The sequence below is a fragment of the Eutrigla gurnardus genome (assembly GCF_963514095.1).
Source record: "Eutrigla gurnardus genome assembly, chromosome: 8".
In the NCBI taxonomy this organism is placed as follows: Eukaryota; Metazoa; Chordata; class Actinopteri; order Perciformes; family Triglidae; genus Eutrigla; species Eutrigla gurnardus.
The window spans coordinates 10,201,329-10,345,507 of NC_139922.1; the positions used below are offsets into that span (position 1 = coordinate 10,201,329).

Below are 144,179 nucleotides of genomic sequence, written 5' to 3' on the forward strand. Positions count from 1 at the left end.
ATGAATCTTTGGCACATCCACCCTTCTTGAGCAACAGTGGACTCGAGTGTGACTTTACAGTGTGTGCAAGACATCTGCAGCTGCAGATATCTGAATGGAAGCGAGGTAAGCTGCAAAGTTTCCTTGGATATTTTGTCAACATCCATGTTTACATTGGCTTGCAGTCTTTACCCCCTGCCCTTTTTCACAGGTGGATTGGCACATTACCAATGGAACAGCACATCGCAAAACTTGTTCCTGAGAGGCTGAAATGCCTAAAATAAGCTATGTTTAAGATTAACTGCCGCTGACCCCCTGGTGGCTCTCGTCTGTCAGGAGCAGAGGCAGCAGAGGCTGGACGTTTCAGAGCTGCAAGACCTCGTAGGGAGGAGGTCAGGATACGTGGGTGGGAAAGCACAATGCGATCCTTCCCTGACCATAACCAAGTAGTTATCAGTTTCGGTGTGTCCATCCATCACTTCAACCCTGACTGAAATTATTCTATATGTCATGTCTATATGCCAATAGAGAGTCAGAGTCCTGCCCCTTTTGGGGCCCTTACCCATGGCCCTCATTTCTGAAAAAAATATGTACTGTAGTCAACGGCAAGGCAAACGTTTTTATGGTCCTGTTTGATTTGTACCATGAATTACACATGTGACGCGTGTCAATTTAAAGATGATTTTGAAATGATTTTGCAAGTCAAAATATCATAGTTTGTGCTAGCTAGCGAGCTAACTCCGCTACTTTCCATCACAAATGTTTCGTTATCTTACCTGTCAAGAAAGTCAGTTTTTGCTAGCTAGCTAACTAGCTAACTTAGCTACGTTCCCTCACAAATGTATCGCTATCCTCCCTCTCAATAAAGTCACAGTTTGTGCTAGCTAGCTAGCTAACATAGCTACATTCCATCACAAATGTAACGTTATCTTACCTGATGTGTTTTATCCAGCGACTCTATTAATCAGCCGGGAGCAGAAGGAAGAGCGAGACCTGTTACATCCTGGTAAGAACCACACACATCGTAGCTTCATGTCACTTTTGGGTGTGCCGTCTTTAAGAGGACATGTTTTCAAATGTTCCACAGTACTACTTTCTTGACGTGCAAAATTATCTTTTAAATTGACAAACATCATGTGTGTAATTTAAGTAACAATTGGAAACTAATGGATTTCGTCACGCAGGTCTATGTCCACTTCTTCTATACAGTTTATTTTGAATTTGTCCCACGCTACAACTGAACTTTCCCATCACCTGCAATGCAGTTTTTGAGTGAGCTAACGTGCAAAACTTTGATAGTAAACATCAGTCACCATTATCATTGTAAGCATGTTAGCGAGCCTTTAAGAGCCTTTAACTGAGAGCACCAGTGTCCCCGTCATTCCCAGACCTAATTTAACTGACTGAGGTTTTTTTTGTACATAAACAAAACACGATTGTAGCGTACTATCATAAAACGAGTTTCAAGAGGAAATGACAACCGTCATATGTGTCCTTAGAACGATATAATGTATTTAGTCATTTTCAGTAATTAGGATTTATTGTTTAATGTCTTAAGTAATTAAACATGATGATTTTGGTGAAACCAGCTACATCGGCTCCTACGTCCACTGAGCAGCTGATTCTCAATGTTTCGGCCCTCGAGCCGATGAAGCTTAACTGCCGTTGCAGAAACAGCCAGAACTGGACAAACGACTACAGTATCGATCAACAACAGCATTAACCCCCCACAGATTACCGCAGTCCGTTTTTTTGGGCAAACAGCTTGTTCCCTTCAACAACTGCTTAATCAGTTCCTCCTTATACACTCACATACACAGACACACACAGAAAGGTTGACCCGGAGGGGAGGAAATTGAATTAGCAGGGTGTAATGCAGCTCCTTGTGTGTGTAATCAGAGCAGGCTCAGACTGCAGGGCCATTGTAAGTCACTGTGGTCGGAGTTGGAGAGCCAGCGACCGCTGGGGGAAGCTGCCCTTATCACTTGATATGATTACAGCCGGGGTAATGTGTGTGCGTGTGGGTGGCGGTGAGATTTGTGTGGGAGTTGTGGCTGACTGATCGCACGGGGAATGTGCGTCTGCATGCTTGGGATTGAGTCATTTCCAAAAATGTTGAAGTGTTGATGAATGCCAAAAGAAAAAAAGCTGAAAGCTTTCTACGCGTACGAAAATAAACGGTAACATTTCTGACATTCATCGCCACTGAGCCCTCAGATATTTTGGGATTTGGGGATTTTTATATCCTGCGATAAGGACGACAACAACAACAAAGTCTTTTTTATGCTGGTTGTTTCCACAATCATTGTTCCCTGCAGGCTGCAGGCTGTGTCATCCAAGGTGGATGTCATTGTTTTTTGCTGTCTGGTAATTATTTTTGTGCTGGTACTTTGCCTCCTACTGATATAGTGTTTCCTACTATTGTCTTTTTCTGCCAGGCTGGCTGCCTCTGGACTTGAGCCAGCCAGTCCCTCCTACCTTAAAACACACACACACACACACACACACACACACACACACACACACACACACACACACACACAGTACAATCCACACATCCGTGACCGTGAATACACACAAATACACTCTGGTTTCCCTCTGCTCTCCCTTCCTCCTCTTGGCACTTGAGAGAAAACACAAGAAGTCAGTGATACGGCAAACCAACTGTATGTGTGTGTATGTGTGTGAGGGAGGAAGGGAGAGAGTCCACCAGTCAGTTCAGAGGGGTTAATCTCTCTCTCTCTCTCTCTCTCTCTCTCTCTCTCTCTCTCTCTCTCTCTCTCTCTCTCCCTTAGTCTCGATCTCTCCCTCCCTCCGTTGCCTTTTGTTGCGGCCCCTCACTTTCTCAACACTTGGACAGAGGGAACTGATACTGTGCCTGTGTGTGTGAGTGTGTGTGCATGTTTGTGTGTGTGTTTGTGCGTGTAGTTTGGGTGTCCTCACAACTCTCGAGCTCTCTGGACTGAACTGTACGTGAACATGACTGCCAGGACTCTCTAGCACGCTCCGCATGCTGAATGTTCACACTACAGACTGGTAAGGCAAAGCTCTCGTTGTGTGTGTTTGGGTTTGCAGATGCATGTGTGTGTGTGTGTGTGTGTGTGTGTGAATGGCACTTTACATGTGCATGCATGTGGGAAATGCTGTCTGGAATGCAACAGGTCATTTGTAAATGTGGGTTTCGTCCCTTTATTTGCGTGCTCTCAAATTTCATGTTTTCAAGATGTGGAGAGATGTAAAGATGTGAGTGTCGGGTCTCCCGTCTGTTTTTTCCTCCGCTCCCCATTCCACCTCTTCTCCTTATCCCCCCTCTCCGTCCGGCCCAGAGTTACTCAAGTTACCGGCTTCCTCCTGTTGTTATGAGCCCCGTGGTTTCTCTGCAGCACTCTGAGGGCGCTCCCACGCTCTCCCAAAGAGAAAGAAAGGAAGGAAAACAGGGATAACTATTTCAGAGCCACAAAAGAAGTGGGAGAAGCATGCTCGGTTTCGTCCCGTGTCTCCACTCGGCATCTCCGTGCACTCTTTTGACCCTTTGACAAATGTCTCTTTTATTTTCTGCGTGTCGCCGGCTACTCTTTTTTTTTTCTGGACAAAAGTTTTCTCTTTTCTTTCGGAGTTGGTGGATTGGCTGAGTTGGTGAGAAAATTGGAAACAGAGCCACCCACAGTGGAAGTGAGTCAGCCAGGCATTTAGTGCTGTGTTGACTTTGGAAATGGCACAGATTGGGGGGTTGTGGGACTGGTGCTTGGAGTGGGGGGGACAGATGAAACTGTCAGAAGAAAACAAGGAAAAAACAGCAAGTGTCGATTTGTTTCCTATTTTCTGCTGAGGGTATCAGAATTCCTGTAAAGTGGGAGATGAGTTGTGTACAGCAGGCATTAAAGGGGAGAAGAAGAGATTGACGGGGAGGGGAGGTGGAAGCCAGAGGCTGTTTATAAAGGGAGGGAGCGGCTTGTGTCGATCTGGGACAATCCCAAGTGCTGAAAGCCTCCCCACCCTGATCCCAAACAACTCTTTCCCCCTCTCTCCCTCTGTCTTTCTCCTTGTCCGTCCTCTCCCTCTCTTCTCTGTATCTTTCCTCTCCTCTGCCCATGTCTCATCTGCCAACATGCTGCATGCACTCACTCCAAACAACATGAAAAGTCTATGCATCCACGTTTGCACCCAAATGTATTTTTTATTCTAAATGAACCTGCAGCATAATGCAAATCTGGATTTTTTTTTGTTTAATTTAGACTATAAAGTCTAGTTTGGTTTTCCACAATCCTGTTGGCAAAGGGTTGCCGATGTTTTGGATAATAAGACAAGTAATTCATATGTTATCACAAATCATATTTTATAAGTTATGGTTCCTTGCAGTTCAACAAGCCTGCATTTTACGCATGTTCTCACCCACTCAGCATTTCTCTGCCAGAAACCAAGAAACAAAAACAAAACAAGTGGTGGACACGGCCGTATCTCCCCCCGGTCCTCTGCCTTTGTCTCGCCTGCCCGACTGCCCTGTCTCCTTCTCCTCTTCCTCTTCCCTCCCTCCCTGCCTTCCTCCCTCCACGCTGCCTGTGTATCCAGCGATAAGGGGACAGCGACGGTAGCACTTCCTCTCGCCATAGGAAGCAGGAAGTGTTGATTTCCACCACAGCCTCGCTGGGCAAACTCTGGGCTCGGTCCGCTGGGATCCTTGTCACTTGCATGCATGCATACTCACTGAAACACAAGCAGCACACACTCCCGGTACGGATACAGACATAGAAGTGCATGTGTCACCTGCAGACAATGTCGCCACTATATCTTTTCCTGCCTGATGGTTTTCATGGGAAACCACCTGGGAAGCAGCCCACTCCGTGTCTCTTTGACCTCAGGGTTGGCTCGCAGGTCAGAGGACGATTGGTTAATTATTCCTCTAATCACAGCAAATGTTTTGTTATCGCCCTCTTTGGCCGAGTCGGCCATGGGTGGCGCTGTCGAGCTTAAAAAAACACAAACAACCATTCATCAGCTAATGGGTTCCAGTTCTACTGAGGGCTGGGAGGGCTGGGAGGGCTGGGTGCGAGGGACAGAGAGTGACGGAGGGAGGGAGGATGACATATAAAGAGAAAGTGGGGGAAGAAAAAGAATAGTGCGACCGAGAGCAAGATTCGCTACCTGGTGGATTTTTTCTCCTGTCTGTAGTCAAATTAAGAGATTTATAAGTATGGTGGTGGTTTCCTTGTTTGTGGTTTTTCAAGTTTTTGCTGCCAAAAGACAAAAGACAAACTATGGCAGTACACACTAGTAGTACAGAGAAAATTACACTTTATTCAGGAAAATGTTGGCAACAAAGAATCGGCTCATTGACAGATTTTTTTTATTTTTTTATTTTCACTTGATCCAAGAGAGAATGAGGCGGGTATTGTTTTCAAGCTCATGACGCACATGAACTGCACCACGATCATAAAAACATGTGATATTTTGGAAGAGGGAACAACACATTTTGAGAGTATAAGAGAACACACCTTTCCAGCTTTTTTTTTCACGCCTGTGGCTTCGATCTATCTGAGATGTCTCAGCTGTCAATGAACGTGTTCGGTGAAAGAAAAGTCGGTGACAAGAACACAGATCCATGCGGGTGAAAGCAGCTGTGCTGACCAACAATGACACATTTAAGGTCCATAGCATGATGTTTGATGTCTACACTTCCCAGTTGGTCAGTTAAGCAGCTACGTTGGTGACTTGTTCCATGGTATTTGGATGCATGCGAATGGTGGCTGCACTTTAATACTTTACAATAAAAGGCTATCAGGTCATTGAAGCCAGCACTGACAGTTGAAGTTATAAAAGTGATGCAGCCAGTACAGTACATACATCAGACTTGGAGTAATCGCATAAGACATACATTTGCCAAAAATAGTTTATTTCAGTGATGCTAATCAAACTCAAATATGGGACAGGTGTCAACGAAAGGCAAAGCTGCCGGGGATTAACAATAAATGTCATTGTTTAAACAAATTCAAACTTGTGGAGCGAGATCATTGCATCGTTTCTGATAAACATACGTTTTCTTTTTTAACTCAAATCAAATACCATTATTTGAAATAGATTATTTTCTAAATCGAAACATCAGTTTTTTTAGATGAATCGTTTAGTTAAAATATAAGAAAATAGTGAAAAATCACAAGTAGTCAAATGTCTTGTTCTGGCCATCTAAAAGTCCCAAATCCAAAGATACTCAATTCACTGTGAAGTTAAGACGAGCAAAGGCAGCAACTTTTCATGTTTTACAGGCTGGAAATATCAAATATTCGTCATTTTTACGTTTAATCTTTTTTTCAGAAGAGCTGCACTTTATGACCACTCCTAAATTCAAAGGGCGGCATAAAGGCTTCTGAGTGTATCATTGCTATAACTTTCCTGGCTACTGCTAATAAGGACAAATCCATTTAGAAGGAGAAAAGAATATAAAGGACATGAGGACGGAGAAGAAGGCTGCCACTAGATCGAGTCGGTGCAGACAAAGGAACAAAGAGGGAAAGGAAGGAGGGGGAATTAAAGTGACACCTGTGAGTATGACAGAGGAGTTAGGAAGGACAGAAAGGAAAGGGGCCGCCGCAAAATTGAAAGAATACGAAGAGATTTTGGGCGATTGGGGAAACGTCAGAGATGTAAGCCTAAGCTATGAGCGGGTCAGGGGTCAAGAGGGGTGAGGAGGTCAGAGTGGGCCCAGCAGCTCTACTTAGAACAGGATATCCTGCAGGGAAAACCCATCTGTCTCTCTCTCTCCGTTTCTTAAATTCCCACAGAGGGCACAGCGGAGAGGAGAGGTGTAACCTTTCACTCAAAACACCGGAGAAAACACAAGTTCCCAACCGAGAAGCTTCACTTTCATCAATCATCGGTGACAGTGACAGATAGCGGATATGCACGTCTGATACGTCTTGACCTTACAGACGCAGAGTAAAGTGTGTGTGATAGCAGCTCTATGATGTTTCCATCCAGTGCCGATGTAATAAAGTTTGTCCAACTGTGTCTTATCTTAGCCAGACACACAGAGTGTGGGAATTATGAAACTTCCCATTTCTATTTTTCAATATGCTCGGGCTTAACGTTAATATCAGCAAGCTGGACCCTGGGAAACACAGCCAGCTGTGGTTCTGAATCCCTCATGCGAGATATTGATGCAACAGTAAAAATGTTGTCGCCTGTGGTTCAGGTTTGGGTTACAAGGTTCCCTAAAGGTTCCAGAGCCTCTAGTGTTAGCCCCTATCCTTTGTTAACTGCCCTGCTGGAGTGTCTTTCAGCAAGGTAATGAACATCTGACAGATGATTTTGAAAAGACACATGTAAGAAGCAGAAACTGCCATGTTGTACCCGATACATAGAGTGGTACGTGTGTGTGTGTGTGTGCATTTGGACGGGGCATCAAAGACACATTTTCTTTAATTCCCCCTTCATTTGGCCCTCTGAGAACAATAACATTGAGACTCCAGTGTCATCAAATAATTTCACAAAGAAAAAGCAGAAGTTGTGAGGCTCAAAGAAAACTGTGCTGTGGTCTGTCAAGACTTAGATCGTATTGAACAAAAGGAAACAACCCAAAACACATGATTTTGGTTTTGTTGATTCAAAGTTGTCGACGTCTGACAGCCGGAGCCCAGGGCAGAACCCGTCCACACACAGTCCGTGTCCCCGCTTCATACAGTGTTGATTTACTGTTCAATGTTATGAAGCGCAAACATGGGTGCTGCATCGAAAAACAACATAATTTCCATTCGTAAATATTCAAATTGATTATTTTATTTCCACTTACTTACTAAGAATTGGTATTCAGGTAGATCATTGAGGTCTGGTCTGATCACATGATCAGACAGGATGTAAACAAACCTCCAGGTTAGCCAAACTTCAGTTCATAAGAACACAAAGATGAACTGTCGAATCGTCTCCCAAACTGTCCTCTGCAAAAACATCCATAACAGTTTACAGAAGTACCAGAATGCACAGTTATCGTTACCGAAGGATCTGACCTGCCAAAAATACGAAAAATAAGATCCTTTTAAGCGTAAACTCAGTTGTCTTAATATAGCTCATGTTGCCGGGGACACAAGTCCACGCCGACACGCTCTTCTTATTGAACTGCAATTACATTTGTTTGAAAATCTCTAACCTTGCAGGATGACAGGTTACTAAAACTGTCCAGTAAACATGCTACTTGTGAGTCCATGTGACCTATGTTTACAAGCCCGGCTTCACTTATAATTGAGGATCCTGAAACCAAATAAGCTGGCAAAGTTGCCAGAACAGTTTTGGACCAAATAAAAAAAAAAAAAAAAAGATTCTGACACAGGATCCTAAAATTGAGAAAGAAATGTAGGAGAATTAGCTATATGGAGATGTGCGTGGCAGAGAGCGTTATAATGTTAACATAGTTTAGAGAAAAAAACATTCTCAATGAATGTCTGACAGCTCGTATTGACTCGATGTGTCAGACAAAACCTACCAATGTTTCCCCTCTTTGAGGAGTGTCATTTTCCCCTTGTGTTACAACAGTTATGCCACTATTCTCTCCATATACACTCAATCATATACTCAGCCTGATATTCTCACATGTCATGTGTACTCTTAGGTGGGTGCCATTTTCCGTACGGGAACGTTAACTTGTTTTTGTTTCCTACCCATGGTTGATAGTGATACAAGAGAGAACGAGACAGAGAGCGAGGCATTGAAAACGAGAGATGGGGAACGAGAGTTTAGAGCTATTTTGGGCCTCTCTGGGTGTTTCCTACACACACACACACAGGCTTGTTCAGAATGGTGGGTGTTGAAAGGCTGAGTTTTGATTTGATTTGACTTTATGTTTTGAGCCTGTGTGTGTGCGTGTGTGTCTGTCTGAGTGCTGTTGATATCTCTGGCATTTCCCTGTGGTTGCTATGGTTTCTTGCTGTGTTTTGAACAACTTGCCATAACTCCAAACATCTTAAGGGTGTAAAGGATCCTCAGCCTGTCATTATACACTCTGCTTGTGCTGTCACCAGGGTTGACCTCAGCTCGCTTGAAATGTTACCAGATCAAACGGCCAGAAGAGCCTCGCATTCATTCGGATGTGACCGTCTTTAAATTTCAGTCAAAGACATTAATGTCTGCGTTTGCTTCCCAGAGATCTGCTGCTGTGGTGGCATTGCTCACTTGGATTCATCTGCTGGGGAAGTTTCTTTTTGGACTACTCGGTTCTATTTCCATATCTACAGTGTGATGATTGATTTGTATCTGTAATACTACTCTTATTATTCTATGTGCCCTGAAAAAAAAAGGTCACATTACTTCTTTATTTAACCTCTCAACACTGGGGAGTGATGACGGCGCACACGACACCATTGCTCTGTTGTGGAAAATGTCTGTCAGCGATCCATTGTGTTTCTGTGGAGTGTGACAAGGCTTTCGATGCGGCTAGTCTCTCTCTCACACACACACATGGGGAAACATTTTGAAATGTGTACGGTCTGTAAGGGAATGTATGATTGCATCTTGTTTGGGTTTCCAGTTGTGTTGACATTGTATGTGAAAAGTATTTGTGTGGGATTTTACAACAGATGTTGGGTCAGAGCTTCATTTAAAGATGCCAAAATGTATACAAATGATTATTTAAAGATATATCTCAGGATTTTACATGGTGTAATTCAGAGTGACCTTAAAGTAGGGATGCTTTTCTTTGTTTTCAAGCTCATGAATTTCATCTTGCATAAAGAGAGAGACCTTCTGTGCCCTTTCCACAAAATCCTCTATTCATTCAACGAAAGAAGTCAATGTTCTTAGATGTTAGATGTTGTTCACGGACAAGCGCATGGTGAAATAGAGGAAGTCTGCCTGAATGTAATAAAACTTGGCAAAATAATTTTGATTTCAACTGGAAATGGCAGAATGAGGAAACAAGGTTACACAATTAACCAGATATTTTTTGCCAGCTTTTGGTATTTTTTTTTTTTTTTTTTTCAGTTTTCAGTATTTGTTATTTCAGTCAGTAATTTGGGTTTGGAGGGAACTGCAGGTCACACAGCTCACCAGTCATATTGAAAGGAAATCCAATTAATTAATAACTCATGTAAAATAAACAGTTTGTGAGTTATCAACAGCTGCTTCAGTTTGGATTCTTGTTTCTGCTACAGATTAGGAATTGTTCCCGTCTTGATTGCCACGTCCAGGGAGGACATGCATGCATGTATCATGTATGTGTCTAGACGGGGGGGCAGTTGCTTTGTTAAGCCCCGCCCCTTCAAGTTGTCCGAGCTGGAGCCCATGTCACTAGTAAGCACATCTGGGTTCATCTAAGGCCAGCTGTGCTGTTTCACCAGCTCTCTTGCTTTAGCCGTGGCGTCGTCTGTTTTTTGCTGTGACAGAGGACAGTCAGTGTGAGGCTTTGGTGCAGAGCACCTAGAGCACACATTACCAAACAAGTTGCTGCAACTCCGACTGCTTTGGCACAAATGATACATTCCCATGGCATAATAATGTTTCCGGTGCCAAAACGAATTCCCCAAAGTCTCCTTGTGGTCCTACGCCAGTTTGTAATGAGTGCTTATTGGCGCTGCAGGGCCGTGCTGTGAGTACGTCTTGTGTGAGCTCATTCACTGGAGGAAATGTGTGATTGCTTTGAATAATCCTTTAGCCTCCACCGTATCTTTCAATGAAGCAGGAGGATCTCACACGACTTGAGCGTGCATGTGCTGATGTGCAAACTCTCTGTGTGTCCGCATCTCATGATCATCAACTGACCGCCACAAGACCGAAGCTGGCATCCACTGAAATCCACTGAAAGGCAGCATTTCATTTTCCTCTGGTGGAATTATGCAGGTGTGAAATATCTGGCACTGAGATTACTGGCAAAGACACAATGTGCAGAGGATGCCCTGTCACATTTCATAATAATAATAATAATAATAATAATAATAATAATAATAATAATAATAATAATAATAATAATAATTCATATGACTTATAGTGCTTTTTTAAGTACTCAAAGACACTTAACATTAGATGCTGGACAAGTTGTGAGTTCCAATGCTGTAGCTGACCACACCCTGATACTATCTCACACACACATATGAATACAAGTATGTAAACACACAAACTGAGCTCCCAAATGTTTTCCAGCCTTATTATTTTCATCCTCTTTGTTCCCCTGTTTACTCAGCCCACTAAAGATAATAAGTCTTTTCCTCAGTGTCTCATATTTCTCCCTGCCTTCATGTTCCCATCTCACTCTTTCTATCTTCATCTCAGTGTTTGGAATCCCCCGCTTTCCTCCCTCCTCCTCCTCCTCCTCCTCCTCCTCCTCCTCCTCGGCTTTTCTTTCTTTCCCATCATCCTCCCCTGTTTCTCCCCCTCTCCTCCACTCTTTCCTTTTTCTTCTCATGCTGCATTCCTCACATTCCTGTTGGCTTCTTAAGGCGAAGGACCCCGCTGGCAGGCCAAGGCCAAACATTATTACAGCGCTCTGTTTCTCTCATCCCATCTTCTTCTCTGATTCTGCCTCTCCACCTTCTCTCATTCCTTCTCTGACGTACTTCCACTCTTCTTGGTCACTTTTATCTTCCTAATCCCCCTTCATGTTCTTTCACTCGCTCACTGCTTCTCCCCTGTTAGTTCCATTATACAGATAGATTATTCAGATAGTGAATGCACGCTTGTAAGTTGTTAAAACACCTCAGTGACACCATTGTGTTTCATAATTAGTGGGAATACAGGTCATACCCTTCTCTGTTGCGTAAAACTGAACTGGTTCTTTCATGCTTGTATAAGAGCATGTGTTGTTTTTTTTTTGTTTTTTTATACAGAACAATGTCGGCACATGGGAGGTTATTAAGTGAAAAAAAGTTGAAATGTTTCGTCTTTCCTTGTATCCGCATGATCGCGTCATAAAATAAAGGTCAAATGAAGTTTATTTGACAGTAAATTTCCTCTTTGCCCTGAAATTCTGTTCAGATTTCTATTTTTTACTGCCTCATTACTCATTCCTCACAAAGAGAATTGAAACAACAGACACAGATTGTAAATTAAAGCCATAAACTGGCTGCTTTAGTTTGATGTGCAGTGTCTATATGCGTTGAAGGCCTGGAAATCATTTCATTTTTAGTGTTGATACCTGGTTTTGGGATAATTCTTTTTTTTTTAATGGCTTACTTTTTTTAATGTTAAAAACCAGATCTACAAGATCTTTGCTTAAAAAAAACATTGTTTTAATAACTAAAAATAAGCTATCAAAGCCAAATTCCAAACATTCACACGTTTTTGACAGTTTTTTTTTTTGGTCACAGCATATTTGTGTTTTGATCCTCGGCTCTAATCACTGGACACCACTCATTCTCTCGCCTGCATTGCTTCATGCAGTCTGACGGCCCTCGTCCATTCTTCTAACTGTCACTCTGTAAACGCTCAGTTTTGCATTTTGTGAAAAGATCTCTTCTCGTGTCAAAAGTGGTGTTGAAGCAGGAGCACGTCTCTGCAGGTGGGAGGCAACAGTGTAGCACACAGTTGACCACATCCTGCCCCATATAGTACTGACACAGACGCTACATACGTCAGACTGGCTGTTTTTAACCATGTCATTTCAACCTGATTTGCATTCAGATTTGACTCAGAAACGTTGATTCCAACATTGTTGCGCTGAAGGGGACGTTTTCTAAATTGACCACACTTTCTATTTTAAAAGGGGTTTAATTTGCAGGGACTTCCAGCCGGGACTGGCTTGCTATTTTTGCTTTCTCATAAAAAGTCAATAGTCACATATATGGACTAACCAATTTACATTGCAATAATCATATTTTCCAGTTCCTTCATACAGTAGGCTATAGTGTACACCATGTGGACGTTCTGACAAAATGTTTAAGTTTAAAATCTCAGGCATCAAATGATGAAAGAAGCAAACCGCTCTGCAAAGGAAAGCTCTTTTTAGATAAGATAGATGTTGTTTGTGGAAAGTACTAACTGACCAGCGCTGGACTGTGTGTGTGTGTGTGTGTGTGTTTCTCTCTCTCCCTGTGGGCAGTTGCCTGCTGCGCTGCTTCTCTGTCACCCCATGGTTTTGTTATTTTCAGCTTGAAAACCGGATATGATTCAGACATGGTAGATTGTGTAATTGAATGGGCTAACCACACACACACACACACACGCACATTGACGCACTTACAAACACATATATATGCTTGCACACACGCTTTATGTCAAGGCACATCGACACATGCAATCATAAAGACATATAACACACAGCAAAAACTCAAACACACACACACACACACACACACACACACGCACAGTTATTTAGCTCTGTACACCCACACACCGACGGTTTCTGGGAACAGTGCTGGTCCCCCCTGTTCACAGAGGCACCCGAGGGTGAGCGAGCGGTCGATGGAGCCCCACCAGCAGGAGACAGACGCACACTTCTTGGTTTCAATATTAATGTCTGAAACATCAGAGGTTGACCTGGCTGACGGCGAGATCGGAAAAAAGGATAGAAGGCTCACACGCGTTAGTGCTCTGTGGAAACAAAAGGACGGTTGAGAGCGGGGAAACACACTGAGAAACGCGAGTGAAACTCATAACAAATGACAGCTTCTGCCTCAAAAGATTAGAACACGGCTCGATGGAGATAATTTCAGAAAAACAGGGACGAGACAAAGGTGGACATAAATGTTAAAAAAGTACCTAAGCACATCTGTCATATATCCAAACATAGATTTTCATAGTGACCTATTTTAAGACAATAATCATGACTAATAACTTTATCTGTTAAACTATAACTAATATTTTTTATTTCTTGTAATAAGATAAAAACCTTTATTTGTGAAAGTTTTGGGATTGTTGCAGGATGCATATTGATTTGAATGATATGACACAATTTGTGATTAAACAGAGTTTCCATCATTGTGACCACACGTCAGTAATATGTGACGTGAGGTTTTAAGGATTTACGTAACAGCCTCTTGATTCTAGGAAGGCGTTGGGATCAGAAAAACCTGACAAGACAATCGGCCGCCACGTAAGACACTAGAGTGAACTATAGCTGTGTGTTTGAACCAGGCGGCAGAGAAGCTAATGCTGAAGTGCCTTAAACCTGCATCCTCTCTGCTGGCCATCAGGGGGCGACTCCTCTGCTTGCTAAAAGAAGTCAGATTACATGGAAGTCTAAGAAAAATTACCTTTCTTCTCACTTGATTTATTATCTCAGTAGACATGTTAACAATGTCTTCTTCAATACATGATGTACATTTAGTAAAGTATGGTCCATTTAGAGATAAATAGACCAGAAAGCAGGATATTCTTCAGGGCGAGGCTATTGACAGGTCACTACCGTGGCCTTGCTGTCGTCACTTCCACGATACCACGCCACCGCAATAAGATTACTTGAATTATGGAAACTAATTGTGTTAACAGCTTCACACCAGAAGCCAAATGCAGTAAGGTTGCTCCTCTGCTGCTTGGGTTCATCCGATCCATCCGTCGCTCCTCCACAGTCCAAATATGGCCACTTCCATTCACTGCTTGCAAAACCCCAAGATGGCGACGGCCATCAAGGCTTCAAAACAATAGTTCACAAACCAATGGGTGATGTCGTCATACCTCCACTTCTTATACACAGTCGGGTTTGATCACTAGGATGCTCTACTTTCTCTGCTGCTCTGCATGGTGGTCTAACAACAGCTTAAAGAGATTTGGACCTCCAATGTCTGAAAACTGTAGAGGATTAACTTTCTTTTATCCCCCATAAACAATAATTATATCAAAGTCTTTTAATTAAGATTTAAAGATATCAAGATTTCAAGTTTATTTCTACCTTCTACAGGACCAACTGTGATATGTATCATAACCTTGTTATGTCAGCACACTACGGTGGTGAAGGCCACCTTACTTTCCACCACATCCCTGGTTTGCAGGAACTGTTATCAAATCTTCTCAACCATATGACCTCAGAGCTCCCTCCTGATGTATTCCCTCAGTCGTTCTGTAGTACTACGTCTTTCCAATCCTGGATCACGTCTTTTAATAGGCATGCATTAAGTACAATGTGTCCATTTATTTTACCACCGTAAGAGATCTATACAATTTACTGCAAAGACATTAACAATAGTTTTATTGTATTCCTTACAGTAGTAATAGTGAAAAAGTAGGACAAAAAGAAAACTGTGTGTTTAACTGTAAAATGAAAACATCAACAGATACCATATATTGAAGCAGAGCTTGTCCTGTAATGCTGTAAATTAACAAAATAATAAATAATTCAAATATATAAAAAGAACTTGAATATAACAAACAATAATTTAAGTGTATTATAATTTTGACTTATATGAGACTATATTTTAGGGCTACAGTGTAAGTGTAAATTAAAACATAACTTTTGAGGCTTTTAAGTGAAAACAGCAACAGACACATTGGTGTCAAGCTTTTTGTGTAATGCTGTAAATGAACATTTATAAGTTAAGTACTCCTATTAAAAAATTATATGACGTTTTAAAAAAAATCAGCAGTAAATTACAGCAGAAAGCCACGTCCTTGGCAATCTTTTATTTGTAACAGTTGAATAGGAACAAGCAAACCTAGCTAATGTGATTGTGCTCAGGGATTATCACCGTGATGAATCTATGGGTTTCTTCCATATGGCAGGAATATGCACTCTGAGCTGCCACCATTAGATCTTTCATATTGTCCTCGTACATATTAGCAAATGCTAATCTGATAGATTACAACTCCACTGCGTCATCCTTTGTGCCTCTCAGTGAAAGTAAAGCTGTTTGTACCATCAGCTCAACAATATACGACCTTGTTATAGGCCCAGAGAAAACATTTCAAACATTTCCTCATGAGTGGCCTTTCAGTGGGCTTTCTTCTTCTGTTGTTGACGACGTGGAAAACACAGGAGTCCTTTCAGGTGTACAAGTTACCAGGAGACACTGCTGGGAATGACTTTGAAAAAGGATAAAAGTGGACACAGGGTCGGATTTCCTAGAAAAATGGCCCATTTATTTCTTCAGAGGTAAATTAAATGTGTATACTCGGTATGTTCACCTTCCAGTGCTCCAGGCATATAATAGACAGCACCATTATAACACTCACCATTGTGAAAAATAACATAACATGGCTGTTCATCATCCCTTTTTTGCTCACTGGATTGTGCACATTTTTTCAGAATTTAAATGGCCTGATTTATATAGCACTTTTCTCCATAAAAAAGAAAGAAATACTTTTTTGGGGTAATTTATAGGTGGTTAAGTAATGGTTTTACTGCTATGGTCCACTTTAGATCAAACTAATACAATTTATTTGAGGTGCCTGATTTCAAGGAGCATTGCAGGGATGCTCACTTGTTGATTTTGTTTCGTGAACAGTTTATGTAATTCTGTGAATTGCAATTGAAATACGGTTTTGGAGCACTAATTGACATAAAAACCTGGCAGGAAATACTAAATAAAAATAGACAGTTTTGAGCAGAAAGTTTGTTTCAAGTTGCCCCACCAAAATAACCTTTTGTTTAATGCCGTTATGGTTTCATTCTGTGCTGTAATGAGAAATTCTTGTGTACAGCATATTACAAGGTTATACCAATACAGTGGACAGAGAATAAACATAAGAATGAAGCAGCCACCTGATGGAGGTCCTTTGCTTGTGGCAGCAGCCTCGTGAACATGTGCTTGATCTTGGGAGTGTCACATGTTGGTCGAACTGCTGTTTCATCCTGACAAAGAGGTCTGAGAGACGCACTGATATGCTGTTTGTACAGCAGATGGAAGTTGCATCCTGATGCGCAGCGGCATGTAACAGTGAAATTAAACTGGCCCCTGTTGCTTTTTTCCCCTCGGGACCTCCAAAAGGGCTCCTGGAGGGTGCCGGGACCCCCCGGAACCACGTGGGTCTGCACGGCGCTGCAACAGCGCCAGTTTGGAGGTTTTTGACAGCAGATGGAGCCACAGTGTAGGGGCCATTGTTTTTGATTGGAGTCCCCCCCTCGCCGAAACTAACTTACCGGTACAAGTTTCAAGGCGCGGATTGGCTGCGGCGTGCACCCAATGGGAGTCAAGTCGGTGCAGGAAAACAATAGTCCTGAAGGTCCGTGTGAAGTCGAGGCTATTTTTGGTGGGGCCCGCCTTGCTTGCTATTTCTGTCAGCAGGAGAGCGAAGGGGAGGAGGGGAGGGAGGGGGCAGGACGCGAGGGGCCGGACTTTTCTTTTCTGCAACTTGCCTGCGACAAGTCTCTTTTCTCTTCTTCCTCCTCCTCCTCCTCATCCTCAGTACTGTCTTCTGACAACACCAGCGGAGCTCACCATCTCCCCCCGTCAGGTTTTTCGCTCCCTTGGATGCATTGTTTTTTCTTGTTTAATTCAACTGGATTATTAGAAGTGTTTGGCCCGCGACTGTTGCAGGAGGCGTTGCCGGGTTCCTTCTGTACAAGGTAGGCGAAGCTCCGTGGGAGCAGCTGGGAGTTCCTTACCGGTCCTGTACTTGTTAGCCGTGCCGGGGTTTGCGTCGGGCTGGCCGGTACCTGCACAGGTGTCTGCTCCGTGCTGATTGCTCACGAGCGCGCGGACACGCGCACGTGCGACCGAAAATAGGAGCGTTAATAAAACCTGAATAACTACTCTACGCGTTTTGTCTGTACGGGGTTATTTTAGTGTTCTTACACTGCGACTATAAAGTCACTATTAGTGATATGCTAGAAACGGATAAAAGTAGGAGAAAGTCACTCCGGAGTAAAGAATCCTGCGTGCTGGTTGTCTTCGTGGACAGAAAGTGTTTTTAAAAGTCTGTGAGCCACAGAGCTGTCGTTTTTATCCGATATTATTGAAACATGATTTACTTCTGGCCCTTGTGTTTGACCCCAATTAGCGTTTGGCTGCTGATCATGACGTTAACCAGCTGCAGCGCGCGCGCACACACGCACACACGCAAATCAGAGGAATAAAGTAGAACATAAGGCAAGGAGTGCATTTTTTTTTTAATTCTAAAGAAGCTTTCTCTCTCCCCATCTGTGCGCGTGCGTGCCTGCGCGTGTCTGTGTTTCGGTTTGCCCATCCAGCTATGTCACACACATTCAGCAATCTGTCTATCCAGATCTGAGTCCAGGGTGGACTAGGGTCGGGTCTTGCTCAGCTTGTGCCCTGCAGCCGCACCCATCAGGTGGCCAAGTCCTCTTATACAAACCTCCAACTAGCCTCAGTCCCACTTCTGTGGGACACTGATGGTGTTCCTCACTTGAGGTTTAGGCAACAGAAAGGAGTCTTTGATTAAAAAAAAAAAAAAAACATTAACACTGTTGCATCCCAGTGTGGAAGTTGTCATGTTTGCTTGTTTAAATCATCTCTTATTGCTTTATGTTGTATAAGTGAGCTGCATTTCACTCGTTTATTTTGGTTTGTCTCCACAGATGGACTCAGCACCTCTGGGGACATCGTAAAGACAGACAGACGGGACAACAGATTTTGTACAGTGGCAGGTAGGACTTTACACAGAGAATGTCCCACATACCAACTGTACCTTAATAAGTAGTTGTGTTGTGGCTCGGCGATATTCTACTCAAATGTGTTAAAGTCAGGCGGCTGAAAGTGTGGAAAAATGCTGTAAACCCCCCTCAGGTCTACAGCTTTTCTTTTTTACGGCGTACACACACACACACACACACACACCACACCACACAGCTTGGGTGACAGCAGTTTTTCCAGTGCAAAATGATCTAAGCTGTTTAATTCTCAGAGAAGTGCAGTAAATTACAGAACAGGTGTTGGCCTGACTGGAAAGACGTTCTCGGGCCGCTGTGGTTTTCATGTGCGGCTTTTAGAAATCTGGTTTGCTGCAGGTCATGCACAAGTGTGGTTTGGTATGTGTCAGGAAGTCCTTTTCAATTTGTGCGAGAGCTTCAACCCGAGATATTTGACGTATTTGCTAACACTGTGAAAAAACTTTGAGCTGTACTTAGATTTCGAGAAATGATTTGATTCTAAATTCTACTAAATTGAAAACGAACATGACAAAGATCTGGAACCCTACAAACTTAGTTCCTACAAATGTTTTGTTCCCCACACATTTTCAGTTGCGAATGTTTTTCATTTGTCACGTAACTGCTGCGTTTTCATTTAAGTGTGGTCATGAAAATGTCCACATTTATTATTAGTACGATAGAGGATGTGAACCTGAGCCAATGCGCCTACTCTTATTTCACCACGCTTCATTAAAAATCTAACTTTCTAACTAACCAGAGTCGATGAGGGGCGTGTTGGGGATGCCCTTTGTTTATAATAACCACAGGGTTTCCATCACAGCAGTTCTATATCTATTTAATGCACATTTCTCACCAATCGCCTTGCGCTCACTTCCTTTGAAGGAACAGCACGGCGACTCAGCTCGCTTAATGCTGACTCACGTGGGAAACGCTCAACACTTTCTTCTTGAACCTGAGATCAAAATGTGTTTGATCCGCCGCTCCGCCCATCAGAAACAAGTCGCCGGCTGTTTCTTTGTGTCTTTTTTTGAGTTTAGATTAGCATTCTCTGCTGCGAGGCATGCCTGTGTGATCACACTGTGTAGGATTACAATGCATGACTCTGTGAATGGGAGCCGACCCTGGCTGTGCCAGGCTCCGCTGACTGTATGCTCACCGAGGACGGAAAAAACCCCGGTGAGGTCATGGCCGAGGCTTTAGGCTCTGGTTACATGTGTGTAGGGCAACTGACACTGGCTCACTCGCCTTTTGTCTTCCTCTCTAATCGCTCCCTGTTTACTCACACACATGCACATAACCTCCCGTTAAAGCATTTCCAACGTGGAGCGCCGTGCCCCCGATGCCAGGCGTCTCTGAGGTCGGAGGCTGGTTAGCACTCCAAGGTGGCAGCAGTCTGGGCCAGATGTGTGTAAAGTGTTTAAAAGCGTCTAGAGCTCAAACAGCCCTTTAAACTACACAGGGCTGCTATAATAGACCTGCAGGGCCACCGGGATTACGTCTGTGGTAACCCTAAAAACAGATACATGCGCTGTGCATAGTACACTCTTCCTGTCCATTTTATTCCTCATTGAATGTGTATGACTTCCATGCTGTCCTCTTTAAACACTGTAGGGAGAGACTTTGGAGACAGATAACAACAGGCATGATTGTAATAGCTGAAGTGGAGATCACATTTCCTCTTCCTGGTCCTGGTTTCCAAACAATGGGGTCAGCTGATCCGGCTGCTTTGCTTCTTTTTGTGATGAATGGGAGAGCTGATGGAGGAAGAGTGGGTTACAGCAGACACAGTGGGAATGATAGAAGGAACTAAAGGAGGATACGGTGAAGGACGCTTGTAATAAGGGCTGCAACAAATGGACATTTTTATTATATTAAGCATTTTGTCTTTTAATTAAAAAATTGCCCACCACCCATATTGAAATGGTTTGTTTTGTCCGACAAAAGTAAAAGATGTTCCGTCTAATATCACAGAAGATTAAGAAAAGCAGCAAATGAATGAATGGATGAAAATGAATGAACTCCAGTTAATTTTAAGTTAATCAATGAATAACAATCCATTGAGAAAAAGGTTTATATACAAGTGCGTTCTTTTAGTTATTATACATTTATAGAAAACTCCCACGTCAGATTAAGGGATTTCCATACAGTTGATGTCAATATGACATGAAAAGATTCTATGTATATTTATGGGATGGCAGCATCAAACTGCAGTGATTAGAGGGAGTGAATGACGAGGCTTTGTTCCACAGGGATCCTGTTAAGCCTTTACTCCGGTTTAATGCTCCTTCTGTTTCCTGCCGCTAATCTTCCTCGATTCTTTATACATCCGAGTAACCTGAGCACACTTTGCCATTTAATCAACAGGTTACTTGAGTCTTCATCGAACACAGAGGTAATATATCACGAAATGACAAACTTGAATGGCGATACTGCTGCAGGTATTTCTGCACGCTATTTATTCAACACTTAATTCTGGAATTTCCAGTGTGTGTGGCGTTTTTGTTCCAAAACGTGTAGTTATTAAATCCCACCAGCAAAGACTGACTTACTTGTACTGATCTGGAGATATATTATTGTCCTTTTTAAACTGTGGGGCCCCTTAAAGCCACTGCAGCGCAGACGCAAGCTGTGCAGTAAGTTGTGGTAGTAAAGGTAGTAATAGTAGACGGCAGGGAAGGAGGCGGCTATTTTTGACTTGCTGAACAAATGGCTCGATTGTCCTGCTTCTAGTTGCATGCAATCACTTGATGTCAGGGGTAACGTTATATAATACTCTCTGGGGGGGGGGGGGGGCTGTGTGTGTGTGTGTGTGTGTGTGTTTGTGTGTGTGTGTGTGTGTGTACGTACAGTTGCTTTCTTTCGTTTCGTGTTAATTGTGTGTATTTTTCAGTTTCTCGGTGTCAGCCTGCACATAGTTGGTGTAAATGGCACAGAGAGGCTGTGTGTAGATGACCCGAGGTAACACTGTCTCACATTTAAGTAGTGTGTCAAATCAATTCCTGTTGTATTAACCTTTTGAGCTAACGGCTCCTTGCTGTGGTCAGCTGGGTAATTGGTCGGTTATCGGCCTCCAGCTGCAGTGTGCATCACCCTTGGGATGTCTGTGTCTCTGTCTCTTTCTCTGTCTCTCTCCCCCCCTCTCTCTGTCGTACACACCAGCACACATGTAGTCTCACTTAATCCCGTTGAAATCTACTGATTTAATGGGATTATTTCAATAAGGATTTATTCCTGTGGCATAGTTCAAACCAGACCAGAAGGATCTCAAAAAGCATTTTGAGTCTACAGTCATTTATGTTTTGACAATTTCCTTCTATCAAAAACCTCATTTATTTTTGAGGATCAGAGCAAATGCAAACTAAATCTACTGATACAGAACATTTCTGTCTACAAGCTCATTTAAAACCAATAAAAAGCGATATCGTCATCCGATGATAGCCGGTGAGTTCCCAGGTTGCAGGTTCCACTGCGTTCCACCTCTTTTGCTCTTCACACAGACTGTTTACCGGCATTCAAATGAAGCCTGCTTCAGCGTGCTGCTTTGAATTGCTCAATAATACTCAGACTACAAGCCCACTCTATAATATCATTGCCTACAGATACTACATATTAATGCAGGAGCTGTCTATTGGTCGTTCTGAGAAGAGAAGATCTGCAAAATTAAACTTCTGATTTCAACTGATTGCTGTTCAGTTTTACTCATGTGGCTCTGTGAGAAATGCACGTCGATGATATGACTATCTGATAAAGGGCCAGTGTCGGCTCCTATATTGTTTAAAACGCAGCAGAGAGTAATGGACGTCTCACATCCAGTCCAGATCACGAGGTGACTGACACTGACCTCGGATCAGATCGCCTGCAGATGTAATAGGAGCTCCTCTCATCTGGATGGACTCCTGCCGTGTGTGTGTGTGTGTGTGTGTGTGTGTGTGTGTGTGTGTGTGTGTGTGTGTGTGTGTGTGTGTGTGTGTGTGTGTGTGTGTGTGTGTGTGTGTGTGTGTGTGTGGAGGGACAGAATGCATGTTTATTTAATGTGCGTCTGTGTTTGTGTCTGTCTGTGGGTTTGTGCACTAGGGTGTTGTGTGTGTGTGTGTGTGTGTGTGTGTGTGTGTGTGACGCCACAGAGACCCAACGACAGCGCTGCAGCGACCAAAGGTAGGAGTCGTTGTGCAGTTAACTTTGCAAATGGCAAATGTGCTGCGTGGAATATGTTCCTTACCACAAGGAGGAAGTTGATGCACAATGACATGCCTGCAGTGATTTATACTCACTTCACTTCTTTATTAGATACACGAGTGTGTCAGGGAGTCTCTTTAATTTTTGCAAGCCTACTTATTAAATCCAGGGCTAACGGCAAAAATGTGTAATACCGTGACGGTATATATTCAATTTCAGCAATATTGAGGGTAATATTTATATTCAAATCTGGCGTATGCTCAACTAATGTCTGCTGTATTTTCCTGGCAAAAAGGAAGGGAATTCAAATGCCAGTAGCACTTAATAATTTGTGCTGCCAGTTTGTGGTCGGAGACACTTTATTAACCAGGTCATTTCTCACCATGTGCAGAGATGATGTACAGTAGTTGTGGAGTGAGTTAATGTTATTGCTGCTGCTACATGCCACGTCTATCTGACAAGTTAACTGAGAGTGATTATTGATTCATCCTGCAGTTTGTTCTTTCATAAAATGAAAATAGTGAAAAGAGGTCATCACCACTTATCCACAGTGCAAGCTGTCACATTCAAACTGCTTGTTGCCCGACCAACAGGCCGAAACTCAAAACTTAAAAGTAATCAGACTGCTATCACAGACCGAGATTTAAAAAAGACAGCAATTATTCACAAATTGCATCAACGAATAATCAAATAACAATCGGGCCATCGGAGAGCACAGACCTCGGCCCAGCCAGTTCTGTACAGTAAGTAAAAAAGAACGTATCTATCTGCCCCATGATTTAGAATGCACTCCAGAATGTAATGACTTTTTCATCAAAGTCGGGCCAACCAAATACATAACCTCAAGAGTTTCACCTCTGACCCAGAGCTGTCAATCTGTGGCTGAATAAAAACAAAGTGTCTCAGCTATATAACAAATCTTGATTATTGTATTTCCAGCATCTTGCAGCATTTCTAAATGCAGAAAATGTTATTTCTGCTCCATAGCCATGCACATCTTTAAGTGCCTACAGAAGCATACTAACGTCTGTGCGTTTGCGTCTCGAGGTATGGAAGTTTGTCTGCGACTGTGTTTGTGTGGATCCTGCTTTTGTCTGTGTGTGTACGTGTGTGTGTTCATCCCTGACCAGAGTGCAGAGCATGTGCAGGAATGTTAATGTCTTCTTCCTTTGTTGTCCGTGCAGACGGCCGGGTGTGACTGTGCATATTCATGAAGCTGCCTTCCTGGAACACGTTAACTTTTACCAAGGAAAGAAAGTAGATGGGAAAAAAGTAGGATGAAGAAATTGAAAGGGGGCAAAAATAGTCGAGAGATGGAATCACAGTGTTAAAATAGAAATAGGCATTGGGAGGTGGGAAGATGTCTCAAAAATAAAAGCATGAAGTAAGGGAGGGAGGCAGATGTCAGAGTCCTGCCAGCAAATCCTATTTCACACACAGACTTCATTCATCTTTAGCGACTGCAACAGGAGCCAAAGTAGTTGTATTAGTTGGTAAACTACGGTCATACGGTCCAGCAAACGACAAATTTGTTATTGAATTCTCCTGCCAGTTTTTTAAATTTTTTTACTAATTTTCAGAAATTCAACAACTTGTTAAGATTCATACGGTATTTGCGTCCAGGTGAGTCTTTGATAGGGGAATAGAAGATTCTTGTCTTTACCAGGCGGCAACCTCCGAGTCTGAGAAGTGAAGCCAAAGTGGAAGTGCCTCAAACATTCTCTCTAATGACCAGCAGGGGCTGAGTCCTCTGGTTAAAAAAGTACTAAGTACTTGATTTATTACCTCAGTGAACATTGTAAACTTAAATATGTGGTCTATATAAAGCAGGGTATGCTTAAGGGCGGGGCTACCTTGTGATTGACAGGCCACTACCACAGTGTGTGAAGTAAGACATCTTTATCCAACAGAAAACATCAAAGTTGTGTTTGCAACTATGTTTTGAAAATGACTTGTTGTACAATATTGAGTTAAAGAAGAATGAAGTTTCAGCAGGAAAAAGACTATAATCTTCTTTTCTTATCAGGAGAAAAGCCTTTGCTGCAGATTGTTTTTTTTCTGGAGCTACCAATCTCCCCACCACTACCACAGGCTATCAGTGTATCAGTCACCACTGTTCACTGTTCATGACTCACCATTTTCACCGCTGATAACCAGAAACTTCCTTCAGCTCGATTGAAGTAATTTTCCTTTCAGCGTTGCAAAGTATTTGATTAAATAATGCACACTTAAGAGTTGTGTGGCGTTAGCATTTGTTTGGCTGATCCGGTTGTATCTTAGTAAGACGTGTGAGTGGGACATGTGAGTGTTTTGAAGGGTGTGATGACAAAGGTGGAATGATATCTGTGTGACTGCGTGTGATGTGTGTGATGTGTATTATAACAGATAAAGCGAGGGGGGGAGATCCCTTTGAGCGAGCTGCAGTGTTGAGTGGCTTTATCTGTTTTGGGAAATGTGGAGAATGTGTTTGATGTTAAGAGCTGACTCTGTGTGTGTGTGTGTGTGTGTGTGAGTGTGATGGAGAGATCGGACAGATGTGTAGAAATATTGAAGTGAGAGGCCCAATCACAATTCTTTTTCATGTTGGTTTTAAAGACTAAAATGTACTATTTAACAAACAAACAAATTGCCCTTTTCAAAAACTACATCCCCAGAAGGTAACAAAACACAACACCACAATCTTTCTGGAAAAAAGACTTACATTCTTAAACTCTAAGCGAACATTTATCAGTTAGAAATATATATTCATCAATTACTCTTCACCTGGACATAATCTAGATCCGCTGCACAGCACTTATTTAAAAGGAAATGCATCACTGATTCGCCTTCAAGCCAATTTGAATCCGAGCACAAGGGGCCAAACTGCCTCCTTACCATCTGACTGGTTGCTGACATAAAAGTAGTATTTTAAAGGCTATATTTTTAAGCAGAGACTGGTGCAGTGCTCAATCCACATAAAATGCATAATCACTCAACCACATAATCACTTCCAGCAAACTTTATGAAGAACAATGAGGGTAAAACAGCATCATTGACTATTCTCTGCTCAGCTAAAACCACAAACACCGAACCATCAGCACGTTAGCGTGTCGCTCACTACAGAGCCTATTTGTAACCGGAACAGACAACATTGTATTATTAGCCTGTTCTCCTCTGCGGTGGCAGCGACCGACGACCAATAATCCCTGCTCGTCCCCGACTCTGCTTAAAGCTCCAGATAGCAAATGTATCACGTTTGGGGAGGTTTATCCATCCCAGCTGCACCTGTATGCAGTTGAAACACTGGAGCCATAGAATTCAACTGATAGATGAGAAAGGAACTCTCTGTAAAGGCCAATCGTGTAGACGTTTGAATCTTTCACTATTGAATATCGTCTTATTACACGCCTGTAATCAAAGTTAATTTTTGAAGATACTTAAACTCAAACCTTGAAGTTTTTCACTGTTAGCTAGTGACAGTGCTTCTAAAATATCTCAAATATGTTTTGAGATCTGTGAGAATGAGAAATTACCCCTCATTACAGTTTGAACATATAGAAAGCATGTGTTTCTACCTTGTGTATGATGTGTATTGGCTCATTTAAGGAGGATTTGCTGGGAGCTGCCCACTATGACCAGTGCTGCTGTTGTGCAACTGTATTGTTGCTGCTCAGCTGAAGAAAACGCTGCTTTGTCGAAGGGCATTTCCACAATACTTAATACTGTCAGGGCTTTGACTAGATGCTGCATACACAAGACGATTAGATACTAAAACAAGTATTCTTCCTGCTACACTGATCTTTAACTTCAAACAGAGAGGACTGGAGTAAGCCTCCTTGTTGACACTGCTAAAGTGCCCACGGGCAAAACAATGAACGCCTTCCAGCCTTACCTCATCCATTTGTAACCAACCGTGACCTCTGACCTCCCCTTTTAGGAAGGCGTCAAAAAGAAAACAAAGAATTTACCCACAGGGAACAATAAAGATGTTGTCATAGATCAGCAGCTGACTCGTTCCAACACAGGAATTTGGTTTTCAGTAAAAATGTTTGCTCATGCAGCGTAAAGAAATCCTTCCTCCTGATGCAGAGCAACTTGAGATCCAACCGACGGTCAATCAGACGTAGTGCTCATCTTTTGAATCTGTTCACTCACGTCGGCTGGCACGACTCATGGATGCCCGCTTCTTCTGTTAATTCCATCCCGACCAAGCTGTAGCATTTATCTCTACGCCAGAGGATGGTTTAGAACAGACACAGGAAATGGGGTACAATCAGATTGATTCTTGAAAGTTGACTTAAGCTTTTGGTGTATTGTGTTCAGCTGATGGTGTTAAAGACAAGAAACAGACATGAGAATGTCAAGAAGGCCCTTAGTGGGACTCTTTGCTTTGCCTTTGTTGTCTGTGCAGCAGAGGCAGGATTCACTGTCATTTGTCAAACTAGACAGCACACCTGGTGTGTGTGTGTGTGTGTGTGTGTGTGTGTGTGTGTGTGTGTGTGTGTGTGTGTGTAATGAATGAGTTGTTCGAAAGTTTCCAGCTTCAAGCGAATTGCAACACCGGGTCCAGCGAAAGATGACAGGGACGCAAGGAATGTTAAAGTGTGTGTGAGTTGTGTAAATGGATGTTTTACTGGCATGCCGACCTGGTGGATTCCTAAAGCACCTGAAGCAGGGCACGATGTAATGGCTTACTTGGATTCCTCTTTTACGAGCTTGCACGACTTTCATGAATCACTTTGAAAAGAATATCCTGTAATTTTGTGTATCAGACATCTATTTTTGTTCCTACACTCTCAATGCCACCCACAGGAGATCAACCTCTTACCTAAATGTATGGTTCAATTAGGGAAACAATCCTGGTTTGGGTTAGAATAGGTAGTTTGTCACTCAACTTCAGTTATTATGTGGGTTAACCCGTGTTACGTACCTTACCTAAGTAAAAATGTAAGTTTACGTTGACATTTGGTTTCACATGGTGGGAAAACATCGGGCTCCTGGGTCAAAGTCCTGTGTTTGTTTGATCCGTCCTCCCCGACCTCCTCTATCCGTGGACCAAGGCAAGAAAACGGAAATCAAAATGTCTGGTTCACCTGTGGTATTTTTCCAGATGTTTACCCTTAACCAAAGCCCTCCATGAATATATTTAGCCCTTCTTTGTACATTTCTGGGTCTACTTTATTTCAATTGGTGCATTTTACATGTTCCTAACATTTCCTAGATGTCAACAAAGTGCTAAATGTCTTTTTTTGGCCTCTCTTTCCCTTTCTATATACAATATATATAACATTGTTTCTCCAGAACCTGACAACTGTCAATCCAGGTAAAATAGGTGAGGAAAAGAAACTATACTCTGCACTTTTTGTGGCCTAAGTAGACCAGAATGCATTGCAGAACACGTTCAACATTATACCTGCTAAACATCAGTACCACTGTGCCAAACTACATCCTCTCAAAACCACTAGCATGGCTGTGGACTCTTGTCTGTTTCAATGGCAGAAAAATAGTTAATCTTAGCTGACTTATTCCTATTGTTTTTTGTTGGTTAAACAGACATAGAGTAACCACATCTAGTTTTCCCCTGAATTCAACACATATGGAACCAGTGGGGGCTGTCGAAAGGCATTCTGGGAAATGTGGGTAATAGTAAAGTATAATGAAAGTGGTGAGAACACTTCATCAATACATTACTGAATGACAGATGGGTATAAGGTCGTAACTGCTACCGTAAGTGCTTGTTTCAGATCAGCCTGTGCATCACGATTCAAAGAAGGCTGACATGGCGGCCTGGAGCCGGAGATCTACCAGAGACACGTGGATGATTTAGGTGCCCTCGGTGTCCTCACTTAACCTCCAGTAGGTGGGAGCACCAGCAAAATGTTCTCACTTGAGAGGCTCGTCCTCAACTTGCTATCCTTGTAACACACACACACACACACACACACACACACACACACACACACACACACAAACAGAGGCTAGTTCTTAAACGTGTCGACAGCCACACACACACTACCATTTACACTTGAACACTCAAGAACGCACCAACAGAGCAACGCCATAAATATAGAAATAGTTTGCCGACAGTTGCAGGAAGGCAGGCAGGCCTCACACACACACACACACACACACCATGGTCTGGCCAGCTGTTATGGGAAGAGAAGAGGTTTTGAATGGGAGTGACAGCTGTGGATTCTTCATGATGAAGGAGGGAGAGAGAATGGAGATAGAAAGAGCAAGTGAGGGAGAAGGAATGAGTGTGGAGAAGTGGAGAGAAAGAACACTAATGATTTGTTTATCTTTTTTCTTTAACCAGATGTTGATACTCTAACTTTACTTTTTTCACAAGCAGGTTGAAATGGCTACATTTATTTAAACTGACTGACTGAAAGACAAAAGAGGCAGTAGGCGTTTTTTTTTTTTTTTTAAGTATAGAACTTAAGACCTGAACTTGGGTACCTAGCCCACCACAACTATACTTTTTCACTGCAGAACTGTTATTCGTATATATATCCCACATAGTCGTTAGCCAGGATGTGCACACCAAGAAAGTCAGTGAAAGAGCAACAAGGAAGAAGTCAAACAAACACTTGCATACTTAACTAAGTTGCATGTTTGTTTTAGGTAACAAACATACTTATTTGAACCCAACAACAATCGTCTAACACAATCTTGTCTTAAACATAACCTGTTTGTTGCCTAAAGTTAACAATTTTAACAGAATTACTCAATGTTTTTTACATTATGTAATACATTGTTGTATCTGATTGAAGAATGAGTGATGACTTTTTTTAACGTTTTTTTACATTTGATGTAACACAACTCTGTTTCTGTAAAAGCATTGAGGTCTGATGGGAGCGAGCTCCCAGAGTAAAGAGCATGTGATCCTAACCGTCAGTACCAGACTATTCATAGAGATCCTGTGTTGTGCAAGGGTGATTTAGCAACTTGTACATTTTTTTTAACAAATACAACCTCCCCTCCTGCACCTTTTACACCATAAGAGGGATCATCACTTGCACACTGATGGTTGTATTTATCCTCACATTGTTATAAATATCATTGAATCACGCTATATCAATAAAATTATTCAACTATAAATATCTCCTGGGAAAATGCTTCCAATTCCAGAAGAACAGATCATCGTTTTGGAATGGAAGAAATCTATGTGTTATCATGAGCTGCTGCACCCAACATGGTTGAACAGACAAAGAAAGCAACAAAAAAAAAAAACACCTACAGAAACTCAAGGGACATCAAACGTTCCGAGGGAAAGGTTTCACATTATGCAACCGGTTTGATTGGCAGGTGAGCTCTGCAGAAACATGACCACAACACTTCCCCAAATGTGAAGTAAGCACACTGTAGCATTAACAGAAGCAGTATGAGTCAGGTGAAATGACCCATGCCGGGGAACGAGCTTCTCCTCCCCAGGCTATTGGGAAGTGAATGTAACTGACCATAGACAAGCTGACCTGCGTAGTGACCTACTGATTTTATATACAAACACTGGATACTCTTCACATTATTATATAATGGCGTATTCAATGGAACAGGGAAAATGACGAGAGTAGAGAGAGCAGCGCCATTGAAACCAATCCATGAGTTGAGGCACGAAAATACAAATGCAGGTTGTTTTTACTCACAGGGCTCCTCCAAGGATAGCAAAGATTTATTCACTTCCCACAACAATTGAAATGGATGTAACACAATTTAACTGGATTGTCAATAGTTGACTGAGTAGTTTTCCATGTTCCCATAATGGCTGTGTTTGTGAGTGATTGTGTGTGTTCAGTACATTAGTGTGTCGCCTTCAGGGCCACTGTTAGTCATTAATCCCAGTCGTTAATGGATGTCAAAGCCCTCCACTTTTCCCTAAAGCCATACATCCAGAGGAACAGTGATTTGGGAGTCAGTGTGGATGAGAGAGGGGTGTCGGAGAAGCGTCTGAGCGAGTTGTCTTCACTGCCATCAGGCCCAAGGGCACTGCGGCAGCAGCGTCACAACAACAGCAGGGGGAGGAGAGGGGAGGAAATGGGAGTCTAAACTCAGCTCTGACACAGGAAGCCACCCTGGTTCTCTCATTGTTGGGTTTTTATAGACTCAACTTCCTGCCGGACCGACCACCCCCGTTACCATGGTTACAATCCCTGTTGTTTATGGGATGGATTGTAAAGATTCTGCACTGGCATTGGCTCACACTGGCCAGAGTGTGAGTGTGTTGCTGGAGGAGAAGCCGAACCTTTTTAAGAAGCGGAAAGGCTTGTAAAGTCTAAATATGCCCCCAGCTGTGTTCTCAGATGTTACGTTTCATCTTGTCATTCGGTTCTTGCTAACCACTTTCTATATAGTTTTGGGCTGATTACATTGTTCTTAATGTTGCTTAAGTTTGTTTCCAGGCAGCATTAAAAAGGAGTGTGAAACTCTTTCAAAAGCTCTTTTCTGTCTGCAGAGAAAGTGATCGACTGTGTGAATGAAATGATGAAATCAACAGTTTGGTGTCGGACAGCTTCAACGAATAGAGATAGAGAGAGGGAGGGAGGGAGGGAGGAGAAGAAAGAGAAGGAGTTGAAGAAAAGAGGATGTGGCCGACAGTAAAAGATGACTGGAGGGGAGTGGAGCTCTCTGTCTAATTATAGATCCTGCTGTGAGCTGGCTGAGGCAGAAGTGCTACTGGGGTTTTCACATAGCCGGATATTTACAAGACAAACATGGGTATGTGCCTCCGACTTTATTCAGCCTTTACTTCATGTGTGCCTGCTCTTACATGTGCAGTCTGTTGTTTCCGTTGACATTTCTGTCTTAATGGAGAGGTGAAACCTGTTGTATCAGACTCCTGGGATCGTACTGCACGCTGGAAGCCTGCTGTAGTGTGTGTGTGTGTTTGTGTGTGTGTGTGTGTGCATGTGTGTGCGTGTGTGTGTGTGTGTTTGTGAGTGTGAGAAACAGTGATGATCGAGCCCAGCCTAGAGTTTATAAGGTACAAAGAGAGAGATGTATTTTTTATGTTATTTTTTTGTGTTAATTCCTCTTCTCTCTGTGTCGCTCGTTCTATGAGACTCGTCTTGTGTTCCTATCACTACAGCAGTTGTTTTAACAATAGCAACACAATGCAAGGTGTGTGTGTGTGTGTGTGTGTGTGTGTGTGTGTGTGTGTGTGTGTGTGTGTGTGTGTGTGTGTGTGTGTGTGTGTGTGTGTGTGTGTGTGTGTTCGTGTGTGTGTGTGTGTGTGTGTGTGTGATCTAGCAGGCAGCAGCCTTGGGTGTTTATGGAAACTCAGAGAGGACTTAAGAAACTGGACCCCATGCTGCATTATACATCAACCTTCCTCCGTTACTGTCAGACGCACACACAAACACACACTCACAATCACGCACATGCACATACACACAGATCCATGCATACATCTGTATTATCCTCTCTCCCTCTTACACTTATGGTGATTTCCATAAAGACACGTCGTGAATAGGAGCATCCACTGTGGGATCCGGAGGCCGCTGGGATTCGTCTGTGTGTTATTGTGCAGGAGCTGTGTCTGTTTTTGGCGTTGCTGCTATTTTGGGTTTGTTTAGTGTCCCGCAGGTTTGTTCCTATGAGAAATGTATGTGGGATGAGTTTAAATCAAATTAACTTGTTTTCTGCAATGATATAAATTGCCCCAACAAATGTCCGGGACAGTCTGTTATCCTGTTTGAGGTTAGCTCTCTGCAGTAATGCATGTGTCTGTGTTCTAGACCAATCGCTGAATACCTCCTGTTATGATAAATGTTGGCGGTTTTTGACTCAACGGTCTAGAGAGAGGTTAAAAATGCACTTTCAGCATATAGTTCAGTTTTTCATTGACTCAATCAGGAAGTGAGGAGTAGTAAGATCCCGACAATAGAAGGCAACATACAACTGGACACGTCGGTACGAGTTAAAGCTGGCGTAGGCAATATATATGTATCCCAAGCCCCTCCCACCAATCATGATCGTGAAGCATTCATATAGCAGCAATGTTACGAGAATGACCATTTTCTTTGCAGACGTGTGCACCAGTTAATCCCTCTGGGAGGATAAACTGTGATTTGAGGATTCTGCAAGCTAAACTATCAACATTGCGTTTCAGAGATGAAGAGAAAATGCTGCTAGTCTTCTGTCGGCAGCATCCGAGAGCCTTTTGTAGCTTTTAGCAGAAGCTAAACTTTTAGCAACATTTTTTCTCCATCACTGAAATGCTGAGCAGAAATCATCAGACTCTCTTTTTAAGAAGCCTGTCTTCATTTTTAGGGTTCCTTTGCAGGCAATCGGTACCATTGCTTGAATAGCAACGTTCCTGCTGTTGAATCAGGCTTTCACCGTCTGAAGGAACGTGCACATGCATCTGTTCTTGTAGAACCGCTGATAGGAGCTGAAATGACCTGAGATTGGCTAATTTTATTTTTTCGATCTTCTGATTGAGCTGTCAATCAGAAGATCGGCGGTTCGATCCCCAGCTCTTCCAGTCCACATGCCGAAGTGTCCTTGGGCAAGATACTGAACCCTGAAGGCTGTGCCATCGGCGTGAGAATGTGCTTGAATATGTTAGATGTGTGGCACCTTGTACAGCAGCCTCTCCCATCAGTATAGTATCTCTATGAATGTGTGTGGGCGAACACTGACATGTAGTGTGACATGCTTTGAGTGGTGGGAAGACGAGAAAATTGCTATATGATCAATTAGGCAGCTGCTCACAGAGTCCTGACCAACACCAGGAAAATGGACCACGTCACACCTGTCCTGAAAGCAGTGCCCTGTCTTCCCATGTGTAAAAGGATCGATTTTTAAAATCCTGTTACTGGTCTACGAGGCACTGAATGATCTCAGGCCTAAAAACATCTCAGAGCTACTTGTTCGTTATGAGACATCCAGACTCCTCAGATCATCTGGGACAAGTTTAGGGTTCCTGAGGTGTGCACAAATGATCAGCTCATTTAAATCAGGGCTGAAAACATTGTTTACGGCAGCCCTAAATGTTGTTGCTATTAATGTTTTTATGCCTCAGTACAGCACTTTGAATTCCCTTTTGTATGAATGCTTCTATACAAATAAACATGCCTTGCCTAAAAGCAAGTCCATTTATCATTCATCTCTGAGTTTTAGACGTCATCTTGTTTGCACAAAACAAACAATTGTTTAAGACACCTTGAACCGTGTGAAATAATGAACAGCTTCATCAGTCAGTTGCAGCCTTAGTAATAATAGTCTATTGTTGAGTTGGGCTTTACAATGAAACTAGGTTTGTTTGTTTAAAAAGTACAGCTCATTAGTCACCGTGTTCAAGAATATTTGAAGTGACACGCTGCCCTGGTAACCAGTTTTTCTAGACATGATATCAGTGCTCTCTTAATACCAGATACATGTTTGATTGGAAAAAGGAAACTTTATTTATTTTATTTGCTGAACACCTGATGTCCAGACCCATAAGTAGACCCATAACTACTGCAGTGTGTTATTTATTTATGTATTTGCATATTAACAAGCGTCTTCACTTCCTTAAAAGCCAGACTTGAACCTGCGGCTTTGACCCTGCGTTTGTTTGCTTTAGATGAAATGGAACTCTCTGTAAACTTGGATCAGCCTTTGGAACAAACACATAGCGGTTTATGAAGTGTTCCACGTATGTGCACTCATATTTGAATTGAATTTGACACCAAAAGGAAACTGATCACGTTGTTATTGCAGAGCACTAATGAAGAGGTGTGTTAGGTTCCTGCTGCAGCTCTTTCTGTACAAATATCTTTACACAGGCACACACCTGAAGACGTTGTAATAAAACCGCTGCATGCTACTCCTTTGTTTGAAGAGCTGAAGGGAGTGATAGAGATATAGAGATTTTGTTCTAGTCTTTCTCTGACATCTAGGAATCTTTCACCACTTTTTTTCATTTTTTTTTTATTCATACTAACAGGCTCATACATACACGGAGGTATTGACATCTTTATCTACTGGAAGAGTTGCCTCTAAAAGGTGTAGTTTGGTTTAGACAGCCGCAGCACCGTCAAAACAGAAGAAGGCGTTGCAGCTATATTTGGATGCGTGTCAAGACACAAAGTGGTGGCGTCTGCTCACTTGGCTGTTGACTTTGTACAGAGTGCCTGGTGCTGGTGGCACTATGCTGACTGTCAGCTCTCCTTCAGTGTGCCGAGAGTGACTAGACATATCTGCAGCTCGTGAAGGATTGCTGGCCGACTTGCCTTTCTTGTCTTTTGACTTAGTTTTCCTTCTTTTGAGAGAGAGAGAGAGAGAGAGAGATTTTATTTATGCTTGTTTTACCTGTAGAACGAGTCCTGAGTCTTAGCAGGAACACAAGTTCCAAATAAAACAATAGAAGGTGGAATCCATAATCCCCAAATGCCAGGCAGAGGGATAGACTTTCCCTGTGTACACACACACACACACACACACTCTGTCCGTACGGACATCATGTGCCTATAATCGCTCAGATAAATCAGCACATGCCGTATCGTACTGTGTCGTTGGTGATTTCCATAATGACAGTCTGGCACTCCTGCACAAAGTAAAGCCAGTTTCACTGTGCATTGTTTCAAGGGGAGCTGACCACACTGGACTTCAGTCCTGGTTGACTTGGCAACACCTGTGGTTCCTGCTGGTAACCACACTCGCGTTTTGATAACACAAGTCTCTAGAGTTCTGTCTAAAATGACACACCTTGGGCAGCGGCTGACGGGAATACAATAGAGGAAGAACAACTTCTATACAGTCTCTGTGTTGGGCTTAGTTTCAGTAAAGAAGACTGTAGACGACTGCTTCTGTCTTATGCAAACACTGATCTTTTCATGTTGCATACCTTTGTTCAGGGTTATGTAATTTGGCGGACTCTGCCATTAAGAATGAAAACCTTAAATAAATAATCGGGTACAGAATGCAACGACATTAATTGGCTGAAATAGGGCAGCTATAAATAGTGTCAAAATAGGTTTAAGGATAATAACAGTTGATCATTTCTATTTACACTGGTAGATGGACGCAGTGATGTTTTAAAAAAACAACAACAACAAAAAACAAACACCTCAACCAAAACATGTATTGCAGCTTTAAAATGCAAATGATGATGAGACCAAAAAAAGTGCTCTCTTCAGTTGAAAGCTGTAAGAGATAAAGTGTTGCATTTTGAGCATTGTGTTGTTAATTGTTGACTTTTCTGACACTTTCTTAAGGTAACAATATCATGTTAAATCATGCTCTGACGTGGACCGGTTACTTAGATGTATGGATCTACATGTGAGCGTCTGCCTTGTGTGTTATTCTAGCACATGCCTTCCTAGCTCTATTTGCACAGAGGAAAAAAACAACCATGCTATTTAAATGAAATCAACACAGCAACACAGTCACAGGGTCAAAACGTGTTATTCTTAACTGAGTACGGCACGCAGACGTATGAGCTGTAATGCAATATCATTCTTTAAAAGAACCAAAAACATTGGAGCCTCGTATTACATGGAGAGACCCAGGAGAGAAAGGGGGACTGTGGAGGGATTAAATGTGGTTGCAGAGGTCCAGAGCCTAAACCACGACACGGTTTCTAGACTTAAAGTCATGTCGGCTACACGGGAACTGTATTATTATCAGTTATTTTAGCAATTCAGAAAGACATCATGTATCCACACACTGGGCAGCAGGGTGGCTCAGTGGTCGGAGAGATTAAAAGTTTCATGTGCTGCTGAATGCTTCCGCACTCTGAGTCATTTGTGAAAACTCGAGATGCAACAAAGCTATAAATAATATTTACTGGTCCTAGTAGAAACCTGGTTTTAAAGAACTTGACAGGGTAGTTTTACAGTTAATACAGCAAAATCACATGTGTGATGACAAACCACAGTTTGTTGTGCCATGTAGACTCGACCATGACGGCGGGTGCAGTACACCAATGATGAATCAACGGCTTAATCACATGAAGTGATGTATTCAATACAGGAAGCTTTCCATCATGCCTCGTAGTTTCTGTTGAGTCCTCTCACCTTTTTGTTTGAATGCTTTCCATCCTATAACGCACTCTTTAGAGGTGTGAGCAAATAATAGAAATGTCTGATCACCAGTCAATGGAAGCCCCTTCAGCTTGTTATCCAGTGAGAATACAATCTAACACTGTTCATATCAACCCAGCAATGTAGCTGACTAAGTGATTTCCATGACCGAGTGTTTCCATGTCTGCGTCATTTCAACACAAAGCAGGTTTTTCAACATTTAGGAAAACTGAGGATTTCTTAAAGTGGAACTTGCAAAGTGATGATGGTTATAATGGCATTTTCTCTCAGCGAACCTTAAAGTGTAAAATCAACAAGGATTGTTGTTTTTTACTTCTGCCTTTGGTGTAATTCTTAATCTCTTCACTGTTTCCGTCCCAACTATTCATTTTTAGTTTACCAACAACTGGGAGCTGGAGGTGACCTCCCTGGGTTCCTCTACAAGTGTGCGTGTGTTTTCCCCTGTAGAAACAAAAGGCCCTGTGTAGGTAAATGTTGGACCAGTGTGTGTTTTGCTATTTATAACCCATGGGAGGCGAGGAATAAGAGAGACACTGGTGTTCCCGGCTGTGAGTGAGCGAGTGTGTGTTTGTGTGTACGTGTGTTTGTGCTGTGGCAGCCTTTGTTTCCTTGTATAAGCATGTTCTCCTCTCCTTTTCCTCAGAATAATAGCGTTGTTATTCCTTGCTGTCATTGCAGAGGATGTGTGTGAACAACTGTTTGTGTGTGTGTGTTTGACAATGGATTTCTGTAATTCCAGCCATGGTCGGCATTCAGGCTCTCTCACTGTATTCCTACCTCCTAATATGGAGGAGGAGTTGACACTGCGTGCATGCACACACACACACACACACACACACACACACACACACACACACACACACTGCTGTGTCACATAAACCCAGACAGTGATGCTAATCAGACCGCAGTAACTCAAGCTCACTGTGTGTGTGTGTGTGTGTGTGTGTGTGTGTGTGTGTGTGTGTGTGTGTGTGTGTGTGTGTGTGTGTGTGTGTGTGTGTGTGTGTACGTGTGTGTGTGTGTACGTGCGCACATTCACTGGCACAAACAACGGCAATATCATATCCGTCTTTTCTGTTCTATTCTATTCCCTTTCACCCATTTCCAGTGCTGCTGTTGGCATCGGGCCAAGCCCCTCTATGAGTGACATTTACTTCACACACTGTGGCCTGACATCTGAGCACCAGGCGTAGCAGCACGGAGATGATGTCACACCAAGTTATTTCAAGGCTCGCTCTGTGCGTGTGTTTTAAAGTTTTGGTTTATAAGCGTCAAGGCAGGTTTGTGCAAAAGGTGTTTGCTCGAGCCTGTCTTGTATGTGCAGCTGTGTATGAGTGTACCGCATCTGGATGTGTGTAAATGTCTTAACAGGTGTGTGTGTGTGTGTGTGTGTGTGTGTTATCTCAATGTATGAATAAATGTATGGAGATTTTGGAGCGTGTTTCCCTTGCTGCGGTTGTATCTACATGTGTGTTCTTGTTGGCGTGGTGGGACACATGCGAATATCTGTATTTGTGAACAGCTGCGTTTCTGTGTCAGTTTGTGAGTCAGTGTGCATTTTTTGTGCATATGCCAGTGCATCTGTATGCTATGAGTGTGTGCGTGTGTGTAAATATGTGCGTGCCTCATAGACAGAAACCACCCCGGCCTGTTCCCAAGCTCTTCCCTTCCTGGATCCTGTTTTTAGCGCCGGATGAGGCAATCTTTCCCATTGACTCAGCCATGCAATGCAAATATCACCAACAGCATGCAAAAAGCATGGAAGTGTTTGTGTGAGAGACGGAGAGAGAGATGGTGTGAATTTACGTGTAACACAAAGAAAACAAAGAGAGAACATTTTTTGTCACTGTGTTGTACCAGTTTAGATATTAGAGATTAGAGATTAGATTACCCGGTTTTCTCAGTTAGGATACAAAACTTGTAGTCACATGTTGAAATCTACAATAGACCACAAAATAAACTTACTGTCATAGTGAGGTCTTGATGTGTGAAGCATGCAGCATAATGTACATATAGGCCTACATAAGAATGACACAAATGTGTGATATACAATAATATCAGGATATTAGGAAAGTAACAAAGCAAATATTAATCAAATATTATTAGGATGTTAATAGTATCTCCTCATCCTTTTTGTCTGAAACCCCCGAAACGATACTGCTGTTTTCTGTCCACATTCCAAATAAGTACTTTTGTACTGGTTAGTAAGCCTTTAACATTGAATCATTTCATAGAGAGTTTATACTTTAGAACTACAGCTCCCATAAGGCTTGGCTGAGTACCAAAGGAGAGACTTCTGGGATAACAAATTGTTGTGTTATCTCTTTTAAAATGTAAGATGCTCAGATTTGACTGGTTGTAGGTAGTCATCAATTTAAAACTATGGATGCTGTCATGTTTAACTGTAGAAATAAAATGGATAAAATAATGAAAGACACTATTTTGATAAGAAAGAACATTAGCCATTAGGCTAGTAGAGCAAGCTAACAAAAGGAGTTGGGACAGTAGCCTGTAACTACTACAGTACAGCTAGCAGTAACACTACCTGGTAGTCATTGCGGATAGTGTTACTACCTCCAGTGTACTCCCTTGTTGTACACTGTGTACTTGTTTGCGTGGTGCGACAGTGTAGTGTTGTCTCACTCCACAGAAATGACAATTGGCCATTTTTGCTAGCTAGCAGGGTTATTTTGTGCAGCGACAAATCATTATAGACTGCTAAATTAACTCAATATCAAAAACCGGTGGCTTTTACAGACAACAGTATAGTGGTACTTAACTGTTTCATTCATTTGTGTATAACAGTGTTCATGCACAACTCTTGCTACATAGTCAAGATGGTGACGGTTGAGTGTGTAGTGTCCAACGTTGCACACTCAACTGTCTGGATACATTTTGCCATACTTGTCGGTGCTTATACACATACACACACATACACACGTAGACACACACAAACACACACACACACACACACACACACACATATAGGTCAAGAGTACGCAAATTGAGACCCAGCACTCGTTTCATGTATGCTTGTAGTAGTTTCAAATAATTTTACTTGTTAAATGTGATGCATTTTCCAGATTACAGTAGTCATAGCTTCAGAAACTGAAGCCCAACATTTGTTCAGCCGACTCTACAATATAGGGTTATTATGATACAGACTGAAACCATGTTGACACACTGTCTGTCTTCAGTAAATCTTACTGGGGCACAGAATCTTCATTTGGAACAAACGTCTTCTATGTGAAAGACATCTTTCTGAATGGCCCTAGCGTGATAACAACAACAATATTTATAGTTGGCTTTGTTTGTCTGGGCTGCTCTGTTCTCCCAGAATGTCTGGGTCAAACGGCGCTAACCTTGTGCTCTGAGTTTTGCAACTGCAAAGTATCTGTTATATGAAACCATAATTTTTTGTTAAACTCTTGAACGCTGGTTCATTTTGCCTCTGTTTACATGTACTCATTGTTTTTCAGGTAGGGTTTCCCACGGAGTATTGTGTTACTCAACTGCTCTTAGTGTGGATGAAGCACATTGACGCCTCTCTCCTCTCCCTCCCCTCACCCCTCTCTTTCCCCAGACTCCTCCGTGGCAGTGCCGGTGTCGTGCGCGGCCTTGTTTCCCATGGACCTCAGGGTGGGAGAGCGGGGGATGCGCCCTGGTTCCGACACGGCGCTCCTGACGCCGCTGCATCCGCCTTTACTCCTCACCCCGTTCTCCTCTCAGCCCCGCACCTCCTTCTCCCAACAGCAACTGCACCACCATATCCGGGTAAAGGAGATGAAACAGTTCAAATTGTACTTGATCTCTGTTTGTATTAAATCTTAAGCTGGCTTATTGAAATAATATTTCTTACATGTTCTTACGTGACCATTTGCTTCATATATGTTGCTAAAACATAAATGTCTGTGTGTGTGTGGGGCGTTTAGTTTAATATGGAGCAGAGGAGGCGAGAGCAGGAGCACCACGAGAAACAGCAGGAGTTGCAGCAGCTAAAGCACAAAGACAAGAGTCAACAGAGTGAGTCCATTCACACACACGTTACTGCAAGTTTCAGTTTATGTGAAGTTTTTATTTTCACTGAGTGGTATATAAAGATGTTTCCTGGTCTTAAAAAAATAATAATGGCCCAGGGTGCTAATTGTGGCCAGAGAGGAAAGTCCCTGTAAGAGATCATATTCAATCTTTATTGAACTGCGTTACTCCACTTTCAAAGCGGTCTGCTTTGAGACGAGGGCTAAATATAACCTGACAAGTGGATCAACAACAGTGGAGGTAATTATAGCTTTGGGTCTCGGCACATAAAGTCACTGGGTCAATATTGACTTGATCACTCCTAGCACCTCCTGTCACCTCTGTGTGCACACAAACAGAAATGGCAGCGAACACACACACACACACACACACACACAAAAACAGTGACCTTACCATGCATGGCATACGTGTATTCGCAGAAACACCCCATTGTTCCAGGTATCTTTGTCATATATTTTTAGGATTAGTCACTGATGATGTCCTGTACACTGTGCTTTTTTTCGGTTCTCCTTTTTATGATGCAGCGGTGAGTGAGTCCTACGTTTGAGGTTTAGAGTGGTTGTTTGTGTTGTTGATTGACAGGTGCAGTGGCCAGTTCCCTGGTGAAACAGAAACTCCAGGAGGTGATTCTTAAGAAGCAGAAACAGGCAGCGCTGGAACGAACTAACAGTCTGACTGCAGCTCCTGTAGCATACAGGTGACACAACATACAATCAAACAAATGTCGCTCAGCAAAGTCCAGACTCTTCTCTGTTCTGGTCCTCAGTGGTGGAAAGAACTCCCGACTAATGTCAGGACAGCTGAGTCATTTGCCATTTTCCGAAAAAGGCTCAAGACTCACCTGTTCAGACTTCACCTCGACTCTACATAGCATGACCCACTAACATCCCCCCCCCCCCCCCCCAAAAAAAAAAAACCCTTACCTATAGCACTCTGATCGTAGCACTGTTGCTCTTGAAGTACTACTTTACTCAGATGAGGACCTAACACTTGTTCTATTTTTAGCTCTTACTTTATCAGCAATGATACGTTGTGGTTTCCTTGTTTCCTTCTTTTGACAAATGTACTTATTGTAAGTCGCTTTGGACAAAAGCGTCTGCTAAATGACCTAAATATAAATGTAATACACACAAACAGTGTGACAAAACACTAAATATGCAACATGTTGATTATACTACATGTCTTAATCTAGTATGAAAAGTTTGACCACATGTGATACGATTATAACCCTAACAAGTGTGTGTGTGTGTGTGTTGTGTGTGTGTGTGTTGTGTGTGTGTTGTGTGTGTTGTGTTTTCCCAGAAAGCTGGGCCCAGACCCCAGTGTATCCTCCCAGCCTCTGGTCTCGTCTCCACCACAGCCTTCTCCTGAGGGTTCAGAGGGGACTCCACTGCGCAGAGCAGGTAAAACATCAACCATCGCACTTCTACTTCCGCTGTTCAGTCGAGCTGAAATAAAAAAATGCCCTTTTAGGTCACATCCCCGGTCATACTGTGCACCTATTTAACAATATATGCCGATAAAAAAGGATTTGTATTTTTATATTAAAATCCAACTTTTTCTTCCTGGAAAGCAAAATGCTTACATCAGCGAGTGCCAACTGATTTGAAGCTATGATATCATGACATCCATCCTTCAATCAATCTGCACAGAGTTAGAGAAGGTTGTGAGTTTATCTTTTCAATCAAATCAAATCCCTCCCAACGTTATGTCCCGCCTGCATATCCTGTCTCACTTAAAAATGTCACTCTACGGAAGCTAGATACCCTTGAAATGCTGTTTCAGCTCAACTATAAACCAGAGGCAAAGGGCTGAATCAGCAGCATTTAAAATATCAGGCTGCAAGTGATGAATTATGAATTGAAGTTTGAGTGACAAATTAAATTCTGATGTGAGAGATCCTGTCATGTTGATTTTTACTTTTTTATTCACATGGCAAATCTCAATCTTTTACGGTAAGGAGGGGCAGTAGTCACCATGTGTTGTCCATGTTTTGTCCATTCATTAGCCAATAAGAGGGAGGTTAAGACATACCACCATTTGGAAAAGCACAAAACAGTATTTTGTTATTTTGTCATTTTGTGTAAACAATGATATTTAGGTTATCGACTGAATTCCATTTAGCTTTGACACTTTAAGCATCCAAATGTCTCCTGTGTAAATGTATGTAAGAGGTGTACGTCTTTAACTGGAAATATGTTGAGTCATTGTTTGGTTTTACAGGCAGCAACAGGATGTTGTAGATGTTAAAATCACATTCCTCACATTTCTTTAATTTGTTTCAGCATCTGAGCCGAATCTGAAGGTGAAGCACAAGCTGAAAAAACACCTGAACACCCGCAAGAGCCCACTCACCCGCAAAGAGAGTGCCCCGCCCGCTGTCAAGCACAGAGTACCTGACACACTGGGTAATTAGGCTCTCACACACACATACACATGAAATGTGTGCATGTGTGTAATGCATTATTGTGGTTTAATATGTGATCATTTCAGTGACTCAAACAAAGGCTTTCATTCTTTCTCACTCTGATTACTTTAAGAAATGATTCCCTGATGTGATGAACTGCGATGGAAATATGATCAAGATGCATAATCATATCATTAACTCACACACTGCTTGTCTCTCACCAGACTCGTCCCCCAGCAGCAGCAGTACTCCCGTCTCTGGCTGTAGTTCTCCCAATGACAGTCTGCCCAATGAGAATGGGCTACTGCCCTCTGCAGGCGGCCTCTCGCACGAGGTCAGCAAACACCCACGTTATATTAGAATATTGATGAACTAAGTCATCGAATTCAAATAAAATCAGTCCAATTTCAAAGATGTTTTGGGAACTAAAATCCCTTTATTGATAGAAAACTGTTTTGCTTTGGTGGTTAAGAAATCACTACGACGTTGGACATTCAGACGGGCTCTTTAATCTGTCTTTTAGACGACACGAGCATTTTAAACATTAAGCACACGGTTTGATTAAAAAAAACAAAACAAAAATGTTCTTTCATTTACATGAGCTGTGCTGAGACGCTGATTAATGACATGTTTAAAGCAACGACACAAGAGTATGGGAGCACCGAGTTTGTCAGCTGTTTATCCATAATTAATTTAATCACATGAAGTCAACCTCTGTCACATCTGCTGCGGATGGCTGACTCATCATTCTCCAGTGTCAAGACAGCACACTCTTTTAGATTTACATCCACACTGACATCAGTGGATATTATGCTCATGGAGTGAAGAGTTATTGTGCATCTAAAGCAGAGATCAAGGAGGGGTCTTTATTGTAGAATACAGAACCAGCACTGGTCTTAAATGTTAGATGGAAGTTCTCTTAGCTCCAAAAAGGTGTTGCTATGAAACATCATTTCATTCAGATTTGAATATAAATGTTTTTGAATAGTCATTGTGTTTGGCATTTGCAGGCACAGAGGCTGCTGCTCAGAGACGGCACTCTGGCTAACTTCACCATCCAGAGTCCGTCCACTCTGCCCACCATCACACTGGGACTACCAGCCAACGCCAGGGTAAACACTGAGCTGCGACGAATATGTCATAACAATTTATTCCTAAATAATGTCTTTTCCACTTATGTTGTTAGACAAACACTTTTATAGACTCAGTCCCAGACAATGTGACTTATTTATGTGGGTGTCCAATCCCTCAGTATGTGCTAAATTGAAAGAGAAAGCTGAGTCCACAGCTACAACATTTTTTTTTCTACATCCAGAGCTGTCATTTGATGTGACAGTGAGGTAGTTGGAGGCAAGGAAGGAAGTCAGACCTCTGTTTTCAGCTTTGATTTGTAATCGGCGCCTCCGGGTAACCAGGGGGTGTGGTCTAATAACGCTCCGAAACAGAACTTTCTTGTTCTCTTCGCTTGTTTTGCAATCTAGCTATGTTTCCAACAGCAAAATTGAGATCCTGAAAGATGAGTGAAGAGGATTTTACAGACCAGGATGATTAATCTTACAGTGTTTGTGTGCGTGAATGAGTATTACATTACATCCCGATGGGCAGGTTGCACCTTACATGAAAGCCTCTGCCATCATGAATGTGTGAATGCTGCGTGTAGTGTAACGCGCTTTGAGTGGTCCAAAGACTGAGAAACCAGTGTTGCTGTTGGGAAACCAGTGAATGTGCAGTACAGTTTGTATGTATATGTAAAAGTATTTTACAAAGCTCACATAACATAACGTCCTGTGACTTGAATACCTCAATGAAATGAATGAATGAAATCTCCCTTTGCCAATATCCTGTTTTAAAAAGGAAGTACATCAAAGCATGGTGATTTTTAAATGCTGTTTCACTGTGACGTTGATGCAGTGCTGCTTATTTACATTTAAGTGGCTGAAGAGTTTTTCTTCGGGTCATCAGAACTCCATCTGTCTACATAGCGGAATATATTATTCTTATTCTATGTCAGCCTGTTAAATCCAGCTATGCTAGAATGTCGAACAGCATATAACGTGTTGCTATAAAAGCTGTTTAACCGTCTGTGCAGGCTGAAGGAGAGCTGTCCTCTCTGAGGGTTGGCCAGATGCCAGTGGTTACAGCCGGGGGCTCCACCGTCTTCCTCCCCCTGAGCAGAGAGGATCAGGCTGGGCAGCTGAACGCTCATCTGCCTGTCATCATCCTGGAGTCCTCTGGACTGGTACACTCTCCCTTACTCACTGGTGAGACTCACACTCACAGCCTGGCACTTATACTGTAGACACGTAGCACCACCCAGTGGTTACAATGAGAATAACTCCCCTTTCTTCAATGGATCGGCGTACATTCAGGCTTTCAGTGTTCTAACTATACAATCAAGGCAACACATGAGAACAAAATGATGTGTCATATATTTAGAAATAAAAAATATTGTCAAGTCAAAGAAATTATAGATTATTCAATCAATTTACAAGGCTACATGGGTCATTTTGACATTGTTGTGTGTGCTTATTTGGGTTTGAGAAGTGTTATGTGTGTGTACGTTGTGTTACACTGCTTCTGCTCACAGACATACATTTTGCTGCTCCTTTGTGTCTGACCAGTTCCAGGCCTAGACACCGTGCCGCTACAGTTTGCTCCCCAGTTAGACCACCTGGCTCATCCTGGAGGGGCTCATCCTCACAAGCCGCTGAGCAGAACACGCTCGGAGCCCCTCCCCCAGAACGCACGGACCCTTCACACTCATCTCCTCCAACAACAGCACAACACACAATTACTGGAGAGGCTCAAACAGCAAACTCACCTGGGCAAGGTAAGGAGAAGTGAAGGCACGCACTGAACTAAAGTTACAAGCCTGTTTTAAAAATGTAAGGAGTAAATGACGGGAGTATAAGTAAAAAGTTGTCAGAAAAATAAATACTCTGGTAAAGTACAGATACCTGAAAAGTCTTCAGATACATGAAATATACACATCTGCACATATTGATAATTCTGAAGGATTTGATTCTAATTTCACAAATCACAAACTGTTAAAGCAACACAGGAAGCAAATATGGCAAATTCATTGATGTTGGCTGCCCTAGATTGTACATCTTTTAGAAGATAACGGCTGAATATAAAGTTACCTCATGATATTAAAAGCTTTAGAGATCCTCGAGGCGTTCTGTCTTCAGTAGGAGAACCACAGCAACCTTAAAGTCGAACTGAAGAGGCATTTCAATACTATCTACCTTCTGTATGGTGACATATTTCTGAGTGAACAGGATAGGCAGGTGGGACATAATGTTGGGAGGGATTTGATTTGATTGTTTTTCTAATCTCATATTGGCTGATGTTGGAGCCCTCCAAGACTTTCCACCAGACCTTTTTCCCCCCACTCAGCACTTTATCCTTGCACACAACTCTCTCCTGTTAAATCCACATAAGCATGCTTTGATAAGATTTATGTTGCGTGGAAAAGGTTTTAGTCCACATTTCACTGTGTCATGGCAGGTGCTTATTTACATTTGCATCAACTGCAAACACGCACTTTTGTCTGCACGTGTGTTTTTGCCAACTTAAACATGTGTGTTTGTGCAGCTGATGTCCAAGTCCAGCGAGAAGCCCAGACTGCATCAGATCCCCTCTGAGGATATGGACTCAGAGGATGGTGGCTGCACGTCGCCCACGGAGCTAACCTACCAGGGCAGAGTGAGGGCGGAGTCACTGAGGGAGGCGGAGCCAACCGCAACCAAGAGCCAGGAAGAGCAACTGAACCTGCAACATGCACTCATACTCAACCAGGTTGGTCTCTCTCACACACACACACAAACACACACACACACACACACACACACACACACACACACACACACACACACACACACACAGAAAGCAGGTAGATAGATGGACTAAAACCACACAACTGTTCTTCATCCAACAGTCCTGTAGGTGGCGGCCTCACACTTGCACTTGCATGGTCCTTGTCACCGTTGCATAATTTTGGGGTTTGACATGTACTCATTACATCAAAATGTTTATTTAAACATGACGTGGTCACAGGGTGCATGCACTGTAAATTGAGCTGTTACTCCTTTAGAAAATGAGTCAGTCGCTAATCAAACCACAGAGTCAGGAGTCAGACTCGGTTGGTATTGAATGATTTTGGTAAACTGAATTTTTAAGGAGGCGATTAGAGTCAAAAAATTACTTCCAGATTCAAAGCAACTCGATATTGACAAGGGGGGCAAATAAATCTCAGGTTTTATTGACATTAAGCTGGAGGAAGTACTGTGGCTTTCAGCACTAAACATCAGCCCTGAATACAAATCACAGTTTTAGGGACGTACAGCTGCATACCATATGTGTAGCACTGGAACTGAATGAAATATTCACAGATATTTTCCACGGTTTCCAATACGACCCAGAGCTGTCTTCAGTTCCTGTTCTGCATTCTCCTCTTAACTTTGTCTTCTTTTATGTTTGTGATTATTCGTTAGAATGATATGTATATGCCAGTGTTTTTCATGTCGTGTTTCACCCTCACTCTTCCTTTAGTCGTTGCTATGGGAACAGCAGAAGCAGCTGCAGCAGCTGCATCGCCAGATGGAGACCCTGGCAGTGCCCATGTTACGTGGCGGCGTTGGTAGTGGGTTGGGTGTCCATCGTCCCCTGTCACGCACTCAGTCATCCCCAGCCTCCACCTCTCTCACACTGCCTGAGAAAACCCTGAGCCTGGCCACACAGGATAGCAGCAGCCAAACACGCTTCACCACTGGTGAGTCAGACATGTTTACACACTGTTATAATAGGTATGTATTAGCATTTTCTTGATGATATTTCAAATTCAGGGTGCCTCCATGGCTTCGGGGTTAAATAGCTGATCACAGTGTAAACCTGAAACATCCCTGTTTGAATCCGGCTGGGGACCTTCTGTTTGTTGTCCTTCTCTGTCCCTGATTTCCAGCCACGTCCCAAATGATAGTCATAATAATAGAATAAAAAATGATATTTTGAATGATTCCCAGCATCCAGCACCATGCACTGACCAGCAGAGGTAAACGTCACAGTTGGAAGTGAAGGAAAATCAAAAATGAAAAAAGGTCCTGCTTATGAACAAACCAACATGAAGAAGCTCTGCACCTTGTGTTGATCTTAAAAAGTGACTAAAGAAGACCGAAGAAGAAACGGCCAATTTAAGGAGTTTACTGACACTGTAGTATAGTTAAAGTCTAAACCAGGAATGACTGATTTGACTGGTTGCAAGGCCTTCCTTGACTCATGATCAGTCAAGACCTGACTGGGAACATATAGAACAAAGGACTCACAGAACTCTGTAGATGTTTGTATGAAACATATTGTGGAGTGAAAGCACTGCCTGACTCGTGCTTCTCATCTGGGAAAGTTAAAGAAGTAGCATTTATAAACTTAAAGGGACAGTTAACCCAAAAATTTAAAAAAATACATGTTATCTTCCCCCGTAGTGCTATTTATCAATTTAGATTGTTTTGGTGCAAGTTGCCGAGATGATGATTTATCGGCTGTAGCGATGTCTGTCTAAATATAATGGAACTATTTGGCACTCGGCTTCAACTCTGAGAAACAAATAATTCATTCTAAAACCTCAACAGCAATGTCTCGTTTCCAAAATTGAAAATTGCAAACAGAACTCACGGTTCGGATCGTATCATGGTTTTGAGTCGTGGATCACATTAACCGAAAAAAAAAAACATCTTTGAGATGTCACCTTTTTTTTGTCACTGACTGTGGATATGCCATATTGGCCGATACAGCTGGTATACCTGGCTCCGGAGTGTTTTTTTGTTTTTTCCATCATCTCAAGAATGTATATCTAAAATTCTAAATGTCAATCTGTGTAATAAATAATGTAATCATTTTTATGTTATGTGAAAGTGTTAAAAAAATCTAAGTTGTGCTTTGAATGCCACAAAAATGTTTCAAATGAGTCAATGTACAGGAAAATCCCCAAAAAGTCACCCGATGAAACTGAAGTAAATGCTCAGCTTTAACAGATCTAACTTGTATCTTTTATGTTTGTGTGTATGTGTGTGCAGGCCTGGTGTATGATTCTCAGATGCTGAAGCACCAGTGTACGTGTGGAGACAACAGCAGTCACCCGGAGCATGCTGGGAGGATACAGAGCATCTGGTCGAGACTACAGGAGAGAGGCCTGAGGGGACAGTGTGAGGTACGTACGACATGGGACACCATTTCATCCAGATCTGACCTCCAGAAATTAAATTTAATTACCTCTACTGTCTGAAAATTGAGTTTACAGGTACATGAGACGGTCGTTGCACAATATAGCTTTCTTTATGACTCATATTATGTTCTGCATTGTTCATGTACATGTGTGCTTTATGTAATGGCATGTTCCTGATCTGTTTGTTCAGACTATTCGCGGTCGTAAAGCCACTCTGGAGGAGCTGCAGTCGGTCCACACCGAGCGCCACGTGTTGCTCTATGGCACCAACCCGCTCAACAGACTCAAACTGGATAACCGCAAACTGGCCGGTACGCCACACCTCAGATTGCTGGATTCCTCGATTCGAAAACCATTTTCCTTCTGAGCCAAATTACATTGTTACAAAAACACTTTCAAACATCATTTTGTTTGTTTTTCTGATATCCAATACTAATATTACAGATTTCAGTAAAAATGTATGATTCTGGCAAAAATGGGGTTCATATTTTTGTCCTGGGATTTAAAGTAATTACAAACATGATTGTTGTACATGGCGTACTGATTATATAAATATATCACAAATCATGTCATGCAATCACGAAAGGATTGTGCGGCATGTGCGGCTGTGACCTTGCACAAATGAGAAACAAAGAAACTGTAAGGGTGGAATGCACCAACAGCATCTCTGTGCCTTTGGGCTATTTGTACATATTATATAAATTAGGTCATTTGCATGCATTTGCATGCATTTGGTGCAAATCTAACGTGTGCAAATGAGCCTCAATGCAAAAACAGTTGTATTCACAAAGATCAGTGCTGATAGCCACATGCAAGTAAAATGATGGGCCTTCTTTTGACATTGGTATTGCGGTATAAACACAGGTGTAATTAATAAAATACATTTCTGGCCCTGTTCCATTTAGGTTCACCAGCACCCTGGCAACGTGCACGTTAACTCATAGGAGTGGCTGACACACTAAATAAAATGGCACCATAAATAATGTAATCAATTATGGTGTTTACACTGTCAAAACGGCTGCTGTGAAAATGACCTATTAGCGTCTTGAGAGAGTTGGTGGTAACTGAAGCCGATCATACTGCCAGACTGGGATACTAAACCCATTATAATGTTTCCCTCCGTGAATGACATTTTTCTTTTCCTCTCTGCCATTACTCCGCCTGCTGTGTTGTTGGTGTAAAAGCAGCATTTCTACTTTGCTACATGGAAAACCGCAGACGAGGGCAAATTGCGCTCAGCTGCAGAACTTTATGTCATATCATTACAGTGATGTGCAATTCATGGTGTTATCAGCAGCCGCAATCCATTCTTCGTGAATTTGCCCCGTTTATTCAATTATATCAGTTTATGGCTTTTCTTCTCATAAGCCGTCTTGGCATGAAATAATTATGTTGAATTATGTTTCTGTTTCCTAAGGAATCCTCTCTCAAAGGACGTTTGTGATGTTACCATGTGGGGGTGTAGGGGTAAGAGAAAACACACACACAAACAACTGTATTTTTCTGAGTGAACTCTATATAATACTGTTTTTGACGAAAGATAATAATGTTTTAAAGAAAAGCAGCAAAGACGAGAAAGAAAAATGACAAGAAAGACAGGATATTAAAGAGGAAAAGAGTTGGCGTGGCCCAGTGCTAACGTTTGCCTGACAGTTCGCGTCTGACCATGACAAGTCAGAGCTAATGGGAACAACATGTCCATGACCAGGGATAAAAGAAATGCCTCGGCTTTCATTGTCCAAGCCAGATGGACAGCAATGCCAGTTTGTGAACAAACAGAGAAAAGAAAAAAGAATGGAAAGGAAAATTACCAGCACTATGAATCTGGACGTTTGTATTCTGGAGTCGCAGCTGTTTGTATGTCTGGTCATGCGTGTTCTAGAGAAAGCCCTCAGTTGTCTTTGACCGTCCCAGAAAGATTTCAGTCAGGCTTCATGTGACATATATTCTAAACCTGTTTGTGCTCATTCTAAAGCCGTCATTTGTCCTTCTATTGCTAGGTTGATAATGACACCATCTGGAATGAGTCGCACACTTCAACAGCGTCACGCATGGCAGCCGGCAGCGTTGTTGAGCTGGCCTGCAGAGTGGCCAAAGGAGAGCTGAAGGTGAGAGAATAAACCCCGCAGAAAGAGCCAGACGTCATTCTGTCACTTCCACACCAGACGGATTAAGATCTGTAAGATAACTGATCACTGATCTGAGAATTCAAACTCGGTTCAAAGGATTAATTGTTCTGAAAAACATTTAATTAATAATTTACCACAGACTTCCTGAGAACTCAGACAACAATTCAGAAGACAATTAGCACAATAAATTGTTCCCTTAACAGAAAATGATGGAGGCTTGGGATGCCACGATGCAGACAGTTATTATAAGAATATGATGTAACCAACACAAGAAAACAGCTCCTGAGCGACTAAATGCAGGCGCATCATTGTCAGATTGTTGTTGTTGTCAGGTTGTATGGCTGTTTTAACGTCGCGCCCCATGCACACAGAGTCCCTGCTTTTCAGGTTCTGGTTCGTGAGCCAGAATCAACTTTGGGAGTTATTGTGATGTAATGTACCCACCACTGGCAGCGTTTTGTTCCTGTGTGTCAACAGCAAGGATCAGAAAGACACATGAACTTATGAGTGCAAATAAGCGTTCCTCACGCTCTTAACCCACTTCAAAGAAGAACGGCTTTCACAAAAGAGTTTTCCTGTCTCATTGCGGCCGAAGCATTCTTTCTTTTCCTCCTCACATTGATTAAAAGTCTGGGCTAAACCTGGCTGAAATTGTTGTTGTTTTTTATTCTAATTGGTCAAATGTAAAAATATAATTGGCAAGAAGAATTTAGAGCTGGCAGCTTCAATCCAGAGAGGTTTACCCTTAAAAAAACGAACAAAAGATTGTAAAACAAAGCGGGCGAGCGGGCGGAGAATGGGAAACAATAAATGCCACCCTAGGCTCGGCCTATAGTGAGCAGTGCACAACCATTACACCACAGGACGACCACAGTACAACCACTCCACCTCAGAAAAGCTCTACATATGGTTGGGAATGTACACTGTACTGTACTGCACTAATTTACAAGACGGCATAGTGAGTTTCCTGAAAGGCCTCTGGTGTCTTAACATGGATAGAAAGTCAAAATCAGCAATTTGCTATTGAACATTTCAGTTGAATCACTGGAGCTACTTTACTGGGATAAACAGAAGCAGCACCGGTGCAAACAAACCTCACAAGAACCAGAAAACATTAAGCGTTGTTTTATGTTTATCTTTGTGTTAGAAAGATAAACACCAGGCTGTCTATACATTTCTAAATGACCGGGTTTGAATTTTGGCAGCGGTATTGTGTCTTTTAAGGAAGAGGTTCCTTTATTTCTGTGTGCCAAAAATGTGATATTCCTGTACAATGTAAAAGCCTTTAACTTTGAAACGGGACACTCAAAGCCCTTCACATGGAGTGAAACACTGATTAATGGCGTCTTCTTCTTTTGCACAGAACGGCTTTGCTGTGGTCAGGCCACCAGGGCATCACGCAGACCCCTCTAATCCAATGTAAGTGTGTGTGTGTGTGTGTGTGTGTGTGTGTGTGTGTGTGTGTGTGTGTGTGTGTGTGTGTGTGTGTGTGTGTGTGTGTGTGTGTGTGTGTGTGTGTGTGTGTGTGTGTGTGTGTGTGTGTGTGTGTGTGTGTGTCACATGCTCAGCCTGACCAGAGTGAGTTTTCCCGTTCAGGCATCGTCAGTAGTTTCTCTGTGGAGGATATTTCTGTACAGAAGACAAAGGGATACATTTAGAAAGATGAATTATTTTGTTGTGTATGTTTCATTTTTATTTATTTTTTAATGGCGCTTGGTCTACTCATCGTCTTCTCACTTATCCTGAGCACAGTTCTGCACAGTTACTGTATTGTTTGCCATTTCACATTCCTGGCATATACAATAAGCAGATGGTCTCATGAAGAACATGTGGGAGCAGCATGAAAACAAACTTTAAAATTCTTTTAACCCCTCTGAACTCCAAAAACAACCGATCGGTTTGAAAAGCAGATTTTCTTCAAAAGAAACGACACTATAATAAACTCTTTTATCATAGCTAGAAGGCGTAAGAACAGACATTATTGTTCATATATAAATTTTCAGCTTTTTTGACGTCCGGAAGACTTAATTATATTTTATTATTATTAACACTTTTATGCCTTGTCTGTAATTCGGGCCATGCTTGTGCCTTTTTCATCGAGGTGTAGCTATGATATATTGCAGTGAACAAACAAAAAAAAACTACACAAGCCAAAGCTCAGTCAGAGACACAGAGCCTTTCCAATATTCATGATTATAGTCACTTATGCTACAATCCTGCAAAAATAAATATAATATATAATTCTTGTCTTCAGAACTGTCTTATAATTTCTGGCTCCTCCTTTTGATCTGTGTCTATCATCAGGGGTTTCTGTTACTTCAATTCTGTGGCCATAGCGGCCAAGCAGCTCCAACACAAGCTCAGCGTCAGCAAGATCCTCATTGTTGACTGGGTAAGACGTCTTGTTAACTCTCATGCTCTCACCATTGTCAGTCAATCGATCAATAGTGAATTTATCTCCTTTGGTATCGTTGTTTCTAAAATATATCTTCCCTCATCCTGTTGCTAGGATGTTCACCATGGTAACGGCACCCAGGAAGTGTTCTACAGTGACCCCAGCGTTCTCTACATCTCGCTGCATCGCTATGACGATGGAAACTTCTTCCCTGGCAGTGGGTCGCCAGCTGAGGTGGGTGAAGTCTAGGCCACATTGTAGTCCATACACAATGTGAGAGTCTGGCATGTGACCAATACACTTACCTGAACGACTGCACTGCATGAATGAAAAGCAACACGTGTGTTTTGGGGTTTAGGTTGGTTCTGGAGCAGGCCAGGGCTTCAATGTGAATGTGGCCTGGACTGGAGGACTGGACCCACCCATGGGGGATGCTGAGTACCTCGCTGCATTCAGGTACTGCTCTGTTTAAACACAGCACCATAAGCTTACAAGATAAGAAGACTGAAACAGATGGGTGACATATTAAAAGAAAAAAGCAAACAGCATTAAGTGTCCAAGTGTCCAGGAGCCTCCAAAACAACTTCAATGCTCCCTGGAGTCTCTAAGGATTCTCCCTGGAAATAACCGGAGGGAAGAACACCATCTCAGGTTACCCCACAATCTCCCATAGGTGTTCAGTTGGGTCGAGACCCGGTGACTGAAGGATATAGCATATGATTTACATCATTCAGTATGCTAATGTCTCTCCTCAATTCCTTTCTTTCTGTGTTTTATTATATGTGGTATCCGACAAATTAGTTATAATGTAACTGCAACTTTTTGAATAAAGGATAGAGCAAAAAGAAAATATTCAAAGTGTAGAGAAAGTGAGTTTAAATAGATCTTTATTTTGTTTCAGCGCACTCTTAAAGTTAGCAGAATACTTACAAAAAGCCAATTGGTTAATCTTGTGTAAAAGAAAAAAAGTCAAAGTTCGTTCCCTGTCCCAATAGTTTTGCCACCAGCTGTTTTCCTTTTTATATTGATCCCCAAACGGATGTTTAGTGGAGCTGTAATCAGACCATTTCTCGTACTTCCTTTACGCTGAGCCACAACAAACGCACATAAGCTGATCAGAGGCTCCGCTTCACACTGCCTCTGACGTACTTCTTGCGTAATTAATAATCTTCCTCATTTGGAGAGCATGTGTCTGGCGGTTTCCAATAACTTCAAATGGTCTACAGTAAATGGTCTCCAGGTCTTGTGTTTGACGGACTGCAGATCGTTACTTCCTGCTCGTGGCTTGGATAATTGTAATCAGGGGGGTGTTTGGCACCAATAAAGTTTCAGTAGTGTGGGCTTTTTGGTTGTCTGGCGCATCCAACCCGAAGGAAACTGTGGCAACCGCATGGTTACTGGAAAAGTCGCAGGCATAAAGGGGGGTGCACACAAGCATGCATATTATTATATACAGTGCTGGAGCACAAACACACACATACATACAGAAGCCTTGAGAGGTATGTAGAAACCAAAATCTGGTGATCCATTTTCTGTGTCTGATCTAAATTGTTCTCTCGTGTGTTTATGACATACGAACAATGGAAAAAGTTTTTGCCAGGAGAATCTGTCAAAGGTATTTTTTCCCATCTGTTTTTATTGTTTGTAGTTGTCATACTCAGTTAGGCCACAAGGGGCTGAAGTGCATCACTACCCCGTGTTTTAAATAGGCCTGAAAACATTCATGTTTTCTTTCAGAAGAGTTTTAATTTCTCCATGCACTCTGAACACAAGTACATAGCACCTGTTTCACAGATGGAAAGGAAATTCAAAGAACATAGAAATAATATCCTGGAAAACTCTTTTCAACCTGTTCAGTCATAAACACAGGACAGAACAATTTATTTCAGGTTTCTTTTTTGTTGTGCCTCTCAGGGCTTCCATACACACCAATCATGTAGGTGGGCCAGGATCCTAGACTAATATAATGACGAATAATGATCTGCCTCAGTGAATTAAGTTCTGTCATTACAGTCAAGCTCCACTTAACCAATAATTAGTCAGCTCTATGGTGCTCTAGATGGGGCAGTGATATTATAAGTCTATGTATTTAGATTTGTTTTTACCGGCTGTCCTTTCTGCCTTTAGCAGTTTCAACCATGCTGACTATACCTTATTTCTGTAATATGATCTCACGGTCAGCTTTGATTGGTCCGTAGGTGGTGCTTTTCTACGAGTTCTCTTATCTCAAACATTACCTGCTCCAGATCAGTATCTTGACTCTGACCTCTGACCTGTCTGTGGAGCAGAGCAACTGATTTTCCTATGAGAATAATCCAAAGCAGTGGGGTTGCTCACGCAGTGTTTTTGAAATGGATCACGTTGAAGATCACGTTCACGTTGAAGCCATGGGGTTCACCTCCATGGCACTGACGCATCCGGTTTTGTCAACACTTGCGGGTGATTAAATTAGATTTACATAGGGGTTAGTCAAAGCGTTTAGTATACGAGAGAAAATGTTTAATATTCATCTGGCTGACTTTATGCAGATCCATCTGCTCATAATTTAGATTCAAATCTGTCCCTCCCTGTTTGTTCCTGAACATCAGAACTGAACAAGTTGTGAGTGCAGTGAACTAGGCAATGTTGGCTTCAGTGTTTTGTTTGCACAGTGAGAGGCCTCCCTAAAGTTTTGGACATTGTGGTGAATCTGTGTTCTCTAGAGGACTCAACATCTGTAGGTTTTCTCAAGCTTAAATACAGAAAAATGTATATCCTTTTTGTCAAATTTAAAACAGAAAGCATGGAATGACAAAAACATTAGTTAAGCCTGCAGTCTCCAAAGTAATCAGATCCGGGGAAAGTTAAGCGGGACATGCCTCTTCAAGTTCAATGAGAACAACAAAACTGATTCAAAGTTTCGTTTTTATTACATAATGCCAATCGTATGGCCTGGTATTCAGATCTGGACCTAATAGAAGTTCTAAGTAATCCTCTGTTTGTTTGAAATGCCTGGAGCTCCAGATGGGGACAGTTCCCCACATCAAAACCTTTCAGATAGTTGTCCACTCAGTATATAAAAAAATAATACTGGCGGTAAGATGTGATGTGAGAGTTGGGATCACAGATTCTAGGTGAAACTTGAGACACACGTCTGTCTGAAGCTACGATGCCTGTGTGTTTGGTACCAGGATGTAACGCTACTCACGTTCTTTCTCTTCCTGGCTGATAAAAAGAATCGCCGGATAAAACGCATCCTGTAAGACAACGTTGCATTTGTGATGAAACATATACGTAAGTTAGCTAGCTAGCTAGCAAGCCGAGGTGACGGTTGTGTTGGTGAAGAGAAGCAGTTCACTGAGTGGTTTTACACAAAACTAAAAGATACTACCACAAAGTGTGACTTTCTTGACTTGAAAAAGTATCTTTTAAATTGACAGCATCTGTGTAATTCATGGTACAAATCCAACTGGATCAAAATATGATTTGTCTCTGGCCGTTGACTAACATACATTCCCTTTTCTGAAATAAGGGCATTGCGATCACATCTTAGCCACCTGAGCCACCAGGGGACCATTTTAATTGTATAGCCCAATATCATAGAATGCCTCATGAACTTTACAGGCCAGAACAGAGCTGTCAATTATATATCGTGGCAGGAGCAAAAAGCTGCAGAACTGCTGTGCGTTTACAGAGAAGTAACAGCTGGTAATATTTTGAGCTTATTTGAAAGGAAATTTCTTTTGAGGGAATTATTAATCATTATTATGGTTAGCCTACCGGCCCACATAATCTCTTTTTAGGCACTAATAGGGAATCACTTTGCCTTAGCAACTCAAAAAGAGCATTTTCCTTTCATGAATTCCAAATCTGAAAAGGCCCCCACCGCTAGCCCACCACTTATGCACCACGCACCCCCCTGGTAATTAATAAAGTTTGTGGAATGGTCTGTGGAAAAAAAAAAAAAAATAAAGTGTATAAGCCGTTTAATGGAATACATTTTATGGGTAAAGTTTGTGAGTGCTTCAACTTCAGAGGGGGAGCTTTGTAGCGTTTTCACCTTATCCTTCACTCTCACCCCCCCCCCCCCCCTTCTTTTCCATCACCCCGACCCTCACCCCTCACCACCACTACCACCCCCCTCACACACATTCTCCCTCTTTCTCTCCTCCCTTGATTGATCTTTAATAAGCGTCTCCTCCTCCCCTGCCCTCCCTCCTTCCCTCCATCTTTCCATTAGTTTGTCTGTACTTACTCTCTCTGGGGGAGCGTGGCAGCTTTAATGGGCCTACAGGGAAGGTGGGATCGGGTTTTGCGGTTCGGTGCGTGCGCATGTGGGGATGAGTAAAGAGTTTGTGTACGCTCTGCTTCACATCCACGTGACGGTGATAAGGTTGTTTTTTTTTTTTTGTTATGGAAGGAAATTATCCAGTGAATCAAATCCTCCTCCAGCACCGTCAGGATGACAGAGGATGGTCATTTGTGCCGCGTGTGTGTGGAACTTCATCCACTTGTGCGTCTCTGTGTTGTGTATGTGCGTGTAGATGCTGGAATGTGTTTGTGCCTTTTACCTCTGCATGTCCTCATTTTTGTCTATGAGCTCATGTTGTCCATCTGCATGCAGTCATGACAGCAGTATGTGTTTGGATATGTGTGTACTTGAATATGTGTGTGTGTTGGGGTGTGTGTGCGTGTGTGTGCATATGAAGGGGGGGGGGTCTCCTAAGTCCCTAGGCAGAATAATGAAGGTAAATGGATCCCAGATGGACTGTTTTTCCTCTTTTCCCTGTGTTGTCAATGACGTGAGGAGAGTGACAAGCCTCTAATGGGAAACAGACTCACACACTCCGGCTTTGAACTCCGCCGACAGCATCGTGCCGCGGAGTTGAGCCTCCCTCCGCCTCGGGACAGCACCACTCTCTTCCGAACAACAATAGCATTAAGGAAACCTTCATCTGTTTGAAGTCCACAAACGACACCGAGCAGCTACAGTATAAGAGCTGACAAAACAATTTGACTTTGTCGAGCAGACTTGTATTACTCAAGGCTGTGCAGCTTGTCCAGCAGAGAAACAATAGTCCTTTGTCAGCTCTGTTAGCGCTGCTGAGTCTGGGATCAGCCAAACCTTGGTTTCACTTGTCACGTTAATAACTTCTTCTTTTTTTTGATTTAAGAATGAATATGTGTCCTCTCTGGGAGACTTCCCAGTTTGGAAATGCCTGGTTTGATTTGAAAACGGCTGTATTTTGTTGAATATTCGGGACAGTCTTCATGAGCAAAGTACATCCAAGTCTACATATCAGTGACTTATGAACCTTGAAACCCAATGAGACGCGGGCTACAGCTGGTTGTACAAGTGCAACATCATGGCCGCTGTGTTGGAGTGTGCTTTACTTAATTCCAGATTACTCTTTTAATGTGTGTACATCCAATACATGTTAATTTTCTCTCCTCGCCAACGCAAATGCATGTTGCCACGCCAACAGTGATTTCACTTTTTAAACTGTTTTAACACTTTCTGAGTGATTCAATGTCAACTCTTCTCAGTGGAGTCTCAGCGGTGATGTCACTACTGCGGTATTCTCCCGATTGCTTTTTATGTGACTCCAAAGAAAAAAGCCCAGTTTCCTCTCCTTCTATTCTTTGAGCTGGACTATGTAATTAAGGCTCACATGCGCATCTATCAGGGAAAGAAAATCTACAATACACATGTAATTTAAATGGTCAGATTTTGTTTGTCCAAGCAGCCGTGTGTTTCTGACCTCTTCCAATGTGTTATTTAAAACAGCGGGTGCATGTTGCAGCCAGGAGATCACACAGTAGAACCGTACATGACGTTTCTTTAGCATGCATCGTGGTAAAAAGGAAACATAAAATTACACACTTGTCATCCTTTTAAGGAGTGTTATATATATATATGACTTGCATCAACCTCTATTGGTAGCCAGTAGGAACTGCAACAAGGCCGGCGTCTCTTCCCGGTCCCATGAAGTCACAGTGGCCTGTGTGTTTGTGTCCCTGCAGGTCCGTGGTGATGCCCATCGCCCGGGAGTTCTCTCCAGACGTCGTTCTGGTGTCGGCTGGGTTTGATGCCGCGGAGGGCAACCCCGCTCCCCTGGGAGGGTACAAGGTCTCCGCCAAATGTAAGCGGAGTGCTCCACCGCGGACTGCACAGGCTGTCCTCCAGTCTTTACCTCAGGGTCTCGTTTTTAGCAAGGGATGCCAATAAGAACTGTACTTTATGATCCTGTGGTCATTTAGAGATATTAATAGATTATTACAGCTCTTGTCGAGCACGGACCAAAGAGAGAGTTGAGCCTTCCAGTGTACCTCGCTGATGTAACCATAATTACAGTGAATTAGTAGTTGGTATGTTGCTGTGGGAGAATCCACAAGGTAAAAATATAAGTTTGTTTTCATAAAGTATTGGAAATTATAGCAAAACTCGTTTTGAAAAGCCTAACAGTAAGTGGTCTCATTCTTTGTTCAAACTCCATGTTAACATGTGTGTGTGTGTGTGTTTGTCGACCGCAGGTTTCAGCTTCTTGACCCACCAGCTGATGTCTCTAGCAGGTGGTCGTCTGGTTTTGTCCCTTGAGGGAGGTCACGACCTCACGGCTATCTGTGACGCATCTGAAGCCTGTGTCAGTGCACTACTGGACATACAGGTACGGCATGCTGGGCAATGGAGTTCTTTTCCTCGGGGTCTACTTAAGGGTGTTTCAGAATGTTTCCCTCTTCAGTGAAACGGAGCTACATTCAGTGCTCAAGTGCTCTCCAAGGTTCGTGGAATCGGAGGGTTTTGAAATGAATCAGAGGGTTTTGAAAGGTTGGACAAAAGATCCTCACAGACAAGGATGCCAGTAAATTATCTGTCAAGACAAGTTCAATATATTTTCTCCTTTATATAGTAATACTACCTTCTTAGAAAATGTGCGTTTGTACTTTAACAATTGTGTACAAACTCCAGAAAGATCTATATTGTGGTTAACTGGAAATCAACATTGTTTCTAGTTGTTTTGCTATTAGTATAAAGGAGGACCTGATTTCAATATAATGCAGAACACTTTGTATCCTTACCTCTTCAGTCACTTCTTAACCAAACATGTTCACCACTACAAAGATGCCAGAATAAAGGTAATTTGATTGTCTTCATGGCTGCCTCTGTCCTGTAGGAACCACTGCCAGAGGAAGTCCTCCTCCAGAAGCCCAACGCTAACGCAGTCCGCTCCCTGCAGACCATCATACAGATACAAAGTGAGCAACACTAACTCATTTATTAAATTATTGTTTTTTGGAGTATTTTAAACCTATGTTTAATCCTGTAAAAGTCTGCTGAGAGTCATGTTCATTCTCTTACTCCTCGGTCTTCTTCTTACTATTATTGCAACAATGTGGCCTCTGGATGTGATACTAAAATCAGAAAGGGATCAGTGTGTTTTTCTGCTGCTATCACTTGTTTAATCAAGGTTTATTAATATTGTCCAAATTGCACCGATTTCAACACAGCTCATCTTTAAGTAGATCAGATGAACGATTCTCGAGATAAGGACATGACGCACATACACCCATTTTATTTTTTATTAAGGCTTTATTTTACAAGGATATTCCCATTGAGATTCAAAATCTGTCTTTTGAGTCCTGGCCTAGATGGCAGCATGAAAGTTTCACATAAATAACAGACTTAAATCAAAAAAGCTAAGAGTTAAACATTTCACATAAAAGAAACAAGCAACAGAGTTCAAACTAACAGCAAGTTACATCAAACTATAAATTAGCAGTTTTATTCAGTCATCCTTAATCCTGTTTTCAAAATCTTCTACAAAATCTACATCGAGGGAATCCTGGCTGTGTAGGGAGATACCAGCAGTAACCTGCATGTGTGTGTGTGTGTGTGTTGCAGGTCAGTACTGGCAGAGTGTGAAGGCTTACAGTGGATCAGTGGGTCTGTCCTATCTAGCTGCAGAGAGACGAGACTGTGAGGAAGCAGATGCTGTTAATGCACTGGCCTCGCTCTCCGTGGGAGTCCTTTCCAACAAGAGGTACAGCGCACACACACACACACACACACACACACACACACACACACACACGGCCATGCAACCAAGCGGAGACAACAATTCACCCTTCATGTTTTCACTCCCAGCTCTCCGCTCACGTCTGTTTCTCACCCTCTCCCTCCAGCCTCCCCGACGAGCCAATGGAGCATGACAGCGACTCCATGTAGACGAATCCGACCAATCACCTCACAGAACCCACTTTTGAGGACTTGGGCACCACCTGTGGCCTCCGATCTCTCTGCATCATCACACGACCATGAAGGGAGCGCGTTTGTATTGCCAACGAGCCCCATCCACCTGCCTTATTCACACTCATGCACATCCACCAACACACAATGCTGAGCCTCGACAGACCTGCAGTATGAGCACCTCGACGCTGGTAACCACTCAGCTGAAACCAGCAGCCCGACCTGCAGCTGGGAAACCTTCTGAAACCTCACCAAAGAGCAATACAAGACGATTTTTTAAATACTTTTCATGTCTCCTGACTGACATTGGATTTTGTGCGTGTCCAGAGCACAGCTCTGTGACCACAAACCTTATAGGAAGACCGAATTACAATGCAAAATCCTCCTGAAGCACTATGTACCAGCAGCTGTTTTGTTGCCTTAACTTTGCCTTAATGAAAGGACCAACAGGTTTCAGAAGGAAGAGACTTTGGATCACAATATCAAATTCCTTTCTCTTCTGCCACTTTGCAGAATGAACCTATGACATGAGGTAAGCAAACACACTTACACCTGATGGATGCAAGAATATCAACAGGAAGAAGTGGCCACATCATAAAGAAAGAAAGAAAGGATATGGAATAAGACGTGGAGATTGTCTGTTTTAATGATGTCATTACATGCAGTTTAACCACTAAAAGAAGACAACAAAGAACTCGAGGGAAAGAGAAAAAACGAAGACACAAAATGGACAACTGTGGTTTTGTAGAAACCAAGAAAAGAAAATGTCCTTGTTGTTTTATTGCACTGTTCATTCCATAATGTGAACCATAAGAAATTCCAAAGCTCTGGGATAAAAAGACAAAAACAAAACAAAAAAAAACTCCTCTGTAGATTATTTAATAGTTTTTTGAAGATTTGAATGAAATTGTGTCTGCTATATTTTTACCGCTCTTCATCTGAGATGTCTCATGAAGTTCTTTGACTCACTCTAAGGAGAGGCACCGGCCGAAATACTGCAGAGTTGCATTTCCTATTAAGTTAATCCGAAAAGTAGGCAAAATTTAATGAGCAGGATTATTTTTTCACTGCTGTTCGGTGTCTTAGAATCACACACACACCTACACAAACATGTACAAAGCGATGATGAACTGTCGATGTACCACTAGTATTAAATACTGTATATTATCGTTTATATTTGAGACTAAAGGAGCATCATTCCACTGAGGACCATTGTGTTTAATAATGTTAATGCACTTAATGGATACCACCCAAAGAAAACTGCCTTAAAACAGCCTGCACTTGGCAATGGGACTGTATGAAGCAACACCAGGGACTCGTTTGGAAACTGCTCTACTTTTAAAAGACAACGTTTCAACCTGTGGATTTAGGTGAACATCATATATGCAGACTTTTGTACACTGTTTTCTTCTGGAGTTTTGGAGTTCCAGTCTTTTTCACCATCTTATTAAGGAAACTTAACGTGTAATGTGTTGTGTTTTGTTTGAAAGTGAACTTATGTGGGTTTTTTATTTTCCCATGTGGGACTCTGCAACTGCTTAGCAGCAGCTCCTCTTGTCATGCTGCAGTGAACCTAGACATGCTAAACATGTCGGTCTGTCATTCATGCCGATGTTTGAAGGAAAAGGTCATGTGGCTCATTCGTTTGAAGAATTTCCTTATTGCCCTGCAAAAAAGGGCATGGAAGGGCTTCGCATTCCAAATGTTAAAAAAAGAAAAACAAGATCGTGTTTCTTAGTTTGGAGGTTTCTGGTGGAAATCCATTCTTCATGCACATTAGGTTCAACCAGTTCAAAGGCTTTTGTTGACCAACACTTATGTTTTTATATCTGAGCTGGAAATGGCTGAGTCTAAATAGTAAATCAAACAAATTGTGCCCAAAAAAAAGCACCATTTTTATATAATGTATACACTAATGACATTCACGTTTGACTACTTAGACGGCTGAAAAGTTGTTGCTTTAGAGCTTCCCTTTGAGATTTTACCTCCATGATTGGATTCAAACCAACACCATCAGATTTTCAACTCTTTTTTTGGTAATGAAAAAAAAGAGCCTTGATTTTGTGTTTGTGTGTAAAAATCAGGATTGAAGCACAATCTCTCCAGTGTCGAGGGAAGTTTAGCATCCAGGTAGGAAAGTGTATGAGACTCGGGCATCGTCTGCCCATCAGAAGGCCTCAGAGCTTTTGTATTGAGCAAAATGACACCAGAGCTAAAAGTTAAGATTTTTGCCTTTTGCAGAGGTCCCACTGCTGTTGCACTACTGCCTCATTCCAGTAGGAATTATTAGGAAATGCATATTTGCATATTGATTTGGTGTTCTGTTGTGGGTGCAACTGAAAAGCATGTCATTTCTTTTAGCGTTGATGATAGTATTCTTAACAGCAAGTGACGGCATTTAAACAATATGCTGTGTCTCTCTTATGCAGCGTGCCCAGCGGGTGCATGTGGTGTCTATGAAGTACATGGTGTCGGAGTGAGTGTGTGTGTGTGTGTGTGAGAGATTGAGAGTGAGAGAGAGAGAGAGAGTGCATGTGCACTAGTGCATATGGAAACTGTTGTGTTTTGTGCATGCATTTTCAAGTGTTAGTATGTCCGTCAAATACTGTAAATGACCTCCTGTATTATATTCCCAGTGGTTGTTCCTTCGTCTTACTTAGAGGCCAGTATTGCCTCAACTCTTAATTCCCTTTATTACTGATGTCATTTGTACCTTCTTCTTAAAGAGAAACACTGTAAATAGAAACTCCATGACCAAAATACACATGTCACACATGTGCCTTGATGCATTCAGTAGCATGTGTATTGGTAACTCTTAACTAACTGGACTTACAGTAACTATGTAATATCTATAAACATGACATTGAAATCTTTTGTTTCATTCTTTATTATCTACCTGTATGTGTTATTTTCCTTCACTTTTCCTATGTATGTATAGAAAGATTGTCTATTTTGTACTGTTATTTTTTTGTCTTTTCCTCTTGATTAAAACAAAAATAATTTCCAGTATAAGCCCATTTAAGCCTTGCCTCTATCCAAACATCATCATCATGAACTTGTATGTAATGTTTTTGCCTAAATGAATCAGGTGGCAACCACTAGTTCTGAAAAGTGAAGCCAACGCTGAAGTGCCTTAAGGTACTCTGGTTGCAAAAAGAAGAAGTCTGATTGCATGGAAGTCTATAAGAAAATGACTCTTCTTCTCTCTTGATTTATTATCTCAGTAAACATTGTAAACATACATGTCTTCAATTTAAAAAAAACATATTTCTGCTTTTTACTTTTACTAAGTTTATGTTGCAGCTGAACTAAAAGTCTGTACTGTTGCATGCCGTATACACACAACTGGAACATGTCATAACATGGAGCTTGACGCAGCCTCCTGCTCTGACAGTATATTTATTGGTTTGAGGATTGTGGGTCAGAAAAGGCAGAGAGGCAAGTTGGCTTTCGTACTGCAAAATGTGACCAGATGCAGTAAGACATCCTGGAATTTTGGCATAGTGTATTTGACATATATGTATTGAGACAGACTTAATCTTTTTCTGGCATACTATAAATTAAGACTGGCGGCCAATCCCGATGTCCACACCCACAGTTTGTGATTTTATTTATTTTCTTTTTTTCTTATGTCAGAGCATTTAATTTATTCATTGCTATCGGTATGTTACGAGGATTTCAAGTAATATAACAAAGTGTTTCTGAATAGAATCCACCAACTCGACCTTTAAGCATTAACGATGGAATATAAATCACACAAACCTTCATTTTGCTTATTGAAGCTGTAACTAATAAATATATTACTTAACAATTACCTCACCTCTGGTAAGGCCTGGGAGACGTTCAAATCAGGCTGTAAAAAACGGGAAACAAAAACCGACAATTGTAGATTTTTGTGTCGATCGCTGTCCTATTTATATTTAAACCATATCAAGTCACGGCAGCCTCTCACACTCAACCATTTACCGGGTGATGACAGTTAAGTCCCTGAGGCTTCAGCGTTTAAGGCGTTAGGGGGACATTGGGACCGGGCCACAGTGGGTACTGGAATGCACACATATTTGGAGTGACGGCTGCCATCTTGTCCAACAAGATAATTTGCTAAATCAATTAGCTGTACAGACACTACAAGCCAGCAGATATGCTGTAGACCACCTATAGCACATTAGGAGAACAAATGGAGGCGTCACTTTTATTTTGAGCTTGAGACAAAAAAGCAAAAACAAAATCTCCTATCCTTATGTCACATCCGTAGTACGTACATCCGTGCATATTGTAAGTAGCGTAATTACTAGGTTCTCACCCTCACCCTTAAATTGTGGGTTATTCACAAAACATCCTCTGGATAAAAGGAGCTGGCTGAGTGACTCCATTAAACCCAAATGTTGTACTTTATTGTCAAAGCAGTGTTTCCTTTAACCCTAACACGACCAACGCTGTGAGACAAACATACACGTATTTCTTTTTTGTCCTATGTGAACTGCTGTGGCTTCACCTTTTCAGTCTGTAGTATGATGTCTTTTTCACATTTAATATCTGTGTATGCACCTTGATCCATCACAAATGATGTGGATTCTTTGACATAATAAACATATCCACCATCAATCAATCAGGTGGTTTTAGTAGCAACAAAATGCTTGTTGTATTTTAAATAAATATCTTATCAATAATAAGGTAAAGTATTCTTTATGAATTTACATAAAATCCAGTATCCAGTTCAAGAAAGAAAGCTAAATAGAATTGGTAGGTTTTTTAAAAAACATTATAAATTGGAAACTAACAAACAAATCAGTGTATTTGATGTTATATTTTGTGTTCTATGAGATAGATAGCAATGATAACTCCAAAACCTGCTTTCATCATTTTATTGTTAAACTCAAGCAATACGGCACCTTAATGAAAATGAAATGAACAAAAAGTCTCTCAATGTTTTAAAATTCAGTGAATGGACATTGGATTCCCATGCATGATTTTCATTTTGTATGACACTGGCTGTGTACCTCGTTGTGAACAGAGAAAGTGTTGTTAATGTGGCTGACCCAGTCAGCAGCTACAATCCTGCACTTTATCAACCATCATCAATGAGCAGATAACCGGTCGACTGAACCAAACTAAAATTACCGGGAACTGTTTCATTGAAACGCTGAGCCGAAGCAGAGAACAGCCTTCACTATAAAACAGCAGTGGTACTAAACCTGATACAAAACATGGCTTTTGTGGCTTTTATGACAGAGGTTCACATTCTTTGACTGGCTGTTTTTAAAATAAAGCCTCGTCATGGTCCACCCTGCACACAGGTGTTTCCACTTACTGGGCTTGATTAGCCCTCTCCTCAGGACTGTGTCACTGGGAGTGCAGACCCGCCCTCCTGTTAGCTTTGTTGCACCTGTTAAATCGGAACAATTCAAATTTTTGTCATTTGAATTCAACTCTGTTTTGCAACTCTGCCCAACTTCAAACTGTGGAGACATCTCATCTTCATTTAAAAATACTGCACGTGACGGCGAACCATTTCTCGTGAGTAGTTTGTTCTTTTAGAGGGATCAGTGAGCACCAATTAAAATCCATGTAAACTATATACAGTAATATGAAAATATGCCTCAGCTTTAGAATCTTAAACTGGTATTAATTAATTTGACTTTAACAATGTGACAGTGTCAATTAGAAAGTAAACCAGCTTTTAGGAACGGGACAATGCAGGACGTTACTGCGGGTAAAAAAAAAAAGTTGATTGTGGTGAACTATCAGAATAATCGTAAACATAGAAAATATAAAAAAATACAAGATACATACATATATATATATATATATACTGTATATATATATATATATACACACACACAAGATATCCATTTTTGCAGGGAGACCTTATTATTTATGATTGCCTTATTTAAGATGATTTGTCTGTTTTAACTAAAATATTCAGTAATTGTTAAAAAATAGTAGTGATACCAGTATGCTTAAGTGTGTTTTCAGCATATTTTCAGGATAATATTGTGAATCGCAATAATTTTGGCAAAGATAATCATGACATGATATTTTGATATCGTCCAATGCCTACCAGCTATATTAACAGACACGCAGACTGAATAAAGTCTCATATTAGCCTTGTGAAATCAGCTGATTTTGCGCTATTTGCCTTTCTTTTTCATGATTTTACATCATAAAATATAGCCAGTGGTTTGTCGTACTGTAACAATAGTCCAGTGGTGCTAATGCAGCAGGATACTCAATAGTAAACCTGCAGACCACTGTGGCGTAATTGAAAAGATCAAGCTGCAACTTTTGGTCCCAAAGAGGCTATAAATACTCCCAGGGCCCTTAATTGCACATTAACGTGTTCTTTTTGGAGGAATTAACTGTTCCTGACTGACCAGGCAAAGGCACACAGACCTCATTAAAAAAAAAAAAAAAACGGGGGAAGGAGGAAGGAAGGGAAAACAAGTGAGGCAGTTTAACAAGGGAGACAGGAGACAAAGAGGGTGTGGTGCCAGTAGAAGTCTTTGCACCGTTCATCATCTACTTTTACCAAAACAACAAGAATCTCATGAATAGTTAGAAGACAGTTTTATTTTGCAGACAAATGTTGATTCATGTGCTGGTATGCATTGCAACATCGAATTCTCCAGGGATTGTCCTGCTTATATTTATAATCTGTCATATTGTATCAGTGTCACTGCGTTTTCTTGTAAAGCACCACATTGTACTTCAAGTAAATGCTCTTGGAGAAAACCAAAGTCTGTAAACTGGTATGCAAGAGACAAACCAATGACAAGTCACTGTCTGATTAACTGCAGGTTACATCTCTTCCAGTGACGGCTATTATATTTCCTAAGTTTCCTTAGAATAACATCCAGCGAAACACAAATGCCCATCCAACTTGACCTGTATTGTCGGTTTCTGAATGTTTGTGTACTTTGAATACACAAGGGCTCTTTGTCGGTTTAGTTGGTCCAGAAATGTCCTCCTTCCCTTCCTGAGTGCACATCATGATCCAGACGTCTTTTAAAGTTCTCAAACCGTCCTTTCCTCCAAACTTCCATGAGCATCAAAGTCCATAAGATGACAGTGGCAGTAATAGTAGCATGGAGCAGAGATGTACAGGGAAGATCACAGGCATACAGCAGCTGGAAAGACAAACAGAATGGACATGTTACTGCTGTCACCACAGAGACTTTCAGGGGTCAGGAGGTCATCAAGGAGACGTTATTCCATGTTTCCAAAGTAGCCATGACAGGAAGATAACGTTCATCTTTTAAATTAATTCATTGGAAAAATAACAGAAATAAATGTCCAATGTTTTATTCATAACATGCTAGAATCAATACGCCAAGCCAGAAAACCACTAGATTTAACAGTCATAATACAAAGTGATGCATTGGCATTAAACTAAGGTTCAGAGGTGACGTATATTTAGGTTCAGCTATTTTTTTACATCCGCTTAAAAAATAAATTAGACCAATAAGCAGCTGTTATACTGTCACAGTAATTACACAAACACTGAATGAGATTAATGCGTGTTAAAAATTAAGATTCTTAAAGCCAGCTCCTCTCATTTTACATACAAAATGCACACAGACTGCCCTTTTTGTATTTGGCCCCAAACGGAATTCTTTTAAAATGTCAAGTGTCATCGAGCATGTCAGCGAAGGTTAGTCCTCTGAGACCACACTCGGCCGAAAAAGACTCCATGGGAGCTGGAAACATTAGCTACCTCCCCGGGACATTCTAATGATAGGTTGCTGGCCTTCATGCGTATTGGCAATGAAGGAAGAAGTGGTTTGTCATGGATATGTATCGAATGCAAACGGCATGTCAACCCCCATCTCTTTTGGAGGTTCGGTTGTTTATATGAAATGAAAGCTGAACCTTGCAGGTGATGCCTATTTGCCAATCAGTGGCGCCATAACACAAAACAGACCTTTTTTTTTTTTTTTTTTTTTTTTGCTTTATTGCATGTATGTAATTTGGCAAAAGAAAATGGTCTTTTTTCAAACCGTGGGGGAGGCGTGTGTTTTTGTGCATGGGGGCAAGCGCACGGCTTCACCTATGCATGTGTGTGTGTGTGTGTGCGTGTGTGTGTGTCTGTGTGTGTATAAATCAGCTCTCACCTCCTCCATCACTTCCAGTGGTTTATGGGAGCCCAGTGGGGAGCCACATCAGCCTCCCCTTTGATGGTGACACGCATGATTCATGGCTTTTTCGAGACCGTTTGTTTTCATTACGCCTCCTCGTCAGCTCGCTGTCGCTGCATCACGCTTTCGTGCAACGCAAGCAAATTTTGGGCCAGAACGAGAGGAAAGAATTTCAAGAGGAGAGGGTTTTTTTTTTTTTTTCTGGCACTAGAAGAAACAAAGAGGTTTGGTTTGGGCATAACGACGAGAAACTCAAGTCAGGACGACTGCTGCCAGTGGCTACTTTTTTTTTTCCACCGTTGCTTGTGATCAGAGACGGTCAAGGATTCATGACATGTCAGTCTTGGAAAAGCGAAGTTGAAAGAAAAGTCAAAAGGTCCAATCTTTCTTGAAACATCCAATTTTTCCTTGAATCCCTCCTTTGCATTGTCTTGCTGTTGCTCTTTAAATATGACACAGAAGTTCATACACTTGCTAGCCCAAGGCAGAAAAAAAGTTCAATAAAAAATATGAAATGAAGTTCACATGTGGCTCAAGTGTGCATACCTATGATGAGGAAGATGAAAATCAAGATGGCAGTAATGGTGATTAAGTGAGACCAGAGGTGGAGGGGTCAGTGGGCTCATCATTAACCATCAGGATGTTGGACTGAATCAATGTTGAATGATGCCAGGTTTTTTTTTTTAAATCTGTCACCTGTTTGTTCATTGTGATCTATGAAACAAAGTTTAGACTCACACACTGAGCAGGATGTCCCTGTTGTGATTCTTCTCGATACTAGCATTGGCACACTTGAACGGTAATAGTTGCTTTTGGCAAGCAAAACAATGGAATTACAAGGATCCATTTGATATGTAGATTTCCATCATCACTGAGGCAAACCGATTTACTTAAAAAGTCCACTGGTGAGCAGACACGGTTCAGTCATCTCCTCGTCCCTCTGTGTCAAGAAAGCATATTTCCCTATCGTGTGGAACAGTCAGAAGACGAACCTTGCTTTCAGGTGGGGGCTAGTGACCGGCAGACATGGTGGACCAGGCCCCCTCCATCCTCCAGACGGAAAAGGCGTAGCTCAGTCTCTCGTGGGCCAGGTAGTTGCACCCTGCCAGCTTTGTGTCCATCTCGTCGTTCTGCAGCACCTGATACAGAAAGTCAATGTAGCGCGACGCCAACTTGAGGGTCTGGATCTTGCTCAGTTTGTCGGAGGGCAGTGTCGGGATGATCTTACGCAACGAGGAGAAGGCGTCGTTCAGAGACTGCGTCCGCTGGCGCTCTCGTATATTGGCGATCACCCTCTGGCCGTGCGGGTCCTCCAGGGAGGAGAGCTCTTCAGGACTAGGACCGGGGCCAGGAGAAAGGGATGGGCCTGAGGAAGGCGGCCGATGTTGAGGACTCCTTTTGGGTCTTTTGGGTGTACTCAGGGTGTAGATCTGGATGCCCTTCCCTGGCTTGACCTTGCCGTCGTGTGCCGATGTAGTCGGGGTAACTGTCGTAACGTGATCCTCCGTGTGTGAGCCCGTCTGCCGCTTACGCCCGGTGACCCCCGGTGTTTCTACGACGACAGGACAGGCGTTAGATGGTGGTCTTCCCATGTTCTCGTCGGTGGAAAGCACCCCTCCCTCAGGGTGGTCATCATTAGACCGCTCCTCCTCTCTCATGGTTGGCCACGTTTTTCTTCTGTCTTCCCTCTGCTTTATGTGACTTCACTCCTCCGAATATCTCCGGTGCTTCTCACTTTCCTCCAATAGCTCTCTCTCTCTCTCCCCCTCTGCCTCTCTCACACACTTATCCTCGGTTGTGTTCGTCTTCAGGAACTCCTTCTGTTGCGCTGTGTGTTTTCTCCGGGCCTTCTGCCGTGTTGTCCTTCTTCCCCCTGCAGTTATCAGCGTTGTACTTTGTCACATCTGACCATGCCAAGCCGAGACGGGTGAGTAATCAGCACCCAGATTGCAACCGTCCTCCTTCATCCACACGCCGGGGAACTTGCCAACGATCTATTCACCGCCTCTGTGAGTGTAAACTGCATCGGCCAAGCCAGACTCTCCTCACGTCCCACTCTTGTAGCTGCATGTGAGACAACAGCAACCTGAATCTGACTTTTTAAAGGGAGGGAACCAAGAAACTTACAGCTGCCCACCCATCCGAATCACCGATTGGTCCGGAGGACTTTTTTTGGACAGCTGAGCTTAAGACAACAGGAAGAACGAATCCTAAGCGATTGGTCGGATCAAAGGGACGAGGCGGAGACAAAGGTGTGCCGTACAGCCAACCAAAGCAAAGCGTTGTGACGTTTGCTCCTTGTCATAGAAGTTGCCCAAGTTTATAGGTTCCAGATTTCCTCCGAAGCGAGTCGCTACCATCCCCCCTCTCGCTGCCTGGCTCTCTGTCTCCCCTGCCTCCACTCTTCACAATTCAGCACCATCATCAGTGGCTTTCAATATAGTCCAGAGAAAAGGAGGGGAAAAAACGTTAAAAAAGAAGCTCGAAAAATGTTTGTTTCTGGTTTGAAAGTCACATGTACTTCTGCCTGCTTTATAAATGGTGAGATGTGATGATTCTTCAACATAACATTCCAGACGGATGGAGTAATAGAAACTTGGGTAATGATTCTTTCATTGTTCATTTTCTGTAGTTGAGAACAAATGACATTCTGCAGTTGTGGCAGGTCTGCCATCATCAGTTTAAGATGGAATAGACTACTGTATACATTACATTTTGAAAAGGTAAATAAATATAGCACAACAATAGTACATCCATATAACATAAACTATGGCCTCCAATCAGACATCAACAATAGGCAATTAACCAAAACAAAAATCTGTTTTGGTGACCCATGACTGTACAAGATAAACATCTCTCTTATAAATGACGGGAACAATTAGCTCAAACTATTATCTTAATAAGATGGGGAGACAGAGTGTTTTATTTCACTGCCAGTAACTTGGCCGTTTCTCAACATACACCTGAAGGGAGGAAAAGAGCTGGCGTTCAGTGAGCGCCGCGGCACCGAGGTCTAATCATAGCAATGAGGAAAGAATGAGTTCTGCGGATCAGAGGGAGGCCTGTGGGACCTTTTTGTGACTTTCATCCAATGTGGACTTTGCTCTCCAAACTTCTGGGTGAGCCTCAAACGTGGCCCACAGCCACACCCGGACAAGAGAAGAGTCTATTGTTTTGTAGTGCAAATGGTTTTTGTACACCCTGAGTCAACTCAAAGATGGCTGACGTCCACCACAAGAAGAGAAGCATCTATTGTCTGACCACCGATGATACAGTTTCTCTTGTGCACACAACGCTGCTCACTGTGACGGCATTTGGATTTGTTGCCACAACAATATTTGCACTAGTATGTGCAATATGAACAGCTGGGTTTCAATTATTTCACCTGTAATACACTTGGGATGGCATTAAATCATCTTTAAGTATCAGTGCTTAGATATTGTAAAATTTGTGAAGTGAACAATAACGACCTGAATTTGAGTCGTTGAGACACTGTCAGGGCCAGTCTCAGAAGTGACCTGTGAGGATGCAGCTGAACGCTGAATAAAACATTTTTTTAGGTGACCACAAATGTTAGAATTGACTGTCATGAACTGAAAACACTGTGTTAACATTGTAGAATGAATACACTCCCAGACCGGACATCGCCATGGTAGAAACCTGTCAATGACAAGGTAGCCCCGCCCTAAAGCATACCATGCTTTATCACCTATTTTACTCTAAATGGACCATAATTTACTATATGAACATCATGCTGGATTGAAGAAGACTTGAAACTAGTGATTGAGACCAGAAACTCATGTTTACAATGTTACTGAGATAATAAACCAAGTGAGAAGTCTATTTTCTCATAGACTCATCAGACTTCTTCTATTTTCCCCGGCCAGTGGCGAGAATGCAGGTTAAAGGCACTCCCACCTTGGCTTCAACGTGACCACCAGTTATATTGCAATGTGATTCCTTGCATGATTGTGATTTGCTGATGTGTTTAACACTGTTGAATTATAAACAATGTGCTCTTTGTCATTTCCTCTGATCATGAAGAGATCAGCTAATAGGAATTCTCTCCTCTTGTTCTTCTTGGCACCAGGGCTCAGTGGTTAACATTGTTGGATGTATGTAACATCTGCTGATTTATCCTTGCATGGCTTGCACGGCAAAGAAGAGAGCAGCTGAATTTAATTAGTCAAAAATTTGGCTCAGTGTCGATAACCTTATATCTGAAGTTGTTTTGCTGTTCACTGTGGGCAGACGGCAAAAATCCCAAGAATGACTTTTAAAGATGCAACCTGCTGTTGGGAAGATACGGTTCAAGTGTTAAACTACAGTGGGTTGACCTCAGACGCTGTCGGGGGTCTGTGGGCTCGCTCCCCCAGAACAAAATGCTGTATGTTTAAAAGTTAAATGCATCAATCTGGTGCACTTTGGAAGCAAAACTAAGAGGCGATGAAGAAGTCTGTGCTCTTGTTCTTGCAGTGGAGGAATGTAACTTTACCCCTGTGAGATATCAAGGTACTTGTAGTTGACTTGAGTATTTCCATTTTATGTCACTTTTAACTTCTACTCCACTACATCTCGGAGGGGAATATTGGACTTTTTACTACTACATTTAGTTGAGAATATCAGTTATTAGTTGGGGTACTTTGCAGATTCTCAATACAACATCTAAATCATTATTAGACTATGACCTATGATTAAGCAGTACATAGCCTAATTGCTAAGTATAAAAAGTTGTTCTCTTTATAGCTGCAACATTGTGATGTGATGAACATACTGATGCATCAATACAGGCACTGTAAATACATTGATTCAATTTGGCCATTCTGCATAATGAATATACTTTCACTTTTGGTACCAAAATGACAAAACAGCTGCACCAGGATCAGAGGCTCTGTAACGCCACATAGGGAGAGGGGGCATGGCCAACACTACGTTCATGGCCTCGAAGGGGGCCAGCCAGCCCACCCGTTGAGAAGTATAAAATATTTTTGGCTCATTATTAAACTGTGGCAGGAAAAAGCAGTCTTTGGCAGGCCGCCACAGTCTAGGTAATTAATGAGAAACACTAATGGTTGGCATAGGCTATGTGGCGAGTACGAGTATGCAGTATGCATGAGTATGAAGTATTGAGATGAAATGGGGCTAGTTTCCTCTCATCCTATGCTAGTAGATACTAGAGAAATATATTACAGATATTTAGTCCGTAGCCCTCAGCATCGGACATCAATCCCCTTTTTCAGCTGTACGAAATGCACTCGGCTCTCAACTGACTAACAAACCAGGTGACAGAAGAGGTGGTGGGTGGGTCAAACAAACAGGACTTTTGTCAGGGAGTCTAGTGTTCACATCCCATGCCAAACTAAAAGTACACTTTGGTATTTTGTCAGTGGACTTGCTAGTGCCGTGAGTGACTAGTAAGTAAACTTTGCCTTTTTCCTAAACCTAACTAAGTGGTTTTGTTACCTAAACCTAATATCCTATAAAGGGAAGTTTATTTTGAAAGGACACGTCGATCTCTGATGCCAAGAGGTCCCGGCCAAGTGTCTGTATTTGAGAGAGAATGTGTTTACTGTAAATATGGATGCAGGTGTTTAATGAGGACGAAAATACATGCAACACATTTGGTAGGCCTCAGGGACCAATAGATGGCAGTGTTTTAATGTTGTGTCAAAAAGTCTGCAGGGATATGAAGTGAGAATGGTAACCGACTATCCCCTGATACGACAATATTATCAAAATGGCTTATGGCTAATGTAAACTGCAGGCTACACCACACACAAAGATTATAAGATAATGTTATTTTTTACCAGCTCTTTACCCAGAGTTTCAGCAGTTTGGTTGAATTGTACGTTGGTCCATAGTTGGCTCTTTTTTTTAAATATTATATTTAGCCTATTTTTTAAATATCTGGTTATGGTAAGGGGCGTGACATTTCAACGCACAAAGTGGTTGACCAATCACAACAGAGTGGACTAACTGACCAATCAAAGCAGACTGGGCTTTTTGGGAGGGAGGGGCAGGAGGTCAAACATAGCTTTTCAGTGAGAGGCTGACAAGAGCTGCTGCAGCACAGCCTGATGGGAAAAAGTAATGCGTTTTTTGAGCATTAAATCATGTTAACATGTTGTAGTAATAATCTGTGCACCAGAAAAAGAGCACAATAAGCCCTCTTTAGCCCACCTCACACCACAGGCAAATTTGTCAAGATAATCTTAAGAAACATTAAAAAAGAAAGGTTTTGCTGATCGTTGTCAGAAGGGGCCGATCGAGCCCATAATGGGCTTGATTCTGTTGTAGTGTGTACCTGCCAGGCAGGATGTTAGAGAAATTCAAAGGCTTTTTAAAAAAATAATTCAATAAATATATTCCATTATTACAAATGTAGCAATGTATTAATTCACTAATCACTAATTTCACAACACTGTTAAGGGGATATTAATGTCGACTATTTAAAACAAGCCTGTGACTGAGGTTGGTTCAAACACAACTACATGACATTTAATGATGTATTCAACCTTTTAGTAAATTCTCCTCACATGTTAACCATCTCATCTCTTACCTATATATCTGACTGATACCTTCACTTACAGAAGCTCAACTTAATAATACTGACAAGATGCACTTCCATGGCTGCCTCTATCACCTCCATATTTACCTCAACGTATTGTCTCTTCTCATCACCTTGCCATATAGAAGGCATATGACTAATTGCTTAAATAAGAAGATGGTAATATTGTATAGTTAAGATACTATTACTGTGTGCAAACAAATATTTGTTATAGATTTAGGACGTGGAGCTCAGTTCTCTTCTCTTAATCGACAGTATTCCTATGCGTAATACACAAAATTATATATCGTGAATAGCTCAGCTCCAAAATGAAAAGAATGCTTTGAGAAAAAAAAGAGAACGGTCCCCCTCCTGTTGTTTTTAAATGTGCTATATGAATAAAGCGTAATTTAATTTGAATATGCATTCAAATTACTACACTGTGCACTAAAACCTGGAATGAAACTGCCCACCAATAGACCAGTGCTTACCTTCGTAGCAGCTTACATGTCCATTTGGTACAACTCCTGTTATTTTTAAATGTGCTATACATATAAAGTTGACTTCACCGCTTCTTTGACTGCTTTAAAACCTCGCAATGGTGAATTGCATCAGTTTATTTTATGGTCTGAGTTGTAGCAGCCTCGCTCGGCAAGAGAGTACTGACTTGCGGGGCTTCATGATTATCGGTTGATATTGCAGTCTGACTCACCACAACACTGTCGGCAAGAGAGTTGGCCTGTTGACTGGGATCTGTTCAAAACCGGCCACTTCTGGTCTTCCTTTTGGCAAGTGAGCTATGAGTAGAGACCGAGAGTCGCTGAATCTCTGTGGACTCGGTCTCGTGGACAACTATTGCAGTTCTCACGGTCACAGTTCGTAGAGCTACCACATATAGCCAGTAGAGGCGCTAGTGGACCAGTATACTAATGTTAAACACCGTAGAACAAGATGGGCTTCCTGCTAAGCCTCAGTAATAGCATAGGTTATGTATTTGTGGCTACTGGACAGACGACGAAAGGAAAACTGTACATTTGACAAAGATCCAACTCATTTGCTGCTGACACACGATTCCACCGACCGAGTGAATTAACTCTGTTCAAAGAATCGGCTCTTCTGTCAGACCGTCATCTCTACTTAGTTAGCGACTTTTACGCAAAAGCTTGCTGTAGTTTGTCGTGAAAGAACAACATCAGTCTACAAGAACTCGACGTATCACTTACCCCTTTTCCACCAATGCAAACCTAGTTCAAGAACTGGGCCTCACCCTTCAAAGGCTCCAGGAAGGAGGGATGGAGGGGCATCACCCAGGAGCACCTGATATTTTCATTCAATCAACATTTCTGGGGACATGGCTGTGTGCAAACTGGAATTTATCTGTTTATTAAAAAAAAAATTATCATGTGCGTGTGCCTGCTATCTGACATTACATTTACATTTAGGGCATTTAGCAGACGCTTTCGTCCAAAGCGAAGATAGAAACCACAACATATCATTGCCGATAAAGTGAGCTAAAAAATAGAAACAAGTTCCTCCTCTGAGTAAAGTAGTAGCTGTTCAGCAAGGATACCTAGTACAACAGTGCTATGATCAAGGGGGGGGGGGGGGGGGGGGGGGGGTTAGTGGGTCATGCTATGTAGAGTCGAGGTGAAGTCTGAACAGGAGAGTTCATTCCACCACTGAGGCACCAGAACATAGAAGAGTCGGGACTTTGCTGAGGGACAGTTGTTTGATTTCAGCGATGGTGGTACCGGCATTACAGAAGGGTTGAAGGAGTATCTGAGAAACAGGTTCTCTAGTTTCTCAAGCCATGTGGTCACGCGATGATCAAATTAATATAAACACAATCTGGTGTTGAATATCTTATTTACCTTTTAGAAAGTAACTATGCTGCTCTCATGTAATACTTTGAGCTCAGACTGCAGCCAAACACATTGATTCCTTTTCATCTCCTTCTCTTTAACCATCCTCAGACCGTGTGTCCTGTGGGCGGCGGGACACCTGTGATGAATCACAACTATTTACATATCACAGCTCCCTTGAAACTGTTCCTTGCTGGTTAAAAATAAATAGCTCCCAGCAACGTGAGTGATTGAAAATGAATATCAAGTCTTGATATAAACAGACATATATTGGGTCAGGGACGAGGGGAGGGGGTGGGCCACTCTCACAATGCTTGGTCTTGTCTGGGAAGGCCCCCCGGAGGCTGACTGCATTGGAAAAAGGGGAGAGAGTACCGGACCCTGTCTGTTTGAACTGCATGCTCAAATGAGGACATAGCATAAATATTTCCACCAAGAGAAATGGGAGAATGTGATCACATGTGGAGCTATACACTCACATGCTTGAAAATGAATTTACACTGTGGCATGCATTTACACAGTCAACACACACTCAATTAAAGAGGATCCACTATATTAACCACTCAACTAAAGGATGTTAGAAAATGAAATTCATTTTCCATAAAACAGCTATGCAATTACGTAGCCAGGAATATGAATTTAGGTGGGCTTGTGATATTTAATGTCACCATAGAGTCAAATAGTCATTTAGAGTCAAATATTTCATAAAGTAGGGTATGATTGAAGAAGTGGCTACCTTGTGGTTGACTGGTCGCTACCTCGCTATCGTTGCTACCATCACTACCATTGCTACCATGCTACCATCACCACCATTGCTACCATTGCTACCATGCTACCATCACCACCATTGCTACCATGCTACCATCACCACCATTGCTACCATGCTACCATCACCACCATTGCTACCATCACTACCATTGCTACAATCACTACCATTGCTACTATCACTGCCATTGCTTCCATCACTACCATTGCTACCATGCTACCATGCTACCATTGCTACCATGCTACCATTGCTACCATACTACCATCACTACCATTGCTACCATAACTACCATCGCTACCGTCAATACCATTGCTACCATCACTACCATTGCTACCATCACTACCATCGCTACCGTCAATACCATTGCTACCATCACTACCATTGCTACCATCACTACCATTGCTACCATCGCAACCATGCTACCATCACTATCATTGCTACCATCGCAACCATGCTACCATCACTATCATTGCTACCATGCTACCAATGCAATCAGCTACTAAGATGACTCACGAAGCTGCAAAGTTTACCTTGAATTATAGAAGTTTCACGACAGAAGCCAGATGGAAACAGATCCAGAAAGGTTGCTGTTTAGCGCATGGGCCCCTGGATGTGGAACATCGCTGGAAGATTCAGCATATTTTTGTTAAATGGGTGCAAAACATGATGTGATCTCAAAGGTATTTTTAAGTTCAGATTGACTTTAATATTCTAGTATGTTCCTCTAGCAAATACATATGAAAAACAAAAGGTATGGCATTAGTTTAGGCAGCCACTGAAGTTTTTATTATCTCATTCATTTTTGCTTGATTCACAGAGGAAATAGTTTTTGCCATACTTAAGCTAATTGCTTTATGTTCTGTATGTGTTATGTTCTATTTCTTATATTAAAGAAACCTACAATTAATTTAAAAAAAGGTGAACTGGTTTGGGATATAAATTCTCCTCCCCCCATCAGTATATTGTAACCTCTGGACAAAGACATCCGGACATCATCCAGAGGACAAAGGCCAGCACAAAGGTGTCTAACGTTCACCAAATGAACCTGCAGGTAAGCAGACGAGTTTTAGCAGTATGGATATTCACTGCATTTTTCGAATATGGATGCAAACTAATCTACAAACATGCATGCATTCATTTTGATCACATTGGACATGATCGCCAGAGTTTGGTTGCCCCGCTGCTTGAACTCTTCAAGAGAGATTCCAGATATCTTGGGGAATCACGAGCTGAAACCAGGAGGAGCAAACATCGTGGAGGAGTACATCACATAGATTATTCTTTGCATCCTGTCTTTTAAATGCAGTCCATAATTATACACCAAGTATATTATGTCAGGTTAGTTTCAATTGGTAAACCTGCAGATTTTCTGGAAGTGAAGCTATTGTATTTTTAATGTGATTGGGTTTTATGAGGTGGAGTGTAATATGTGTGTATTTGTCTCTGTCTCCCCCTGCAGGCTGGTAGCAGAGTGGCGGTTGTCCAGAGGAGTGGAGGAGCAGACTCAGGCTTTCTTTGAAGGCTTCAACGAGGTCCTCCCTCAGCAGTACCTGCAGTACTTTGATGCTAAAGAGCTTGAGGTATGGAAGGATTGGAACCTCTTATTATTTACGTGATACATGATATGCTACTGGATGCACTAAGAGACTCGTTTAACGTTAATAACTGGTGTCCTGTTCCAGGTGATGCTGTGTGGTATGCAGGAGATCGACCTGGCCGACTGGCAGAGAAACACCATCTACAGACACTACGCTCGAAGCAGCAAACAGATCGTCTGGTTCTGGCAGGTCGGTGTGCATCAGCAGCAGTCAGCTATTCAACCTTTTACTCTCTCAGGATATGACTAATATAGGTTTTAGAATTTAACACGTCCAAATTAATCATTTGTGTTGTGAGCCTTAATATTTTATGCTCAATACTTATTTTATTATTTTACTATTATTATTTTTATGATAATTATCAGCTTGTCTATGTTTATATTGACCATTTTGTTCTCACTTTTGGGTGGTATTATGTTCAAATATTTGCATTTAAAAAGTGGGTGCAGGAGTGCGAAGGAATAAAGACCACCAGTGTTCAAATCAGGGAGGCCCTTCAGAAAAAGCGGGTGTTTCATGTGTTTCTGCTCATGCATGCACACACACACCCGTGTGGTACTTCTATGGGTGTGTGTGTGAGACTGTTGTCTGCATGTTGTTGCAAAGGAGCTGGGATTTGTCTACCGTGCTCACCGTGCTCGCAGCCTCTCAACGCTCAAATGGTACGTGAACATTTTGTATTCTTTTAAACAAAAAGACAGAAGCTGCTCCCAACTCTCCCAAACGGCAAATGATGTCTGACACATTAGAAAACCAACACCTTCAACATGTACAACAATCTCTCAACCACACATAAAGACATACTAAAAACAAAAACCAACACGTTGAAGCCTTAAACAACAGTTTGAACTGTAAAAATAGGTTAACTAAACCATGCATTGAGACGTGATACAATCTCATTGTGTGTGAAAAAAGTAAACAATTGTTGAAAAAAGAAATGAAATTCAGAATTTAACCATAAATAATGCTCTAAACGTCTAAAGCAGCGTCCCTCCTCCTCCTCCCAGTCACTAGGTGTCCCTGTTTAGTTGTCTGTTGAAAGGAGGATCATCAGCTGCAGGAGTCACACCTGAGCCTGGTGTGTTCTGTCCTATCCTTCATTCAGCAGCCTGTCTCACTATCTGTGGAGGACTTCCCTTCATTCACATGGCAGGTTTATGGTTCTTCTTTGTGCTCTTTAACTATTTACTCATGTTTCTGATGATAAATCTGCTTTCTTGTCAGCCAGCTGGCTTTGTCTCCATGATTTTGTCGCCACCTCTCTGTGAAACATGAAGCAACAGTTTGAAAGCCATACCTTAAAAAAAAGATCCAACAAATTAAAACCTGTGAAAAAAATACTCCAAAAGGTCAAAGTAAAAAAAAAAGCTGTAAACCACACATTGAGACTTAAATCTAAAACTGTGTCAAGTTGAAACCATAAACAATGGTTTGAAAACCATAAAATAACTGAAATACTTTAGAATACACAACATTAACTCTCTAAAACATGCACTGAAGCATGCTTAAATCCAAAACTGACTATTTGACCATTTGAAAACCAAACCCAAAAGCCTTCAACATGTAGGTTCAGCCTTGGTGTCCCTCTGTACAAACGACTGCTGTCTACACTGTACATGTCCACGCATGTCTGCGTGCTAGAAGACAGATTCCCTCCAGTTTGTCTTGTTGAGGTTTCACCCTTTTTGCTTGTGAGTTTTTTTCCTCATCAATTGATGGTCTGAGGAAAAGAGAATGATCGCTGAGCAAAATGTATTTCACTTGACTTTCAAGGCATCATCAAGTATGTACTGTATGACCTACCAACAGAGGTGTGGAAATTACATACCTTCTATACTCAAGTAGAAGTACAGATACTTGGGTTCAAAAAGACTGGAAAAAACTGAAATGTAAAAGGACATTTCTACTTTACTTAAGAACAGTAACAAAGTATTTCTACTGTTACTTCCAACCAATAGCTTTTACCATCACTCTTCAGAATATTTTCTCTGCTCTCCCACTCACTCACACAGGTTAGGTCTCACCTTCTGTTTACCGTTGTCCTAATATAAGATAAAAATGATCTTTACTTTAATTATCGTTAACACAGTTGATGCTATACACGATACTTACTTGAAACCTCTACGTTGAGCTTCTTCTGTGAAAAGGGGGATTTCTTTTTCTTTGTAGGACTGAAGACGGTTTGTCTCACCCTGAAAGCCATCCATCCATCCATTGTCTACCGCTTATCCTGTATTCAGGGTCACGGGGGGGGCTGGAGCCGATCCCAGCTGTCATTGGGTGAAGGCAGGGTACACCCTGGACAGGACGCCAGTCTATCACAGGGCCGACATGTAGAGACAGACAACCATTCACGCTCACATTCACACCTATGGGCAATTTAGAGTCATCAATTAACCTATCCCCATCCTGCATGTCTTTGGACTGTGGGAGGAAGCCGGAGAACCCGGAGAGAACCCACGCTTACACGGGGAGAACATGCAAACTGTGCAGCCCCACCCTGAAAGCATTTCAAATAAATAATATATATTATAAATATATTATTATTATTATTTTATTATTATAAATAATAGTATTATATTATGACATATTATGTCATAATATAATACATTTAGGTAATTCATATCATCAGCATTTACACCTACGGGGATCTGAGTTATCAATGAACATGACCTGCTTGTCTTTGGACTGTGGGAGGAAACGGGAGAGAACATGTAAACTCCACACAACCAAATCATCAGCATTTGGTGATTCTACAATGTTTTCATTATTTCATTATGACAAATTTAGGGTAATTCCAGCAACTGGAGTTGGTCTGGTGCTGTCTGCATGAGCCCCTTTGTGGACCTGTAGAATTGGGCACTTTGGACCTGTTAATGCTCCTATTTTTACATTCGGATTTAGCCCTTTTCTTTATGCTCCCTCTAAATGATCTCGGAAATCTAACAAATCACCATCTGAAGAAGTAAACGAGTAAAGCTGAAGGAAAGTGAGTAGACTAATGTATTTGAAAAACTGTCAAACTGATCATTAAAAAACAGTAACAGAGAGTATCAGAGGATGGAACTTGACTCAAAATGCAACAACATTTATATTGACGTAAATTAAATTAAATACTTTGGGACCTAATATAATTTAGCTTTTGCTAAAAAAAAAAAAAAATATATCAGGAAAAACTGACAACAAATCTGTAAACAAGTACATGAACATGGTCCACTGGTGATTTTGGCAATACAGATCTACCAGCTTAACACACTGTAGGCCTACTTACTTTACAGCAAAAGAAGTGAAAGCAGTGGGTATAAGTTAACGTTTTAATTTAAAACAATTTCCCTGGCTTTTTAGAAAATAACAGATAAATTAGTTTGTTTGGTCCACGTCCAGGAAACATTCCAACTGCTTGAAACTACAAACATGGCTGCTGCAAACAGTTTCGGTCATTGCTCTGAATGTGCTGCAGTGCCACAGCACCATGTTCCATACTGTCGTCCTCCTCTCTGTCCCTTCCTTCGATGGTGGCGATAATCATTGCAGCCCGACAGCCCTCGTCAGTCCTCCCCTCCTCCTCCTCCTCCTCCTCCTCCTCCTCCTCTCCCTCCTCCTCTTCCTCCCCCCCATGTGTTTCCAACTCCTCTTGGCTGCTCTTTGAGCTGTCGTCATTCTCGCCGTCATCCCCCCCCAGCATGTTCTCTTTTCTCAAGTAGCTGCTTCCTCTGCCGTCATCCTCTCCATCCTTCTCCTCTGCCATCAGCACTCCCACCACCTCGTCTCCCTCTGCCTCCCCGGTCCCCCCTTCAGTTCCCGTCCCGAGTCCTGTTGCAGGACATTTGTGGTCCCTGTAATAGCTCTGTCTGGTGAATCCCTTGTTGCAGGTGGAGCATCTGAAGCGGTAGTTATCCGTGTGGGACTGCTGATGCTCGAGCATGTGGGCCCTGCGGCTGAACGCCTTCTGACAGTAAAGACACTTGTAGGGTTTGATACCTAAAGAGGAGATTATAAGAATGTAATGATGTCATTTTTGATACTAATGAAGGGTATCATGCCTTGTGTAAACATGGACTGTACGCAGCTGCAAACGGTAGTTTAAGTGATACAAACAATTCTCTCTCTGGAGGAAGAACCTAACTTCTACAATTTAAGATGATATCTCGATCACTTTAATTTAATCTGTTGACACTGCCAGCATACCCGTTCATCCAGCATCAATATTTCCACATCTGCGTGACCACCAACCTCTATTATTGTCAAGCTGTTCACTGCTTTTCATATAAATCATGTGAGGAAATGTCGTTTCATTACACAAGAAATATTGCATCATCTTTGTGGCGATGATTAACATGAAATGATTCACTCACCAGAATGGGACAGAATGTGGGCCTTGAGTTTATCTGGTCTGTTGAATTCTTTAGTGCAGCCAACGTGTGTCCTGATAAAAACAAAATAATAATAATAAAAAAAGATAGCACTTCATTAAATAAAAGAAGAAAGAATCAATAGATACAAATGGAACATGAAAGCAGCACTGAGGAGGAAAAGGAAAAGAAGGACAGCCGTGAGAAAAAGGGCTTGACTGATAAAAAGACAGAATGGGAACAGGGGAAGAATTAGTTAGAAGGAGCTAACAGGAGAGACTCACCTAAAGGGACACTTGTACTTCTTGAAAGGTTCATGGATGAGCATGTGCCTCTTCACTTTGTCCTTCCTGTTAAACGTCGCCTCACAGAGGGAGCATTTGTATGGCTTTTCACCTAGAAAACCAAACACACACTTTCCTTAAAGAGGACCTATTATGCTTTTCTGCTTTTCCCCTTATAGTGAGTTATAAAGCTTTTTGTTCTTTATAAAACCAGCACAAAAAGCACACTCCAAAGGGAGTGAATCTCTCCCACAGAAACTCTGCTCTTGAACTGCTTCAGCTGCCTCGATTTGAAATCTAGCCTTTCCTTCCGTAAATGGTGATGTCACCAAGTAACAAATATGTATATCTTCCCAGTCGCTACTTTGCCACACCCTACACCAAAGCCTGTAAAAGGAGCTGAGCATGGAGTCGTCATGTCTAGTAGGACTGTAAATGTCCTGTGTCTAAATGAAGATGAGTTGAAGCTAAAATACATGCGCTGTTTTCTAAAAAGAGAAACTTCCTTTGGAAGGACTTTAAAGGAAGAGGAGTTGAAGAACTAAGTGGCTAAAACACATTTTTAAATACTATTCCTCAGCAGTACAACTCTGCACACTGGGCCTGTTTGGGGAGGGAGGGGCAGGAGCTCTAATAGAGCGTTTCAGAGAGAGACTGAGAAGAGCTGCTGCAGCACAGCCTGATGGGAAAATCAAGTGTTTTTGAGCATTAAAGCATGTAAACGCATTGTAGTAGTAACCTGGAATACAAGTATGTATCAGAAACGGAGCAGAATAGCTCGTCTTTAATGACTTACAGTTATTGTACAGTTATCACTTCAATGATGTGATCTAGTGAGGATGAAGTGTTTGCTCTGGTCAAATTATTTTAATTGCACAGCCTCCTAAAGCAGTGAGGTGCTAACATCTAGCCAGAGATACATCTACTTGTTTAATCAATAGTTTGCTCAGACATTAAGTAGACTTTATAGAGCTTCCTAATTTTAAGAATAGATTCTTCCTTCTGTCTGGTGTGATAGGAATAAAGTCACGGCCACCGTGGCTGAACAGACACTAACAATAGTGAAACCTAAAGAAACTGAAACAGCTGCATCAACAGAGAATGTTCAGCAATGATCTTCGTACAGACAAATGTCAAGAAGACAAGAAGACTGCTGATTGGAAGCCTTTCAGACCTGAGTGAATACGTGTGTGCAGTTTGAGGTAATGCTCTGTCTTGAAGGCCTTTTTGCAGATCTGACACTTGAACCTCCCTCCAACGCCATGAGTGGGGAGGTGGCGTCTGAAGTACCTTTCACATGGGAAAACCTGATGGCCAACAAGAGAACAGATCAGCACCGGGTCTTAAAATGGGACATGAAAAACAGAAGCCCTGAACATCTCAAACCTAAACTAGAGAACCTTTATTATTGTAATTATTAGTATTAACCTGATATGTTTGTTGACATACACTATATTGCCAAAAGTATTCGGTCACCTGCCTTGACTCTATGAACTTAAGTGACATCCCATTCTTAATCCATAGGGTTTAATATAACGTTTGTCCACCCTTTGCAGCTACAACAGCTTCAACTCTTCTAGAAGGCTTTCCACAAGGTTTGGGAGTGTGTTTATGGGACTTTTTGACCATTCTCCCAGAAGTGTATTTGTGAGGTCACACACTGATGTTGGACGGGAAGGTATGGCTCTCAGTCTCCACTCTAATTCATCCCAAAGGTGTTCTATCGGGTTGAGGTCAGGACTCTATGCAGGCCAGTCCAGTTCATCCACACCAGACTCTCTCATCCATGTCTTTATGGACCTTGCCTTGTGCACAGTCATGTTGGAACAGGAAGGGTTCATCCCCAAACTGTTCCACAAAGTTGGGAGCATGGAATAGTCCAACATCTCTTGGTCTGCTGAAGCATTCAGAGTTCCTTTCACTGGAACTAAGGGGCCAAGCCCAGCTCCTGAAAAACAACCCCACACCATAATCCCCCTCCACCAAACTTTACACGTGGCACAATGCAGTCAGACAAGTACCGTTGTCCTGGCAACCACCAAACCCAGACTCGTCCATCAGATTGCCAGATGGAGAAGCGTGATGCGTCACTCCAGAGAAGGTGTCTCCACTGCTCTAGAGTCCAGTGGCGACGTGTTTTACACCACTGCATCCGACGCTTTGCATTTGCACTTGCTGATGTATGGCTTGGATGCAGCTTCTCGGCCATGGAAACCCATTCCATGAAGCTCTCTACGCTGTTCTTGAGCTAACTGAAGGCCATATGAAGATGGAGGTCTGTAGCGATTGACTGTTGAAAGTTGGTGACCTATGTGCCTCAGCATCCGCTGACCCTGCTTACCTATCAGCACTTTGATCATAGCTTTGATCATAGCACTGTTGTGCTTAAGGTATGTTTGCTGATCATCTACTACTTTACTCAGATGAGGACCTAACACTTGTTCTATTTTTAGCTCTTACTTTATCAGCAATGATATGTTGTGGTTTCTTTGTTTCTTTCTTTTGACAAATGTACTTATTGTAAGTCGCTTTGGACAAAAGCGTCTGCTAAATGACCTAAATGTAAATGTCATTTTACGTGGCCTTACACTTCTTGGCTAAGTTGCTGTTGTTCCCAATCACTTCCACTTTGTTCTAATCCCACTGACAGTTGACTGGAATATTTAGGAGTGAGGAAGTTTCACGACTGGACTTGTTGCACAGCTGGCATCCTATCACAGAAGCATGGAATTCACTGAGATCCTGACAGCGACCCATTCTTTCACAAATGTTTGTAGAAATAGTCTGCTTTTATACACCTGGCCATGGAAATGATTTCACTTATTTGGATGTGTGAGTGAATACTTTTGGCAATATAGTGTATTAAACCTTCATTGCGCAACACAAGACTGAAATTTAACGTTATTTATTACAATTACAAAGGAACTTAGTATTTTCTCCTAAACGTGGTGTTTGTTGTTGAAACTAAGAGCCAATCAGCTCTTTGATCAGGCGACAGCCAGGCGTTTCCCGTCATACCCTGGGTCTTGCAGTTGATTCAGAGCAACTGCGGTGCCTGGCTCCAAAAACGGCAGTTGCCTTGATCTTGTGAGGTTATCGCTGCCCACGTCAAAAGTCAAAGTCAGGATCTAGCCGGACACAAATCTAACCAGCATGCATTGTCCTGCAATCAATTCTGCGCACACCTGGCTCATCTCCAACGAGCCTATTAATTAAGCAGCTAACAACTGAGTGTACTGCCTCTTTATATGATGACATCATTACAGATTCCACAGTTATATAGTGTGAATGTGTTCACATCAGTGTGTGTCGTACCTTTTGACAGTGTGGGCAGGGAAAGTTGTGCGAGGCAGTGAGTAGGTGTTGTTCCAGGGCCTCCTGGGTGGAATATCTGCTTTGACACTTCATACACCTAAGATGAAACGCAAGAAAAAGTGCTGGTTTTTGAGCCGCCCTGACTCAAAAACACTATGGGATGCCAACGTTCTTCTGTGGGTTCGGCTTTAATACGTAATCGACACCAAGTGTGTGTGACTGAGCTGACCTGAAGATGGTGGTCTCCTTGCGTGTGCTCTGTTGTGGGCAAAAGCAGTGGGAGTACTGGTGGACCCCCAGTTCAAACAGCGATGGGAACACTTTGCTGCAGAGGTGGCAGCGGTAGGTCAGCTGTTCCTGGTGCGTCCTGATGTGCTCCAGGAACTGTTCCAACTTCTGGAAGGTCTGGGAGCAGGACTTCAACACACACTTGTACACCTGCAGGGACGTGAGCTTGGTTATTCATCTTGTCATGTAAGAAATAATAAAGTTTCTTATGTTTTATCCCATTTACTCCAAGTCAAGTAAACATTACTGCCCATTGTTTTCTAACCTAAAAATGAGCAAACCTATGGACTCTGCACTCACCTGCTCCCCTTTGTGCTGGGTCAGGTGAGACTTGAGCTGGAAGTAGGTCTTGAACTTGGTGGCACAGAACTGGCACTGGTAGGAGCTGTCTATTACAACGACCTGTTTGGTCTGAGCTTGGCACTGTTGATCCTGGTTGGACTGCACCTGCATCTGTACCTGAGGATTCCCGTTCTGTGTGGCTTCCCCTAGACTGTGATCTGGATCAGCCCGAGCCTCAGCAGCGCTCTCTTCCAACTCCCCTGGAGCTTCTGTAATCGAGCATTGTATTTCTTGTAAGGGCTGGAGCTGTAAATCTGATGTCAGATCAGTAGCTGTTATTACTTTTAAGATTAGAATCAGGACAAAGGTACAACACAATAAAATATAAAAGATGTAGGATTTATTGCAGGCTACTGTCTTAGACTGTTTTAAGATAGGTGTACCTAATAATCAGACTATGGGGTCAATGTGTTAATCCCAGGAAGCAACCTCCTGTTCTGAAAAGTGAAGCCACTGCTAAAGTGCCTCAAACTTGCATTCTCTCTGCTGGCCATCAGGGGGCGACTCCTCCGGTTGAAAAAAGATTGATTGCTTAGAAGTCTATGAGTAAATGACCCAACTTCTCATAATTATCTCAGTAAACATTGTAAATTTGGTCCAGTTAGAGTCAAATAGATCATAAAGTAGGGGGTGGCTACTGTGGCCACTACAGTCTCTACTGTCACTACAGTCTCTACTGTCACTACCGTCTCTACTGTCTCTACTGTCACTACTAACGCAATTAGCTATAAATATCATCTTGAATTATGCAGCTGACTTTGTTAACAGCTTCACACCAGAAGCCAGATGGAGTCAGATGCTGTAAGGTTGCTGCTCTGTCACCCCTCGTTCCGCCACAGTCCAAATACGGTCACTTCCCTTCACTGGTTGCAAAAATTCAAGATGGTGACGACCAAAATGCCAAACTCGAGGCCTCAAAACCGTAGTGCACAAACCAATATGTGACGTCCTGATGACTACGTCCACTCGTCTTTGGTTCATCCATATAACTGACATACAAAGCATGAATGATGGGATGTGTCATTAGGATGTAAACAGATATTACCTGTTTGAACGTCTTCTTCTTCTATTTGTGTTTGACAGTTCTGCTCCTCCTCCTCCTCCTCCGGTTCGCCTTGCTGCTGCAGCTGATCCCCGCCCCCCTCCTCCTCATTGGATAGCACTGGTACCACCTTTACTGTGATTGGTAATCTGGATACTGTGCTGGCCACATCCATAGGCCACACCTTTAAAGTGAGGACACTTGTTTTTACTGTGTTGTTATATATGGTCAAGACAACTGTAGCTGCTCTTTCATCCTCATTGTCCACGTTTGGAGTTTACATATATTGACCTCATGGAGCTAACGTTAGCTTAAATATAAAACTCGCTACACCTGATAAAAGAAATTGCTGAAAATGAGAGGGCTGCTTTTGTCCACCTCTGTCTGAAATCAAGGACAAACATGGCCGTGAATCCCAAGTGTTAAATCCGTCACTGTTATAAACTGCATGTGCCGTGGCAACAACTTTAAGCTTGACAGATGTAGCAGATGTTTTTGGGCGAGTGTTGCCTAAACTCTGAGGAGAGTTGGGTTTTTTTATGCGAGAATTTGTATCCTTAGTTTTATTTGCATGAGCCATTAAACTAATTATGATGACTAACGAGGACGTTTTTCTGGGTAGCACATACGACATAAAAAAGAGTATTATCAAACATAGTTTGAACCTTGTGGGTCTGCATGTGTTTCTTCACGTTGGACTTTTGGGCAAAAGCTCGGCCACAGACGATGCACTGAAACGGTTTCTCTCCTGTGTGACTGTAGAAAGAAAATAGTTAGAGGTCATAATTTGAAGGGATTTGAGTCCCTGTCTTGCAGGTTGAAGTCTATTTTCAGATGGGCACGGTCTATCATGTGGTCGGTGACTCACCTTCTAATGTGCTGCTGAAGATCAAAGTTTTTCGAGAAGATTTTGTCACAGAAATTACACTTCAGCTTCGGTCCTTTTCCTTTAAGCTGCTCTGCTCGGGAGTGAAATTCAGTGAATGAATACTTATCTTACTTTGTTTTATTAATGAATGAATACTTGATTATTTTCCTTAGCTGTGACAGTAGCAGTAATAGTATTTTTAGAGATTTGTAGTGACTCTAAATTTTCAGATAATCTTCCTTCATGTCATTTTTTTATTTGCTATGAAATAAGACAAATGTAAAGCGGTTGTGACCGCACAGACTATCGCTTTCCAACGGATTTGGTCCAAAACATTATTTCAAATAATTAAGAAACTTGCAATGTTTTCCTGATCTCTTCCCTCCATACCTGTGGCTCCATCAGAGATCTTTTTGCTACTTCTTGACCGTTTGGGGATGATGACCTTTTCAAAGTCGCCCAGCTCTGTCAGGTTGTTGGTGATGCTGCAGGTCTTTGTTTTGGTGCCGTGCTTCCCGGGGCTGTAGACGGGCGGGGTGGTGAACGGCTGGCTCTCCACACACTGACTGGGCACCTGAGGGAGACACATGGACTCAGTGCTTTGTCCTCGACTGCTTTTCAGTTTAAGTCTTCTGTTCATGTCTTTTTTTTTTTGCATTTTTGAACTAATTCCATTGGGAGTTTCTTTAATATTCTTCCTTCAGCTAATAAAGCCAGAGTCTTTCACATGCAACACCAGGAAGTCTGGAATGCAATGGTGCATGACATCTAATACAGTGGCGGTAACCAAACAGCCAGCTTCACTCACTTGTACAGGATGGAACGGCTGCAGACCCAAGGTGTGGATCTCTGCACCACCACCCCCAGCCATGTGGGGCAGCGCACTGTACACCTGGACCACTGAGTTGCTGTGACTCACTGGGACCTGTGAGGAAAGCGTCTGCTGGGCGGGTTGTCCAGACGACAGGGGGTGGGCCGGTGTCTGGCTGGGGGGCAGAGGGTGGGAGGACTGCTGCTGCTGTTGTTGCTGCTGCTGTTGTTGCTGCTGCTGTTGTTGCTGTTGCTGTTGCTGTTGCTGCTGCTGCTGTTGTTGCTGTTGCTGCTGCTGCTGTTGTTGCTGCTGCTGCTGGTGGTGGTGATGATGATGGTGGTGGTGGTGATGATGATGCTGCAGGTAAGATACGCCAGCTGTGTGCATACTTAGGTTACTCTGCAATACAGCAAAGGAAGGAGAGATTTGATAATACTGCAGCAAATCATATACATTTTATGTAAATTGTATGATCGGACTGAAAATGGATATTTTAAGCTATCCCAAATTTGCTCTGAATCACGCGTTTGGTGATTTTTGCGATGTTAAATAGAAAGCACAGTGACCACCAAGGATGTGATGCTTTATGGGGCGACAAAGACAGCGTAATGTTGTGCTTTATTACCTGTATAGGAGCCTGCATGGTAGCCATAGGCTGGTCGATGGAGGTGAAGGCTGAGATGGCCGACATGAGAACGTCGTCACTGACCAGCACGTTGCCTTGGACCAGAGTGTGTGTCAGAGGGGAGGGAGGGACTGTGATGTAGGTGGATACCTGATGTATAAGTGCGGAGTAATTAACATTCATTAATATGAGTAATATAGACATCCACAATTGAGAAAGCATGCCTGAGTATGTAGAAATGCAGAATGCTTATGCACTTTGCTAAATATAGTCATCACAATGGGAAATAATAAATATTCCTCTTCCTGTAATCCTTCTTTTTTTCTTTTCATAGTCCTGCTCTCACTTCTGTTCTTTTACAAAAATTCAACGAACAACATTTTTCTAAAATGTCTCTATTCTATCTGCTAGATTTACTGTTTTCCTTTCTGTATGAACCAACAACATTATCACCTTATCTACTATGTGATTCCTCAATAAACTAATGAAATACTTTATTGATTAACCACAGTTAAGTTTGACCTGAAGCAAGCATCATATTTTGTTTTCCAGGAAGAATGAGAAATTAGGTTTTGATACAAAAATACAAACAAATAGATTATTTGCAATTTTGTGGGCACATATAGTTAATTAGGTTCACAATATAAATGTCATTTTTAATTTCAGCTCGATTTTAAGACACCATAACTATCTTCACCTGTCTGTTGGCAGGAGTCTGTGGTCCAGAGCTGATTGAGGGGACCGGTGTGTAAGCATTGGTGGAGGCCAAGGACACTGTGGACAGGGAGGGGACGCTAGACTGGCACTGCTCCCTCTTGTGTGTCATGAAGGCTGGCAGAGAATTGAACTGTTTCTTACACTTCCCACACAGGAACACGTCCTCGTCGTCTGTGGGAAGGACAAACAGATGTTTGAGGCACCTGCAGTGCTGTATTCTGCAGTAATCTCCAGCACATCTGTGCAAATAAAAGATGTATTCACATACTGTTTTGTATAACCGATTAATAATATGTAGTAGTTGTCAATCTATACTCCAAGCTATTATGTTTGCTCATCTACACAGCTGGTTTGTGGAAGGAAGAGCACTTTGGGAACACAGGATGCAGAGCCGCATTTCACATTTCATTCAGGGACAAACATGGTTCGTTTGGAATAAATAAAAGGAAAACAAGGTTGTTATTGTGAGCAGAAAAAAAATTCAACCTTTTGGCTTTTTAAAAATTCTCATCACTCAGCTGTCACTTGCTGTCACATACCCATAGACTGGATGGTGGGCGCCCCAGGCACGTTCTGGTTGTTTGGGTCAGGAACTCCACCTTGGCCATCCAGCAGAGACTGGACCGCCAACACTGTCTGGTTGTCCATGCCTGAAGAGGAGGAAGAGGTGAAAGGTGGAGAAACATGTAATAAGTCACATGCTGCGAGGCTCCATTATATTCCGAGCATTTCACAGTTGGATGTTTCACTGGAATCTGAACATGTGTATGGCCCCGGAGATGGAAGGGAACCCGTGTCTTTGTGGCATAATAGTAAATCCTATGTGAAATAAAAAATAGTGCATGGTTTAAGTCAAGATCAGCAGCTTTGTAGTGGTTTCTACTTCAGCTCTTCTTATCCTGTATTGATATTATAATACAGACTGGGAAGTAAACACAAATGACATAGTAATAATGATGAATACCTCAGGAAACTCATACACAAAGCATATGGGTCGCTGTGAACAGACTTATAGGGGGCCTCACCTAGCAACAACAGTGTGTTGTTCTCAAAGGGGCCTGTTGAAAATACACTCAACAAAAATATAAACGCAACACTTTTGTTTTTGCTCCCATTTTTCATGAGATGGACTTAAAGATCTAAAATTCATTCCAGATACACAATATTACCATTTCTCTCAAACATTGTTCACAAATCAGTCTAAATGTGTGATAGTGAGCACTTCTGCTTTGCTGAGATAATCCATCCCACCTCACAGGTGTGCCACATCAAGATGCTGATCTGACATCATGATTAGTGCACAGGTGTACCTTAGACTGTCCACAATAAAAAGCCACCCTGAAATGTGCATTTTTTTGCTTTATTGGGGGTCTGGGGACTCAGAACCAGTCAGTATCTGGTGTGACCACCATTTGCCTCATGCAGTGCAACACATCTTCTTCGCATAGAGTTTATCAGATTGTCAATTGTGGCCTGTGGAATGTGGTCCACTACTCTTCAATGGCTGTGCGAAGTTGCTGGATATTAGTGGGAACTGGTACACGCTGTCGTGGGTGAGTATGCTGGCCATGCAAGAACTGGAACATTTTCAGCTTCCAAGAATTGTGTACAGATCCTTGCAACATGGGGCCGTGCATTATCTTGCTGAAACATGAGATGATGTTCATGGATGTATGGCACAACAATGGGCCTCAGGATCTCATCACGGTATCTCTGTGCATTCAAAATGCCATCAAAAAATGCACCTGTGTTCTTCGTCCATAACAGATGCCTGCCCATACCATAACCCCACCACCACCATGGGCCACTCGATCCACAACATTGACATCAGCAAAGCGCTCACCCACACGACGCCACACACGCTGTCTGCCATATGCCCTGAACAATGTAAACCGAGATTCATCCGTGAAGAGAACACCTCTCCAACGTGCCAGACGCCATCGAATGTGAGCATTTGCCCACTCAAGTCTGTTACGGCGACGAGCTGGAGTCAGGTCAAGACCCCGATGAGGACGACGAGCATGCAGTTGAGCTTCCCTGAGACGGTTTCTGACAGTTTGTGCAGAAATTGTTTGGTTATGCAAACCAATTGTTTCAGCAGCTGTCTGAGTGGCTGGTCTCAGATGATCTTGGAGGTGAACCTGCTGGATGTGGAGGTCCTGGGCTGGTGTGGTTACACGTGGTCTGCGGTTGTGAGGCCGGTTGGATGTACTGCCATATTCTCTGAAACGCCTTTGGAGACGGCTTATGGTGGAGAAATGAACATTCAATGCACGAGCAACAGATCTGGTTGACATTCCTGCTGTCAGCATGCCAATTGCACGCTCCCTCAATGCTTGTGGCATCTGTGGCATTTTGCTGTGAGACAAAACTGCACATTTCAGAGTGGCCTTTTATTGTGGGCAGTATAAGGTACACCTGTGCACTAATCATGATGTCAGATCAGCATCTTGATGTGGCACACCTGTGAGGTGGGATGGATTATCTCAGCAAAGCAGAAGTGCTCACTATCACACATTTAGACTGATTTGTGAACAATGTTTGAGAGAAATGGTAATATTGTGTATCTGGAATGAATTTTAGATCTTTAAGTCCATCTCATGAAAAATGGGAGCAAAAACAAAAGTGTTGCGTTTATATTTTTGTTGAGTGTATGTAAAAACAGTCACAGACAGGAGCAAGAGAGGACACGTGATTTTATTGTCCGACTGCAATATGATGAGAACGACTGACAGGGGTAAGCTGTCCATAATGTCTTACCGATAATCAATCTGTCTGTTTGTTTATTGTCACAATCACTTTTCCCTCTGTGGGATGTTTTGACTGTTAAAACAATACTAGACGCATACATGTAGTGTTATAGTGTGTTTCTGCGCAAGGCAATGGTTCTGGTTTGATGAAGCTGTTTAAAATGCACATTTACGTTTTATTACCACTGCAATTACGTGGTTATTAACACATAAGTCCTACCTTCGAGCACTTCAAATATTGCTTGCGCCATCTTGTAGCTCCTCTGCTGCGCGATAGGCGCTCGACTAGCAGGGGCTGTCTGTTGAGGCACGCTCCCCTCAAACACAGGAACAAGTACAACAAGTACATTCAGAACACCAAAACAATGAGTTTGGAGGCAAACATTCCCCAAGTCATGTTTACGATAGCCTAACGTCGGGTAAATACAATCTGGGCAGCTTGTCTGTTGGTCTAAAACCATAAAAATATTATTCTATAAAGCCCCCGTAACACAAACTTGAATATCGCTCACACACATTATTACTGCGAACATTCAAGTTTTAGGTAAAGCAATGTCGCGTGCAATAATTGTAATGGGGAACAACTTGCACGATATGAAGAGTAAGCAATGGTACGTTAGTTAAATCACGTAAAATAACAAAACGACGGTCCACTAGTCTTTTTTTTTCATGGGACCTGAATGCACCGTCGGATCGATGAATCTCCGCTCGATAAAATGACAGACTTCAGTTTACACCAATCAGAGACCCTTGGTCCCGCCCTACGGAAAGAACAGGCTTTCGACCAATGCTAACCGTCGGATTCAACCACGTGGCGGTTTCGCGGCAAAAAAGATTTCGCGCGAAAACCGTCCGAGTCTTGTTTAGATGTAGATCAGCTGGGACAATAACAACAGTAACAGCCGATAACGGGCTCGGAACTGCACTTTTGTGAATGGACCGTGCCCGTTGCGAGCAACCGGCGGACCAACGGCTGCTGTTTTAAAAGGACGCGCGGTACATTCGCCGGTTTATTTCCTTACATTTCCAGTTTTGCCAGGCTGCTTCCTGCGTGCCCCAACAAAACGAGGGGGTTGAAGAATTGCGGCTAATAACTCAGCTAGCATGCTAACCTTCCCTATAATTCCACATTTAGTGATATCGCTTAATGCTCCGACGCCGTAACTGTTGCTTTATTACACGTATTCTCAAAAACCGCGCCGTGAATTGCGATTATGTCTTTCGCATTCTATACATTTTGTGTCGATAGCTCACTTCTGGAATGCTGCTGTAAAGTTTACTAGCCGTTTAACTGAGCCCCGTCTCCGTCGTAAGGGGAACTAATATAGCTATATAGACTCGGGTGGCTGGTTTGTCGGCTGCAGCGGGCTGTGGGCTAACTTGTGTCGGCCTGTACCGAGAGGACAGAAGCTAGCTCGTTAGCAGGGTTGGGAGTTGCGTTCAGGGCAGTGCGGCCAGGCCTCGCGGCTCTACTGTAACGTTACTGACAGGAGAGATGAAAACAAAAGATTAGCTTGCTCCCTCGCTAGCTCGCTAACACCCAGCGTCCGTTCCAGCCACTTTCTTAAACCACGCATCCGCGGTCGAGCCTCGTCGGTATGCATTTAGCAATATTATTTTATTTGCCAAATTTCCTGTTTGGCAGAGCATCCTGTCTGTTTCACTTCCAGCCCCAACTCGTTTCTGAGTCGTTAGCTTACAGTAGGTGATCATTTGGTGTTCAAGTGATATTTGTTTGTTTTTATTATGCGTCTGTAAGCAAAACGATGGACCACAGAGAAAGGGGAAGTTTTTAAAAGAAATGTTCGAGCTGCCTGTGAGCACGTGCAAGCCAACTTTCACGAGGTTTCGTCGCCGTTCCTTGAATTCACCGAGCACATATCCGAGTGGCTGCTGAGTCTCGAACCGCAGCGTCTTAGTTTGCGAGCCCCTAAAGTCAAGCTCAGGGCCGCTCGGTGACACACTGCCATGTCAGAGACTCTGATCACAGGGCAGACATCGGAGGATCTGTTGGCTGACTTCGAGACGTTGCTGAACTCCGGGAGTATCGCCCTGGGCGAGGACCACCAGATAGTGATTATCACCAGCCCCAGCAATGAGGGACTCCACTCGGCCGCTGCCCCCACCAGCACGGGGGAAATCCTGCTGTTCGCGACGCCACAGGGCCCCGTGGACGTGGGGATCCAGGACAAGAGGCGACCGGCTCTGGGGAGACCTCCGGTGAGGAGGGGAGGGGGGAGGTGTGGGAAGAAGGGGGACAGCAGAGGTCAATGAAAGTGAAAGCGCTAAACAGGGAGGTGGTTGGCGGAGGAGTCGACCCTTTTGACATATTATGTTTACATGTTTACATGAAGCCACTTCTGCCTTCTAGTAAAGCTGCAGAGGCCACCCACCTGTTGCTTTACCTTACCTTTCATTCAGCAGGATGCTGCTGTTTCAGTTGTTTTTGCTTTCCTCTTCCTGATACATAACTAGTGCATCATTGTAACAATATGTAGTGTTTACTTATTGTACTTCTGACAATGACTGTGCTTCCCCCCCCCCCCCATACCACCATTTGTACAACAGGTAAAGAGGAAGTTGGACCTGGATAGTGACCATCAGTATGTCAGCACAACTCGACCGTCCATAGGCCAAGCACCACCCTCCACACCCGCCCCTCCCAGAGGTGTGTACACACACACACACACACACACGCACACACACATGCTCGCAGATTGTTCTGTCAAATTTTCTCTCATTGTCACCCAAAATTCACAGCAGAAGCGACACGTCAGCTGCACGTGAGCGCTACATCCATCCAATCCATACAAAATCTGACCTTTGCTGCAGCTGTCATTGTTCCAAAGAAAACAACTGTCCTTTTATCAGACAAAAACAAGCCAATATGATTACATTGCAGCCCGTTTAGTTGCTGCGGTCTGCCTCAACACTGGAGTAGTTGCAAATATCGTTTTCCCCATCAGTCGCGCACACAAACACATCGGAAACATACCAAAGTTTCCCTTTTGAACTAGACAGTTGAAAATCCCCCTCCAAACCTGGGGTGTGTTCCAAAAAGCAGGCTCAACCAACTCTGAACCTAACCCTAAACTCGGAGTCAACCAACTCTGAGATGGGCAACTCAGGGTTTTCAGTTCCAGAACAGTTGTTCTGAATTAGTTCAGTCAACTCTGAGTATGTAAACTCTGAGATACGCCTGCCAACTCTACAAAGCCATCATCAATGGAGCTCCGATACTACCATTCACCATGGCAACCGGGAGAGAGTTATTGGATATATGCTCAGTTTTTATGCAGAAAACGAGCTCATCCTTAGAAAGCGGAGCAACGTAACTGCATCAAAGTAGAGATAGTTGGTGTGGCAGACAATTACTGCCTGACTTAATGTGTATAACTGAATGAAACAATCGATTGATCTAAAGGTGATAACGCTTTATTTTTGGCCTCGCAGAGTGACACTGTGGTGTAATGGTTGGCAACGCTGCCCACGGTGCTGGCGAGGGGTTCAACTCCTGTAGTTCATGAAGTAGCGGAATAAAAAAAAAAAAAATTTTCCTAGAGGTGTAATCCCCCCAGGCACAAAAAGAAAGTGTCTTCAGCTAAAAATTAATAATAATAATATTGCACAAATACGTAGACTAAGGCATATGGTTTTAATCATATTTCACATATTAAACTAAGAGTAAATATAAGCAGCTATTTCAACACAGAAATGTCCTTAAACATTTCAAAAACATTGCAAAAAATCTAAAGAGCTCTGCAAAGAATCTGAATTATGTCCGCGATATGAAATGTTGAAAATGTCGGAGGATATTGTTTAGATATGTGATTAGTAGGAAAAACTGTAATTTTCTTCTAAGTAATCAAAATCCTCTCCCGACGTAAAGCTGCTAAAATCACTTTTATTTCCATATGGATTAGGGTGACGAGGAAAGGACGGCACATTTTTCCAGAGATGGTTCAGATTCCGGAAAAAGAAGGAGACATGTAGGAGAAACTCAGGGTTTGTTGAAGCAAACCTGCCAGCGAGCAGGTTAGGGTCACAGAGTCGGTTACTATGGTAACTGACCTAAAGGTTGAGTTACCTCTCTTTCTGGAACAGAAAACTCAGAGTATCCCTCTTCTCAGGGTTAACAAACTCAGAGTTTCAGGAAAACCTGCTTTCTGGAAAACACCCCAGGACAGGCTTGTCTGTTGAGTTTACCTCTTCCTCCAGGCCAACACCGGCCTTTCATTGGGTAAATAGGACAAAATCCCAATTCTTCAGCTAGGAGAGCTGTGCTGCGTCTCTGCTGCCTTGGTCTGTGTTGTAGGGCAACAAGGGTGTGTTTTCTGGGGGGGAAAGTGTAGTTAAAGGACCCTGCCAGGGTTCCTGCAGGTCATTGTCCTCCAGCCACCTAGCTTACATAAACCTCTACCATGTTTATAAAAGTTACTTCACGTTAAAGATTGTTTGTTTACGTTTTGACCATATTCAATAAAGGTTACAGAATATACCTGAAAATGTTCACGGTTAGTTAAAACTCACCTCATTGTTAATATCCTCCTTCAAGCTCAAATTCCAGTTAGAATTCAGTTCTTGTTCGAAACTATTTTTCCTGGCGTAATAACTTTCCACCAAACAGCGGTCTTGGCTCTGTTGTAATTGACAGCTCAGAGGGCGGGACCAAAGTGTAAAGAAGGTCAACGATTGGCTGAAAGTTACACCAAGGGCTAAAGTGTATTCTTGGCTCGTTTTGACATGGAATGATTTTCAACTTCTCCCTGTCTTCTCATATTCATACTGGGACATTTTGTGACGTTGTTCTCTGACCAGTAGCTTCTTCTCTACATTGAATTGTGGGTTGTAAACCAACGTTGAGCGGTATCTCATACAAGCTTGTTTATCTCACCACTTCCTGGTTACAAAGTCCAATCAGAGCCAGCCAGAGAACTTTGAGAATATGTGTTGCTTGTGCAGAGAGACTGTGCTTGTTATTGAGGTTAGCGAACGCCAGGGGGAATCTCTGCTAATGGAGAGAAGCCAGAATTCCACTGGTATCGTCCTTTTGTTAAAAGGAATTTTTAAACGGTGTCCCCAACGCCTTCCATTCCAGTTCCTAGAACCACGACGGAGAAGTCCCGGTATGACACCTCGTTGAACCTGACCACCAAGCGCTTTCTGGACCTGTTGTCCCAGTCAGCTGACGGCGTGGTGGATCTGAACTGGGCCTCGCAGGTCTTGGATGTCCAGAAGAGACGCATCTACGACATCACCAACGTACTGGAGGGAATTCAGCTCATCTCCAAGAAGTCCAAGAACAACATCCAATGGCTGTGAGTATGAACAAAGAATAAATAGCATTCCATCAAAACAAAACCAGCAAATATACACTAATTGAAACATTTAAGAAAATTAAGTATAACACATAAAGAGGGCTTATTTCATCAGTAACATATAAATAAAAAAATAGTGGCTGTTAAGTTGTTTGCAGCGCTTTTTTTTTTTTTAATTTTCCCGCCCCGTCTTCCCCTGCAGTGGTCATCGAGTTGATGCAGCGTTGGTTTCCCGGCATAAGGAGTTGAAGAGGGAGGTGTGTGATCTCACAGAGGCTGAGGAGCAGCTGGACGAGCTCATTTCTAAATGCAACCTACAGCTCCGACTGCTCACAGAGGACCCACAGAACAAGAAATATCCTTTTGACAACTTTTAATAACTTGTTTGGTTTGGCCAGCTGGCATTATCAGGACTGCTTTTTTAAAGAAAGTGTTGCAGTCTTGCCACGGCACCAAACGCTGCTGCGTTGTATTCCTTAATCGTTGAGTTCATTACGTTGGGCTATGTGCGCTGCCAGGACTTAAAGAAGTCATTTGATTCCCCGGACCAGCTGGTCATGGTAATCAGAGCCCCACCAGAGACCCAGATGCAAGTTTCAGAACCCAGCAAGGTACAGGACGTTTTTATAAAGACAAAATACAATATGCAACACAAGATACGTATACACACACCAGTTAACAAAATGATGATGAAGCTCATGATGTTGATGATATTGATGTACTAAATCTACCTTTGCCACCACCAAGATTCTTAACAAAACTGACATAAATAACATATTCAGGCATAGTCTCCCCTCCCCTCCACACCATACCAGGTAGGAGGGGGATCTCTTTGCACCTCACGATTGGATTCCATTACGATTCAGAGGTCAACGATTTGATTATAAACCGATTATCGATGCATCTCGATGCAACAATTTTTTGTGTACATTTCCATGCATGATTAAAAATAAAACATGAAATCTGAGTTTGCTACTCAGTTTGCTAGTCACTTCCTACTTTTGTGATAATCATTAAAGAAAATCAACAGGTTAATTACTGTCTCATATTTTATTAAAGGTAATGCTTTTCTTTGTCACAAGTAGATATGACATGACACGATACAAAATCCTCCTGTTACAGGCGATGAGCATATCCCTCAGAGAAAAACAGTATACTGTAGCCAATATACAGATAAAAAGCTTTCAATGCAATAATCAATACAGCTTGCATTTCAACACATCACAGCTTAGCGGTCTGTGGGATAGTATCTAACGTTTCATACAGAGACCCAACAAACTGAGTAAAACCAGAGACTGTCGGTGGAACAAACAACAAAGTCGCTGCCGTATTTATGCCGAGACGACGTTATGTTCAGTGTTTACGTAGCTGAGCTTAGCTCTGAGACAGCCGAACGCCAAAACAAGCATTTTTAAAGTGATTTACTTATTAACGGACAGACTTAACAAACCATGACTTAGGACTTTTTCCAAATTGTTGTTACTTCGGCATACTCTTTATCGGTAAATTGCAGTGAAATCATAATGTTGTTTTTTTGATAGTGACCGCTGCTGTGAATGCAGCTCTATGAGATACACTGATCCCCCTCCGGGTAAAGGTATAAACTCGGACAGGATGCCGTTTAGTTTCCCGGTGTGTCTGGGACTTCCACAACATGTACAAAGCAGTAATAGTGTTTATTTCCGCTATGAATGATGAAACATTCTTGGTGTAAATGCAGAGGTGTCTCTGTTATGTGCAACGCCACAGACTGTCTGGGTGCTGCATTTCCGAGTTCCGCCTTTTGAGTTCCGTAAACAATACGGATTAAAAATAATTGATTATTCACATTTGTGAATCGATTCAGAATCGTCCACATTCACATCACGATGCATCTAAGAATCAATTTTCTAATACCAGGCTATGTCGTAAGTTTTCTTTTTCTTTTTTTTTTCTTTTTTTTTTTACCAATTGGTCCTAATGGGTCGCCCCCAGACCCTGATACGAGGGGTCTGGCTTATTGTGGGTTTGATCCCAAAAACAGCCCCAAGTCCCCAAGGAGGGGGCCTGTTTATATTGGCAGTCATTTCCTTAAGTGAGGTGGTATGAGAGGGAGGCCTGCCTTCCCCATGTTGTCGGCTCCAGAGAGATCCACTGCAGCTCCCCATGAGCTCACATGATCCTGACGGTTCCCATATACTGCGATTGTGTTTAATATAGATTAATAATATGGCGGCTGACGACTTTTAGATGCAGAGAAAATAAACCAATCAATAAATATATACGCCAATAACCAAGAAGAGGGAAATAATGAACAAAACCAAGAAAGATAAGTAGGATGAATGACAACAAAACACTAAATTAAAAATCAAGAAATAAACAAGGATATAATCATGAGCATTTTGAAGCATGTTTATTTTGTGGATGTGAGGTTTTCACCCGACGTGCGTGTTTGTCTTCGTCTCTCAGGGTTACCAGGTGTCGTTGAAGAGCACTCGTGGTCCAATAGATGTCTTCCTCTGTCCAGAAGACAGCTCTGGCGTCTGTAGCCCCGTCACAGGAAATAGTCCCTCCAAGCCAGATACTGACCCATCCCTGGTCCCGCCTCCCACACAACCCACAGACCAATCACAAGACAGAACCTCCACACCAACCCCAGTGGCTTTATCATCGCCAGCGTCCACGTCCTCCACAGTGACGGCGGCGTCCCAGCCGGACCCCTCATCACTGGTGTTAGGTGGTGATGCAGGTGAGTGTTTGTCAGTAGATTAATGTACATTTATAAAAATGTTTTGATACTCTTCCCAAAATCTTGAATGTAAGCTTTAAACATAAAACAAATCTTCATGGAGAACCTGACTTCATGTCTGTTACATTAGATTAATGGGAAGACTTGCCGATACCGAGTACCAAACTTTGAAAACATGTTTTATTTTCATCAGATGATCCTCATTTCTAACGGTTACAAATATAAAATCCAGGACGTGTTTTCGTTTCCCTCTTCCTAAAGAAGAATAGTGCTGGTCCACCTTAAAGGTCCTTAAGGCCACCTTAACATGCTTTAACATGTTTGTGCACCAGGTTATTGTTGCAGCTTATGCTCAACTCAACAAGAGGTTAACGTCACGTTGCCTTAGTGGTATCGGGTCCACGCGGTCTGCAGGACTGTAAGGCATGAGTCAGACGTGATGCATTGCTACATATGGCTCACGAAGCTGTCACACATAAGTGAAAGATATGAATATGTCACATGAGACTGTATACTGATTTACATGGCTGGAGCTTCAGCTGGAAAAAATGGAGCTTAAATATATCCACACACTTCATAGGAACACATCTCTGGTGGCCGACGCACCTGAATGGCATGCAGCCTTTGTTGATGTTATTCATTACACCTGTGCCTTTACTGCTATGACATGTCAGAAAGGGTTGCTCTATTACTTGGGATGTGCCACCAACACAAAGTGGTTGATGTTCTTTATCTTGGTGTGTGTTTTGCGTGTTACGTCTGCGGTCCAGCATTTATTTGACTTGTGGCTTTCCACGACAGAATCGTTGCTGGGAGGCGACCCATTCTCCAGCCTCGGGGACATGCCCGATTTTGACCTTTCACCCCTCTCCTCCTCGGACTTCCTGAATGGAGATGGCCTCCTTCTCCCATTGGACGGTTTCATCAATCTGTCCCCCCCTCACAGTCATGACTACCACTATGGACTGGAGGACCACGAAGGCATCAGCGAACTGTTCGATTGTGACTTTAGTGACCTATCGCAGGTTTTAGGGGACAGTTAGGTGAAGACGAGGAGGAGGAGGAGCAAGTTGGCTTCTAGATCTAGGACTGGTCTCTGGGGGCTTCTAAAAGAGGGCTGGAAACCAACATTTTACGGGCAAATGTTTGTCAAACTTGATGTTGTAATTGTGCGGTGTGGGAAAATGTTTTGTGTAGTAATTGCGTGTGATCCTAAAAATACCCCCCTAATGACAAAATCTCAGTCCCCAAAATGTGTTACAGCACATTGTTAGCACTTGTCATTGGCCATATAAACTTTAGACCAAGAATTTAGCTTTAGTATAGCTATTTAAATTATTTATATGAATGTTATTTTGGTATTTTGTAAATGCGTTTTTCTGTTAATAATGTTTTATCTGAGTGGATTGTGCAGGTGTTTGTGTGTGTGATTGTGTTTTGTGTGTGTGATTGTGTTTTGTGTGTGTGAAGTATGGACTCATAGGGCTGGTTTCCTTAAAACTGATTGGCTGACATGCGATTCATTAGGCTGTTTTTTATTTTATTTTATTTTTTATTGACGTCTCGGTCTGAAGGGGAGAAGTTTTCATCCCACGGGTGAAGCTGAGTCAATGAAACCAGCGTTATTGGAAGGGAAGATTCAGTGCTGGGCTCTCCAAAAGCGTCTCGGAGCTATGGTGCAGTATCTCACACTCTCTCTCGCTCTCAATGATAGAGGCCATTCTAAGCACAAAAGGAAAGGCTTCTCCGTTAATTATTTGTTGGATCTGTAACACTGGAATCATGACAGACTGGTTTCTCTAACGTCTGACACCGATACTCAAGGTATCATTGCCCCCAATTTACAGATTTACTGATGTTCCACATGCAGTCTCCTACAGCGGATTAAGAGTTTGGAAGGTCAATCTCGAAATGCTTTCCAAACCCACTCGCCAACAGATGTTTTGACAGGGCTATACATCTGTAAAATGAACACAAACAAATGGGTTACCATGACATTTTGAGTATCCATCATTTTTCTTCAAAAGACGCATTGCCTTTGGCCGTCTGGAGAAAAGCCATTTTAGAGAGTGAAAGTAGTGACTAATTATGAGGTTTGAAGTAAGTTGAAATGGTCCAGAGAGGTTTTGTTGGTGTGCAGGATACCAGGTAACGGTAGCCTGCTGCAGATATGATAGTGAATAAAAAATAAAAAAAAGAAATAAAAAAACAACTAATACCGAATATGTTCTCTATTAGTTAGGTAGGCGTTTAGCCGTAGTCTCAGGTGTTTGGAGCAGAGCGGAGTCTCTAATCAATATTTTGATGCAAAGATATGAGTGTTTTTAGACTGTTTTAGATGCATTTCATGGGCATTGTGTAGGTTGGTAATAGGTTTTTGCAGGTTTAGAAAATTCTTGAAGACGGTGCATGTATTTAAAAAAAAAAAAAAAAAAAAAAAAGTCTGGTTCATGTTCAAGTGAGATAAGTTCACCAGATGCCTGTTGACTAATCCTCCCGCAACCGGCCGACTGTTATGTTGACTGAGCCCTGACACCCAGTTAAAGGACTCCAGTAGATCCTCACACACACCATACAAGCTTAACTGCATGTTTTCTAAAAGTTTCCATTCAGCGTTCATCATTGTGGCTGAATTAAAGCACAGCTGCACCTTTGCTTTGACGGTCTAATCAGTGTAGAGCAGAGGTGAGTCCAGGAGGTGGAAGTGATGGGATCCTGATAGGAATTCAAAACGGGGATGTGCTGTTGTTGTTGTTCAGTGTGTGTGTGTGCTCCTCATATCGGTCCAGAAAAGTTAATGTTCATGCCTTAAATCAATGACCTCTACCAGGTGACGGGAGGCTCCTGAGATATCTTATCTTGACCCCAAAAGGATCAATTCCTCCTCAGTTTTCTACAACAGTCTGCCTTGACATACTACTACATGCCTTGGTTCTTTAGAAACCACACTGACTTTCATTTGAAATGAGCAGCAATAACAAAGACGTTTTCCCATCATGCACTCGGAGCATGAGATGGAAAAACTGTCCTGCTACCTGTTGTGTATTGTTAGAGCTAGAAATGTTTGCGTCAAACTTTTATTTTCTTAAGTTATGTAAGCTAACCTATTTTTGCATTCCTGAAGTTTTGATATGCGAGTGCATGCAATTTGTTTTTGTTGAATTTCATATTTATTTATGTGTGTTGGCAGGGGAGGAGAGTAAATGGGGGGCAGGAAGCGACTTTACTTCTATACTTTGTAAATCCAAGCAAGTCATGCGTTGGCAGATGTGTCCTTTAGTGCTGAAAAGAAGTGTCTTGTTTGTAAATTAGCTTCTCAACAGTAACGCATTTATAATTTGCAATGTTTTTTCCCCCTCAGAGAATCTATTTCCATGTCTTGCTGTTGTGCATGTGCAACCTTCTCATTGGCCAGAGATGCAGAAAAAATCTTCAGGAATCCAGTTTGTCATTTTTGACTGAACTGACTAATGAGTAACTTTATCATTCTTTATCCCTCCGTTAGAAGCCTCCTCTTGTCACATCTGTTTAGGTTGCAGATATCTCCGTGTTGCAGGCAGCATAGCTGATCCCAGGTTGTGGAAGTGTAACCTTTGGGTGCCTCAAACTGTTTATATATCGTTATTTTCCTTTACCTGCAGGTCTGTGGAAAACATAAAAATCCAACGTATAAATTCAACAGCTTCTGAAAATCTTTTAACCGACAACAAGTCACTTAAATAGTTTTGTAACCTTTGGAATGTATCATGCGTTTTTGTCTGAGTGTTTTTAACAGCTGAACCGATGGACGTTGTTGAAAGTCGGCGATTCATGTTGTCATCCCGTCACGTTTTTAAGTTCTCTGCAGGACAAATGCGTTGCCTTGTTGAGGTGTTTTTAAATTATGAATGAATATTCAAATCAGGATTTATTTGTTTGTGTGCGGCCATGGTGAAAGAATGCAATGTTTTCAGGTTTTTGTGTGTTTTCTTTTTTGTTTATTTGCACCAGGGTTGAAATCAAATCACCTTCAGTTAAAACAAAAAAATGGTATAAAATTGGGAATTGTAAAAATCAAAGCATGTCTGGATTTTAGAAGTAAGTGGTTCGGCTGTAATGAATTCATCATGAATTGGATGTGATTTAATCAAAACTATACAACATTATAAATATTGCAGTGTATCTTTTGTACAACGGTTCGTATGATATCTTACGAAGCTATTCCTTATTTTTCATGCACTTTTCCTGTGAATGTCTTACAATTTAATGTCCATTTCTGCTTGTTTCGTCTTTCAAAAATAAACTTCCTTCTTCACAGGAAGCAACTTTTGTCAGGTTTAGGCGACTAAAAAACAGCGGGTGAAAAGGTTTTTTTTCTTTTATTTTTTTTTTAAGATCCACGTTGACCTGCTGCCTACGCAGACCTTATCGATCTATACTTCCTGCTTCACGATTATCAGGATTGCATAGATATTGATGGTGACGTTTCACACGTTTTACAAGCGCACTGCCGTTGCTGTTTAACAGAACAAAAGTGAATTGACTCCAACCCTGATATGTCACTGTCCAAAGTGCTTTTAAGGGAAACCGTAGCTTATCCAACAATAACAATCAATTTTGTTTTGTTTGTTTTTACACATTGTTGTTTTCGTTGCGACATACTGGGTGAACAACAAAAATACAGATTTGTACTTCTGAATAATAAATGGGCCCCGATATGCCATGCCCTTTTTGTATCAATTGCTTTGACAAGAATAAAAATGTACTATTTTCATTTGACCCGTTTTGACATATCTTGTCTTTCCGTTGTACAAAAGTGAATCTAAGGCCAGAAATGTAGATTCTCTTGAATTCATTTTAATTGATTTAACTTGAGGATGGTGTGCTGTAGACACCACAGCAGTGTACCACACTCGTACGACGAGGCTTGCAGATACATGCAAAAAAGCATTTTTACAGTTTAATGTAAGTGGAGAAACGATGCGTTGTGAGCTTCCCATTAATCATCTTATCTTTGTAGGACCTCATTCCCATACTGTTGAGGAAATGTACTACATATGTTATAGTTATCACTATTAGAAAAGACTGTGCTCAGACTGTGAGATTAACACTGCCAGAAATGCATTTGAGGTCAAGAACTCTTTCCAGCAGTATCCATCACATCCAAGTAAAAATATAGTCTCAGCGAAGCAGCTAGAGGGAGCCCTTCAGCCAGGACGGAGAGGGAGCCATGCATCATACAGTACACAACAGAAGTGAGTACACCCTTGTGCAATATCACTTAAATGTCGAATGATTAAAAAAATGTATCACCTTAGTGATTTGAACAGCAGTGTACTTGCGCTTATGTAAAATGAAAAACTAACGGTTTAGATTGACTATATTAAAAACACAAATTAAAAACTCAATACGACAGAAGTCGGTACACATTCAACTCTATTTATTTTCCCACCTTTATTTTTGATGACAGACTCAATCCTCCAGGGACTCGAGGAAACCAGTGTTGCACAAATCTCTGGAGAGACGTTCTTCAGAGACATCTTTCAGCTGCTCTTTGCTGGAGGGGTTGTTACTTTATTTTTCTCTTTAAAATACACCAAAGGTGTTTTATTGGATTCAAGTGAGGCGACATACTTGGCCAGGTCATAGTTTTCACTTCTTCCTTCTTAAGAAACTCTTGTGTGATTTTGGCGTTGTGCTTTGGATCCTTTTCATGCTGGAATATTCCTCTTCTGCCGCGCTTCTGGAGACTGAGTCATCTTGTCAGCTTGTATCCACATGCATTCATGGGGCCATCACCACATCACCACCTCCATGCGTCACTGTCAGGGTTATGCATAGTCCTGGTCAAGTTCAGGCCAAACATACTGCACCCCATCTGAGCCGGAAACATTTATCTTGGTCTCAATATTTATCAGGCTTCTTTTCACGTTTTTTAAGCAAAGTTTAATCTTGCAGTTTTGTGCCGAAGAGCAAGCAAGGCTTTACAGGTCCAAAATCAAGAAGGTTCTGGGGTTCACAGGTCATTTTATAACCATGTTTATGCAATAAGGCTCATTGGAAATTACAGGCGTACTCAATTTTGTTTCAGGAATCAAAATGTTCTTTTGTTTCAGTAATCACAGGTGTATTCACTTTTGTTGCATTCTACTTTGAGGCCTGTGTTTCCAATATAGTCTTTCAAAAGTATTTGTTTTTTATAGTTCATAAGAGGATATACTTGTCAACTTAAAAATATAAATAATATTGAGAGGAGGTACAATCGACACAATTCTCTTCTTTTTGGCTCTATACACCACTACAATGGATTTGAAATGAAACAAGATGTGTTTTAACTGCAGACTTTCAGCATTTGAGGGTATTTACATCCAAATCAGGTGACCGTTGTAGGAATTACAACAGTTTCTATATGATTCCCACTTTTTAAAAAGGGACCAAATGTAATGTGACATCCCTGGTGATGTGATGATGATCAGTTCTTGCTTGTTCTCGGGGCATGTTCCCTCAGTTTGGTCTTCAGCAAGTGAAATGCATGCTCAATCAGATTCGGGTCAGGTGATTGACTTGGCCATTGCATAACATTCCACTTATTTGCCTTAAAAAACTCTTTGGTTGCTTTTGCAGTATGCTTTGGGTTATTGTCTATCTCCACTGTGAAGCGCCGTCCAATGAGTTCTGAAGTATTTGACTGAATATGAGCAGATAATATTGCTCGAAACACTTCAGAATTCATTCTGCTGCTTTTTTCAGCAGTTACATCGTCAATAAATACAAGGATACCGGTTCCAAACTTCCTGTTTTTGAGGCTCACCAATGGTTTCTTGTGGTGAACCCTCTGTAGTCACTCTGGTGAAGTCTTCTTTTGATTGTTGACTTTGAAACGCAGACACCTACCTCCTAGAGAGTGTTATGATCTGGCCAACTGTTGTGAAGGGGTTTTTCTTCACCAGGGAAAGAATTCAGTTGTTTTCCGTGGTCTTCCAGGTCTTTTAGTGTTGCTGAGCTCACCGGTGCATTCTTTCTTTTTAAGAATGTTCCAGTTGATTTGACTGACAGTTGATTTGGCCACACCTAAAGTTTTTGCTATTTCTCTGATGGGTTTGTTTTGATTTTTCAGCCTAATGATGGCTTGCTTGACTGACAGTGACATCTCCTTGGATCTCATATTGAGCGGTAACGGCAACAGATTCCAAATGCAAATGTCACACCTGGAATCAACTCCAGACCTTTCACCTGCTTACTTGATGATGACATAATAACGGAATAGCCCACACTGTCCATGAAATAGCTCAAATAGAGTCAATTGTCCCATTACTTTTGGTCCCCTAAAAAGTGGGAGGCACATATAGAAACTGTTGTAATTCCTAAACCGTTCACCTGGTTTCGTTGTAAATACCCTCAAATTAAAGCTGAAAGTCTGCATTTAAAGCACTGTTTGGCTGTTTGTTTCATTTCAAATCCATTGTAATGGTGTATAGAGCCAAAAGAAGAGAATTGACACTGGTTTGGTATAAAAGGTTGGTAGAATGTGATGTCACAGAGGTTTTGATTATTACAAGGCTCTTGCTTTGATTGATTTACATTGTATGAAAATCTTAATCATGTTTCAGTGTCAACATGTTGCATTTTATTTGGAAACCTGGAACGCTTTGTTTTGGGGGGTTTTCATTAACCATTTTCTTATTCTAAGCTTACTTTCATTGTTTTAAATACTTTCCCTTTATTTTTATTCTTTCAGATTGCTGCCTTAAGTGAGAAATCACAGTCATTTATTCATGCTAGTCGTGGCACACTACTGATAGTTTGCTTCATTTGTGGCAAACTATCAGTTTCAAAGCCTAGCCAGCTAAAAATGCAGTTTTTTTATTTAACCAGCTTCATAAATAGCTGTGGAGCCAAGCTGTAGTTGAACAATAATCATTACACAATGGTGGATGTTACAACAGAAGAGGGAGAGTGAGATGTGTATCAGTGGGAAGGTGGAGCCTGTTTGTCATTCCTTCAGGCTCTTTCAACTCCTTCTGTCAGACGATGGATTGCATGCAGCAGACTACACACATCTTTGGTGAGTTCACTCTCAAATGGATCAAGTTCTGTTTTGTATTAAGCACAATAAATGTTTCATTTAAGATTTCTGGCTTGGCAAGACACTTGTAACAAACTTCTTATCCTGCATCAGATGGATCCCATGCAAGTATTGTTTCATCGTGAATCAAATAGATAAGAGTTGAAACGAGTGACTTAGTGTTATTACCTTTCAAATAAGATATCTCCTTAAGATATTCTTTTACTGTTGAAACAAATGGTTTACTTCACAAGTATGTTACTCACTGATGTGTTAATACATTCCCAAAGAAAGGCTGTAAAGCAGAGAATGTGACAGAATGTGAGGATTGTCTGTGACAGAGAGGCGGTACTTCATGTCAACAACAATGTGAAAAAACTTAATTAAAGTTAATCATTATTTAGTCCAGTATTTTCCAGAGAATATGAAATAATTGGCTTCTTCCCGTTTCAGCACCTGTTCCACTTCTCATTGTCATATATTTTTCCTACATGCTTAAAGATTAATTTGCTTTTCATAATGCGTCATCTTTTTTTCCAGGCACTGACGATGGCCAATGCCAACTCAAGTTTGTCAACTTTGAGGCTCATGAAAACCACATTTCCCATGAGACACAGGGGCTCAGCAAAAAGCACCTGGTGGTCCGACGAGGGAAACCTTTCAAACTCACTCTGCTGTTTCGCAGCCGGTGCTGGAATCCTCACAAAGAGAGCCTGGTCCTGGAGGTTTGGCTAGGTACTGTTAGGGAATTACCAGCATTATGGCAAATAGACCTTCGGTTCTTCTGTGCTTAACACATTTTAAATTCTATTCTAAAAAAACAACAAAGACACAAGCAGCCAGAGTCCATTGAAATTCTTGGATTTACTGTATAATTCACGGAAGATGCAGCAAACCGAGGCTGGTTCATGAACCAAGGCACTGAATGTCACTTTGCAAGCACTCACCTTATATACCTTATTCCGATCCTCCCTGGGGGTCGCATGCCACTATTCAACTTCAGTGGTTTTGCCACCATTCTCTTTTCATCTCCTGCTATCTTGGCTCATTGCCAGCCAACCTTTCTTGGCAAGGTTTCTTGGAATTTTATCCGTCTACAAACTGCACGCTTAGTTCACTTGGGAGACACGACCGAAGCTTCGACTCCTCTGTAGGTGCAACAGGTGCAACTAAGAGCCAGTTCATCCGTCTGCAGGCTTCTATTCTAAAAATAAGTCACCACAGTATCAACGGTGGGATTAAGTGCTCATTGAAACAAGATCATCAAAAGATGCTGTCCTGATTTTGGTTCCAGTTCAAATTTATGATTGTTTCACACATTTTTTGATGGATAAACAAATGCAGAAAAGCTGTGATAGACGCATGTTATGTTCATTTAATTGTTCCATTTTTCTAGGCTTAACCCACAACATTCTTTGCAGTTAAATTATAATTGTAATTTTTAAATGTTTTTGGCATAGGCCTGCCCCTGTTGCCTTTTATTATTATTATGTAATGTCCAAGGTTACTGTTTTATTGCGCTGATATGCTTTAGACCATGAAGCATATCCTGCATTATAGTCTATTTGACTCAAAACAGACCATAATTTACATCATGCTGTTTATTGAAGAAGACTTGAAACTAGAAATTTAGACCATAAACTCATGTTTAGAATGTTCACTGTTGTAATACATCATGTGAGAATGTGTTAGGGTAATTTTCTCATTGACTGCAATCGGATGTGTTTTTGCCAACAGCAGTCGCCCCCTGATGGCTAGTAGAGGAAATACAAGTATAAGGCACTTCAGAATTGGCTTCACTTTTCAGAACAGGAGGTTGCCGCCTGGTTACGCTGCATGAATCTGCTGTTGGTTGCTTGGTGACATTACCTAATTTGCAAGTAAGACAATTCCCCCGATGCAAGGGTTTGCTGGCTGACTGAATTATTGCTACAGCTGCAAACCAAAGGTCCATCTCTGGGCTGCCGCCTACTCTCCTCCTGGAGAAGTAGTCTCCTAGCAGCGGGCAGGACAAAATGTAAATAGAAGTGTTTTTCTCTTTTCTGCACGTTGGATTGAATCCAATAAACAAACTGTTGAAATGTACACAGACCCTGGATGAATTAGATGACGTTATCCACTCAAGTCAGTATTTTCCTGTTAGCTACACTATGTTGGCGCTGTAGAGGAGCTGAAAAGAGTTAAGGCACAGATGAGTGCACGTTAATATCACATCCTTTGGATTTTCGCTAAAACAGGCTGTTTTAGATAACATGATGAAGTCGGGGAAAGTCCCAGTTTTTCAGTTGTTTTACAATCCGTTCACACTTAGCAATACAAAGCGATAAATACATGTACGTGTTGTTACATATCGTACCTTTTTTAAAGTGAAACTATGTAACTTTTGCTCAACATTTTCCACTGTGACTAATATTTCTTTTCATTTTTCTGTCCCCACCATGCAGGCAATATGTCAATGAGGATCCCAGTTCAGTTCTCTCACGAGCAATCGGACCACCAAGACTGGTCCGCCAAGATCTACCCAGGCAACATGCAGCCTCAGTCAGTCTCCATCCACATCTGCTCCCCTGTTCAGTCCTCAGTGGCTCTGTACCAGCTCCTGGTCCACATAGAGACCATACAGACCCGAAGGAGCTGTGCAGTGGGAACATTTGTGCTGCTCTGCAACCCTTGGCTGAAAGGTGGGCCCATGAAGAATTAATCCTTCATTTGATTATTCTCCATTGTTTACTGTTGGGTATTCCACACCCCTGTCGTTGCCTTTCAGATGACCCCGTGTACATGCCGCTGGATGGCCAAAAACAAGAATATATCAAGAGTGATCATGGGCTGGTGTACATGGGTACTCATCTCAACATTAGTAGGCGTCCCTGGTTGTTTGGTCAGGTATGTGATGCTCAGCTATCAAGAATGGATTATGTATAATCACAGAATTATTTGCAGGTAAGAATACAGTACAGCTACATGTATGTTTCCATGTGTGCAGTATGAGCCCGGAGTCCTGGAGGCGTGTCTGATGCTCCTGGAGGCCAGCCCTCAGCACCTCAGAGACCAAGACAGGGACTACATTCTACGAGCAGACCCTGTGTACCTCAGCAAGGTGATCTGTGCTATGGTGAGAGACAAAGGTCACTGTAGTCAATGGTGTTGGTAAGCCAATAATTTGTGGTTAAAGCGCCGGATGTCTATCAGAGCACCTTTTATTGTAATGTAGCAGAACGGAACCATAGTTATTGGGGGTGTTGGACAAGCTTGATGGCGTTGCCATGACGAGACAATGGTTGTAGTTTTCAGTGTGCACACGTGGGTAAAGTTGGGCTACTCATCATAACTCACAAAGGCAGTGGCCGATGGAATGGGACAGCTAGGATAGTCACAAACAATCGAAACAGGCCACAAGCTTAATATAAAGAAATAGGCCAAAATCTAGAGAAACCAAAGACAAAGACCTTCACTTCACGTAAGGTTCTCTGGATTTGTATCATTGCGATTAGCATGCTAACGTAAAGTAACGTTAGCAAAGAGAGAACTGCAGAAACCGCTCCCGTGTGTGTGTGTGTGTGTGTGTGTGTGTGTGTGTGTGTGTGTGTGTGTGTGTGTGTGTGTGTGTGTGTGTGTGTGTGTGTGTGTGTGTGTGTGTGTGTGTGTGTGTGTGTGTGTGTGTGGGGCGCCAACCGGTTAAGCCAGCTAACAACGATCATAAATCATAAAAAATGTAAGTATTTTTCTCAACACAAGCTAACATTATACCGTCAGCCAAGGCGCGACCGACTGACGCTGACAGCCAAAAAAACTACACAGGTATGATTAAGTTAACCTACCTGTTCCAATCCACAAGCAAAACGATGCCCTTCTCTCACGTTCAACAAAACATGAGTTTTGAGGGTGTTGCATTAAAAGTTAATGCAACAATGTAAATCAATAATGCGAGTTGAGTTTCTAGCCTTTTCCTAATTGGGCTAATTTGGTTGCAATGAGTTGGAGCTTCAACACTCTAGTCAGTAATCTGTCAACAATTGGCCAGATTTCCATTGGTCTTCAAGATGATGCATCGGGGAGCAAAAGTGATTGGTAGCTTATGATATAACATTCTTAATAACATTGTATAATGGTATCGAAGTTTATCACCATGTATTAGGCCTGTGCGTCATTGGGTCATGTTAACATTGATTCATCAAATTGAAAAAACAAAAATGTCTTGATAATAAATAATAGGAATAGTACATTTGAAAATGTGTTTATTTTTTAAATATAGTTCGATGTAGGCCAGCCATTATGGGTACTTAGTTTCATGTGGTAAAATGAAAACCTCCTGTTTTATCCTCCACAGAGGACGTAGTTTTTCTTCTACGAGGTGAATTGTTGCATGTTCTTGAAATAGATTTTAGTTGCCTAAACAAATACTATTTACAGCGATGGTGTTTGGCCATCCACGTGCTGACAACATGCAATACAATTGTCTTTGATGAAGCAGGTTTTATGCCTTCATTTGAATACGATTGAGTACATAATTCACCCTTTCTGTTAGGCTTCGAGCTGTACATTGGCAATATTTCAACTACTTTGTGGTTGGAGAGTGCTGTATGTTGTATATTTCTCTGAAACATATGTCGAGTCCCTTGAATGCTAGATAGATGCACATGTATTCCCTCCCATGCTAAATTCTTTATAACCAATAACAATAACACTGTTGGGGGAAAAAAGTTAAGGTCAGTGATGTGCCTCCTCCTGTCTAAGGTGAACTGTAATGATGATCTGGGTGTCCTGGAGGGGAAGTGGCAGGGCAGCTACAAAGGTGGTGTGAAGCCTACAGAGTGGAGCAGCAGCGCTGACATCCTGCACCGCTGGTTCTCCACCAACTGCAGCCCTGTGCGTTACGGACAGTGCTGGGTCTTTGCCTCTGTCCTCTGCACAGGTACTTTGAATAATTAGGAAGGAAGAGTTTTCTTAAAGTGTCATTGAGCTCTCCATCGCCCTACAGCTGGAAGATTTTGAATAGGCCTATGAGTCAGGAAGTTATCATAGGTTTCAGTTTCTTATAATGTTCCTGATTGGACATGTTAAACCCACCGGAATATGTCCAAAACTAGGAGAGTGATACTTGCATTGGTCTATGTTTATTTATTGGTTTCAGCTCATTCATTAAACTGTTATTCTTTCAGAAATCAACACTATTAATCAGTTCCAGAAGTCAAAACCTATGATCCTGCCATCTTTAATTCATAAATTAAATAAACTTACAAAATGTCAAGAAAGGAAAAAAAAAATCTAAAAACTAAATGGAAGAAAATTCAACCGCACATGAATGTGATTTAGTCTTTTACGACAAACTTAGACTTGCCTTGTTAACTCATCGTAAAACACACTTCATTCAAACTGGACAGAACCAAAATAAAACTCACCAAACACGTCTTTGTTTGACTCGACACTGTTCCAACAATCAGTAAATTCTTTGGCGGTTTTCATTCGTCCTCCAGTGGCAGACTTCTAGAAAGTATAATGACAAAAATCACCTCATCCTGTACATTCATATTTCTGGATGCCAATTTTGCTGTTGGAAGTTTGAAATTAAAGTGAAGCAGTTTTGTGTCCCACAGCTACCAAAGCTGCAATAGCACTCTGTAGTTATTCCGTATCTCCAACTACATTGAATTACATCACTGGATGCAGAAAGAACAGCAGATTTTGCAGACTCGGGTACAAAGACATAAGGTTTGAAAATCTGCAAGTTCCTTTAAATCCCACGGGGAGTGATCCTCGTATTTTAAAATGTTAAAGTGTTTTTTCTGTGAAAAATTCTTGCTATTTTATGATTAGATGGAAACATGCATTTCTACAATATACCTATACATCTATTTCAGACCACATCTTAGAATTTCCAAAGTTCCAAAGTTATCTTTATTGTCCCAGTTGGGAAATTGATTTGCAGCCAAGATGTCCAAAATACATAAAAACATACAATACCAATAAATACACATAAAACACACACACAGAGCAATCAACCTCTGTTAGGAAAGAAACAGCACGTAGAGCAACACATAAGAACACATATTGGGCAGAGTAGTTAATTTTTCCAAGTGCATACAGAGACAAAGTGCATTCAAGTGCATTCAAACAAGGTAGGATGAAACAGACTGTGTGGTCAAGACAGCTGTCAATGATCTCGCTATTTAACACTGTTCAGCATCATAATAGCAGAAGGAACAAAAGAAGACCTATATCTATTTGACCTGATAGAAGGCACCCTTAACCTCCGACCTGAAGGTAACAGTTCAAACTCGGTCTGGAGGGGGTGATCTACACACTCCTGAATGGAAGTGGCCTTCTTGAATACCTGCCTTTTATAAAGGTCTATAAGATGGGCTTGCCTCCTCCCAGAAATCTTACTGGCCACATTGATGATGTTTTTGTTGGCTACAGTCAAGTTTCCAAACCAGGCAATAGTGCAAAATGTTAAAACAGATTCGATAAAACTTCTATAAAATAGAGTCATCATCTCAGTGGACACATTAAAAGAACTCATCTTCCTCAGAAAATAAAGACGTTGTTGAACTTTTTTTGTTGTGGCAGCGACATGTTGGTCAAAACAGAGTTTCTTATCAAGAACCACTCCAAGATATTTATAACTTTCCACAATTTCAATCTCTGTACTATGTATGCTGGTGAGTACAGGACAACCTGCCTGCCACTTTGCCACCTTAAATGATCCACAGTGAATCAATCCCCACCTCCCGGGGAATGTAAACTCATCTAAATTAAATCTGGCTTGTTACGCAGTATTTGCCTGATTATGATGCTGCTTACATGGAATACACAGTGAGCTTAAAAGCTCAATTCATACAGTGTGAAAATCATGTATTCAATAAAACGACAGATGGTTCCCTTATTTTACCTGGAAACAAATTAATTTTCTCAGTCACCCTTTAGTTGTCTGCAGAACAGTTTACATACTGACAAAAAAGTCTAAACTCTAAATCTGTATGGCCAGATACCAGAGGTAAGACAGAAAATATGTTGGGTTTTTTGGTATTGTGGGTGAACTGGTCTTTTAAATATCCCATGTTTAACTAAACGGGCTTAATATTTCAGGCTTACATTTGTCAATACAGATGATTTAAAAATCCTGCTCCATCTAGTATTTAAGACTTAACTCTGTTTTGCAGTGATGAGAGTGTTGGGGATTCCCTCCAGGGTGGTAACTGTTTTCAACGCAGCTCACGACACTAACAGCAACCTGAAAATTGAAGAATATTACTCCAGCACTGGGGAGAAGCTCAACCTCTCGAAGGACAGCATTTGGTTGGTGTCTCTTGCTCTCGAACCACAAAGATAACAGTTGGTCTACGTGTTTAGCTATCAAGATGATCTGATAATTTCCAGTTACACTGAATATTTCTCTTTACGAGTTCCTTGTTTTGGTTTTTTAATTCTACATTTAAATTGTCACCTCAGTGGGTTTTCTGTTTATCATGTACATTTTTCCTCAGTGTGTATTATTGTTCAGTGTGTGTATCAGATGTTTGTGCATCCATACCTGTGTGTCCTCTTGCAGGAACTTCCATGTGTGGGTGGAGTGCTGGATGAGGAGACCAGACCTCGGTGCAGGATTTGATGGCTGGCAGGTTGTGGACCCGACCCCCCAGGAGAAGAGTGCAGGTGGGTTTGCACAGAAATCAGGAGAGGAGAACTTCCTCTTTGAGTTAATTTTTTGAGTGATGTGACTTATTTATCTGATAACTAAGTAACGATAACCTTTCTCTGCAGGGATATTCTGCTGTGGCCCTTGCCCAGTAGTTGCCATCCACCAAGGTTGCCTCCGCGCCCCTTATGACACGGCCTTCATCTACGCCTCTGTTGACGCCGACGTCATACGGCTGATCGTGCGCAATGGACTGGTGGTGGGCAGGAAGGTGGACAAGGCGTGTGTGGGACAGCTGATCTACACCAAGAGCATCGGCTCAGACGCCCCAGAGAATCTGACGCATACTTATAAGAAACATAAGACCAGATACGGTATGTTTGTGGAATCAGCATGATGCTTGTAGAGACAGAGGCAGCAGAAGGGTCTTCTGTCTTTGATTTCCACATAAGTGATGAAGTTTATCTCCCTATTTTCAGAGAGGGGCGCTTTAAGACGCTCAGTGAGGACAGGACAGTGGTTGTAATAAGCATCTTCACCCTGTGGAGAAAACCTCTCGCTGTTTTCTGTCCTCAGTAGGACAGCTAGCAGTCGACATGACAATGAACACCTTGAGTGGTCAGTCGCTGTGTAACAAAGCACTTTTTCTTCCACCTTTCCACTAAATTTGACGTGTACACGATACATAATGATGATGGCTTGATGTGTTGCTGTCACTCATGGAGCAGGACTGGGAAGACGAAATCAAAATTTCTGGGAAAATCACTGGGATTTTCTGTTGGCCAGAAAAAAAACATCCCACACTTTTCTATAAAAGTACTGTTGCTTTTTTCCATCCCTCTCACATTCACAGCAGGGTTTACTGCATGTTCAGCTTTGATGTCCAGTCCAATGCTAGGAGGAGCAGGTAAGCTTTCATACTCCTCATACTGTCACAAAAGAGTTACTTTTTCAGCCTTATTTTCACAATGAGACTGAGAAGTAGGTTCAGTTCCCACTGGCACCATATCTACTAGGAGTTGTTGTGCTAATAGGTAGCATGCTTTGATACTGTGGATTTTTTTCATGACAAAATCCCTCTCACGTTTCCAGCAGGGGCAACTTACCAGTCTCTTCCAATGGTGAGAGGAGCAGGTAACCTTTCACTCAACGCATACTGCTACAAACGCCACTCTCACAATTTTTTTTTTGCATTTTAAAGCATCACATTAGAAAAGCTGCATGGAAACGTCTAAATTGAATAAAACCTGCAACGCAAACATTTTTTTTATTGAGAGTTGCGAGTTGAAATGCTACATGGGATCTGGTCACGACCTTTGCTGTTCTTTCTGACATCGTGAACATTTAACTCACATGAGCAATCAGTTGTGTCTGCTGTCCGAAACTAGGCAGCTTAGTTTTTTCACTCCAAACAAGTTGATGGAAACGTATCTAATAATAAGTTTGCTCAAAAGTTGCTTGTGGAAACATAACAACACTGTCATAGTCGACAACATCTCTACTAGTAAATAGTAATATGCTGAACCAGCCTTCCTCTGTAGGAGGGATGCCGCCTGGGTTGGAGGTGTCCCTGAGCATAGACGGGGTGCCGTCCGTGGGTGAGAGCATCAGCATGTGTGTGACGGTCACCAACCAATCAAGCAGCCCCAGAGTCCTGATGGAGCACATCAACGCTCAGCTGAAGGACTACAACAGGAACCCACAGGAGAGCTTCTGGAAAACACACCAAAAAGTGCACATACAGCCGGGTGAAGGTGAGGAGAGCGTTCAGCCCCATTTCTATTACATTTTCAGGTCACAATCGTATGACTGGACCTAAAACACAAGGGATTATGTGCAACTTGTACAATGTTCATCTTTCCACATCATTGACGTTCCCTGCAGTTGTGATGCTCCACCACAGCATCCCAGCCTCCGAGTGCCAGTCGGTCCTGGCAGGTGATGACATCGTGAACTTGGCAGTGGTGATAAAGGACGTGAGGACCAAAGAAAGATTCCTGGCCATGCAGGAGTTCAACATGAGCGCACCACAGATAACCATAGAGGTACAGCAGTCTCCAGTCTCCCTGCACTCCCGCTCACAAATCCATGATGTAGTGTCGCCTCCCTTCCTTTGTCTTCCCTATCGCTATCTTCCGTCTCCTGTCAGCTGAACATGGCACGATAAAGTTATGTAAATTGAAGAGCAAAGAAAAGAGAAGAAATTAATATCGGAGAAGCATCAATCACCCACACACTCTCTAGTTTGATGACACAAATCTCCGAAATGTTATTGTTATATGACAATGAGTGATACATTTGACTTGATGACATTTGTAACTGCGTACAGACACAAAATCAAGTTGTGTATGTTATCTGAGGATCTTCTTGCAGATTAATAATCTCTGAATATGAAAGTTTTTTCTTATAATTAACTATTTTTAGAACTGGTTCCAACTGGCCAGCTATTGCCAGATGAAATGTATCGTTTTTGTTGTTAAAGTAAATTCTAACGCTCCATAGATAACAGCACTCATCATACAATTTCATTATCACAAATTTACAAGTGCTATTTCGCATGACTATCACAAGATACAATTTTGATTCATGGTCTTACTTGTGGTGCATCTATGATTGGGGAATCCTCCAAACCTTGTGACCAAGAGCCCAACTAGTGTCCTGCCATCCAAAACAATAGGACAAGTTCTCTATCTGCTTGGGATTGTGATGCGATCACGTATACTCTACATGCATTTAAATTTGTATCCTACGGACGACAACTCGGCACAACGGGGCCTCAAGTTGAGCACCGTAGCTCCTTATCAAGTGAACAGAGGATTGAGTTGTTACTGTGGCTCTTCCACAGATCGAAGGAGGGGACAGCATCCAGATGAAGAGGGGCCGCACAGCCCAGGTGTCCTTCCTCAACACACTTAACAAAGCTCTGAATGGAGCTGTGCTCACTGTTGTGGGATCCGGCTTGTTACAGGGCAAACATGAAGCCAGGTGAGTCTGGTTACACCTCAAAGAAATAACAGCTTGTCATTCTCAACTTCTGTTACTGTTATGGAAATATGTAACAGTCGAAGTCTGGAGATAGTAGATGTCATATGCAGAAATATTTATTGATGCCCGATGATCATCGTGAGAATCACGTTTTGAGCAGAACAACAGCTACGAACTCAACAGTGCAGTGCCAACTGTCTGCCTCCTGTCCCTCCTGGGAAAACAAAAAGCCTAAGTTATCTTGAGGAAGTTCCACGGCGTCTGTATTATGTCAAGGTTAAAGGTAAGAACTTTGTGTTCAGCCCTGAGAGACGCACTTGTTTGTGACCTTGCCTCGCCTGGAGAAGCAGACACTTAATAACCCAGATTAAATGTGAACCTGTTCATGAAGTGACATGTATTACTCTTACACTGAGGGAATCAGGTGTGGAGAAAACTCCCTCACAGTTCCCTGTGTGGGTCCACAGGACATAAAAACATGTGGAAGGGCCACATTCCAGGGGGGTTGCATACAACTCTCTGTGTGAGTGAGCCAAGACAAAAGATGGTTTGTCTGCAGAATGCCATCTGTGGAATGGCAACTATATTTTTGACAGTTACATCTGAATGCGGATGTGTAACTCTGCAGGGTAGAGTAAGGCAACACCACCCTCAAGAGTATTATTTCAAACTCAAAGTTACATTATCTATGAAGGCATTATCTATCCTATTATTATCTTTGTGCGGGAGTTACAATAAACATTTAGATTTTAAAAAGTTTAGAACAAGTGGTTTGAATGTAATAGCATACTGCCGTAAAATAAAATAAAGACAAACTGTCAACAATAAATAAAAATAATATTAAAAGGGGACGATAGCTTAATACCAAAATATGAAAGAAGATCAAATCAAAAAGACAACAAAACTCACAGTAATGTTTCGTACAGCTTTATTTGACCTCAGGCTGTCTCATGTTTTAACATTCCCGTTTATTTTACAAATCAAATCCATATCAGTGCAACCTGTGTAACTTTGCTGGACTTCTATCTTCTGAAACTGTCTTACTGTCTACCTCGGGGAGCCATCCATCCTCTGTTCTCAGTCTCTAGTTTGCTGTTGTAACGTTTCATGAGGCTGCGATCATCCTCGTGGTCTCAACAGGTGACTCATACAGTGACGTCAAAGTTGTTGAAAATGGTGTCACTATGTGAAATGGGGACTGTGGGAACTGTCGTCATCGCACATGAATAGAATTGAGGTCATTGGATCCACAAGAGTCTCAACTTTCCAGTCATATCCAAATATACAATCCAATCTGCAATTCCAAGACTGTTTAGGGACCCCAGTACGCAGAAACCATTTTTAGAACAGGCGTAAATAACGCAACAGCATCATTTGCCCACAGCTGCATTAGATTAGCATAAAGTGTGCGTGTCTGTGAAGGGGAGACTCGGAGGGAGCCCTAGAACCCAAATGTGCCATTCGTGTGTTTCGCTTCTGCCACTTTGTAGACTCTTTGCAGCATGACATGGCAAAAAAAATACCCATGTCCTTATTGAACCTGAGAGGAACACATTGAAGGTTCACCTCATGTGAACTGAGCACCACTACATTCTTCATTACACACAACTTCATCATTCCACAGTTTAATTTTGCTCTTGTTCACTTCTTGGTAGTGTTGAGATTTAAGCACATGTTTCTTTCCTTCCCTTTTTAATGGCTTTAACAGGACAAACATCAATTCAAGTTTTAAATGTTTAATCCACCTTTTACTTTGTTGGTATCCCCCTCCTATCGCGGTCCCCTGGAGCCATGGTGGCATTTTTATTGGCACAGACAATGAAGCAAAAGTTTCACCCCAGAGAGGAATTAACTCCCTCATTAGAGAAAAGATGTGTCAGTTAGTGGAAGGTGCTACATCACCGTGCTCAACACTGGAACAATAAGTACTTTGGCAGTACTTTGGCCACACACACAAACACACATATATTCTGATTGTTTGTACCCCTTTTATTCATCGCCTATATTATTACTGACTCCTGTGCAGAGAAATGGACCTCCAGACTGTTTCAGAGAGCTGGAACGTGGAAAGATTAAGTTTATCTTCTGTCTCTGCCAGACTGGTTGTCCTGCAGCCAGGTGAGAAGATAGAGAAGACGGTGTCCATCATGGCCACTTCGCCTGGCACTAAACTGCTGATGGCGGCTTTCTCGCACGGTCACAGCCCCAGCGTCGTTTCCAGGTGCTTCCACAAAGTCTCCGTCATGGAAGCATGACACCGAAGAGTCCGTCCTAAGAGCTTCAACAACAAATTAATTTATTGATGGCACTGCATTGCTGTACATCAATGTCACCAGTAGGTGGCAGCATTGATGTATCCACTTGTGTATCTGTTTTCTCTCTGAAAGTCACTCTGTGACTGTGTAATTACTGCAACCAAGAAAATAAGTCTGTTTTTATACTTTAATGTTTGTCCTGTGGTTCTTTAAAAGTTAAGCTTTCCTCTCATGCAGTGGTGAGTTAAGTGTACACATATTCCTCTTGTCCTATTACTCTGTATCTGCTGTCAGAGAATCTCGTAAGTCAACACCCAAAATGCTCCATGCACAACAGTCACTCTATGAGTTATTGATGTCAAGACACTGGTCTTTTGTAATGTGTCCAATGAGCACAAAAATACAATTACTTGTCATCTAAGATCTGTTTCCAAACTGTAAAAAAAAAACTGGAATTGATGTTTCATTTGTCATGGACTCGAATTCAGGTTTCAATTTAGTTCTTATGTTAAGACCTATTTCTGAACACAAAAAGCCTACTTCTGGCTGTATCTATTCTGTTGACTTGAAATGATGAATTGAATGAATCAGTAAATTTGTGAAATCAAGAAGAAACATTATTAGTCCCAGTGTGCATTTTTAATTGTTGTCTTGTGATCCCGCTCTGTTTTTGAGTCTAAAGCAAACATACATGGAAACATGTTGTTTATTTAACAAGGGAAAATAATTCCCGATGTTTTCTTCCTCTTTTTAAGATACATTTTTTTTGCCTTTTTTGGCCTTTATTTGACAGATTTCTGTCGAGTTCTGCATTTTGTTTATCGTCATCTTTGTTTTGGGATGTTGCCACCTCTTTTTTTTTTAATTAAATGTTTGGAACCAGAAATGACACAAAATGGTGCTAAGTACAACCGTACACTGAATAAGGCATTTGTAGGTGACCAAAATGTAACAATTAACTTTCATGAACTGAAAACGAGTTGCATTTAGTAAATGATAAATGCTGTACTGAAGAAGACTTGAAACTTATCAAGATATTAAATCAAGTGATAAGTAGTGTCATTTTCTCATAGACTTCTTTTTGCACCCAGAGGAGTCGCCCCTGCTGGCTATTAGAAATAACACACATTGAAGGCACTTCCGAATTGGTTTCACTTTTCAAACCCCTCCAATATTGAACGTATTGTCTCGGGTTCAGTGGCACAAGTGATGCACACTTTATTCTAGGAGACCAAGTCATCTCTTCCCCTGTCCAGAAATCTGTCCGACAGATAGCCTGTAAAACTACACCGAGAGAGCTCGGACAAGGGCACTTTACTGCTCGCCCTTCACTTTTCCCTGTCAATATAATAGGATTATAAATGGAATGTTATAGGAGACCTCAGGTCTGTATTTGGGCATTTAATTTCAGGTAGCTCTGAGAGGTTCAAAGATTCTTTCCACAGAGATACTTTATGTCTGTGCGGATGCAGCTTCCAGACGAGGATTGTTTTGACCTAAAGGATTCCAGGCTGACGTGTGTACCGAACAGCTTGTGATCTCACCTCGGTGTCAGGGAGATTGAAGCAGAGGCGTTGGCAGACGGAGACGATAATCAGACTCCACGCTTGCTGATTTTCAGACAAATTAAACGTCAGGGGAAAGCAGGGAGCGGGACCGCTGGGCTGCTTTGAAAAGCTGAGGCTATCATAAATTATTAATGGCTCCCCGTCACGGCCTCCCTCACTTCATCCCTCGCTCTTTCAACCATCCTGTTCCTCACCCATCCCTCCCTCCTCTGTGTTGATCGCACTTCTTCCCTCTTTACTTTGTTCTTCTTCCTCAGTCTCTTCCTCCATCATTTCTACCTCCCTTCCTCCTCTGTGCCAATCACCTCCTCTTTCTATCTGTCCTTCCTCCCCCTCCTTTGTCTTCGGTGCAGATCCGTCGTCCGTTCCTCTGCACTCCCCTGCTTTTCTGCCTTCTTTTTGACTTCACTGATTTTCATCCCTCCCATCCAGCTGCTCTACATTATCCATACCCTCCTTAATCTTGATCACTTTTTCCTCTTCTGCGTATCCCACCTGTCCTCCCTTTCTGCATCCTTTCCTCCATCTCTTTAACACTTCTTTCTCAGATTTATTTTCTCTTCATTCGTCATGGCTGCCTTATCCTCTTCCCTCCTCCCTTTGTCATCTCTTGTGCGTAACATTTCCTTTCAAAAGCTGAGTAACTTAGCAAACATTTTTGGCTATAAGCAAAGATCGTCCTACCCAGCTCAATATCCTGGGAGTTACGATGTGTGACTTGCATCCAAGGCCAATGTTCAGTGCAAACGCAGGAAAAAAAAACCTTTTATGTGGCAAGATGGAAAGGGTGCAGGTTTTTCATTGGTAGACTGTCGTGTACCTGACTTGCAGTTCACCAATTCAATTCAATTTTATTTTATTTATAGTGTCAAATCACAACAGAAGTCATCTCAGGACACTTTACACATTGAGCAGGACTAGAATACGCTCAAAATTTCAAGAGTCAACACAATTTCAAATTCCCAACATCACCCAGGGGCAAGCGTTACAGCGACAGTGGCGAGAAAAAACTGCCTTAATAGGCTTTTAGGCAGAAATCTCGTGCAGCCCCGGCCCTTGGGTTCCAACTGCATTTGGTGTTGGTAGTATGGTAGTAGTAGAATTAACAGTAGTGGTGGTATTAACAGAAGCAATAGTATCAACAGTAGTAGTCCATGGCAGCAGGCACAGCCACGCCGAGATGGATCCATCCCAATCACGTCGCCGTAGACCAAAAAGCAGGAGTAGTTGAGCAGTCACACAGCGGGCAGGTGGAGCAACAATGTGGTGTTTCCAGCATCAGGCCAGCTAGCAGTCTGCATCGGTCAGGACCTCAGTGGACTCTGCTGGACCAGAAAGCATAGCCAGACTCCCGGGAGTGATCCCGGGAGTAGTCAAGTTAGTGACAGTAGAGATGCCGATTTTAGTCAATTACTTTAATTAAAAAATACAGGCGGTAAGAGGCAAACAAGACCACAACATCGGTGCAGTCCGGATCAGGTTCCACCACGGTCCAGGGAGACCTGCTAGGCAAGAGAGCACAGGGACTCCGGGGGAACATACACAGAGAGAGCGCGAGAGAGAGAGAGAGAGGCTCAGTGTGCCACTATAATCCCCCAGCAGTCTAGGCCTATAGCAGCTTAAACAAGAGCTGGCTCAGGGCAAACCTGCAGACACGGATTCATCAAGCCAGGTGAAACCTGGCTTGATGAATCCGTGTCTGCTCATCCTGGCTTGGTCTTTGTGCAACCAATTAAGCCTGGATGCTCTTGTTTTGGATCGATTGAGCTCAGCTCAGTCACTTATCCTGGATGTCTTAATCCTAGTTTTGTACAACGGGCCCCTGGTGCTGATGTCGTGGCTGTGCGGGCTGTCAGCAGTAGGCAGCCGAGGCGACGAGCAGGCAGGCAGGCAGGTAGGAATCCAGACGGAGGGGCGCTGGGGGTTTCCTGGAGAGCGAAGCCACAAGACAGTCGTTAGCGGAAAATCTACGGTACTCAGAAGCACGTTTAAGGCTAACAAAGGTGAGCGATACGACGCGTGTCAACATCACCGTAGGGATGGAATCATCTGGCGTCTAAGTGGTGGAGAGACCAGGGTTATGTAGGCTGGGAGCTTGATGAGCAGAATGGAGAACAGGTGCGCCTACTCCGCCTTGACTGCCGGCACGCCCACCGTGAGAAGGAGCCGGTGAGGGAGAGGAAAGGAGGGGGAAAACAGACAGGGAAAACATACAAACAGGCACAAAACCAAAAAATGTCCCGGCAGAACCGTGACACATTTGATAATCAACATAAGGATATTTATGGGTAAATAAAAAAGGTATACAGATAGGGACAAAAGCTGATATAAATATAAAAGAAAATATTATATTGGGAAATATTAAATGTAAAAACCATTCTTAGTCTGGCCCCTCACCTGAGAGCAATTTGCCATGGGAAACCCCACCAGGAGCACAAAGCTCCAGACAACATAGCCCTCAGGGTCATAGGGACACGCAAACTTCTCCACCGCGGTAAGGTGATGGTTCTCGGAGAAGACATGGGTCCCTAGTTTCGTAGACCAGGTGTAGCCGGCGCAGCGATGAAGCATCACTGTCTTCATCATCTGCGTTCCACAGCTGCCACGAAACTAAGGCCCATGCTGGAGTAAGATTTGAAATTGACATCTTTCTCCATGATATAACGACCATTTGTGAGTAGAGATGTACGTCAGGTGTCATGTAATGTGTATCGTTAGCCTCATAGCATAATTGCCTAAATCATTTTTTGGCCAAATTGTCATATCGGCCTAATTTTATTCTCCTACCACTTCTGCATCATCCGGCCTTTCTGCCTATGGATGAGAAAGAGGGCTCGGCTGTCCACACTTGCAGCATTGGCTCTTCTCTTTGATTCATTTTCATCTGGTAAGAGTTCATATTTTTTGGCCAAATTGTCATATCGGCCTAATGTTATTCTCCTACCACTTCTGCATCATCCGGCCTTTCTGCCTATGGATGAGAAAGAGGGCTCGGCTGTCCACACTTGCAGCATTGGCTCTTCTCTTTGATTCATTTTCATCTGGTAAGAGTTCATATTTTTTGGCCAAATTGTCATATCGGCCTAATGTTATTCTCCTACCACTTCTGCATCATCCGGCCTTTCTGCCTATGGATGAGAAAGAGGGCTCGGCTGTCCACACTTGCAGCATTGGCTCTTCTCTTTGATTCATTTTCATCTGGTAAGAGTTCATATTTCTTCAGTTTTCTTCAACTGTTATTTGTTAGGCAATTGATGATGGGTCTTTTTCTTTTTGCATACTTGTTCACACATCTGGTTGAAAGTACTGTTACAATACCAACACCAATGTGTATGCATGTGTGCAAATACATAAAGACATAAACGATATCACAAAACAGCACATCACTGAACAACATAACACCCAGCTGCTCGCACATGCTCACCTGCCACCCCAGCAGTAAGGGGCCCAGGCCGCTACGTATTTAGCTCCCATACCCAGACCACGTCCCACGGGGTGAGCACCGGCAGCATTACTGTGCTTTACAGTCAATTGTACAGAGAGATAAAGATATCTTTATACATATTTATATCTCTGTTTAGGTCGCTTCAGACTCTCATGCTCCTAACAAAGAAATGCAACATTCCTGGAGTATGGATACTTCTCTTAACTACTACGTCTCTTGTTTTTTGTTTCTTTTTTTGTTTCTTTTTTTTCTCTTTTTCTTTTTTTGTGTTTTTTTTTGTTGGGAGGAAACCGGAGCACCCGGAGAAAACCCACACAAGAGAACATGAGAACTCAACACAGAGAGGACATGGGACAGACCAAGGACCTTGTTACTGTGAGGCTGCTTCTTTTAACTCTTGCGTCTCTTGTTTGTGTTTTTTTTGTGGTATTTTTTTTGTTTTTTTGTTGTTTTTTTGTGTTTTTTTTGTGTTTTTTTGTGTTGGGAGGAAACCAGAGCACCCGGAGAAAACCCACACAAGAGAACACAACAAGACACACAAGAATGGCAACTCAACACAGAGAAGACCTATATATCCATATCCATATCCATATCCATACTCACATCCATATCAATATCGTCAGCAGGTGGAGGCCTTGGAGGCTGTGGAACTTCATGTTCCACATCCATATCCATATCCACATCCACATCCACATCCACATCCATATCGATATCCTCAGCAGGTGGAGGACTTGGAGGCAGTGGAACTTCATGTTCCACATCCATATCCATATCCACATCCACATCCCGGCCATATCGATGTCGTCAGCAGGTGGAGGACTTGGAGGTGGCAGTGGAACTTCATGTTCCACATCCATATCCATATCCACATCCACATCTACATCCATATCGATATCCATATCCACATCCACATCCATATCGATATCGTCAGCAGGTGGAGGACTTGGAGGCAGTGGAACTTCATGTTCCACATCCATATCCATATCCACATCTACATCCATATCCATATCGTCAGCAGGTGGAAGACGTGGAACCTCACAAAGTGTGAGGCTGCTAAGCTGGGAAATCACTTCGTCAAGCAGAGAAGAAAACCCTATGGTCACATTTGCGTTCATCTTGAACGAATGATACATAAGCCAGTTACTTCAGTAACTTTTTCAATCTCTGTATCGCCAAGTGTCCACATTTGGTCTGGAGAAAGGAAGGAAGCTGCTTTGTCTCTTGTTGGTAAGTCAGAAACTAATTGTAGATTTGGGTTTAGGCATTGTGTGTGTAAAGCTAGTGGTAACATTTAGTCTAGTATTGATAGCTTGTTGTTGAACTTCTTGTGAAGCTGTCTATGGTAAGTGAGCAATCAGCTTGTTTGAGCCAGCTCACCTGTAGTGAATAGACTTGATTAGAGGGAAGGAGGAGCCACAGTCAGAACTTAAAGGACAGCAGTAGTTCTCTTCAAACCACATTTGGTCTGGAGAAAGGAAGGAAGCTGCTTTGTCTCTTGTTGGTAAGTCAGAAACTAATTGTAGATTTGGGTTTAGGCATTGTGTGTGTAAAGCTAGTGGTAACATTTAGTCTAGTATTGATAGCTTGTTGTTGAACTTCTTGTGAAGCTGTCTATGGTAAGTGAGCAATCAGCTTGTTTGAGCCAGCTCACCTGTAGTGAATAGACTTGATTAGAGGGAAGGAGGAGCCACAGTCAGAACTTAAAGGACAGCAGTAGTTCTCTTCAAACCACATTTGGTCTGGAGAAAGGAAGGAAGCTGCTTTGTCTCTTGTTGGTAAGTCAGAAACTAATTGTAGATTTGGGTTTAGGCATTGTGTGTGTAAAGCTAGTGGTAACATTTAGTCTAGTATTGATAGCTTGTTGTTGAACTTCTTGTGAAGCTGTCTATGGTAAGTGAGCAATCAGCTTGTTTGAGCCAGCTCACCTGTAGTGAATAGACTTGATTAGAGGGAAGGAGGAGCCACAGTCAGAACTTAAAGGACAGCAGTAGTTCTCTTCAAACCACATTTGGTCTGGAGAAAGGAAGGAAGCTGCTTTGTCTCTTGTTGGTAAGTCAGAAACTAATTGTAGATTTGGGTTTAGGCATTGTGTGTGTAAAGCTAGTGGTAACATTTAGTCTAGTATTGATAGCTTGTTGTTGAACTTCTTGTGAAGCTGTCTATGGTAAGTGAGCAATCAGCTTGTTTGAGCCAGCTCACCTGTAGTGAATAGACTTGATTAGAGGGAAGGAGGAGCCACAGTCAGAACTTAAAGGACAGCAGTAGTTCTCTTCAAACCACATTTGGTCTGGAGAAAGGAAGGAAGCTGCTTTGTCTCTTGTTGGTAAGTCAGAAACTAATTGTAGATTTGGGTTTAGGCATTGTGTGTGTAAAGCTAGTGGTAACATTTAGTCTAGTATTGATAGCTTGTTGTTGAACTTCTTGTGAAGCTGTCTATGGTAAGTGAGCAATCAGCTTGTTTGAGCCAGCTCACCTGTAGTGAATAGACTTGATTAGAGGGAAGGAGGAGCCACAGTCAGAACTTAAAGGACAGCAGTAGTTCTCTTCAAACCACATTTGGTCTGGAGAAAGGAAGGAAGCTGCTTTGTCTCTTGTTGGTAAGTCAGAAACTAATTGTAGATTTGGGTTTAGGCATTGTGTGTGTAAAGCTAGTGGTAACATTTAGTCTAGTATTGATAGCTTGTTGTTGAACTTCTTGTGAAGCTGTCTATGGTAAGTGAGCAATCAGCTTGTTTGAGCCAGCTCACCTGTAGTGAATAGACTTGATTAGAGGGAAGGAGGAGCCACAGTCAGAACTTAAAGGACAGCAGTAGTTCTCTTCAAACCACATTTGGTCTGGAGAAAGGAAGGAAGCTGCTTTGTCTCTTGTTGGTAAGTCAGAAACTAATTGTAGATTTGGGTTTAGGCATTGTGTGTGTAAAGCTAGTGGTAACATTTAGTCTAGTATTGATAGCTTGTTGTTGAACTTCTTGTGAAGCTGTCTATGGTAAGTGAGCAATCAGCTTGTTTGAGCCAGCTCACCTGTAGTGAATAGACTTGATTAGAGGGAAGGAGGAGCCACAGTCAGAACTTAAAGGACAGCAGTAGTTCTCTTCAAACCACATTTGGTCTGGAGGAAGGAAGGAAGCTGCTTTGTCTCTTGTTGGTAAGTCAGAAACTAATTGTAGATTTGGGTTTAGGCATTGTGTGTGTAAAGCTAGTGGTAACATTTAGTCTAGTATTGATAGCTTGTTGTTGAACTTCTTGTGAAGCTGTCTATGGTAAGTGAGCAATCAGCTTGTTTGAGCCAGCTCACCTGTAGTGAATAGACTTGATTAGAGGGAAGGAGGAGCCACAGTCAGAACTTAAAGGACAGCAGTAGTTCTCTTCAAACCACATTTGGTCTGGAGAAAGGAAGGAAGCTGCTTTGTCTCTTGTTGGTAAGTCAGAAACTAATTGTAGATTTGGGTTTAGGCATTGTGTGTGTAAAGCTAGTGGTAACATTTAGTCTAGTATTGATAGCTTGTTGTTGAACTTCTTGTGAAGCTGTCTATGGTAAGTGAGCAATCAGCTTGTTTGAGCCAGCTCACCTGTAGTGAATAGACTTGATTAGAGGGAAGGAGGAGCCACAGTCAGAACTTAAAGGACAGCAGTAGTTCTCTTCAAACCACATTTGGTCTGGAGAAAGGAAGGAAGCTGCTTTGTCTCTTGTTGGTAAGTCAGAAACTAATTGTAGATTTGGGTTTAGGCATTGTGTGTGTAAAGCTAGTGGTAACATTTAGTCTAGTATTGATAGCTTGTTGTTGAACTTCTTGTGAAGCTGTCTATGGTAAGTGAGCAATCAGCTTGTTTGAGCCAGCTCACCTGTAGTGAATAGACTTGATTAGAGGGAAGGAGGAGCCACAGTCAGAACTTAAAGGACAGCAGTAGTTCTCTTCAAACCACATTTGGTCTGGAGAAAGGAAGGAAGCTGCTTTGTCTCTTGTTGGTAAGTCAGAAACTAATTGTAGATTTGGGTTTAGGCATTGTGTGTGTAAAGCTAGTGGTAACATTTAGTCTAGTATTGATAGCTTGTTGTTGAACTTCTTGTGAAGCTGTCTATGGTAAGTGAGCAATCAGCTTGTTTGAGCCAGCTCACCTGTAGTGAATAGACTTGATTAGAGGGAAGGAGGAGCCACAGTCAGAACTTAAAGGACAGCAGTAGTTCTCTTCAAACCACATTTGGTCTGGAGAAAGGAAGGAAGCTGCTTTGTCTCTTGTTGGTAAGTCAGAAACTAATTGTAGATTTGGGTTTAGGCATTGTGTGTGTAAAGCTAGTGGTAACATTTAGTCTAGTATTGATAGCTTGTTGTTGAACTTCTTGTGAAGCTGTCTATGGTAAGTGAGCAATCAGCTTGTTTGAGCCAGCTCACCTGTAGTGAATAGACTTGATTAGAGGGAAGGAGGAGCCACAGTCAGAACTTAAAGGACAGCAGTAGTTCTCTTCAAACCACATTTGGTCTGGAGAAAGGAAGGAAGCTGCTTTGTCTCTTGTTGGTAAGTCAGAAACTAATTGTAGATTTGGGTTTAGGCATTGTGTGTGTAAAGCTAGTGGTAACATTTAGTCTAGTATTGATAGCTTGTTGTTGAACTTCTTGTGAAGCTGTCTATGGTAAGTGAGCAATCAGCTTGTTTGAGCCAGCTCACCTGTAGTGAATAGACTTGATTAGAGGGAAGGAGGAGCCACAGTCAGAACTTAAAGGACAGCAGTAGTTCTCTTCAAACCACATTTGGTCTGGAGAAAGGAAGGAAGCTGCTTTGTCTCTTGTTGGTAAGTCAGAAACTAATTGTAGATTTGGGTTTAGGCATTGTGTGTGTAAAGCTAGTGGTAACATTTAGTCTAGTATTGATAGCTTGTTGTTGAACTTCTTGTGAAGCTGTCTATGGTAAGTGAGCAATCAGCTTGTTTGAGCCAGCTCACCTGTAGTGAATAGACTTGATTAGAGGGAAGGAGGAGCCACAGTCAGAACTTAAAGGACAGCAGTAGTTCTCTTCAAACCACATTTGGTCTGGAGAAAGGAAGGAAGCTGCTTTGTCTCTTGTTGGTAAGTCAGAAACTAATTGTAGATTTGGGTTTAGGCATTGTGTGTGTAAAGCTAGTGGTAACATTTAGTCTAGTATTGATAGCTTGTTGTTGAACTTCTTGTGAAGCTGTCTATGGTAAGTGAGCAATCAGCTTGTTTGAGCCAGCTCACCTGTAGTGAATAGACTTGATTAGAGGGAAGGAGGAGCCACAGTCAGAACTTAAAGGACAGCAGTAGTTCTCTTCAAACCACATTTGGTCTGGAGAAAGGAAGGAAGCTGCTTTGTCTCTTGTTGGTAAGTCAGAAACTAATTGTAGATTTGGGTTTAGGCATTGTGTGTGTAAAGCTAGTGGTAACATTTAGTCTAGTATTGATAGCTTGTTGTTGAACTTCTTGTGAAGCTGTCTATGGTAAGTGAGCAATCAGCTTGTTTGAGCCAGCTCACCTGTAGTGAATAGACTTGATTAGAGGGAAGGAGGAGCCACAGTCAGAACTTGCGGTAAATTGAGCACTTAAAAGGCTGTCACTACAGCGTCAGCTGCAGCGTCGGGCCATCAGAACGAAGACAGCTGAACGAAGACACAGGGAGTCTATCTGTGGGAGTCAAGACAGCTGAACAAAGACACAGGGAGTCTATCTGTGGGAGTCAAGACAGCTGAACAAAGACACAGGGAGTCTATCTGTGGGAGTCAAGACAGCTGAACAAAGACACAGGGAGTCTATCTGTGGGAGTCAAGACAGCTGAACAAAGACACAGGGAGTCTATCTGTGGGAGTCCATCGAGGAAGCCCATTGAGGTAGGTATAACATCTCAACCCCCCCCCCCCCCCCCCCCCTCCTCGCAGCCATGTGTCTTATCACAGTCAGGACATCGCACTGGAGAAGATTTTACCGAAGTCCCTTCATTCGAGGCTGTAACCCATCCAATCTCTGCTACCCACCAATCTCCACCGGTAAGGAACTTGAGGAACTAGGGGGGCTGTGGAACTGCCAGTCTGCAGTCAAGAAGGCGGACACCATCTCAGCCTATGCCTCCCTGCAGACTCTCCACTTCCTGGCCCTCACAGAGACCTGGATCACCCCAGAAAACACTGCCACTCCAGCTGCCCTTTCAACTGCCTACTCGTTTTCACACTCCCCAAGACGAACAGGGCGAGGAGGAGGAACTGGGCTCCTCATCTCACCCACATGGTCCTACCAGGTCCTTCCTCTCGACCACCTACCCCGATCTACGCTTGAATTTCACGCCGTCTCTGTCACCATTCCTTTCAAACTCAACATCATAGTGATCTATCGCCCACCTGGTCCTCTTGGTGACTTTTTGGATGAGATGGATGCCCTCCTGAGCTGCTCCCCTGATGATGGCACACCGCTCGTCGTCCTCGGTGACTTCAACATCTACCCGGGATTCATCTGAATTCATTGACTTCTTTTCCGCATTTGACCTCACACTCTCCCCCTCTCCACCAACTCACCGGGCCGGGAACCAACTTGACCTTGTCTTCACAAGATCCTGTGGCATCTCGGCACTCTCTGTTACCCCGCTCACCGTGTCCGACCACCACTTTGTGACTTTCTCCCTCCCCATGAAGCCCACCTCATCCCTCCCCTCTACGCCTCGAATGGTCACCAGCCGCCGCAACCTGAAATCTCTCACTCCCTCCGCTCTCTCCTCAACTGTTATCTCCTCGCTCCCATCCTCGGAACAGTTCTCCTTAATGCCTACTGAGGAAGCCTCCTCTATCCTGATGTCCTCACTCGCCTCTTCTTTGGACACTCTCTGTCCCCCAATCTCACGACCGGCGCGATCATCTCCCCCCCCTCCCTGGCTGTCTGAACCTCTGCGAACCAACAGATCATTGTTGCGAGCGTCAGAGAGAAAATGGAAGAAATCGGGACAGCACGAGGACCTTGCTCACTACCACCTCCTCCTCTCTGACTTCACCTCAACTGTTTCGGCAGCTAAATCTGCCTTCTACCTGGCAAAGATCAACTCTTCTGCCTCCAACCCCAGGAAACTCTTCTCCATGTTCTCTTCCCTCCTCACCCCTCCTACCCCTCTCCCTCCCTCCTCCCTTACCGCCGATGACTTTGCAACTTACTTTACCAAGAAAGTAAATGACATCAGCTCCTCATTTACGCCTATTCCCTCCCAGAAGACATCTCCCCCAACTCTCAACTCGGATGGTCTTACCAGCTTTAGCCCCCTCACCTCTGAAGACGTTCACGCACTTGTTACATCTAACCGTGCCACCACCTGCTCCCTTGACCCGATTCCCTCCTCTCTTCTCCAGGACATCTCACACGACATCTTGCCATTCCTCACCACCCTGATCAACTCCTCCCTCACCTCAGGTGTCATTCCAGCGGATTTTAAGACCGCTATCGTGAAGCCTCTCCTGAAAAAACCCACCCTTGACGCTACTGACATCCAAAGCTACAGACCTGTATCTCTTCTTTCATTCCTCTCTAAAACCTTGGAACGTGCTGCCTACAACCAACTGTCATCCTATCTCTTGCGGAAGAACCTCCTAGACCCTAACCAATCAGGATTCAGGACTGCCCACTCCACTGAGACGGCCCTCCTCACGGTGACCGAGTCCCTGCGAGACGCCAAAACATCATCCAACTCCTCCGTTCTCATTCTCCTTGACCTATCTGCTGCATTCGACACAGTCAACCACCAAATTCTCCTCTCCACTCTGGCTGAACTTGGCATAACCGACTCTGCTCTCACCTGGTTTACATCATACCTGACAAACCGCACCTTTCAGGTCACATGGAATGGCTCTATGTCCAAACCCTGCTCTCTGGACACGGGTGTCCCTCAAGGCTCAGTATTAGGACCGCTTCTGTTCTCACTATACACCAGATCACTAGGTTCTGTTATCACATCGCATGGATTCTCCTACCATTGCTACGCTGATGACACCCAGCTGTTCCTCTCTTTTCCCCCGTCCTCTGACGCTCACATTGCAACTCGCATCTCGGACTGTCTGGCTGACATCTCTGTCTGGACAACTGCACATCACCTCAAGCTTAACCTGAATAAAACCGAACTCCTCTTCATCCCAGGGAAAGACTGCCCTCGCATGGACCTGTCTGTCACTGTTGAGGGCATCACAGTATTTCCTTCCTCAACTGCGAGGAACCTGGGTGTAATCCTCGATGACCAACTATCCTGCACCCCCAACATCACTGCTGTGGCCCGATCCTGCAGATTTGCCCTCTACAATATCCGCAGGATTCGGACCTTCCTCACAAAGGATGCAACACAGCTCTTGGTCCAAGCACTGGTCATCTCCCGCCTTGACTACTGCAACTCTCTCCTGGCCGGACTCCCGGCCTATGCGATTAAACCATTGCAGCGTATCCAGAACGCTGCAGCACGCCTTATCTTCAATCTACCCAAATTCTCCCACGTGACCCCCCTCCTCCGTGACCTCCACTGGCTCCCTGTTGCAGCACGCATCCAATTCAAGACGATGACACTGGCCTTCAGGGCCATCAATGGAACGGCACCTGCCTACCTTCAAACACTGGTCAAACCTCATGCCCCGAAGCGAGCACTCCGCTCCTCTACTTCAGCTGGCCGGCTGGTACCACCATCGCTGAAATCAAACAAATGTCGCTCAGCAAAGTCCAGACTCTTCTCTGTTCTGGCGCCTCAGTGGTGGAACGAACTCCCGACCAATGTCAGGACAGCAGAGTCATTTGCCATCTTCCGAAAAAACCTTAACTGTAGCACTCAGATCGTAGCACTGTTGCTCTTGAAGTACTACTTTACTCAGATGAGGACCTAACACTTGTTCTATTTTTAGCTCTTACTGCATCGGCAATGATACGTCGTGGTTTCTTTGTTTCCTTCTTTTGACAAATGTACTTATTGTAAGTCGCTTTGGACAAAAGCGTCTGCTAAATGACCTAAATGTAAATGTAAATATATGTAAAGTGTGCCTTCATGGCTGTAAACTGTTTTTTTACTCGCTAGTTATCCGTATGTAATGACCAGAATGGACAGCGACGACGACAAACTAGCCTATCTTCTGTTTTAGCACATTGTATGTAACTTTTGCCTTTGTTCTCTGTTTACCACAGACCTCACCCACCCCCACAGAATCCAGTCTGCAACCGTGTCCTTTGTCGGAGTCTCCCCCATCGGCTGAGTCTCCCCAATCATCATCACCTGATCCTACCCCATCATCATCATCACCTGAGCCTACCCCATCAACATCGTCTGTCTCCCTGCCACCACAAGACATTCGAGAAGAACCAGTGTCTCCCCAGCTCCCCTGTCCACCAGCTGTGCCATCCCTAGGCACCCCCGGTCAGTCTCCACTGCCCCGGCCATCCCTAGGCTCCCCAGGTCAGTCTCCACTGCCCCGACCATCCCTAGGCTCCCCAGGTCAGTCTCCACTGACCCGGGTGGGCCAAAAGAGGAAGAGGAAGGAGCACAATGATGACTACATCAACCAGCGGTTGGCTGACCTGGAGCAGCTAAAAACAAGAAGAGCTGAACTGGAGGAAAGGGTGGCAGCATCCTCGGACGAGCTCTCACGGTTCGGCCTGATCATGGTGGACATGCTGCGGAGGGTGGCACCACAGTTTAGGTCTGGTTCCATGGACAATCTATACATGCTACTTCGAGAAGACATTAAAAAGACTGAAGCATTAGCACCAACACAACCCATGTAAATTTTCACGTTTTGCAGCCATTTGCCATTATAACTTCATTGTCATTTACTGACAGGCATTTGTTAATGGCAGGTAGTTCACTCCTGCAAAGCTTGGAATGATTGCCTTTTTGCACTTGTATATAGCTCATTGTGTTTGTAAATAGTTGTTGTTGAATTTGTGTGATATTTTATATTGTTTTTATTTAATGTCATTGTTTGCACCTTGTAACTTTTCACTTTTAGTACTTTTAACTTTTTAACTAAACTTTAATACTTATATTGTTTGTACCTTGTTTTATTTTATTGTTTGCACCTTGTTTTATTTTATTGTTTGCACCTTGTTGCTTTTTGCACAAAGAAATAAAACACCAAGTTCAGAAAAATTGTGGATGTTTATTTACACAAGTTTATAAACATCACTGTTCAAGTGTGCCACGTGAGACAATGTCAGCCTGCCATGGCACAGTTCCTTCTTGCGACAGAAAGAATTTCGTCAAGGCCTCCCGTACACCCAATGCAGCTGGGCCAGAACGGCGACTGGTCATCTCTTGACGATTTACGGGTGTCAGGTTTGAATCTCCATCCACCTCCCTGCGCCACTCACCAGGCTGTACAATTCCGCCAGATTCTGTGTCTGTAAATTGGGGTGGTGCATAGCGGCTTTCTGGTGCATTCGCTGCGTCTGTGTAGGACAGGTAGTTATGCACACGCCTTGGTGACATCCACAGCCTTGTCAGGTTGGAACTCAATCAGCCGGCCCAGAACTCGCCACCGTGCTGCCATGATTCCAAAGGCGTTTTCAATGACCCGTCTGGCTCTGGAGAGGCGGTAATTGAAGGTCTTCTTTTCTATTCCCAATTGTCTCCCTATTAAAACAAATATTGCAAGTTAGTAACATGATTGTACCACATTTACAAATATTTGACTATACACGAAAAGAGAATGCAGCACACTCACATACATGAGATGTTATGGTTTTAATGGACAATGTAAAGTGTGTGGAGTATAGTGTGTTACATACCTCCATAGGGGCGCATGATATTGTTGTGCAGAGGGAAAGCAGCATCAGCGACGATCAGGTGTGGGGCCTTGGTCATGGTGCCAGGAAAAACAGCTGGCGGGGGCAGATTCAGTGTTTGTTTGAGCAACATTTCTCCAAATGTGCTGCGCTGGAAAATACCACCATCGCTCTCCCGTCCGTACCCTCCAACGTCCACCATGGTGAAGCGATATCTTGCATCACAAGTAGCCATGAGGACGATGGAGTGAGTTCCTTTGTAGTTGAAGTAATCACTCCCGGCATTCGGCGGTGCCTTGATGGTGATATGCTTTCCGTCTAAACTCCCAACACAATTTGGAAAGTTCCAGAGGCGCCAAAAATCACCAGCAATAGCTTCCCACTGGCTAGTAGTAGGACAGGGCAGGAATTCTGGCTGCAATGCCTCCCACAACGCTTTGCACACCTCGGACACAATGCCGGACACCGTGCAGGAAGCTAGTTTGTAGCTTGCCGCTACAGCCTGTTGGCTTCCACCCGAAGCCAAAATCCTCAGCGTCACGGCCAGTCTTTCAGCGGCACCCACGGGCATGTTGTGTGTGCCCTGATGGTGTATGAAGGGCTGCACACGCCGAAGTAGGTCGTCAAACCTTTCCGCCGACATTCGGAAATATTTGAAGTGTGTCTCTGGGTCCAGATCTCGCATTGGTCGGACAAGAGTCACATATTCGCCTGTCCTCTGCCTCGGCACGTTTAAAGGACGTACAGACCACCTCCGCTGTTGTCTCCTTTGTCGTCTTTGTCGCGCCCTTAATTGCAATAGAAGTATTTCTTCCTCGGCTTCGATAATTTCGATCTCCAATGCCAGCAGTCTCTCTGTATCGGTCTCCATCGTTCACTGTGACTAGGAGGAAGCCGGAAGGTAAACAAATAGGCTATCGAGGCTAGACGATATACGTCACAAGAGTCTCGGTCGGTCGGTCGGTCAGGCTTTACAAAAAACCATAGCGCCCTCTACCGGTGTGGCGTTGAATTGCATTTCGACACGTAAACCCAACGCAGAACCATCACGGTCTCCAAGCAACTGCGTGGCCGTTGTGTTGCCGTTGCGTGATCACTACGCGGAAGCATAATCAGGCCTTAAGAGTTTACGGTTCTCCGGAGCGGATCCGCGGGGGCCGCCCGCTGCCCGGGGGTCGGTCTGAGCTCTAAGCGGGTTTCACACAGCCTTGAGGGCATGAGTGCCGACTTTTCGGCCGGGTTTGATTGCCTATTTACGGGCAGGATTCCGAGCGGCGCGCTAGAGTTTACGGTTCTCCGGACGGAGCAGAACTGCGGGTTCGCGGTGCGTAATTGTAAGCGTGGCCGTGTGCTGGCCGGTGCTGTTGTGAGCTTCAAGCGCTTTTCACACAGAATTGAGGGCATGAGGACCCACTTTTCGGCCGGGCTCGATTGCCTATTTACGGGCAGGATTCCGGGTGGCGCGTGTTTACCGTCCGCCGGAGGGTCCGCATGTGTGGATCCGCGACGCCGTGTTGCTGTGAGCTCCAAGCGGTTTGAGGCCCAACTTCCCAGGTACTGGATGGGTGAACATAACTCTGCACATAATTGGTTGCATACTGAAATGTGCCCAATATTTCATTTAATTCTGATGTTATTCTTATCTTGTTTAGCTATTGTTAAACTAAAACGGGCCCAAGTTTACATAAAACAAGTTGCAACTGACTTTTCAGTATCAGAAAGCACTGTCCTGGTTTACATAAGACATGTTATTAATGTTCATGCACTTTAATGTGTCCAGCTGGACAGTGTTTATTCATTTGTACATTGTACGAAGTTTTGGAATTTATTTTTTATGCATATTTTTTCTTTTTCAGTCACATATCGTGATATATCGTTGATGAAATTTCTTGCAATATATCGAATATCGCAGATATCGTGTATCGTGATATTATCGTTATCGTGGGCCAAATATCGTCACAGTATCGAATCGTGAGTTACCCGTATCGTCCCACCCCTAGTAATAACCCGTCCATGTAATCTCTCTCTCTCTCTCTCTCTCTCTCTCTCTCTCTCTCTCTGTGTGTGTGTGTGTGTGTGTGTGTGTGTGTGTGTGTGTGTGTGTGTGTGTGTGTGTGTGTGTGTCAGAAAGGGAGGAAGATGAAGCAGAGGAGGATGAAGAAGACAGTGTCGCATTTTCAACATTTTTCCATGTTTACAGTAACAATGGTTTATTTATTTAATTATCCATCAGTAATAAACAGAAAGTTTCTAGAATCGTATCGTATTCAAAGCTCTCTGCATCTTATCGATGAGAACCGCTGAAGTTGGGTAAAAGTGAGGAGCCAGTTAAATTTACATAGAAGCAACCGCCCTCTAGTGGTAACATCCAGAGGCTGCAACAACATTTATCTTAGATTTCTCTCGTGGTGGGCAGATGACGCCTTATGAAATAGTAATATGAACCGCTCCACGTCTGCAGATTTTGGAGATGGCTTTGTCCACAGACAAGAAGAACCTGCAGATGGTGCTCCACTTTTTTAGTGGTGTGATCAGGTGACAGAGGAGGAAATGCAATTTTCAAGTGCAATCTGATCTACTTCCTCTATAAAAAGCAATGATTCTGTCTTGATTTTCCTCTTCTGGTCTTTAATAATAAGTCAAACAATGTTTGTTGTAATAGGTTCAGTCTCCTGAGAGATTTCATTTCACATCAGCTCATACTCAGTTTGTTTCAGTGTCTGATTCAGATGCAAAATCTTTATCGCTGAGGTCCATAATGAGAGCTGCATCAGGAGCGAGGCCTCTTAGCTCCCTTAGATCATTATCGGTAACAAAAGATGGTTCTTAGTCTAATTTATAGCAGTTACATTTCTTGTTTGCAAAGTTTGAAACATATACTTTTACATTTCTCTCCTCCACAATCACTTTATGTCCACAAAACTATTTTTTATTAATGATAAATAAACCTGAAAATGAACTTGATAACACTGACATACTTACATTTACATTTAGATTTAGGTCATTTAGCAGACGCTTTTGTCCAAAGCGACTTACAATAAGTACATTTGTCAAAAGAAGGAAACAAAGAAACCACGACGTATCATTGCCGATGCAGTAAGAGCTAAAAATAGAACAAGTGTTAGGTC

General features: G+C 42.5%; 5 protein-coding genes across 14 annotated transcripts; 3 read left to right on the forward strand and 2 right to left on the reverse strand.

Annotated features, from left to right (window-relative positions):
• The first annotated feature begins 2,826 nt into the window (after positions 1-2,826).
• Positions 2,827-66,620, forward strand: hdac7a (histone deacetylase 7a). Of its 3 annotated transcripts, none has more exons than XM_084014795.1 (26): positions 2,827-3,015; positions 18,362-18,430; positions 40,199-40,389; positions 40,548-40,638; positions 41,236-41,350; positions 41,956-42,056; positions 42,939-43,061; positions 43,285-43,394; positions 44,071-44,172; positions 45,150-45,321; positions 45,682-45,890; positions 46,658-46,861; positions 47,615-47,834; positions 49,132-49,265; positions 49,471-49,591; positions 50,698-50,747; positions 51,281-51,388; positions 52,773-52,828; positions 53,714-53,801; positions 53,919-54,038; positions 54,163-54,260; positions 59,808-59,926; positions 60,318-60,451; positions 60,959-61,040; positions 61,687-61,825; positions 61,968-66,620. In XM_084014795.1, exons 1-26 carry the CDS (start codon positions 2,997-2,999, stop codon positions 62,008-62,010), a joined length of 3,018 nt encoding a protein of 1,005 aa, XP_083870921.1. In that variant the 5' UTR covers positions 2,827-2,996; the 3' UTR covers positions 62,011-66,620. The 3 variants fall into 3 exon arrangements, with proteins under 3 accessions (XP_083870921.1, XP_083870923.1, XP_083870922.1); XM_084014797.1 differs by lacking the exon at positions 2,827-3,015 and adding an exon at positions 17,195-17,389; XM_084014796.1 differs by lacking the exons at positions 2,827-3,015; positions 18,362-18,430 and adding an exon at positions 31,194-31,303.
• Positions 66,621-68,579: 1,959 nt separating this feature from the next.
• On the reverse strand, positions 68,580-72,507 carry LOC311016841 (uncharacterized protein). 2 transcript variants are annotated; one of them, XR_014597543.1, is made up of 2 exons: positions 70,143-71,151; positions 68,580-69,158 (listed from the first exon to the last, which is right to left on the reverse strand). XR_014597543.1 is itself a non-coding variant. In XM_084014813.1 (2 exons), exon 1 carries the CDS (start codon positions 71,822-71,824, stop codon positions 71,177-71,179), a length of 648 nt encoding a protein of 215 aa, XP_083870939.1. In that variant the 5' UTR covers positions 71,825-72,507; the 3' UTR covers positions 68,580-69,158; positions 71,159-71,176. The 2 variants fall into 2 exon arrangements, 1 of the variants encoding a protein (XP_083870939.1); XM_084014813.1 differs by lacking the exon at positions 70,143-71,151 and adding an exon at positions 71,159-72,507.
• An 11,434-nt stretch (positions 72,508-83,941) lies between these two features.
• On the reverse strand, positions 83,942-96,645 carry znf341 (zinc finger protein 341). 4 transcript variants are annotated; one of them, XM_084014799.1, is made up of 16 exons: positions 96,554-96,645; positions 94,123-94,233; positions 93,564-93,754; positions 92,867-93,016; positions 92,239-92,640; positions 91,821-92,004; positions 91,431-91,521; positions 91,228-91,318; positions 90,566-90,746; positions 89,479-89,774; positions 89,120-89,328; positions 88,891-88,987; positions 86,750-86,882; positions 85,576-85,687; positions 85,295-85,365; positions 83,942-84,920 (listed from the first exon to the last, which is right to left on the reverse strand). In XM_084014799.1, exons 1-16 carry the CDS (start codon positions 96,582-96,584, stop codon positions 84,346-84,348), a joined length of 2,925 nt encoding a protein of 974 aa, XP_083870925.1. In that variant the 5' UTR covers positions 96,585-96,645; the 3' UTR covers positions 83,942-84,345. The 4 variants fall into 4 exon arrangements, with proteins under 4 accessions (XP_083870925.1, XP_083870924.1, XP_083870927.1 ...); XM_084014798.1 differs by having other exon boundaries at positions 83,943-84,920; positions 91,431-91,524; XM_084014801.1 differs by having other exon boundaries at positions 83,944-84,920; positions 89,479-89,729.
• Positions 96,646-97,189: 544 nt separating this feature from the next.
• e2f1 (E2F transcription factor 1) lies at positions 97,190-109,107 on the forward strand. Its single transcript, XM_084015945.1, has 7 exons — positions 97,190-98,553; positions 98,902-99,001; positions 101,432-101,651; positions 101,854-102,006; positions 102,148-102,262; positions 104,100-104,379; positions 105,181-109,107. Exons 1-7 carry the CDS (start codon positions 98,302-98,304, stop codon positions 105,420-105,422), a joined length of 1,362 nt encoding a protein of 453 aa, XP_083872071.1. The 5' UTR covers positions 97,190-98,301; the 3' UTR covers positions 105,423-109,107.
• Positions 109,108-112,390: 3,283 nt separating this feature from the next.
• Positions 112,391-125,491, forward strand: LOC311017029 (protein-glutamine gamma-glutamyltransferase 2-like). Of its 4 annotated transcripts, none has more exons than XM_084015133.1 (15): positions 112,391-112,423; positions 112,964-113,158; positions 114,868-115,104; positions 115,191-115,309; positions 115,410-115,538; positions 117,161-117,338; positions 119,587-119,722; positions 119,976-120,079; positions 120,188-120,436; positions 120,916-120,969; positions 121,155-121,196; positions 121,604-121,816; positions 121,947-122,107; positions 122,908-123,047; positions 125,146-125,491. In XM_084015133.1, the coding sequence occupies exons 1-15, from the start codon at positions 112,399-112,401 to the stop codon at positions 125,300-125,302; spliced, it is 2,139 nt and encodes a 712-aa protein (XP_083871259.1). In that variant the 5' UTR covers positions 112,391-112,398; the 3' UTR covers positions 125,303-125,491. The 4 variants fall into 4 exon arrangements, with proteins under 4 accessions (XP_083871259.1, XP_083871260.1, XP_083871261.1 ...); XM_084015134.1 differs by having other exon boundaries at positions 120,919-120,969; XM_084015135.1 differs by lacking the exon at positions 121,155-121,196.
• Positions 125,492-144,179: the final 18,688 nt, after the last annotated feature.

Excerpts from the sequence above, each read along its gene's own strand:
- hdac7a (XM_084014795.1), top strand. Across the intron at positions 43,062-43,284 it reads CAGAGTACCTGACACACTGG|ACTCGTCCCCCAGCAGCAGC; the intron begins GTAATTAGGCTC and ends GTCTCTCACCAG. Across the intron at positions 46,862-47,614 it reads ATGCACTCATACTCAACCAG|TCGTTGCTATGGGAACAGCA; the intron begins GTTGGTCTCTCT and ends CTCTTCCTTTAG.
- LOC311016841 (XM_084014813.1), bottom strand. The coding sequence starts at position 71,824 with ATGAGAGAGGAGGAGCGGTCTAATGATGACCACCCTGAGGGAGGGGTG.
- znf341 (XM_084014798.1), bottom strand. The coding sequence starts at position 96,584 with ATGGCGCAAGCAATATTTGAAGTGCTCGAAG. Across the intron at positions 90,747-91,227 it reads AACACATGCAGACCCACAAG|GTGTGGCCTATGGATGTGGC; the intron begins GTTCAAACTATG and ends CTCACTTTAAAG. Across the intron at positions 88,988-89,119 it reads AAGGAGACCACCATCTTCAG|GTGTATGAAGTGTCAAAGCA; the intron begins GTCAGCTCAGTC and ends GTTTCATCTTAG.
- e2f1 (XM_084015945.1), top strand. The coding sequence starts at position 98,302 with ATGTCAGAGACTCTGATCACAGGGCAGACATCGGAGGATCTGTTGGCT. Across the intron at positions 98,554-98,901 it reads CGGCTCTGGGGAGACCTCCG|GTAAAGAGGAAGTTGGACCT; the intron begins GTGAGGAGGGGA and ends TTTGTACAACAG. Across the intron at positions 101,652-101,853 it reads AAGAACAACATCCAATGGCT|TGGTCATCGAGTTGATGCAG; the intron begins GTGAGTATGAAC and ends CTTCCCCTGCAG.
- LOC311017029 (XM_084015133.1), top strand. The coding sequence starts at position 112,399 with ATGCAGCAGACTACACACATCTTTG. Across the intron at positions 115,539-117,160 it reads GCAAGGTGATCTGTGCTATG|GTGAACTGTAATGATGATCT; the intron begins GTGAGAGACAAA and ends CTCCTGTCTAAG. Across the intron at positions 120,080-120,187 it reads CCCCCAGGAGAAGAGTGCAG|GGATATTCTGCTGTGGCCCT; the intron begins GTGGGTTTGCAC and ends CTTTCTCTGCAG.